The sequence below is a fragment of the Liolophura sinensis genome, chromosome 4 (genome assembly GCF_032854445.1).
Source record: "Liolophura sinensis isolate JHLJ2023 chromosome 4, CUHK_Ljap_v2, whole genome shotgun sequence".
Classification (NCBI taxonomy): domain Eukaryota; kingdom Metazoa; phylum Mollusca; class Polyplacophora; order Chitonida; family Chitonidae; genus Liolophura; species Liolophura sinensis.
The window spans coordinates 13,310,143-13,454,321 of NC_088298.1; the positions used below are offsets into that span (position 1 = coordinate 13,310,143).

Below are 144,179 nucleotides of genomic sequence, written 5' to 3' on the forward strand. Positions count from 1 at the left end.
AACATGGGCATGTAGCCTGCAACAACAATATGTGTATTCTATATATGTTTAATTAAACTTGGTAAAATGCACAGTGATGTATAGCAACTACGGAAAGAAGTTGATCTGAACTTTACTTTAGTATATACACATACTTACTTTACAAAATCTATCCAGGGTAGATTGCTGCTTCTTCAAGCGCTGGCGGATTATCATCTCTTCGATGATGGAGGTCATGATCTGGATGTGATCCAACAATCGCTGGTCTTTTGCTGCAGAAATAATTTGCTTATACTTCAGAGTATTGTTTCATTGTTGGTATCCTCCTCAAAATCTCCCTGTGCCGTACCATCCATCGCATCGGGCTTTGGTGAAACACTTGGTGACCGCTTGTTACCGCTATGGTGTCATTCCAAGCTAAGCCTATCCATTTCACGGCATCCAGGACGTCAACCTCCTTACACAAGCTGCTGGCGGAGTCACAACTGTCAATCTTGGCTAGAAGACATCCATGCCTTCTTATTGGCACCCCAGGTCACAGGCAAGTTCGATAAGTCAATGTTCTTACAATACTGTGGCTTTAGAAATTTTCCAATCACGAGTGGCTTGCTTTTCCCCGGTTACACTGCAGGCGAACATAATGGTTAATCGTTGCTTGCAGACTTTGGGCCCTTTTGCAACGTCACCCGTTCCGGGCAAGGGTTTTATCAGGCAGGTCACGGTAGAACAGCCCAGTCTCGTCACAGTTAAATATGTCGGCTGGTGAGAAATGGGCAACAAGTCCAGGGATGCGCCTACGGTTGTCGTCTACGTCTGTTTCATTTAGTTCCGATTCGAAGGCGGTAGATCCAGGGGTGGCTCAACTTAAAAGAGGAAATTGTAACCTCGCTTGGAGTTCAACACTGAGTGCTGGTTGACCTGTGCCAGAATAATGGCTCTGACGGTGCAGCTTACCTACCGTCGGTAAGTCGTCTCAGAGAAGCAGCATAAAAGAGCGGTGGAAATCCGTCCTGCAACAAGGAGGCACATTACCTGAACTTTAAACATTCCTCCGTCGTCACATGACTGAAAAATTGTTAACTACGACATTAAACCCCACTCACTCACTCACTCACTCAAATTGCTTAGGTGTGAAACGTATACACATTATACTGCCTTGAGTCTAGATCGATTAGACGTAACACTGATTATTTAAACGGAGAAAAATATTTAAATAAAATAGGGTGAAAATGAAGTTTTCAAACTGTTTCTACATATTTTAGCTTAAATAAAATGCAAAAACATAGAGGTTCTATGGTGAATTTTTTGAACAGGCTGCTGCTAAACAAATTATTATATTTCCAAATATAAAACAGAGATGTGGTACTGTACGCACAGTCTTGTTGAACGTTAAAATGTTGCAATCATGGGATGTAAAAAAATGTAAACAAATCATGAGCAATTTTTTCAAACGATGTGTAATTTATTCATATAGGTGCTCTTTTCGTTTAAATAAATAAATTCTGCGCCTAATCAGCCTGTAACACGCCTAAATAAATCTGTGTCATACCGCAATGTGGCATGGAAGTGACACGCCTAAATAAATCTGTGTCATACCTCAATATGGCATGGAAGTGATACAGATACATGTATGAGTGATACAGATGTGATGAGATGATGTTATCCAGGTGTGATATGGATTGTGGAATGAGATACAGATACATATATAAGGGATACAGACGTAATGAGATGATGTTATCCAGGTGTGATATGGATTGTGGAATGAGATACAGATACATGTATAAGGGATACAGACGTAATGAGATGATGTTATCCAGGTGTGATATGGATTGTGGAATGAGATACAGATACATATATAAGGGATGCAGACGTAGTGAGATGATGTTATCCAGGTGTGATATGGATTGTGGAATGAGATACAGATACATATATAAGGGATACAGACGTAATGAGATGATGTTATCCAAGTGTGATATGGATTGTGGAATGAGATACAGATACATATATAAGGGATACAGACGTAATGAGATGATGTTATCCAAGTGTGATATGGATTGTGGAATGAGATACAGATACATATATAAGGGATACAGACGTAATGAGATGATGTTATCCAAGTGTGATATGGATTGTGGAATGAGATACAGATACATATATAAGGGATACAGACGTAATGAGATGATGTTATCCAGGTGTGATATGGATTGTGGAATGAGATACAGATACATATATAAGGGATGTAGACGTAATGAGATGATGTCGTACAGATGACTTGAGGTGTGATGTGGATTGTGAACGTGAGCACCAGGTGTATGGATGAGTTAAGCAGGTGTTATAGAGATGAATGTAGAGGTGCGATATAAATACATGGATGTGTAGAGATGTGCTACTGATGTATAGATGAGCCGAGGTGTGATATGGATGAGATGAGATGCGATATGGATGAATTGAGGTGTGATATGGATGAGATGAGGTGTGATATAGATGTGTCGAGGTGTGATATGGATGAGATGAGGTGTGATATAGATGAATTGAGGTGTAATATGGATGAGATGAGGTGTGATATAGATGAGTCGAGGTGTGATATGGATGAGATGAAGTACGATATGGATGAATTGAGGTGTAATATGGATGAGATTAGGTGTGATATAGATGAGCCGAGGTGTGATATGGATGCATTAAGGTGTGACTCAGATGTATTTACATGTATGTACTTTGGAGGATCTACACAATCGCTAGTGGGCGGAGAAATGTACCTCGTTTTATCTCCTATGTATACAATCTTAATAGCATAGCGAGAACATTGTTCTTAGCAATTTATAGTGTGCCAAAAATATTTTTAATAAAAAACAAAATACTGTTGGAGTGCAGAAATTTAATATTCCTGTCTCACAATATATCTGTAGGTACGAATACGAGATAAAAAGGTCTAAATGATAGAAAACGGCGGAAAAAATCCCTCTCTTCCGCAAAAGCAATCAAGTAAGTGTTAATCCATATAAGGATATGTGAGCTTTACACGCATCTAGCCATTGTAATACTGCAGCTGGCAGGCTAAATCCAGCTTGTATATTCACGGCTTTCATGCTTCATAAATCCCTGAGCAACAGTTGGCAGCCGGTAGGAGCATCCTAGAGAATAGTAATTGTGGAGAAGCTGATGAGATACCGTTCGGTGAGACAGAGTTTACTATAGCTGGCGTAAAGGTGTATAGGATGCTGCAGGCCTGAGCCTGCCGGGACGTACTGGCGTTATGGCTGGAACTTCTGGAAAGTGGATGAATCTCGAAAAACTACAAACAACTGGAGTCGTGATAGTGAGAGCAGGTAAGTTGTGGTTAAGTAAACGCATCCACTGGCAACACTTTTCCCTTTTGGATGCATTCAGCTTGGAGCAGTTGATGTGACCATATCGTTTCTCTACCTGGCAGAATTTAAGTGATAGCCCAGAGCATGTTTATGTTCGACACACTCCACACACACACACACACACACACACACACACATACACACACACACACAATATAAGATGTTGTCATCCGTACAGTGTACTGAATTAGACACTTTTTGTTTCATTTGCTTTATTTTCCAACGTTTCACCTATGACTTCTTGTATCATATTTTTGGTGAAAATTCACCGCATTGTTTTCCGATTGGTGTCATAAAATAGCGCATGATAACAAAAGCACTCCAGTCATTGCCTAAACTTTCATTCCCAAGATGTGATTTGTCGTAACCAAGTAAGATCACATTGAAATGACAACCTGTTAGTACAATCATGAGATCGAAGTGTAAAGATAAAAATGGAACAGATTATAGCACGTCTTATTTTTCAGTCTTTGTCAAATTGTGCAGCGTTCATTAGTATTTAACAATAACAGGCATGAATTAGAAAGAAAAGAACAAATAAATTTTTTTTTTTAAAATCGTTTAACAAATAAACGATCCGAATTTAACATACAAACAAATCCAATGGAATGTGAAAGAATGTCAAAAATTTAGAAAAAGTGTATATTTTCCCATTTACTGCTATATACGGTTATACTCGTCAAGATGATTGTTTCTTTTGCAGAAGAGTAATTTTACAGTACAAATATCTGTTCAGTTTCTTTAATTGTCCAGCACAATGCATAACATACGTATCCAGGAAACTCCATATACCCGATCCCTTATTCACTTCTTCATTTTTTATAGATTTTATTAACAATAGTCAAGAACATGTTATGCATATGACGACAGTCAAGTTCCGCGGCATCGGAAGGAAATAAAAATTTGCAGGTGGGGGTGGAGGAGGGATTGGCAGGGCGCGGCAACTATCACAGCACATTTGGCCAGGGTCCAGGAGCTGCCTTGGCTCCAGAAACGACGCGGCTGTAGATTGCCGTAGATGAGATCTCGGCCATTTGGGGGCATCGAAAGATTGGGGTCTGAGGGTTAGAGAGACGCAAAAGTGACACTCTGAAATAAAAGGTTACACCAGCATGTTAGGCGATGGTTACAATCTCCGCGACGGGATCGGATTGTCATAGAGGTATAACAGACACTCAAAGTTGGGGCAGAGAGGTTAAAGAGTACAGAGGCTTATAAATGACATGGTCAAAAAAGTTTTAAAAGATTAAAAGTTGGGGGGCCGGGTGGTGGATGCTAGTTGAAAATCTATCCGAGGTCATTAGGCGGGGGACCAAGGGAAGCCTAGGCCCGGAAGCACCGCGAGTCTGAATGGTCGTAGACGATTATTCAGCCATTCAAAATTGGTGCCCCGAAAACTAAGGAGCCGAAAATTGACAAAGAATTAAAAAGATCAGAAGTCAGGTTAGGAGTCATGGTTCCAAGGGTAACACTGGGACCCCGGCTTTAGATGGCAGCCACAGATGAGCGTCCTTGGCGAAATCATTTCACTGTGTGAAAGACTTCGTCAAAGAGCTTTATTTCATCGACATCTGACATTTTAGAATTAGGCGCTATACTATGTATTTTGCATTTCATGCCGTATCATATTCTCTCTGGCACGTAAAAAGTCGGTGGGGGGTGGGGAGCATATTTGAGATAAATTAGTAATATGCGAATCGTGCCTTATGCAAACTAAACTCACGTGAAGAATTATGTTCATATTTCTTTAACTACTTAAGAATGTATCTCACACATCCTTACGCATGTCATGTAGTTAATAGGAGTTGTGTGCTTTAAAAACGAGACTGCACGTGAGGGTTGCGATCTACATAGGAACATTTGGTTCATATAGCCTAGTCCCATCACCGATAACATAAAACGCCAGCTATGTTTTGACGTGACAATTGCTTTTCATGAGAATGCATTTCTTTGGGCACGCGCTTCACAATGGTGCTTTATCAAATTCGAATAGGATTCAAATTTCACCAATATTACATAATAAAAACATGAAGTTTTTTCCTTGAGATCTTTACTAACAGTTATCTATTTGACCGCAATACTGCTGATGTGGCGAAAAGCCATAATTGATCATATTTTTATTGGCATTTAAATCACTTTTGGCCATGCTTATGTGACGAACCAATGGGCCAACGATTGATTCTGGCGCATTAAATAATTATATGTTCATGAAAATAGAACATATTTTTGTGAAGTGAAACAAGGAGGTACTCTCCGACAAGATGCCCATGGTTTATCATTGAAAACCCCAATACATATACGGGATGTAAAATGCACAAAGATTATAATCCAGTTTCTGGGCTGTATTGGTCTTTTTCTAACCAATCCGTAAGTTTCTCAACACAAAGATTTATCAGAACTGCCCACGCAGAGCATTACCACTGACAGCGGTTTACTTTGCATCTGCTTAACAGCCTTGTACTTTTTGCTGTTGAGCAAAAAATTTAACATATGCTCGCTTTATTGAAAACTTTCCCGTTTCTTTTCCCCATACGACAAATTGAATTTGCTTCTCTTCTGTCTGTGTGTAAATTTAAAATCTCCATCTGGCTTTATAGTCGGTTCTGCAATTGAAATGCAAAAGTATTATCTTCTGTTTGACTTAACAAAGATGTCATGTTTTTTTCCCCCGCCTGCGGTTTGCACTCAGCCGTAAACCTCCGGTGACAAGCATCGGCCTAACACAGACACGCAGTTAATTAAGTGACAAAGGTGGGCCCAACGTTTATTTCATTCATTCATGGGTAACGTCGCAATAAGTCATACATGCAGTATTTTACGTGTCAGTTTTTTTCTCAAATTCAATTTCCATCCGAGCTATTAACATCGACCTAGAGTGTAAATAAGGTTAAAACGTTATGTGTTGGTGTAAATATAATGTGTGTGATGATTATATGAAACGCTATGGAAAAACATAAATGTTTATAATATTGCTGACCTATTTAAATATTCACGACAAATACTTCCTTTCAAGATGTGTTTATTTTTTTTTTTTACAAATGCCTAGTTTCCACCAGCCCATTCCATATCAGTCACAGCACCTGGAAATGCAGTGAAACAAAAACAAATCTACTAAATGACGTTCAAAATAAGCGAAAGGATTGCTCCTACGGTATAAGTATTTCCACAGTAAACGTGTTCGATCAAAGAAACCACAGCATCTTCAAACTAGTGAAACCTGAGGGCTTGAAACAACAAACAACGAAAGACACATGACTTACCTGGTTTTAGCACCCACCGGTCTTTCACAGGTAACTGATATCTTTTCCTGGAAAGATTTTCGCCCTCGCAGCTGGAACGCAAGTTATCTATCACATACTTCATGTACGACCAACTTAACAGCCTTACTTGCGGTGTCAAACATTTACTGCCAGCAAGCCTGCTGATAACAGCAGAGCTGGGATATCCCGATGATTTGCTCACAGCCGCGGGGAACAGCACGGCTGGTATATCCCGATGATTTGCTCACAGCTGATGAGAACAGTGGGGCTGAGATATCCCGATGATTTGCTCACTGAGGCTGAGAACAACGGCGCTAGGCTATCCCGATGATTTGCTCAGTGCTGCTGAGAACAGTGGGGGCTGGGATATCCCGATGATTTGCTCGTTGAGGCCGAGAACAGCAGCGCTAGGCTATCACAGCTGCTGTGGACAGTGGGGCTGGGATATCCCGATGGTTTGCTCATTGGGACTGAGAACAGCGGCGCTGGGCTATCCCGATGATTTACTTACAGCTGCTGTGGACAGTGGGGCTGAGATATCCCGATGATTTGCTTATCGAGGCTGAGGACAGTGTGGCTGGGATATCCCGATGACTTGCTCATCGAGGCTGGGACAGTGGGGCTGGAATATCCCAATGATTTGCTCATCGAGGCTGGGCTATCCAGATGGTTTGCTCATTGAGGCTGAGAACAGCGGGGTTGGACTATCCCAATGATTTGCTCACAGCTGCTGGGGACAGTGGGACTGGGATATTCCCATGGTTTGCTCATTGAGGCTGAGAACAGCGGGGCTGGACTATCCCAATGATTTGCTCACAGCTGCTGGGGACAGTGGGGCTAGGATATTCCCATGGTTTGCTCATTGAGACTGAGAACAGCGGCGCTGGGCTATTCCGATTATTTGCTCACAACTGCTGAGGACAGTGGGGCTGGGATACCCCGAGGATTTTCTCACAGCTGCTGAGGACTGTGGGGCTGGGATATCCCGATGATTTGCTCGTTGAGGCCGAGAACAGCAGCGCTAGGCTATCACAGCTGCTGTGGACAGTGGGGCTGGGATATCCCGATGGTTTGCTCATTGGGGCTGAGAACAGCGGCGCTGGGCTATTCCGATGATTTACTTACAGCTGCTGTGGACAGTGGGGCTGAGATATCCCGATGATTTGCTTATCGAGGCTGAGGACAGTGTGGCTGGGATATCCCGATGACTTGCTCATCGAGGCTGGGACAGTGGGGCTGGAATATCCCAATGATTTGCTCATCGAGGCTGGGATATCCAGATGGTTTGTTCATTGAGGCTGAGAACAGCGGGGTTGGACTATCCCAATGATTTGCTCACAGCTGCTGGGGACAGTGGGGCTGGGATATTCCCATGGTTTGCTCATTGAAGCTGAGAACAGCGGGGCTGGACTATCCCAATGATTTGCTCACAGCTGCTGGGGACAGTGGGGCTGGGATATTCCCATGGTTTGCTCATTGAGGCTGAGAACAGCGGCGCTGGGCTATTCCGATTATTTGCTCACAACTGCTGAGGACAGTGGGGCTGGGATACCCCGAGGATTTTCTCACAGCTGCTGAGGACAGTGGGGCTGGGATATCCCGATGATTTGCTCATTGAGGCCGAGAATGGCGGCGCTGGACTATCCCGATGAATTGCTCACAGCTGCTGTGGACAGTAGGGCAGGGGTATCCCGATGATTTGCTCACAGCTGCTGAGGACAGTGGGGCTGGGATATCCTGATGATTTGCTCACAGCCGCTGAGACAGTGGGGCTGAGATATCCCGATTATTTGCTGACTAAGGCCGAAGACAGTGAGGCTGGCCTTTTCTGATGACTTGCTCACATCTGTTGAGGACAGTGGGGCTGGGATATCCCGATGATTTGCTCCACTGAAGCTGAGACTGAACAAAAACTTCGTCTTTCCTAACTATTACAAGACAATGATTTTATCCACTGAATTACTAGCCATTCTGTGAAGAACATAATTCTTATGTTGTGACAGTACAAGCTACAATTTAATTTTTAGTATGTACATTAAAGTAATACCATTAAATGTGTAGTGTGTTTTGATGTAGCGCAGTATATTGCTTATGTAGGGCATCACAACTTATACACAGGTCACAATCTGTGATAGGCCTACATTACTATGTATTTGGTATTTCTCTCTTAATACTCTCGGTATTTCATGCCTCGGTATATGAGGCAGGACCTCATATGTTATGAAAATTATTTCTAGTAGCGCATTAGGCCTACGCCCTAGAAATAGTCAAAGAACCCGATAAAATTGAAAAACGAAATTTTGGTTTCATCGAAAATCTGGAGACAGAATTCCTAAGCCCTAAAGCTACAAATGTGTCGTCTGTTTCATTCATTTATTCACGCGTTAAAGCAGACAGCAGCTCGTAGAAGAGGATGAGTAGCGTCATCTGGCAGTTTCCAGGTTACAAACGTTGTCGTTGTAACCACAGCCGGAAGCAAAACCTGCAGTTGTTACACATCGGATTACACGCTGGTGAATTACAAGTTAATAACATCGCCACACCGTGAATGAAAGTCATAAACAAGATTTCGATCGGTCTAAATTTAGGATCGATGTAATTCCCGGAGTACGGATTAAAATGTGTCACGAACCATGAAGGTTCACTTATTAAACATTGGAAACCTGCTGTCAATTTTAGCATGCACTAGCTGCACGCTGAGCGCGTGATAGTCATTAACCAATTATTCCTAAATTTACTTTTGAGCGTTTTTATTGCATTTCATTAACCAATAGGAAGAAACATCTTGATGCTGTATCATTTATTTTTATATATAGAGCATATCCACCAATACATACTCTCTTCCACCCCAAGGAAGCCATTTTAACATAGCTCATATAAAGTTCGTTCTATTTCCATTTTGTTATAGTCACGTACTTGAGCAAATCTTTGAGACTTGTGTACAAGGTATTTTGCTATTCATTCGGCCTGGAGAGGTCTAACACAACATTAGTTCCCCTGGCCGAGAATGGCCTAACACAGCATTACTTCCCCTGACCGAGAGAGGCCTAACACAGCATTATTTTCCTTTGTCCTGGAGAGGCCTAACACACCATTATTTTCCCTTGTCCTGGAGAGGCCTAGCACACCATTATTTTCCTTTGTCCTGGAGAGGACTAAAACACCATTATTTTCCCTTGTCCTGGAGAGGCTTAACACACCATTATTTTCCCTAGCCTTAGAGAGGTCTACACACCATTATTTTCCCTTGTCCTGGAAAGGTCTAACACACCATTACTCCCGCTTATAGCGGATCGTTTTAACTCGTTTTACTGTTGTAATAATGCTGTTAAGAACATTCACTGCTTGAACTTAATGAATTTTTTTTACTTCACATTTCATGCATGGTTTTCAACAAATTGTATGTCAGAAAATAACAAAGTGGAAGACATGGTGCATTATGTGGTTTTCCCCTAGCACCCGGCGGCCAAGAATTGTCTTTGTAACTGATACTTTCTCAAAGCGAGTTTAAACATTTACACCCACGTATAGCAGTGGGGTTTTAATAGGTTTTTTGTCATTTCAAGACTCGTTGCCTGTGTTCTGGAGACAGTCTGTGGGAAACCTTCGACCACTTTATAACGGGATATCTGTAAGCTTAAGAACATTGCAAATAGCTTACCACATTTTTCACGCAAAAATCATATATCTGCTTTAAATCGATTTGTTTGTGCCATTACAGGTCCACATAAATTGATTACAAACAAATATATGTTCGTGACGTGAAACTAAGTCGTAAGAGCTTCAAACAAAATATTCTCTACGAAATTTGTACTCATTATCAAGAGTAGAAACTGGTGTTCCAACAAGTCATCACTGTAAATGCATAGGTATTAACAGGGTGAACATAGTGGTTACACGGAAATAAAGCCACATTAACCATCTCTCCGACTTCTTCAACAAGCAAAGAAGTTAGTCAGTCAGTCAGTAAGCTATTCATTCAGCCATGCTGTCAGCAGTTATCAGCAAGTCGATGAATTTACTGACTGGTTGAACGATTATTCAACCAGTCAGTAAATTCATTCCTTTTACATATGTTTTCGCTCTATTATTTCCCCTGGGCCTGGAGAGGCCTAACTCATCATTATTCCCCTGGGCCTGGAGAGGTCTAACTCATCATTATTTCCCCTGGCCTGGGGAGGTCTAACACAACATTAGTTCCCCTGGCCGAGAGAGGCCTAACACAACATTACTTCCCCTGACCGAGAGAGACCTAACACAGCATTATTTTCCCTTGACCTTGAGAGGCCTAACACACCATTATTTTCCCTTGTCCTGGAGAGGACTAAAACACCATTATTTTCCCTTGTCCTGGAGAGGCTTAACACACCATTATTTTCCCTAGCCTTAGAGAGGTCTACACACCATTATTTTCCCGTGTCCTGGAAAGGTCTAACACACCATTACTCCCCCTTATAGCGGATCGTTTTAACTCTTTCTACTATTGTAATAATGCTGTTAAGAACATTCACTGCTTGAACTTAATGATTTTTTTTTACTTCACATTTCATGCATGGTTTTCAACAAATTGTATGTCAGAAAATAACAAAGGGGAAGACATGGTGCATTATGCGGTTTTCCCCTAGCACCCGGCGGCCAAGAATTGTCTTTGTAACTGATACTTTCTCAAAGCGAGTTTAAACATTTACACCCACGTATAGCAGTGGGGTTTTAATAGGTTTTTTGTCAGTTCAAGACTCGTCGCCTGTGTTCTGGAGACAGTCTGTGGGAAACATTCGACCACTTTATAACGGGATATTTTCTCTAATTAAACGCTATTCACTCTGTTGTAAATGGCGGCAAACATGCGCACCAGTGTTGAGTAATGTATGACAGATGACAAAAGCTGGTTCTATGTTAGATGCTATTAGTGAAAACTAGCAATTTTACAATGTTTGTGTGCCCTAGCCAGAAGAGGGATGAGAAACTTACTTCAGCTAGAAGTGATGCAAATACATGTATCACATGTAACTGATAGACATGCAGTCAAAAAAAGGTCGGGAATTAACTAGAGATTTAATATTAAATTGCAATGTCTGTGTGATTGGAAGACAGATAAGAAATGTGGCAATAGGTTACAAGTCAGTTCATATACTCTTATACACTGCATATCTGAGACGAATAAAAATTGCGTCGCTAAGTTAGATGTTACAATTCAAGCTATGAAATTGGGTTAGAAGTTACGAAGTTACGAATGCATACTTACAACGTATATCTGGTATGCAGATAAGAAATATAACATTAAGTTATAAGTTACGAATGCATACTTACAACGTATATCTGGTATGCAGATAAGAAATATGATTTTAAGTTATGAGTTACGAATGCATACTTGCAATGCATATTTGGTATGCAGATAAGAAATATGGAAATAAGTTAAAAGTTACGAATGCATACTTGCAACGTATATCTGGTATGCAGATAAGAAATATGGAAATAAGTTAGAAGTTACGAATGCATACTTGCAACGTATATCTGGTATGCAGATAAGAAATATGGAAATAAGTTAGAAATTACGAAAACATAGTTCGTCCTTGTTTGTGGGTGTTGATTTTACTTTTGTATTTGCGTCTTTTACTTCAGGGTTTTTTTTTTTCACATCATTCCATGTACATCACGGTGTCTCCTCGCATGTACCCAGCATCAACCCGGGCACGAGTGATCCTCGTGAACACTACTATAGTGCCTCATCAAGCCACAATGTACTGACCTACTCAGCAAGTCATATCAAGATGTCACCGTGTCGACTGTTATCACATTGCCGAATCCCTATGCGGATTGCCAAAGTAACAATTTGCTAAGTTTAATATTTTTCCTTGACTTGACTAGGAATTGAACTCGTGTCTACCTTTTACAATATGGACTTATGACGTGGGGATTTCCTCAGAGGCTTTCTTGAGTTTCATCCACTCATAAAGTTAACTTGCATTATTTACCATTGTATAAATTCACACTCCCTTACAGTGTGGAAATCAATACCAAATAAATGAGCAAACAAGTAACAAAGAGCACACCATCGCGGCGCAATAACACAGGAGCCTCTGACCTATTCGGCCGTTGTGAGTTCAGCCCATGCTGGCTTGCTCTCCGGTCGTATGTAGAAAGATCTTCCAGAAACCTGCGGATGGTCCTGGGTTTCCCCCGATTTCTCCCACCATAATGCTGGCCGTCGTCGTATAAGTGAAATATACTTGAGTCGACGTAACACATCAATCAAATAAATAAATAAAGTAACAAAGAAACAATAAATGATAAATCCAAACTGTAAGCAACGTTTGGGCCAGATACATGCATATTTCACAATTGGTGGCGTGAATGAAAATACCTCTTTAGGGGTGTGTTAATTATGACTATTTCGTTTAGATTAGAACTACACGCGATTTTTGCTGTCGAAAATATCGTAAATAAAAGCATCGAGCTTAAAGATAGTGAACATATCGAGCTTATGGCGAGTTCGTATATACACCATATATATATAGAATATATCTGTCCAAGAAAATATCTGAGCAAATCAGAACATCACAATTTCAGGTCTTGTCAATCCTACAATAAAGTCTGGATGAGAAATGCATAAAAAACGAACTGAATTGTTAAAATAAATTACATGAGCAAATAGACATAATTATGCAATTCAGTGTTATACTTTTGCTTATGCAAACTGTTATATTATGCCTAAGTTTAAAGTATTTCCGAGAGACCACTGATTATATATTACAGAATAAAAATATTGCGCTATTGGGACTTGAACTCACAACCAAGCAACAGTCCAGTCCATCGAACCTATACACTGTATTGTCCAAAGCATTAGCATCCATTAGAAAGAGATCGCTGTGTTATCTCTCCCGGGTAGGTGTCAGAGTATCATATACTGAAGAGTTGTTAAGAGGCCGAGGGATACAATGACTGTGGGGTTTACCCTGCGGGGCTGTTCTCTCTCACCTGTGCTCTGAAAGAAAGGGCGCGTCATTGAGCCACAAGTACCTGGTAGAAATATGGCTGTTCAGACGTGTGTAGCGCGGTGAGCTTGATAGAGTGCATTGGGGAGATAGGCCGAAATCTTCACTGGGGCTCAATGAAATATGCAAGGACTAGTTCAAACACATTTGCTTTCAGGTGTGATTAGCAGTTCTGTTGGTCGCACTGACTGTCTGTCTGCTCTGTTTGCTGGTCGATCGGTTTGATTTTGGGCAAGATACCTTTTAATATCGACTTTTAGCGGGATGTCGCAGCTAGTTTGCAGGTGTACATTTATTATACCCTTAACATGTATGTAGTTGCCGTAGGTACACATCACACATACAGATTAATCATCAATGGTATACCCAAATTACCTGAAACTCGATTCTCATTGACTACAATAATTCCGGAATGAAGTCTTATGTTATGACATAATTATGAAGAATATGAGAATGGGAAGAAAAGGTAAAAAAGTAACTTAAAACAAGAACGTTTACAAAAATGCACGTAGCCTTGCACGTAGTCGTTGGACAAGCATTAATGATAGATATTTGACACAATTATTTGATTGAGCATGGCAACAAATATTGCAGAATATTTGCATGCAAGTTTGGATCGGGCACATAAATGCGCAAATGACACAAACACTATCTGGTTCAGCAAAGCGAGACTACACCAAATATCTGCCCTGTATGGTTCGATCTATTTGGCCCATCATATCTATATATCATTTCAAATAAGAGCCATGATCTTTTTGTCTTAAGAACATGATGACCTGATTTTTTCCTTGCAAGGGGAGCATACATCTTTATCCAGTTTAGAAACTAGATTTTACATTAATACCGATGTTGTTTCTGGACACCTGGGTACCTAACTGAACATACCATGGCTCTGCAATTCACATCCCTACATTGATTTCCAACACGAACGAAAACATTTATTTTTTGATCGCTGTTTGTGTGTCACAAAAAAGGTTTTTAAAAACTTCTTACTGCGGTAAAAGTGGTAAGTGAGCGTATTTCATTGTTGACATGACAGCAATTATGACTCTGCTTGAGTCACTCTCTCTTTACATTTATCTGTACCTCACAGGTGTGAAAGCGGAAAAAGGGACGGGCACCTTGTCGTTTGGAGAACTATCATCCATCATTCTACAAAATAGGACTGAGAATAACTTAGTTACACATTAGAAACAAAATAGGACTGAGAATAACTTAGTTACACATTAGAAACAAAATTGTGACGAAAAAGCTTGAGGAAACTAAAGAAGACAACTTTTAAAATTCAATAGCTGCTATGAATTGGGCTCAAGGTTTGTCAGCTCCCTCAGTGCCAGAACAGGTAAGTTTCTTTTCGGGTTCAGGGACCCGGAAAAGGTTCGCACCCAGTATCGCCGGTATCTGCCAAGACACCACGCCCGGTGTCGATGACTGAGCTAAGTTAGGAGAGTTCATCACACAGAAGCCAGGTGAAAAGACGAAAGACCATCAGAGGCAGTTTTCCTTTGTGCCCGTTCATAGACCCCTGGGTGTGATGATTTTCCCTCGTCTTTGTACAGGGTTGTCTAAGTGTGAATGGGTCACGCGATAGTATCAGGCACTCAATAGAGATCGCCCACCAAGAACATGTTAGTTTTGATAGCATCACCTCCTCTTTACAGACCACAAAATGAACAGTACTATATCCCCGTACAACAGCCCACCTGGCCTCCTAGGTGCGTAGTATATACCCCAGTGAGAGGCAATGTAACATGTGACTTTAGTACACAGAGTTGAGGAGTGTGGGCCGATGCTGTAAGTTACATACGTTTGATTCGCCGTGCTGGTCCATGAAAGACTAAAGCTTACTTAAAAATGCAACTTAATTCACATTTTTTGTATAATAGGATAATACATTAGGACATGAGTATATGTATGGATTACACACCCTTTTAGTTGGAAAACGCGACGTTTCGCTGATGATTCAAAGGCTGTTATTAAGCTGTTGTTAACGTCGCGTTTTTCGATTAAAGGAGTGTGTAAATCACATATGTCATCGTTCTTATGTTTCACGGAAAGAAATTAAAAAGATTTTACTTCTTAAAATATTCGGACGCAAACATTCACCAAATATGGATTACATTTCTACGTTTACTAAAAGTCACTTTTGGCGTAACAAATGAAGTCATCGGAACACGTGGTAGCTATCATCGCAGTCTTTGATTAACATGAGAGTGGTTACTGGAGAATAAAGAAGAAGAAATTTATTTATGTATTTGATTGGTGTTTGACGCCAGACTAGAGAAAAAATGTGACAACGGCCAGTTATATTTGTGCAAGAAACAGGGGTGGCCCGATGGAACCACTGGATTCTGGCATGACATGTTAAATAGGAAACTGACATGAATTTGAAAACTGACATGAACTACATACTGTGTTAAAAGGAAAGTATCTGTAGAATGTTCTCTAAGGAGGGAAAACGGTATGTTAACGTCGTTGGAGTTTCGCAGAGCGACACCAATAACGAAGGTATCTGAGACGAAAATATACGAATTTAAGACGAATGTACAAAGTATTCGGCAAGTATTATCCTTTAATGGCTACCAAATAAATACATTGATACATAAATGAAATCCATTTCATGAATAATAACCGACTTGGTAAGTGCAAAGGTACCACCTTCGCGTGTAAATTTGGTTTTTATTTTATATAGTATAGCTGACCTGACACGAACACGCAGGAGGTCAGCTTCTGCTCTAGTTTCTGCGCATGCACAGGCGCAATTTTTCCGACTAAGTGAGCGATCACTCTGAAAACCAAACCAGGTCATGTCTAACCAAAATACTATGGGATCCGGGGAGGGGAGGGGGGGAGGTTTGCAAGGTGTAGGTGTGTGTGTGGGTGGGGGGGGGGGATATAGAAGTTTCCCTAGGACAACCAGCTACCCACAGGAATTTGTGGGCGTGGTCACAGTTTCTTAATCTTGATCCAAGTCGCTTTTGATGCGCCATCTCGCGACATTGATAGCGCCCTCTGGCTTTGGTCAGGCGAACTACGTAGGAATGTCATGCGGATAGAGCAAATTGCACACCGCAGAATGTGTTGTCCGTACACTTTTGATCACTTCATAAGAAAGTAATAAATTAACTCTTACCCTTCGTGTAATAAAAAAGCCATGGTCTCAGCTTTTCTGGGAGACGGGAGAGATTGATCATCGCACAACGTCCCCCCACCATAACCACCCCCCACCCCCCTCCGCACGAGCCAGTACTGATCTTGTACGAATGTAACAGTCTCTGCCGCCCAGAGCTTGTCACAGCGTACAAGGCAAGATACTTTCCCAGAAGATCATGCTGGCACTGGGCGGCATGTGCTTTTTGAAAACTTGACTAAATTTACAAAGATTTCCATTTTTTTTACTCCATATTCAGTTAATGAACAAGAGTAATTGGTGACGAAAGTAGTTACTCATCCTAAGTGTACTCATTTCACATTTACTCATATAATACACTTTGGATCAAATAGACTGACAGATTGTTGTTGAGTAAATAGTCAACAAATTTCTATAGCATAGCATAGCATAGAATAAACACATCACAAGCGTAGCACAATTTGAAGCATATAGGATGTATTGTCTTGTGATAAGGCTTGATTTGAATTAATTGTGATTCAGCATCTTCATACTTACTTTTTAATTCTTTTCGATTGATAGATTTTTTGCGGCACGTTTGAGGATTAGAGCAAAAGAAGGAGATTAGTTTATGATCGATAGATCTGTTGATCAATATGATGAACCATCGATTGAACAATACATTTAGTGTAGCCCGTTTCCGCTAAACCGTCTCTCGGACTGTCCGTCAAAACGTTTCCCTATAGAAACTCATTTAATTAAAAACTTAATTAGCTTACCTGTCCTCGGTTTACTTTCCGTATGTCACTGGAATTAATGAGACGTTAACCCGTTGATTAGCTAAAAGCCAGTGCTTTTAACATTCATTAAGTGATAGACACACAGGTGTCAATAAGCTATAAATGACCTGGTGTTAAAGGTTTTTAGTATAGTACACACAAAACAAAAATTAGTGCAAACAAAATGATTCAATGAATACAAAAAGTTGCTTATTTTTCTTTTAAACCATAGGGTGTATCTAATTTCAGTGCTGGCCTTGTGGCTTGTGACATTTTAAACACTAATACAGTTGTAGTCAACCGCAGCTCTCTCTCTCGATCAGTTGGAGCAGGGTTTGAAAGGCTCCTGCCAATACATCGCTATCCTGGGTGAAGCTCCGTTTCGCCTATAGGATGTCTTGACCTTCCTTATGCAAGTAATAATTGTTTAATACCACGTGAAATCACCAGCCAAATAAATAAACATCCATTTTATAACCTGTCATTTTTTATTCCTTAGAAAACGCCTCTATTTCACGACAAAAATCTAATTAAATTTCAAACTCGACGTTTATAATTACACTTAATGGGCCATTTCCACAAAGCATTGTGTGAATCAAGTCCAGGCCTGAAGTACGATTTTAAAGGTTATTTTAATTTCTCAGTAGGGTAAATGTCGCATTTTAGTTATTTGATTTATTTATTTATTTACTTATTTGATTGGTGTTTTACGCCGTGCTTAAGAATATTTCACTTATACGACGGTGGCCAGCATTATGGTGGGAGGAAACCCGTCAGAGTTCGGGGAAATCCCACGACCATCCGCACGTTGCTGACAGTTCTTCCCACCTTCCCAGCATAAGCTGGACTTGAATTCACAGCGACCGCATTGGTGAGAGGCTTCTGGGTCATTACGCTGCGCTAGCGCGCTAACCAACATAGGTATTTTAGGCCGTGATGATATTGCTCCAGTTTTCAGTATTCTGTGCGACTGGAACGCCGTTGGATTTTAAACAGTATGTACTGGAGAGTTCGTGGTTCATCGGAGATAACTCATGTACGCAATTGTTGCATTCTTACATAATTTCCAGAGCATTGATTACACTTATCTGGCTTGTGAGAAACATTTCTTTGTTATTATAAAACCCATTCTGGTTTTATTTCTATACAAGCATATAGTTGCAAAAAGATGATGTGTTTTCGGTTAAGCCTGCAAGCATGGTAATGTAAAATGAAAGCGAAACTAAATGTCCCCAATGTACTTGTAATTAGTAACTTAACCAATAGTTCGTCATTTAGTTGACAACTTACATGTTTGCTCTGTTCTTTATAGGGTGTCAGTGGAAAGTTATAGTCCATGTTGAACACCATATTACCAGAGGCAACAACATATCTCTCGATTTTTTCTAATTACAGTTTTTGTTTCCAAGTTTGCGAATAATGTTTTGGCGTTCCTAATTCCCTGTAGGCACGTCGGTTACGATGAATGAGTTCCCATGTCAAATATGTTAACTAATTATGTCTAACCTACGCGTGGCTGTATCCACAGGTGATCAAAGTCTCGTGCTATCCTCAGATGGGAAAAACACCGAAGACAAAAAAGACTTCGGAAGGTAGAAAAAAACAATGTTAATAACGTAAATATGTGAAAACGGAAACTTGTCAAAAAATATGAACAAAAAATATGTCATATCTTGAATGCTGTGCGATTCGAGCTGGCGCCAGACCACTTAGCGCGGCTGATAGCCGAACAATTAGATGACATCAGAAGAAAGCATCACTATCTCAGAAACAACAACAACAACATCTACATGGTGGCTGCATAGCTCTTTACCGTGATGAACTAAGACATAGCGGCTAACTGTAGGCGATGACCTTCCAAAGAGATGGTTTTGAATCTCTTCTCCGGTTCAACATTTGTGGCAGCCTTATTGTGATTAGATTGTAGACAACAAACCGAATGCCTGTAGCAGTGATCTAACCTACAAGACGTAGGCTTTACATTCCCCTCCTCTCGCTGCTTGTGGGGCCTTGGTGACATTAAGTGGTTGGCCACGCGCCATTTGCGCAATCTAACTTTGGCCAAAGACCACGCACTTGTCTTCCACCAATATGGTTAGCATATCTGTACGTTACATATGGGAAAGTTGAACAAGGTATACATGGGCCCTGGCTAACAAAAAACTATGATAGATTTTCTCGAAAGTTCAGTGGCCCTCACTATTAAGGTCGAAGGTTCAAACCCAGCCCTCGCTAGTTCGGTCGAAGCTGTAAGTCAGAATGTTTGCCTTACATGTAACTGGTTAGGGGCGGTGATTTTCCCTTGGTTGTTCCCAACTTTGTAATGCACTGTATTGACATTATTGTGTTGTGTCATTATGTGGAAGTCCCATGTGGAACCCTGTGTACCTTTTTTGTATATACACAATTCTTAGTGTAATATCTGGTTAAAACTTATCCATATCTTTACCTTTCAATTGCGTCTCAAAATAGGCGTCTTTGTGTTAACAAGATCAAACGAGCCGACTCACGTCACACCTCTACAATCACCAGTGATAGCTCCGTCTAAACGCGACCCTGTGGCATTTTCTATCCCCACCCTTTCCTCTTTAAATCACATTGTTTCTCAATCAGTCTACTGGTGGGAAAGTAGCTTCAAAAGGTCTCGTTAATAAATAAACAGATAAACGTTTAGTTGCTTTATGACGATTTAGCACCTAGTGTACACTATAGTCGGCTTTTCGCATTAAGTGACATATGTTAGTTTTGATATTAATCCGATCTCAAGGTGACTGAACAATGAAAATTGACCTTTTCAACAGGTGTGAAAAACAAAAATCTACAACTGGCTGATTAATCTGGAATCCATAGAGTCACGATCACTTAATTAATATTTAATTCTCTGGTTATCCAAACAACAGAAACAAGTTGAATTCCGGAAATTGACGGAAATTCCAAAGTTACTCAAGGTAATTTGCACGAAGGACTAGACAGACCACCGTAGGCGAACAGGGGTAATGTGTAAGATAGAGATAAATGATGTTGACGACTTCAAAGTCACACGATTTTCACATCACTAATTTAGATATATCACCTCATGCAAGAACTCCACCTGCTGCCAAATTGCCACACCCTCTCTCAGCCGCCCACCCAGATCTGAATGGTTGTGTCATGCAGGCGGTGCCCGTCTGTTATGCACAGGGCTTTACCAAACATTATGTAACACTATAAGTGGAAGGCTTTGGATATGACCTATTTTCTCGTATCGTAAGGTGTTTCGTTGAAGTAAATTCAAAATGATATACAAGGGCAACTTTTGATATACATCCAGCATTTTATTTACTCAGCCACCCTGCGCAGCCACCCTGCAATTGCTCGATCAACAAATCAAACAATCAATGAATTAATCACGTTTATTTGTCTTATTGTATTTTTGCTTAACGCTTTAGGCCCTACGTAAGGATTTTTCACCTTTATAATGGCGGTCTGTTTCACGGGTTGAGAAAAGCTGAGTGCACTGAACAAGCCTTCGGCTGTTGGGAATGTTATGTACGAGTTGACGATTGCTGCTGATGTATCTTACAAATATGTGATCATCTTAATCTTGATCACCTTTCTACTGTACACAGTTCACTGGTTAGATTTATGGGTTGATGACAGACGATTATTGAATCCGGAGGAAACTATAACACTTCGTATATGGCAAACGTCCTGACACAAAGCTGGATCTGAACGCCAGAATTAACTGCTCAGATGTCCGTTCACAGCCACTAGACATTTTAGAGTGCGCTTACTGTCCATTCTATCCCATTAAGTCTTGCATGTTGTCATGGAAGTTACACCAAGCAGACATAGCTTCGTTTTCGTATATTAGACATGTAGTTCGGGCATTCTGCTGCTTACTCGTGGCTAATTTATCCCAGCTATTCTGCGGATGCATCTTCATGCACGGTGCTTTTAATCAACATGTGCAACTAGAGCGCAACTAAACGTATCCCTTTAGATGCATTTGAATGGGATGTTAATTAAAGTCTACTTGACAGTTTGAAATATGATTTTACACTATTTGTAGGTTGGCACTGCAATGTGGCTCATGTTACACGGGTAGGCTATTACAGCTTCCTGTGGTCATTTAAGCATGTACACGAACAGTTGAATAAAACCCTAAGTGATGTAAATTGACAAGGCGCTATATTTCACCAATTACGTGTGACCTTTTGTCAATTTTCACTTTGTCGTCGTTGCTCTCTATGCTGTATGTCTTTTATTATATATTAACAGGTTTCTTCAAGTGTTGTTCTATGTGTCCTCTTATCATTGCCAGGTATCACCTTATCATGCCGGTGTATAGTTTGGTTTTCTCTGCCAATTAGTAGGCTTCCGGTAGGCTTAGCTCGACAAGTTCCCCTCGTCAACTATACAGGTTTTTTCACAGGACCTTGTGCACAAGGTCCCGTATTTATTAAGCAACTTAAGACTTAAATCATAATTTGCAAGTCCATAAAAAGCCAAACTCATAACAGAGAAGAACTCAATTTGCAGTCCCCGGTTTCCTACCACCATAATGCTGGCCGCCATCGTATAAGTGAAATATTCTTGAGTACGGCCTAAAACACCATTCAAATAAATAAATAAATCAATTTGCATTTTTCTGCAGTAAAGAACAAGTGCATAAACAATAAACTTTCTTAAGTAAAGCATTTTGTTTATAGCTGGGTTTGAATTTTTGACTCAAGTCTTAAGACATTTGATAAATACGGGCCCAGGTTCCTGGAGGGGTATTGTTTTATCTGGACAGAATGTAATTACACATCCATATGGTCTTCCTTAAACTGGTCTGCAGTATTTTCCCCGATATCTTAATAAATGAAATACAGCTGATTTGAAAATCATCGATGCATTCATCTTCTGTATTTTCCACATGTGTGTAACCTGGGATTAAGATAGACGTCTACTTTAATCGCAGATGTAACAGAGACCATGTATGAAAGACTGTAGCAGGCTTATTTTACTTTGAAATCAAGACACATGAAAGGGATAACGATACAGTCTTTTAACTAATTGTACCAAACGGGATCATAACGCAATCTAAAAAAACGATTAGAGAAATATATTCGATCAAAAACTACCTATGAGTGGTTTGAAAAGTGACCAAGACATTTAAAACATAAGAGCGATATATTAGGTGAGATCTCCATAGCGGGCTGTAGGCACTACACAGGAGTTTACCTTGTGCTCGAATAGATCTGTAAGTGATAGTTCATTCAACTGTCAATCATTCATCAAGGTACGCTAATTACCCTCCCTCGCCGTTTAATCTCTCCACAGGTGTTCACAACGCCACATGGTGAAAGGGGCGTGGCGTGGGCGGTGCTGTAGCTGTCAATCATGTACCGGACATATGCCTATGTCGTTCGACAGAAAGAGAAGATCGCTGATCAAAGAAGCTGTGGCTAATAAAGACCTCAGTGTCTCTCAAGTTTTCACTTCATACCCCCCAGCTATTCCCGGCGGAAAAATCACATACGGAAAGCTGGCCACTGTTTAAGGACAAAACTACAGAAATGTAAATCCAAAAAGGCACACAAAATATGTTTTAAAAAATAAAAGGCAAAGGAACTGTCTCAGAACTATTTTTCCAACGGAAATCTTCCTGATTTCTTTGCCTTCGTCGAAAGGTCGGTTTTATCATTTCTATTTGACACCCGTATTTAAATCAGCCGGTTGCTCGGGAAGCTAATGAGTACTACGGCAAAATAGATAAACTGATAGTAAAGTCCTTGAAGAAGGCATATTAAATGGGACGTTAAAAGGAAGGCGGTATCTAGCCATAGCGTGCATAGAGCTGCGCGGCTGAGTTCACTTAACAACAACAAGGCTCGCTTCGTACACTTGCTTGTCAGAGCAATAAGGTACGGGAAGACAAGCGCAGGTGACAAAGTGACTACCTGGTCCTACTAGTGAGCCCAGGACACACCTGACGATGAGCTGTATTACCAGACCGGCCTCGGTGGATCAAAGGAAGTTACCTGTGTATGCTCCGATCAGTGATTTGATTACGTACACTATTCGCTAAATTCGTCTTTTCCCACCCGACGGAGGTGTACATGTCCATTTAGGTCTGACAACGTCGATTCCCATTCAAACGTTCTATTTTACTTTTTATTTTGTTTATCATCGGTTATCTCAAGGACGTGCTACGTGGGATCATAACACTCCCCACCCCCTGCTGCTTCTCTCGGTGTGTGGTAGGGGATCCTTATACCCATACAGCAGGGTTGTTCAGCCTGCCAAGTTTTTACACCCCATCAACATATTACAATCAAAGAGGACGACAACCATCGATATATATTTGTACCCGTGTGTAATAGAGGTGTGGAAAACAGCGCGTAGGATCGTCCGTAATAGCCATGTCGATCCTTCCACAGGTAGGCGAGAAGTTCCAACTTTTGTCCTGCTGCCTCAAAGCCCTAAAGTGTCGGGAGATGAATTGGGTAGCTATGCCACGAGCCCACAAAACGGAATTGTTGGCGTCCAATATCCCGCGTCTCACCACCCACGGGGATTTGCTCCAGTGATGTGTGGCATCAGACGAGCTAAACGACCGTAGCCCCAAAAAATCAACTATTATTTTTATGGGGGTATTCAGCGAAGAGTCCGAGATTTCGCACAGGAATGAAAAGTTGTGTGTTTTTATCTTAACCCCCGCCAACACGTCTGGCTGCCCGGGGGAGGATGAATAGCCCAGGGGTTGTCCGTGGGTGATCAGGGTTAGAGATCCGTTGAGGGGCCAGACACGCCGGACACGGCTTGTGTTTTGACTTCTATTGGATTGCGAGCGATTACCACCGCTGACTCTTCATGGACAATTACTAAACCAATAAAACACGACAAATGGGCTTTTTACCGGCACTGAAAGTGTGAACGTAAACAAAGGGAAATTGAAAGGAATTCCAAAGAGAAAAGAAAATTCACCTATTCACAAATCTAATTAGCGATCGCCGCCATTATCTTTGGTCGTTCCCCTCCCCCACCTCCTCTTTTCCTCCTTCTAACATATGGCGTTGGTCTGTCCCTTCCCTAGAACCACCGCTTCGTTTTACTGGTATATATATTTGTGTCAATATTTTTTCGCCATACCTGTGTTGGATTTGGTTGGGAATTCCAGGCAAGACTTCTTAATCCGCGACACAACAGAGTTCCAGATATTTGGGAAGAGGAAAAGTGTCGTCTGCGTGCTTTGAAAATAGTTCGAGACCACGTCATACGGGAAACTAATTCAAAGAAAACCCAGGAAAACAGCGGTTTCTCGAAAAAAAGTGACAGTTCTTTGATGTGCTTTGTGCCAAAGCTCGCCTTCTTGGAATTAACATCTCTGTGCTGCTGAGTGTTTGATTGATTTTGATCAAATCACACCCCAAAAAAATTTGCCAGAGGAAAGATTTCTTGGGCGTTTTTCTAGAATTCATCATGAGACTAGTATTAATGGCTTTAATTATGATAGTATCACTTGGATATTTTGTCTGCGATGGAAAGAAAACAAGACTTCGCGGGGTTCAATGGTGGTAAGTATTTGTCTTTGTTACATAATAGCTTTATTTATAACATTTTGTTGTAGATGTACAATCATTTATATACATTGACTTTGACATCGCCCATTGTCTTGCACAATCATTGACCTTCTGAATACATGTAAGCCTGTCCTTCTGTATGTTTAATTGATCAGATGTATGTATTGTTTTTTATTTATTTTTTTGTTTGGTCCTTAAGATAAAAAGATTCTGCTTCTTTTAACCCACCCACACCAAAGTAATCTTGTGGTTTCATTAACAAGAATAGTCGCCGGTCGCGCGCTCAGGAGCACTCGAATTGCAAGGCAATTCAAACAGTGGTGGTTTGGAACACCCCTAGCAATATACTGATTTGTTGTCTTTTTGTAATAGTTTGTGTGCACAGTTGTTTAATAGTCTAGTATCGCCAAAAGCCGTTAATCAAATAATTAAGCCGCAATATAAGTACTTAAACGTTCTTTATCTTGTACCGCAAACTGTAGGATCAATCAGATCAAACATGGCTCAATTGTCAGCTTAGTATAAAAAAAGAGGTTCGGGTTTTGACAACGACATTTCACCCTTCTTTTCTTGTATTTTGAGGAAAGATTCTGCAAGGTACCTAAATCTTAACTCTGCAATCGGCACAAAAATGGGATGTCTTACCCTGCTTTTGAAATATATTTTTTTAGAATTACACGCATATACAAAAAATTCAGCCACAGCAACTTTTTATTTCGTTTTTTCACATTCTCGGCGTGGCTCTGAAAACATTTTCTTTTAAGTCACACAATATAAATGACATCCATTTTGACAGAGACTTAAATTAAGCGTGTGTCAGTTAGCTAGAAAGACTCCATCCATCGGCACCGTGAAAGTTGTCATCTTATAACACAATGTCACCCTAAGCCTTTTATGTGGCCGAACATGTCGCATGGAGGAGAATTACACGTCGTGTCGAACATGCCGGAAACAATCCCATGGTGCTCCCCGCCACTTTGATCATATTCCTTCGCTTACTCATGCCCTGGCATGTTCATTCATTGACTTACTCACTCCATCCACTGAACTCATTCTTTCGCCAAACCTTTATCTGTCCTGTAGTGCAACGACTAAAGGAAGCAAGTGATATGCAGGATTTCCATGACAAACATTGTTTCGGTCTGGAAAGAAATTGAGGGAAATATCAACCTGACTGTGTGAAATATTATTTGTTGTATAGCTAAATATAGGTGGATAAACGAGGAATGCAGTAAACTATTCATTTCAGTTGTTAAATAAAGAGACTCTGTTAATCCATGGAAATTCGGAAAGTCTTTCCTATGCCCTTTTGCGTTCTTTTCTCGTGGCGAAATATGGATTCACGGATAGTGCATTCATTCACCTGAATATTTCATTTCATCTTTTTATTTTCATCTTTTTATCGGTAACTTCTGCAGATCATTCTGGTCCGCAGTCAACGATATACAGTAGTTAAACAAACGAACACCTTGACTGTGCGATTGATCTCTTTCACATTGATATTTGACGGTCTTTGTCTGTCCCAAGAAAAAACCAATTTCGGAGCTTGTAACAGATAAGTCTCTTGATATGGAGGGAATAAAGTTAGTTTCGTGAAACAGTTTAACTCTTAATGTTAATGCGCGATGTTGTCAAGTAAATAGACATATTGGGGAAACATTTGTAACTAAATCTTAACTTGACCGTTATGTTTGACGTGGCTATGTAATAAAAATGGAAGAGAAGTTTGAAATTTGATAAGGGTATATCATGAATGTACCTGCTTAATTCATGAGTATCTCTCTTTTACATGTTACTTTATAGCTCTGTTTGCCAGGACAAATTTGCGTTAATTTTGGCAGGAAATTGTGTGAAAGTGACTTATCGATTAAAAATAATGATTAGATTGTAAAGATATAGATGTAATTTAATAATTGTTTATGAACCAAATTGTCGTTGATAAAGAATAAAGGTTTCGTTATACGCTACATGGAGACCATTTTCAAATGTGTGCCTCTGAGTGTGACAGTTTTCAATGAAAAGTAGGTAAACTAAAAAAAATAATGGCACGTGTGACTTACATGCGACTGGACTTTAGGGAATTTGTTGTGCGCTGTGTTTCAATATATAAGAATTCTATTGAATTAAGGGAATTTGTTCATTAACGATCACCACCGAGTCTATACTTGCAAGGAAAACATTGTCTACCATTGAAAACGCTGAAATAGTTCTTGACCGAATAGCTAACAGAAATTGATTTTTTTGTGAGGCTTGGAAGCTCCCAGGTCCTTGAGTCATTTCTTTGGAATGTCTGAATTATTACGCGTTACGAATTTTAAATAATACGTCAAAAAGAACCGAGAAGGTTCTAGAAATGCTAAGGGTATTTCTGGAACATGAAGTTTGCCACGTAAATAGATTTGAAAGAATAGGCGCTAAAAGTATACACTTTTAGCGGACAATTTTTTCTTCTTCTCACAATACATCAAAGCCCTCTCGAATAACAGCTTCTTTATTTAGTAAAACGACTTTTATACCGCATTGGTATTTGGTATCATGTTACGATAACCATCATAAACAAACGCTGATACGCCCCAGACTACGTTGTGGTTTCCGTGATTGCTACGCCCAACCACAACTACACTGTATTTAGGTGTGTGTATGGTATTATTCTGTATTGTATTGTCACTACAAATGTCCATCGGACATATTTGATGGTAACAATCATACAAACGCGTTTAAGACATTAAAACCCTTGTTACATCTCTGCTTTATCTAATTCATACAAATCATACAAATGCGTTTTAGACATCAAAACCCTTGTTACATTTTGGATTTCAGGCACATATCACTGTGGTCAATTCATACCACAATTAACTCTTATTTGAGTTCACTTTGTTCTTTTTGGTGTCCCCAATTTTTTGCTGAGAGGCACTAATATTTGGTATAGAGGCTGCTATAAGTACTATGACATCTAACAAAATTTAGCCGTGTTTTTCTTCAGATGAATAATTTTTCTTTACGATATGGAATTATTAGTAAACTGACAAAGTGAGCCGTTCAAAACTCCCAAAAATATTTTGATTGAGCCGAGATTTGCATGAAAATATTCGGAATAAATTCAACCCAGTGAAGATAAAAGATCAGCTTTTTCGAAATATCGCTGCAGCTATATAGCCACACCATGCACAAAGCATAGCTGATGAGAAGACGGTATACATATCACTATAGATAGATATCAGACTACAAGCCGCTTGGGCGGTCATCGAATTTGTCGTTGGAGTACCACCGAATTAATTTGACCTGCGTTTCTCAGACACGATTTCAACTGGTGCACTATATTTACCGATTGTTCTGAAGACATCTATCAATGTAGCTGTCAATGCTGAATCTATTACCTTCTCTTTCTGCCCTTTGTAGAGCTGGGTGGTTTGACGCGCAACTATGGTCACGTGTTGTCCAGTTGTACGAATATGATTTTTTTTACTGGGGAATAAAGTAAGCGTCGTGACTAGAATTTGATTGAAATGTCCCAGAAACAAACCGCTTAATAGAGCCCGTTATACCTGGCCGAAGAGGATCATCGTCTATTCTCACCAAACCGTGTACTTACAGCTGTCTTGAAAATGACGTCATGAGTGTCCAAAGGTTTTGTAGATATACAGATTTTAACATGTTCATGTTGTCTCTGCACGAATTTCATTCAGCTTCTTCGGCCTGCAAAATTCAATAGCCAGTTTGTTTGTTTTTTTGTAACTGATTGATTTGTTTCTATAATCATGCAGAGAAACCGAGCAGTGGTGCAAGCGGTTTGTTTGTTTTAGAAATTGTGCATGTATCCCCACGCTTTTGAATAGTAACCTTTTCTTTAGGCTGCAGATGAAGGCGTTCTTGTCCACCATATTGCCGTGAGATATGATCTTATTTTCACTTCCCACGAAACTATTTCGCGCATTGCATATGAGGCTTATTTCTAGCTGTATTATAAGTCGGCAAAACAATTGCTGTGGTTTTTATACACAGTGATTATTTTACGTGACACGCGATTTAGCACATGTAGCTATACTTATTTCATATTTCACCTCTGTCATTTTTGCACCTGAGTGACATTGTTCAAAAAAGACTACAGCTGGAGAATAATCGTTGACAAATGGTCACACGTAACCTCAGTTAGGGTCTTATTCTAAATGTTAAGCTAAATGCTAAGATTGTAACAACTTATAAATCTCCCACCTCAGTACCACTGATTAAGCAGAATGAGATAAAAAAGAAAGTGGCAGTTGTTTTAAATGTGTATTAGACATCAATGATCTGCTCAATATCAAAACGAATCAACTTTGTAAGTATTCCACGAAGCTGACTTCTGCTTCTAAATCTTCATAAAACCAGAAAAACTGAGATACAATATTCGTAGGTTATTCTAACATATACACACAATTCTTAGAGTGCCGGACCCTGTACATGTATGTACTTTCTAAGTAATCATTGCGCGGTGTATAGTGTCAGCTCACTATAATACATGCGTGCTCAGGTAGAGAAGCGTGTATTCATTTTCTTACGAAAATATTTTTCTACTCAGAAAACTGATTCATTTCCAGATAGACCTTAGAAGGGTAGACAAATCAATTTACTTCTCTTTGGTGACTGCAGGAGGCGTGAAAAGGCCCCCAGTTGTGGTGGGAGTTGAAATTACCCACCGCCAAAAACACGAAACGTATACATAAATACCACACCTGTTAGATTTATTCACTTCTAAATATATATACCGTGTCTTACTTTAGCCATGGTCGCAGCAATAACTGTTTGTCATTAAATCGCCCAATGGCGGATTGATTGATTTTTTTTTAGATCAAAACCTAGTTAACTGGGCAGTATTGGAGCCAGGCACGCGAAGACACTGTTTTCAGATATTAATTGTTATGGGTAACAATGTATTGCCAGATGTTATGGCCTTACGTCATAAAGTCGACATTTTTGACCGCTGACTTCAGCCGGATGTCCCCAGCCACAAAAGCACGATACTGAAAGACAAAATGTAGTACATCACCACTTGCTCTTGCCTAACAAAGTGTCGATCATTAAATTCACCAATGTGAATCAATGTAAATAATCACTTTTTGTGTCTGTATCTGGTGAGCGCGCAGGGCAGATCTTCTTGTAGCATACAATAATTTGTGGCTTTTGTATACATACCCCCATCATCAGCACATCTAGCATCAGTGTCCTTTTTATTACTACTATACTTTTTATTATTGGCACTTGTTTGAATGGTCCCATATCCTCGAAATACACTCAACGTCGAACAACTTCAGCATTATCTCTCTACCTCACAACACACCATCGAATGTATCGGTCAGTCAGCTCACTGCTATCTAATACATTCAATCTTCCACAATTATAATAACAAAATCTCCTCAGGTCAAGTCTTACCCATACCATGAATAATTAATGCTTATTCGATGCGCAGGAATTTTTTATTCGGGAAACTATAGGGGCGGGATGTGTCTATTAAGGGAATAATTTACGTTCGTGTTGCACAACCCCTCGGGCTATATGTATATTTCTGTTGATGTTGCCGCCCACCCGATGAGCACGCCAATTAGGTAGTCTGGAAAATAAAAAAGTATGCAGTCTTTGTAATTATGTCACTGCTGACCCGCCATACACCACATAGGTGTGTTTATGTCACTGGTGGCCCGCCATACACCATATAGCTATAATTATGTCACTGCTAACCTCCCATACACCATATGGGTGTGACCGGCTTGTCTCTCTGCCAGACATCAAAACGAATCACAACAGCACAGTTGCCTTGATTTCTCGTCAGTTTGTTTGTTACCTACTTCACACAACACCTGTGAAAAAAACATGGTCTTAATTTTGCCAGAGCTTTTCCAATTACAGCGCCTTTCCGATACATTATGTATGCAATTCTACAAAAACATTTTCTTCCTTATTTGTCAATTTCATCTATGCAGTATTTAATCACAGAATGACTTTTGACGTTATTCAGTTAAGCACTTCTCGGACAAATTTACATTGTCCACTGTTAAGTAAAAGTTAACACTTGGGGTGATGTTTCCCATACTTGCATATCACTCTGTATTTTTGACAAAGCTACCATTTCTATTACAAAAAAGTAACCTTTCTTGTAGTTACCATGCCATTTTTCTATTTCTGAACCACCATTCCTTCTAAAAGTGTTTCCTTAGCTTTATTGATGATAAGCATCCTTTAGACCAAAACCTTTTCTTTTACGAGTGTGACATCAGTCCGTTAACTGTTCCAATGAATGAAAGATATTGCAACAGATTTTTACCATTTCCCCAATGAACTATCGTTGGTAAGACACAAGAACAACAAACGCCAAGCACCCACGCTTACGATATTTTACCTTCACGCAAAGGAGAACGACATCCTGTAGAAGTTTGCAAGTAATATTTTACCTCCTCACAAAGGAGAGTTACTTTGAAGGAAAACTCTCGCGTAAACACCATGGTCAGTATGTGGTTTTATACGTCGACCAAGTACCGTGTATATTAGTCTTTCCGTTTATTCGATTAGTTTCATGGCTGACAGATTGGTAAATACCAGAATGTTCACGCGTACAAACACCCTATCAATTCGCTGACATGCTTGTGTTGAGTTACATGCCTCAGTATTTTGATGATACGGTGTGAGGAAGGCCAGAGTAAACCCACCTTTAACAGTGGTTTAGGATAGACTAGCTGCAATGAACAAACCAACCCATTCTTCGTCTCTTCTTAAACAAAGCAAAAACAAAATTTCCCTTGAACATTAAAGGGCCAAAATCAGTCACGTTTTATGTGAATATACCACGCAAATGATGTTGCCTGTAATGGCATTCATACGCAAACCTTTTTGACGGCTTGTCCCGGTATACGTCTTTACTATATGATATCCAAGTTACGTGTATATTGGAAATTTTGAACGGTTTATTTCGCCAAGACGAAAATATCCACCCCTCTCTTCTTGTGGATACAGCAGCATGCCTCGTACCCATTCACCCTTCTGTCACTTGCCATGTACTGTGATAGGATGAGTCGTCGGAGTTTCGAGTGCACAGCTGTTTGCAATGAACGAGTCAATGGCTACCCCTACAGGCTTGGTGCCACATCGCCGACATCTCAGCCATAGCTCGCAACTCATCCATTTTCTGCCAACATGGTTACGTTTATGTGCCGAGTTAGAAAGCCAAAACGAGGAGGAAAACTTGTCAGCCTTCCAAGTTTGCGTTTGGTGTACGTAGTATGTGTTCAAAGGCGATCTGACAATCCGAATGGGGACAAATGGACTCGAGTTTCCTGCTTGCTTCTTATTGTTTTTGATCACAACTGCTTTTGGCAGCAACCTGAACATGTTAGCGTTGGAGTAACCACCATGTATTGTTTAGACGGCATTAAGACAACTCAGACAAATGGCATTTACCTTGCATTGTGTCAGCAAATAAAACCCATCAGATCCACTAATCAAGTTGGCATAGTATAAGATGCAAAGTTACTCAGAAAAATCTTTTCTTCAATTTTCAGAGGAATCTTAGCCCTATATTAAGACAAGACGTGAGATTAATTTTGAATATATTTAGAATTACCTAAGTTTTAAAATACAAAATGAAACATGTGTGGCGTGCCACTCAACAAATTTCCTTCAATTTTTATACAACCTTTTGTCTTGAACAAAATAATCTTGAAATATTTAAACCCTTTCTACGAATGACTGGTCGAAGAAGAGTTTTTGTATATAATGAACTCTGCCTGGCCGAATGCGGTGTAGACTAGTTCTCGCGAGACTCGTTATAATTCGTGTTTTGTCAGAAATTCATATGGCACCAGATAACTGTATTTAAAACAACCCACAGAGAATGATTTGAAAGGTGCCGAGTAGACATTGGGTCGCTGTTTTTTGTCCCATACCTTCAATTTTTTCCCCCTGTACCTAGATCTCCTTATCACACTGTCGTGGAGATATTATTATTCTTTGCCCATAACCATTCTTGTTTTTTTTTGTCAAAAGCATGCCACAGAGCCTAGTAGACAAATACCCAAACAATCGCCGCCGACAACTCCCTAAGACATTCCCATGGGTGGGTCTCTCTTTTCGTGCGGGAGTAGGAGACAAATGGATGGTATTGTTTGGTCTTTTAAAGTCTCTTGCCTCTCTGTTCAGTTGTCCGCTGTCCCCACAGGCCTGTAACGATCGTTGATGTCTCATAAATACATTAGGGACTTTCTTCCTATGATTTCATCACGTTATTATAGTGCGCACAATCATGGACTGTTTACACACCACCAGCGCCGCGGCGGTTCACGGCGCGAGAAGAATAAGTCCCATCTTAGTTAAACACACGCCTACTGTGCTTGGGCACACGCGCCATGTTTTTTCAACATTGACTTCTCCAGTTTCCCTTCTCAAGTTTTTCTTTCTTATCTTCTTAACTTCTTTTCGAACACAGGGCTCTGGCAAAGATGGGTCAGGCGAGCAATGACGTTCTACGTCCTACAGAACCCGTTTTTGTGAATCCCAGCTTACAGCAGTTAACGAGAAGGCAGCGCCGCCTGGTGACAAAAAATCCCGGTACCGTATTGGCGGTTGCCAAGGGAGCCAAGATGGCGATTGAGGAATGTCAGTACCAGTTTCATGACCGGAAGTGGAATTGCCCAACGTCCGATAACACCCATGGAGGATCCATTTTCGGAAAGATTTTACAAAAAGGTAAGGAATTATTTGTAAATAACTTTAGTAAATTGTCAAGACTCGTTGGATTTTAACATGTGTGCCATTGTGTTCAACATGTATCGTAGGACTGACCAACCAGGTGATCAGTTTGCCCATTTGTCTGTCGATAGAGTTAGGGTCAATCAGTCGGGATGTTTTCGAAGGCCAGCCAGTTGGTATGTCAGTGTGTCAATCAACCCAAAACTAGCAACACAGTTAAGAGGGACAAGTCATAAGATAAATCGACTAGTCAAATATAATCTACCTATAAAAGTTATTCGATTCTGCGCTCCCATTAAGACAAAACACACACACACACACACACACAAATGAAACTGTTCCGTAGCATACGTGTGAAAATGTTGTTGTTAGTTACTATCAGGCCGTAAAAGACTTGTAACCCACATACCTAGCTGTAGCCGTGAAACAAAAGAGGACATGTGAATTAAAAGGAGCGTATGAAATGAAAGGAGCGTAATCCCTATGACTGTTATTCATTCAAATAAACATTAGTAAGATACCTAATTAATCGTATAATGCAACAATAAGAGAGTTCGCGAAGTTAGGATAACAAAATAGGAACACTGAAAATTATATTATAATATGGTATAAGAAGGAAATATAATAATTGAAATATAAGAGTAAAGCAAGGTAGAAATGGACATAAAATCCCAGGAAATGCATAGATCTGTACATTAAATCTAGAAGAACCGAAATGATAGGATTTTATGGTACATACTAGTGAAGAGCTTTAAACTTTTACTCAAATGGTTTTGTCGAAAGGTACCAATGGCTTTATCGTACGTAGATGCAGACTTTGTAAACGCGTCCTTGTACACATATCAACCTGTATAATGATAGCGGAAAGGCAAGCTTAAGGTCAGTCCAGTCAAATCTCCCCTGAGGCTACCAGGCCGCCACGGTGTGGTCGGCGTTTGACAGTTCGAGTAACTCTCCAATGCCCGGAGGTGGGTTTGTCTGTCGGCCGTGTCTGACATGCGCTTTACAAAGTGACAATCGCTCCTCCACATCAAAGAGGTCTTGTGGTTACGGTTAGGCTTTGTATAGAGACAGTTGATCGTGTTGACTTCAGACCACCATGCTATGGTTTGCTGGTTTCGTTCGAGGACACCGTGGTTATAGGATTGGACTGTGGGAAAAGATACCTCTGCAATTCTGACTAATTGAGAACCCTGTCTTTACATGAGAATACAGACATAGAAATTATGAGAATGGTGAACAAACAAAAAACAGCTTTGACTACGAAAAATGTTAAGCTGTTTTAGCGAGTGGCGTATTGTTTTATCTCATTTGAATAATTATTTAGCCATTAAAAGGCAGTTTTTAATTATCTTTTACTATTTAAGTTACAAATATAAGAATACATTTACTGAATGAAAATGTCAGTAGGTAGGCTTAAGTTATGATATCCAAATATCTTGTGTTTGATTATCATGATTTGTCATATACACATTTTACATTTCAAGTTTGTTTCTCAGAAAGCATGCGTTTTTATTTTTAATCATTTTGAATCTGTCTAAATGGGAATAGATGTAGTTGTTATGACCAATGGATCAAAACGTTTCTTTGCTGCTAAACTGAGTCGACGAGTAACCTGTATGTCATGTGCGGGGAATTTGCCGACTAAAGATTCAAACTTCTCGTTTTTCGTGGACTTTTTGTTCTGAGCGATGGTGCGAAGTGTTCTACATCATGGAGCCATATATAAGGTCATCGCACAACTCACGTAAAAGTACGTAACCCAGCTCTTTCAGTGTAACAGGCTTTAAAAAAAAGACTCGATGCTCCATAAACTCTAAAAACTTTTAAGGGCCAATGACAAGCCGAGAAAGACTAATGTATTCTAACACATAATCTCACGCCATATTACAGAGGAGGCCATTCACGGCCCGTCGGCGCCTCTCAATGGTGCTGGATATTTAGCCATGGAGCGCTAAGCTAAAGTGTGTAATATTATTGAAGAAAATAACCGATATCAGATAGCACGTATGAACACAGCGCGTAGATAGATCACTGTTAATGACTGCGTACACCCGCATATCGACGGCGTTCAGGTGTAGCTTGGGAGCCGTTTTACTCGGATGCCGCGTGACTGACCGACTCGCCTGTCACACCTGGGATAACCTCTCATAAGTATTTTCCGCTTCACGTGCTGTGATTAGAGAGTACAATGCAACCTCCATGGGTTCAGTGTTATCGAATGTCTAAGACTCCATAAATTAATTCGTCTAGTTTTGTTCCTGAAGGGGATGCGTCAGCGAAGGCTGGAACAGGAGTTGACTTTCTTTGTCCCAGAATTCCTCGCGCCCGTTCTCTTGTTCCGCTTCCATTCTATCGTCTGCTACATCTCAGTGGGGTTTCCATATGGATAGCTTCTGTTGAACAATCATCATTTCGGATAGGTTAAGCAGAATGCGTCTTGAATGACACAGTTTGGGTTATCTTTTAAACGAGACAAGGCGAGGCAAGCATATGAGGTTTGTTCTGTAGTAATCCGTCTTAATCCCTACAAAAAACTCGAACGTATTTTACTTTATCGGGTTCTTTATTTCCGAGACTTGTACTCCTGCATGAATGCGGACCTATAGCAAATCTCAAACATTCTTGGAAATTATACTAATCTCGTTTTCCTTTATATGTGTTGACATAGAATCCAATAATTGTTTTAGCTCAAAGGCACGTTTTCAAATGTACATAAACCATTCTTCATTCTTAAGAAGTCGAAAAAACAAATGACTAAGAATCACATTTTCTCAAAGATTAAACGTTATGGGTTCAAAAAGGTTCTACGGGAATTAGAAATCGAACCTCTGATCCAATCCTTTTTTTAATATCTCGGAGGCATGAGCTCCGATTTCCTAGACCGCGATGGGACCTGATATGCTATTTCATGTTTCTCGTTACTTGAAAAGCGTTTCGATCAGTCATCAACGTTTAAACTGCGCATGCGCTGATGTGAAAGATACACCGGTGAAACATGTTACTTGACCGTGCCCAGGTCAAATTTGATCAGTTGCGTCGCTGTTTTGAATGGAGCAATTTGGCTTCCGGTTTTATTTGAAGCGTTGCCCAACCTAGTATATCATTTTTCAATACCCACACCCATGGCTTAGCAGTACTCTAGCACTTACTTCTCTCTGTCGGACATACCTTTTACATATGCAAGTTTTAAATTGCTGGGAAACTCGGGAGTGTCTCTTTCAAGTTTTACTTTAGTACTTGAAGTACAAAGTTTCTGATACGTGTGAAGGATCAATATACAAAATGGGGTTCAATTCAGTTTGTTGGTATTCATTTCAACAAACAACTTTTATGCGTTTGCGGTTTTGATTGTGTGCAAATGTCACACAAAATGCTTTCAGATCAAATATTTTCATGACAGATAGGATGTTTACAGAGGCAGCTGAACCCATCTTAACACTATTTACATTCCTATCTACATTTGGTATTGATCAAAAGTGTAATGAGTCTTGCGTACGTTTCGTTTGTTGTTATGGATGGAAATTTTTTTATACTCATTTTGCATTATTTGAAATGTAAACTATAATTTCAAAACACGCACAATCTCAGGATGAAAAAAAAATCTCGGGCTATATGTAATATTTGTGTGCAATAATTCGTAAAAGCAAATGTTGTAATCTTACTTTCTTTGGAACTATAATTCATCTTATTAATATCAAAATTTTCTCTGTACTCCCGTTTAAGACATAGTTTCAAAATGTAAGCACAGAAGTTCCCTATCAAGAGCATAAAAACAACACCATTTTACGAATAGGTGTATAAGCGCGACACACATGTATACGCTTCACTCTGAGCACTACACGATTTGCTTTCTCTCTGGTAGGCACAGCTGTAAAACGTACGATATTACACTGTGTATTTCAGATGGCCGTAACCAATGCACTCTTTTGCAACCAAATTTCACCTCAATGAACAATGCTACTTTCATTCTGACTACATCCCTATAATTTTGTACGTTTTAATTTATTTTCATGTGTAGAAACTAATTCCAGGAACAGACAAAATATAAAGATATTTGCGTAATAATTGTCAGTGTGACTCTACTGTAGCATAAATAGATAGCTTCTCCATTCGGCTTACACGTGTTTGTCCCCAAACCATTGTACAACAACAACACGGTATAAGCAGCTTGGATTATGGACCAAGGTAAAGAAGGCGATCTCTAAAGCTGTGGAAAGCTCGGTGTAATCTACTCTCTGCCAAAGGCCAGAGGTCAAGCGACGAGACACTATCATTCTCAGCCCTTCAGAGACCTCTGGACTCAAACGTCACCATACGAGTCAAGAAGGTAAATTGTGCTTGTGAGTAAATTCTATTCGCTTGGCTCAGTCACCCGAGACGGCAAGCATAAGCCACGTGTTGTTACAATTCACTCCGAGAACACACACACAAAACTACCAGCATAGTCCGCTATATGTGTTATACGCACTGTGAGATTTTTATTAACTGTTCACCCTTGGAATGCACATTGAATGCACATGATGGACGTGTGAAAGAAAAGAGTAGGGTGGAGAAAGTATAAGTGATTCAGTTTTTGTTTAGAGTTTTTGAGAAAAATGATATTCATCCTGTGAGTTTTTCACGACATGTTATGGGAGCCTAAACGGAACATCAGCATTCCGCTTCCTTTCTTTTATACTGACGACAGTCAATTAGCATGCCAGTGTGTTGTGACGTGCTGCCGTTGGTCGGTTACGGTCGTAGTTAAATACACCAGGGGTGGGATATGTTATCAACAGTATCAAGATGGCAGGCCAGCCGAACACAATATCAGAACTCAATCGCTCAAAGTAATAAAGAACCAACTGCTTCATTCTAGGTATCATATGCAGAGTGTTACAAAAGCGCCAGCCCTCCATCTCACTGTTCCATGAGAGGTTGGTGGCGCTTAGCGGACCACGGAGCTCTTGGGAACGTTTGCACAGTTTAAGGTTCTTTCATTAATTTTGGGTGCAAGTCTGAACGTCACAGAAGGTGGTTTATCACCGGTAAACGTGACCACGATCATGTCACAGGAAAATGCTTGAGTGGGGCGTAAATCATCCACCAGTCAATCAGTCAGTCTGTCAAGACACCAACATTCGTACATCATTGTTTGCTCACCTCTCTGCAATTGTTCTATACCCAAAACATTCTTCGCTGGGTTTTAACGTAAATTATGCGAGCAATTTTATTTCCGCCTTAAGCAAACTTCAATGTTTTTCAGTTCACAAAGCCCAGAACACTTGTTGTCCTCCTGAGTATTAACTTAGATCTCTTTTATAACCCTTTATCATGAATATTCAAAATTAGCCTGTGTTGTGGTTTACATCCGGGCGCCTATCTGTTAATCAACCATTGTTTGCAGGACCATAGTCAGATTTTTCTGCCAGTGACCATCTCAGTTAAAACAGTGACATGTTTTGCCTTCGCGTGTCTATAAGTGATAATGCTTAACCCCTGGTAGCCTTTACGGATTGTCACAAGTTTTACATGTACATTCGCCGAGTAGAATGAAACCTACTCCCCTTAGTTGCTGTTGACTTCCTACTGCTCTTATAGATGTGCTTATAGAGACTGTACTTTACAGTACTCGTGTTTCGTGTCTAGAAAAAATGATCTATGCTTTAGTTATGAAACTTTCTTCAGCTTAAATTATCCACTCATCCATATGCCCATATTTATGTGTATATCAGTTTGATTCGGTCTATATAAAAGTGCATTTATTTCCATTATTAATTGCTGGAAATTTAGCACACTTCACCTTAGCCGCACAAATACGTATGTACAAAAACATGTATAACGAGAAATGATTAGAAATATTATCCAAATGAGTTATGATAATTATTTCATAGTTTTACGAGGTAAAAGAAGTGCACCTTGACACACTGACTCGATTGGAAGTTGCTGGCCGCGTGTTATCCTGTAACATTTTCTTAAAATCCCTTACACACGATCTCACGTACCAACAGGGTGATTCATCAATGTTTTACAGAAATATACAAAAAGCCATTCACCGATTGGTCAGATTTCCGCACCACGCGGTTGTATGTCTTGATGTGTCTGCATTATTAAATTGTTTTTTTTGTGCGCGTATTGTCCTGTATGTATCAGAGGCGTAAACTACGTATTTCCTGGTCAAGTTAGGTGTGAAGTGAATTTATCTTCCGGCAAAATACTCGACTGTACAACGGTCACGCACTGAGAACATTCACCATTACCTTCTTCAATGCGATTGAGGGTTCGAAACCAGATTGCGCATCCTTCATTTTTAGTAAAAATATTTCTCGGTGAGGTTTATGGTTAAGAATTAGCAATATACATATAGAGAGAGACTCTAACACTAGCTTGGTGATTTAAGTAGCCCACCTAACCTCGCGAGGTAATGAATTACTGCCAAAAGCGTAGACACACATGCAGAAAAACTCGCACGATATAAAAACAGCGACACAAACACTGTCATGCATGTGCAATACTGAGATTTTAGCATACACGTAAGTGCACATGGGAGGCTCTTAGCGCAAGCAATAGGGCATAGTGTGTAATACTGTTTCCTTTACAAGACTGATATTTTCTTTTTATTAAAATGGTATAATCGTCAACGCCAAGACAAAGTGCTTTCTTTGACTGTAGATAATTCTTCCCATAGCCAAGATAAAGACTTATAGAGTGGGACAAGATCGGGAAGAAATTCAATATTTACTTCACTAGTTCGTTCATTCTAATCTCTCGTAAAGCGTGTCCAAGACGCCCAATTCTGGACAGAGAATCGTCCAGACAATGATGGCTTAACTTTGGGGTTATAAGCACTTGATGTCAAAACGATATTTCTGATTTGGAGGGCTGTGTGGACTGATATCTTTCTTCACTTGTTCATTTCTATGAAGACGATCGTGTGCTCTGAGTGTATTGTTGAGCCATCATCGCCGATGTTTAGCTGTCATCGCGATATTGTCAATCGGTGATTTGTGTGGAGATATGGACACACCGATACCTTTCATCAGTGTAATTTATACCTGCCATTCTTCTTCTTCAAAGAAAAAATAAACCGTCGGCTGGCTAGCTTCGATCTGACGAGACTTCTATATACGGAAGGCGAAACGTACCACGTAGGCCACAATCAAGCTGTGGACTTTCAATAAATATGATAACCAAAAGAAAACCGAAGGTGTGCGAAAATCTACTTCTGCTAGATCATGGCAACTTTCCTATTTAGGGGATGGAGGACATTCTTCAAATCAAAGAACTTTCTGGGTATATGACTATTGAAAGGACCTATATCTAAAAAGTGAAAAAAATAAATAAACAAAATAAAAAAGCTAGAACATGTTAATTGCGAACATCGAACTGCGTTTCAAAATGACAGCATTCTTGCGATCATGTTTTCAATCGTTACTAATGTTTAACTGAGCAACCTTGAATACTGGATTATTCCGTTCACTCCTATATACAAAATTATTCTTACTTCGAAAAAGTTTTCTATTTTCTTTCTCTAAATGTTTTTTTCCGCCACACGTTGGCTTTAAAATACCATTACCCACAGCGATATTTCAGGTCGTGACAGGCTAAGTCAGTGTTTCGTTTCGATTGAACAGAATGTCTTCAGTAAGTAGGCCCTACGTAATTTTAAACAATCTGCGGTTATTGTAAAACAGCGCAGAATATTCATCTGATCATTGGTTTAATCCTATATTGATTCCCAGATACTGTATACGTTATGCACCAGTAATAACATGTATCATTCACCTTTTTCGTCGTATTTCGTAATGTACTAATTTTCACATCAACGGTATGCGGATTGCGCTTGGCTGGTTCGTTTAAAGTCGCGTCGAATTACACTGTATGTATACGTGGAGGTTTAATTTGCCGCTCTGTACACTCCCCCCAACACACACTTATTACAGACGTATATTGCGGTTAGGAACGACAGGACGTCACGGGGGTCTAAAGCTAGCTTTAAAGTCTACTTGGATCTGTAAAAGCGTCTGTCAAGCAGCGGAGTGCTCAAGAAACTAGCGATATATTTCAAAGGGCTCTTCGCCATTCACGCACCTGTCAGCCGGACAGGTGTGGTAGACACTTCCAGCTTACCTGTGTGGTCTTAGTCAGACAACGGGCCTCGCTTTAACTGCCCACATTTACCTGTCACAGTTTTCCACTTGTGCAATGTTCGCCCAAACACTTAAACACATCAAATGCTCACAACAACAGCAACTTGTGCCAGTATAGACATTCTCTATAATTTGCATATTAATCCAGATGTTTTGCTCCACACTAAATACTTCAGTTTCATGGAATATGGTACACATTTGTCTTTGATTCATTTATTTAGGAATTGATTTATTAATCTGACTACTTATTTGTTTATTTCCTCGCATATATAAATGCAGTAGTGTTGTTAGTTACAAGAAATATTTTCATCACATCGCAACATTGATGCAGGTAATAAGACAAGATATCGTCAGAATTTGGACGTGATAGAAACAAACATACAGTTTTCGTTTAGCATTTGTCTACATTATCTGTGAAATGATGAAGCGGACTAGCTGTTTTGCCTTGACATACCCATAAGGTCACTTCACGCACAAAAGCAATGTGATGTGCGAATTTTGCTAAACACATTCGGGCATTTTGTTCCAAGTGTCGGCCAAAACGTGGCCATGGTAGATGCGTAGAGTTTCTACTGATTTCTTAACAATGAAATAGTGTAAATTCTTGTCGCGAATTGTAGGCATGTTTTCTTGACATAAATTTTTTTTTTAATTTCCAGGTTGTCGTGAGACGGCGTTTATCTACGCCATAACCAGCGCAGCAGTTGCGCACTCTGTGGCACGTGGATGTGCGGAAGGAAGTATTCTGACGTGTGCATGCGGAGTGACCAGTAAACAACCGAGTGGTCGCGACTGGGAGTGGGGAGGATGCAGTGATAATGCCAAATTTGGCAACAAATTTGCGAGAAAATTCGTCGACGTTGTCGAGAAAGGACGAGACTTTCGGTACATGATGAATTTACATAACAACGAGGCTGGGAGAATGGTAAGTTCCGTTATAACCGGAACAAGTTAGAGCATCATCGAAATTTTATATCATGATGTAACTTGCTAATTGGTTTCGTGAATGCCTTGCGACTACTTATTTATTCGGGAGAAAGAACAAATGTAGAAAGAAATAACAGATCATCGACTTTTGAATCAATTAATCAATCTGTCAGACCGTTCCTCGGAAGGTCTTCCAGCAACCTGAGGATGGTCGTGGGTTCCCCCCGGGCTATGCCCGGTTTCCTCCCACCATATTGCTGGCCGCCGTCGTGTAAGTCAAATATTCTTGAGTACGGCGTAAAACACCAATCAAATAAATAAATAAATAAATCAATTAGTCAGAAAAGTAGTAACTGGTATCTACGAATATACTAGAATATTCCTTCTGCACTTAGCCATGGATTACCAGTTGTCAGAGATTCAAGATGAAAGTAGTAAAGTCTGATTATGAAGGCTATTATAATATAATTACCAGATAATGTAACATCAGCAATACTCCAATAATCTTCTCAGACTGGCGTGCTAAAGCAGTTTTTATGACTGTATTGTAAAGGCTTTGCTCCAGAACTTTCTTTAACTCCTGACCACCACGCCCCCCCCCCCCACCACCACCTCCCTTCCCCAAATCCCCACGCACACACACACGTATATCTTTATCAGTTACAACAATCTTGATAGTACACACATCAGACACCCTTTTCCGATTTTCCTGTAACACTCGACCTGACACGCTGCACTTTTAGCATTACCCGTTTGAAACCGGACAGACTGCGGTCGAAAGCACAACGTCTGTTATTTTTTCCCTCGGGAAGGAAACCCCTCCCTGGAAGTCGGTAAAAGGCAAAGCAATTACCTGGTGTCAGTTGTTTAAAGAATGTCGTTTATCTGTATCAATATATTGTATCTATAATACGATACTTGGTGAAAAAATAACGTTTTCGCCGCAGGCTCAGATCCGCGATTTTAACCTTACCCGCCAGGCGGCGTGACAAAAGCCAGAAGGCCACGACTCACGTCGGAAACATTCCAATATCTTTCATTTCAGTATCAAAACTAAGAGGTGTGATAGCTTTTAGAATCGAGGTATATACCAACAATACCAGCCGGGAAATGTTTTTCCAGAATTAACGATACTTCGTCTTGCTATGGTGCTGTTGGTACATGCCGTTAGCGCCTCCAACACAAAAGAACCACGTTTCCGCCGCTGGCTTTGCCTGCTTATCAAAAATGGCATCTTGCTATTTGCAGATCGAGTCAATACTTAACATTCTCAGCTGGCAGTTAGATAAGTCTGGATTTGTGTATTTTCATGTGTCCAGCTTTGCTTTAGTTTTTATCTCATCAACCGCCTATAAATATACCGGTAGCAATAATATTGTTACTTGAAGCAATGATACAATTACCTGTAACATTAAAGAGTACAGTATACAGCGTAAATATAAAGCAGCGTCGACAGTGTGATAGTTGGCAAATGGTCAACCGGTCAAGTATGGCCTCTTATCAATTTACCTCAGTTTGGTTTTTATTCTAGCTATTCATAAAAGTCTTTAAAAAGTTGCAACTTACACGCACCATGGCCTATAAGCAGAATATGAAATCTTTTCTTTTTTTTGGCTTAATCTTGCATACCCATTGTCGCCAGAACTCCTTTAGTCTTTGCCTTGCCAATGCTAGAAGTATACATTCTTCCCTAATAAAAATAGAGTATAACATTCCTTCCTTTGCTTGATCGGAAAACATTTCCCGCCTAGACTTTGTCCTCTAAGCTTTACGAGCACACCTATACAGAAACAATGATGTATTGCAAAAAAAGAACAAAGGTATACGTCAGTACTTCAGAGAGCAATGCTCACCATTTCATAACAATATTTAAAGTTTCGAATTAACACATTCTAGAAAATTTTTCTAATTAATCCCATGTGGAAAATCAGATAAAAATTTATCACAAATCCTAATTGGGTAGTACCAGACTTGTAAAAATTAAATTAACTAACATTTATGGTTACCTTTATTACATTTGTCACGCAGCCGGAAGTTGTGCATTATCGTAAGCACATCTTTATTAATTTCTGGTGCAATGCTAGATACCCTGGCTTTATAGTACACCTGTTTAATAAATGTAATGCAATGTTTTAAGACTTTATATAGACTGATACTATCACACCGGAGGGAAAATCTTGTAATATCTGAGTAAATATGCCTTATCAACCAAGTGATAGTTATTTTAACCACCCGATATCAAAGCAGTAATTGCATCGATATCAAAGTATTGCAAAGGCGTTGTTATGAGCTGTTTAAAATCTTTACGTATCTGTAACATGCGAGTTCAGCTTGTTTCTTTCGATTTAAATGTGGATAACATGACAGTGAAGATATTTTATAGTAAAGGTGTTAATCATCTGTCTAAAGCTATTCGAACATTTTGAAAAAAATGGCGTTTTACATCAGAACTTCGTGTGAATAGCTACAATGGAGAAAAATGTATAGCAGAGAAAATGACCCAAACAAGTGCATGTTGTATATGACAATGGTCCCCGCGATTCATTTGCACCTACTTACCATTGTCTGTATGTTTGTGTGAAGAATTTATTAAAGCTGTACATTGCATTGCGTAAACAGTAGATATCCATTGAACTGTGTTCAGTGAAAAGGGTATAAGGAATGTCGGGGGAATATACTTAGTCAAACATGAGGCAGTCTTCATGAAAGATTTCTCTTGTAAAACGTTGGTTATATATTATGTTGGCCCGTATGTCTTACTTCACCACGATGAAATGGATCGTTGTGTATTAATGTGGTCCCTGGGGAATGTTTCTACAGCGGATATGTTAACGTCTCCTTTCATCTCTCTTCTGTCACTCTTAAGTAATGCTCCTATCTTCATGCGACACAAGGCGTAATGCTTTGAGCATCGCGTGTGGCTTATCTTGCTGTGTCCATATACGAAGCTGTTGTATAGACGGACTCATTCAAAGCATGTGTGGGCTGTCCTTAAGCTATCCTTTACAAGAGCAATTGTTCAGTGGAAAATTTCGGCATTAGGCGAATGAATAAGACGTTTCTTCAAAAAAATATATAGTAATAAACAGGCATAAGATTATGTAAAAATAAAAACACGGCTTTCATATGAGCCAATAATAACATTTCATAAATTTTATCGTCTAAAGATTCAGGTCTATATACTGCAATGAAAGATGTTTATCTCGAGTAAGTGCTTCGTTACACATATATACTTATATTTAGATAAAAATGAAACGAATTTTTATAAATGTCAGTAGTGTAGATGTAAAGTTCGTTCCCATGCATCGACATAAAGAAAAGATTCGAACGGGAGACATCGCCAAAGACGTAGCATCGCCCAATAGGGCTGTTCAGAAACGTGTGAAAACGTTATTAAAATGAAGAAATAATGAAATATAGGCGGTAGGTTGCAAGCTATTCACTTGGGTCATTTCACGATGAACTATTTACTGCCGCGGATAATTGTTAGCATTCAGGATGTCATGCGGTTAAAATACCGCGACAGACGCGAAATAAAAATAGGAGAAAAAGTGATCCCTTGCCAAAGCCTTGCTGGATTTGTTAAACAGCTTTTATGAACTTAGCAGTCAATAAAATGGAGAAATAATACATTGAAAAGCTTAGCGACGACTTCTTAGTTTATTTGAAGTCAATAGCATAAAGTAACCACAATTCTAATATGGGATATAGACGGGCCTTTGGCGCTGTTGTGCGGACTATTGTTCATACCAGCATGGAAGGAATCGGTAATCGGAGAGCTGTGTTTAGAAAACGCTTCAGTCATAAAGAAACGTCCCTCGGGCATGTTTCAACACGTTCCTACTATTCTTTGATCCCTAATATTGACGCTTTTCGCGAAAATCAGCAAATCTGTCCTCGGTACGACTGGCCTCAAATTCACAGGTGCTGAACAACTATATTTAGATCACCCCTCCCACTCAAAGCCTCCCGTTGAGAAAAAGTGGCTTACTCCAGAACAAAATCTCCATATAACCGGTTAGCTGACGGTTCGATCCCAGAGCTTGCCATTATTGATATAGTATGCTATATACAAGCATTTATATCAACGAGCAACAGATCTCATTTCTGTGAATCTATCTTGTCTTAATTCTCATGCATATCAGTGTTTATTATTCCCACCGATGCAGAAATTGACTTTCAAATCTTTCACACAAATTTTATCCCCCTCCCCGCCAGCACTATTGCATTTTCCACCTTGTCATCGGGTACAACTAAAAATGTTCATTTTTACTACCATTACAATGACGAGAAACGCTTGATTTACTTTATTGCGTTGACTTTTTCAAAATCAAAAGTTTAAACATTAAATTTGTCATTAAGATTAGAGAAACAAATTTCTCGTTTCAGCACGTGCGGGCCAATATGGCGCAGGACTGCAAGTGTCACGGGATGTCAGGCAGCTGCACGATAAAAACCTGCTGGATGCGCCTGCCAACCTTCCGGAAAATCGGAACGTATTTGAAGGATAGGTTTGACGGAGCCTCAAGGGTGATTCCAGGTATGTATGACATTCCGTCTATGTTAATCCACCGCGGATTAGCGCTAATTCACTGAAGATCCCACTAATTGACAGGCGCGGAAAAACTGTCCCCATCCTCTCAGTTGGCGTCTAATCCTTTGTTTGTATGCGCGCGCAACAATGAGCGTTTCCGTGTAGCGGCGAGTATTTAGCATAGCTGAGGAATCTTCCCCCGTGTAGGATGAGCAAGTTAACCGGGGCAGGCGCCTTCCTTGATGTAAAGGCCCGGGCGGATGCAAACCTCATCTATATCAAATATTACGGCAAAGTCAAACTAAGCCCCGTTAGAAGGTCATCGGATCCCGTCAATAACACGGCCAGAAGCAGTTGTGCAACCCGGCCTCAGGAACGTGGGACGCGAGGCCAAAAATGACTACGAATTCCTGTTAGCTCATAACCAATGTAACCAAAGATTAACTTTTACAGGGTAGATTGGTCGTACCGTAACGGTACCGTAAGCAAGGTATTAGTAAACGATTAGCACGCTGTTGAATTAAGAGTTACAGCCTAGCTGTTCATTGAAAAATTCAGGGACAGTGGATCAGAGCATCACTGATTACAAGTAACATACGATGTCTTTATGTACACCGTAGACATAGACATATATACGGCGACACGTGGAAGAATTTATTAACCACTCAAGTTCACTAATAACGTTTGAACGAAACCATATCTGCCCGTAAGTTCTAACGACGTCAGCTTAGATTTGTGAGTTTCGTAACTAAATGCATCCCCCTCAACTCATGCACCTCGTCTGCTTTATTTTTTTGTGCACAGATGTACCTAACATAAATATTCTATTGTTCATGCAACCATTATTTCATTTGTTGCGATTTTAGGCTTCATCAGTCTGCGAATGACCACATCATGGTGATCATAAAATGCGCATAGTTTGGCTTTGCTGTCGCGTCATGCATTCTGTTGTTGTCATTCCCCTACCTCCGCCTTTACCAAGCCCACCATATGTAATTGCGCTCATGCCCATATAAGGCTGCTAATGTCACGTGTCTTGTTATGTTTCTTTCCATATTAGGTAACGCCGGAAGAGCCACTACCCAATCAGGTCAGTAGATTTGAAAACCAACCCCAGCCGTTTTTCTCTTCGACCAATCAGAATTATGTGTTAATATCCCGTCCCATCTTAGAAGAGACTTGCCGTTCATGACACTTCGGTCAAACTTCCACAAATACCAGTCAGGCTGATTTCCTCAGGGAGTATGGATTCGATGTGGTTGGCTGGGGGGAGGGTGGGGGTGGGGGGTGGGGGTGGGGGGTGGGGGGGGGCTTATCTTCTGTAATAGTTTCACATAGAGGTAATACAAAAGTCTAAAAGGAAGAAAAGCAGAATTATCACTTAATCACTCATTACACAGGCTTGGCCAGCCTGACCAAATCAGCATAATGTGGTTCTTTCTCCCGGCTACAAGCCAGATTGAGCATCATTCTCTTCTTAAACATAAGTACTACAATACCAGGTAGTTTGCCCATGTCATCCCAAGGGATGAGTGGAAAATAAACTACATAGCTTGGACCAGAATTGCGTGGGAAAGGTTCACCATTTGGATATCCTGTACGAATACATTTAAAACTCTCTAAGATTCAGCATAACAACCGTGTCATGCATTTTGAGCTACGCGACAGCCGATGTTAGAAATACGGTTTACTTGAAATTCTTATACTCACAAAACTTCATATCCACAGTAAGTTATAAGTACAGATTTGGCATATATTCACGTTTTGTGTTGCTAGTTTCATGTATCGCATTTAGAGGAACGGCTCAGTATGTATTTGTGGAATTTAAACCGAGAGTCTCAGGACGTGGGTTTCTATAACAGCCCTCTTTTCTCCCCTTGACTGTCTTCTTATAATTTGACGCTGGCTGCAGACTCTTTCATATGCTTGATTCATTTATCAGTTTGTTGCTTACATTAATTATTTTGTCGAAATAATAAAATAACCCTAAAAGCTTCTAAAGTATAACATTTCAAATAACAAGCATGTTGTGCTTCCAAATAATTCTAGACATTTATTCATCCATAAATATCGGGCTCTCACATAATAGATGTTTCTAACTTAAGTACTAAAGTTCTTGGCCCATTTTCATTTTATCTGCCCTCACACATATAGACTATAATTAGTGACGATACTAAATTTTAGTATTTCATTGAATGGATTTTCATATTAAAACTATGTTGTATTCATTGTAAACATTTTAAAAATTATCTCGGTGAATTTAGTCCAGCCATTTCTGATTCTTCTGGGATTAAGTTTATGGCATACTACACAAACCAATACTAATTAATTAAACTTAACTATTTCGCTTTGTCTCTCTAGATCCGTTATTTTAGGGTTTTTTTCCTTTTTATTAACAATCTCCTGTTCTTTCAAAGTGCTGTTAGAACAACACCATGAACGCAATGTTCATGAATGCAAATGCGAGTATGAGGTGAATTAAACTGTAAATCACCTGTTGGTTTTAAAAATCCACATGACGGACATTCGTAATTAAAACAATCGTGTTATACATTACGATTCAACCTACCTGTTGTATTTTGGTGTATTATGTTTAACCATGGCACATGCATGTTGGAATATTGCTTTCTTTGATGAAAGGATTTCATAATTCGCAAACGTCGTGGCTAACAACTCATGGATATTGTATTCAGATGATTTCATTTATGCAAATCGTCATTTCTCATTGTTATTGAGAAACTGTATTATGGGCTCCAATTGCATAGCATATTTAAGTTCAGCCTTGCTCTAAAGTGAATTTGAATTGACACATTATAGCATCTTGCTTATTTGTGCTAATAGCTAGTAGGCAAGTATATGAAAGAGTCTTTACCTTCTTCAGAAATCTGCAATCTTCCCCAACTTCAGACTTTCTTTCCAACCTGGCTTTTACGCATGTGCATATCAACAGGGCTTTTCCGGCGTTGCCAAGCGATTTCAACGGATGCTTACCACTCAACGCTCTTGGCTATGATCGACGTGGCTTAACCATTTTATGTTGTTGTCCATTGATGTTGTTTTCTTTTACTTTTGCTTAATACTTCTGTTGCTACGATTGCTACGATTATGACAGACTTTATGCAGATTGGCTAAAAGTATTCATTGTGTTGTGCTTGGTGTCCTACTGATGTATTTTGCAAATTGAAATAGGTAAAAAAAACAGATTTTTTTGTGATTTGAATCATGACGTAAACATCGCAGTGTGGCTGTAAGCTTCTAAGCATCATATTGCATTAACCTTTCTTGTTTCTAAATAAATCATTTTGCTATCAAATAGCGATCCATCATTAGTATAAGTAAGATCATATTTTCAACGCATGTCCATGCAAATTCGATCTTGCATGGCTCATGGTGTCACATTTGTGTATTTTTCAGGCAATGAAGGTAGTAATCGGACACCAAACCAGAAGCGGTTCAAGTTCATCCCCGTTAACCCTTTACACAAACCACCAACGCGGAAAGACTTGGTGTACTTTGAGAATTCTCCAGACTTTTGCGTCGAAGACAACACCATTGGCTTTAAAGGAACGAAAGGGAGGGAATGCAACGCGACGTCGATCGGCGTGGACGGATGTGACTTAATGTGCTGTGGGCGGGGCTACAAGACTGAGACGTATATCCACAAGGAAAGATGCAGTTGTACGTTTCATTGGTGCTGCCACGTGAAATGTGACACGTGCACAAGGACTAGAATGAGGCACACTTGTCTCTGAGTTTCCGTTTCAACTGTGACGTCATATACTGTTTCCCGCTTGACTACCAGATTTACAGACTCACTATGTTGTTGTTGCTGTTGCTGTGGTTGTTGTTGTCGCTTGGTGCAATGTTGGCTGAAGTTCAAGGAAGTGCAATTGACCGCGGAATCTGAATAAAACAGTTACGGCTGTCGCCAACATAAAATTGGCAAACGGACGACCTCACGAGGAAAGTGCAAGGTGCCGTCTGGACAACTTTTCATGAACTATTCACATCCGTGTTATTACTGAGTAAATCCAGTTCTTGTCCGCTGTTGCCCCCGTCCACATGAGCCGGAATGTGGACTTTGTGGACGTGACGGTCACATTGTTGTGTAGCAAATCACAAGAACCGAGGCTGATATGGACACATGCTGAAGTGTAGAGGATTTTGTCTGCGATGCCAACATATCAGTTCAGCTAGCTTAAAGCGGTGCAATAGCTGAGAGGGAGTCGAAAGGTGACGGTTATCAACTGTGACAAGAAAAAAATGTATTTATAACTTAGTGGTGAAATTATTTTTTAATCCGCTGCTTCGATATGCGAAGATTTGTTTATAACATAAAATGCTGTACATATGTATTTTTACCATGTCGACACGGCTATGCAAATTAGGTGTATAGAATTCGCCAGGAGTATCACATTGTATATATTTATATATTCCATAGACAGATCACCATTTTATGGAGGAGTATAACACAGGATGTTATCGGCGAAAATTCTGTCAAACTTTTTGAAATCATTTCCGCGATAATTTACAACGATTTCTGTCATACATACTTTCAACATCGTTATTATTGTCGTGGTCTTTAAATTATAATTAACATTAGACCTGTGTAGTTTAGTATGATATCATCGGCGAAGTATGCAGACCGTCGACAGAGCTTTGAGGTTGTGCTCATAAAACTCTTTTGCAAGTCTGGTAATATCACACCACATCGTGGTAATTTAATACAACGAAGCGTTTGTTATCGATGTCAACAACATTTTATTTCTGTTGTTTTCACCTGTATTTGAAATTTTGATGGGTGCTAGTGGACAGGCCGTTACATACCTCATAAAACACGATATTTTCTGCATACTTCGTGAGGAAAATTTACCCTCTGCCCATACAGTGAATGAAGTGCCTATTTAATAAACATAGCTGTCTGTTCATCACGCGTGAGGTATTTTCTGTTTCTAATATAATACTTATGTACTTATTATCAGATAAGGCTTACATAGGTTTTGATGAAATATTTACACACTATAGTTTAAAAATATCCTTAATTAGACAAAAACCTTCATAGAGGCTTTATTATAAGATATGTATAGCGCACACGTAATACGCGGCACGCTATTCCAATATATTTGATTTGTTACCATAAAAGTAGTGCGCTTCAGTGACTACTTCCGCTGTGTAGTTCGGTTTACTCACACACTAGGGTATTGCTATATTTCTAAGCAAACCGAGACGTCCCCACCACCTTTATCACAATTTATCAAAACCAATATGAAGTCGATATGCAAAAAATTCAGCCAATTTGAAAAAATATACGAAATGTTGAGAAAATAAAGCTCTGTGACCGTATTCTTTTGTTTGTTTGTAGTCCAAATATTCCGCAAGCTTTTGTGTTCATTTATCAAAGTGTTTCACTCTTCTCCCACTTCATGCGGATTGTCCGAGTTGGCACGTGGGAAAAAAGTAATTGTATTTATTATGCGAATGTAAAACCAAAACACGAGAGATTTCTTTCAAAGTCACGTGGACTATAACGTACGTTGCTTCCATTCTTTGTTGTTGTTGTTGTTATATGTGTACGAACAAGATCCATATTTTCCTGATGGTTTGTGTTGTTTTGTTAGTGCGTTGAATTTTGTACATAGCGTTCCCTGTCCTATTTATTAATCTATGTCTGATGTGTTGAAATGTTCATGCCTGATGATTATGTTAATAAAGCATACAAACCCTGTATAACAAGCTGTCTTGACGTCAGCTCTGATCTGATTAGTAAACTATTTTGTTTGTCGTCTTTTTTACTTTACTAGAACTGCAGAGGTATAAGGATTTCTTGATTGGCTCGTTCAGCACGCCATATTAATTGACGATTGGCCATTGAGGTCGCCAGTTCAATCCAAAACTCGCTGTTTAACTGGGCCTTTAAGTCAGGAGGTTTGCAAGGTATCTGAAGAAGTGGTTAAATTTTTAATTAAATTAATTTTCCGCTCTAAACTACATGATTTTCCATGCACTTATATATTTGTTAGGGACTTTTCCCTGGCAGAGGCGAATGAAAACCATTGCTTTTCGCCAATGACCTTGTAAACCGCATTGTTAAACTTTATGTATTTATTTATTTGATTGTCTGTTAACGCGGAGTAAAAATTATATTTTTAGTTATGTGATCGCGGGATATAGAAGCATGTTTTATTGGTGGATAGCAAGTGATAGCCTAAAGAAAGGTTAACCTGGCTAAAAAACGCACGGACCCGGTCGGCCGCAAAGTGCGACGAAGGCCTCGAATTCCTTGTTCGAAGCTCGGATTGAGCCCTCAGCTCATGTGTTCATCTTAATTATACTCTCTAAGAACTAATGTGTACAAGAAGTACACAAGGTGTGTACCACAAACACACAAGAATTGTGATAAATTTGCGCAGGGGCATTAATGTGTACCTTGCATACGTCATTATTATGTACTTTTAGTGTGTACCAGATAGTGTACATGTGGTACACAACTTGGTTACATCGTGAACTACACATATTTGTGTGTATGAAACGGTACACAATTGGTTTTGAGAGTACACATCCAAGACCCGCGTCTAGATACAGTTTTATAGGTATATCTATAGCATAACTGCACATTTATAATTACACGTTCCTTAATTAAACAAATAATTTATATCAGACAGGAGTATCGGATACTAAACTGGAACATATACAATGACAGTATACGACAGGAAAAATTCATGGCCCAGCTTATCCTATCCATAATTAATTACATCACTTCAAAGTAAACAACAAAAATTTAGTTGGTGAACATGTACGTGAGAGATGTCTCGATGTTACATTTTACTTTACAGTTTTGTTTTTGATATGTTGACTCGTGGGTCAGGTGAGATCTTCTCCCCTAGGGCACTAAAAGGAAACGGCATCTGCTGACGGCTTGAAAGAAGACAGACACCTTATTTAACAATAGCAAAAATGTCAAAAATGTAATTTTGTAACAGTCCAGTGACATGTTTTGTATAAAGCTCTCATCAAGACCTAAGTAAAATATGTCTATCTCCCCCTCCGCAGGGTTTTCTTAGTTTTCTTATGGTCCCCCTCCTTTTTTTTTCTCAAACTCTTTCCATCTGTTCCTCCCCAATCTATGACTAATCGAGAAGTTTCTTTACTATAACTCCTTCTCCCAGCTACTTAAAACTATGCGACTGCCACGTTCGTGATTGTGACGGTGTGCTGCTATTGTTACGCACAAAACCTACGAATGAATGATTGTGGCTTAACTCAATGGCAATATTTCAGCCATATCGTGGCGATGCACCAAAACGAAAAGGTACCAATATTAATGTATTTAACCAAAACTTTCTGAATATTTGAATTTGGATTACCTTCACGGCGTTTATTACCTTGTTTATTTCATTATTTTACTTTAAAGTCTATAAACCGTCATCTTCTCTTGCAAAAACGCTATAAAAAAGTATTTGATTATTACAAATACAAATAAAGTCTGTGGATATATTTATCTGATCATCCAATGAAAGTCTTGGATTAGTTTATCTGTGCATCAGAACAACTAATCTGTTTGGATACTCGTACATTAGAGGAGTTGTCTTGGTTAATTAAAATCGAACGTGCTACAAGTCAATTACTGTACAACGGTATGAAAGAGTATTGCAGCCTATCAGTGTTATCGGCATGTTTGTCTAAATTCCTTCCGCTACGCTGCAAATTGAGCTTGATAGCGATCTGCGCATGCACACGTTATGGGTGACTGCGCGTGCGCCTGCACATGTCCGGAGGCGATTCTGATAACGGCTTGTGTTCACCCTTTACACTTCACAGCGATATGCTAATTGCGTGGAAAATATTTGGCTTAACCTGTATGCAATAAATAGGACATGTACCTTGTTCGACGAAAGAGCCCTCGGGAAAGAACAAGACTTGCTTTTTGGAGGATAAACCATTTAATTTTTCCGGCCGTTTTAACAAAATGTCACTCTAAGCAAGACTTGTCAGTTCAGATATAAATATCAAAGAGTCATCTTCACATTCCTCCGCTTTATCATATTTGAATATTTAACCATGATTAAGTCTAATGTATTTTCTGACTCACAGGAAAGCATCAGTATGTTTCGCCGAAGATAAAAAGAAAAAGAGTGTAGACCAGATTTTCGTCAGTTTTTGCATATTCATTCAGTCGAAGACAATAAAACCCTTGTATACAGTGACATTAAATATTTATCGATTTTAAACTTTTGCAAACGAACAAAAGGCGACTTTTTGCTTTCCGAATATAAACAAAGACGAGCTGAAATTTACAATTCACATCCACCAATTAGGAAAGCTAATCGTGTAATCTGAAAGCGTTTTAATTGGGTATTATAACAACGCACTTTTCTCTCAACATAAATGCCTAGGCAGTGTAAATTGGAACGCGAAGCGACAAACACATTACTTATGTATGATGGAATCCAGATAGGTAAATCAACAAATAATCCATGTTTAATCACCTCGGAGTAGCGCAGAAATGTTTGAATATACAAACAGATTAGACGATTACAAAATGTTGAGATTTATTTATTTATTTATTTATTTAATTGGTGTTTTACGCCGCACTCAAAGAGTATTTCACTTATACGACGGCGGCCAGCATTATGGTGGGAGGAAACAGGGTAGAGCCCGAGGGAAACCCACGACCATCCGTAGGTTGCTGACAGGCCTTCCTATGTACGGCCGCAAAATGTGGAGAGTTGCAAATGACATGTGGCTGCGGTTCAGTTATATAAACTACCAGGCAAAAGAAAGGTTTCACCGTATTTTTTGTCATAAAAAAAGTAAAAGTGCGATTCCGGGTTTGATTCTAAGCAGGACTTAGTGTATGACTGCATCGTTTCCTCTACCAGAACGCATCGTCACGAACGCAGCAATTGGAATTGTGAAATTGCGATAACATGCAAAACGTCCTTTTGAGGCATGGCTCGTGATTCACGTGCGGTAATGTTGCATAAATACTCTTGCTCGAAAGAGCAGACATTCAGTGTCCGAAAAAACACCAACAATATGCCAAGACTTAGGCAAGCACAACGAGACCAGGCCATCGGTATGTCCACCATAGGAGTCTCGCAACGTCACATTGCAAGAACGTTCAACTGCAGCCAAACCACCATCAGGAGGTTGTTGATACGCTATCAGCAGACAGGCCAGACCCAAGACAGACCAAGATCGGGAAGACCGAGGGTAACAACTGCGGCTGAAGGTCACTACATCCGGCAGATCCACCTCCGAAACCGATTCGTCACGGCGACGTCAACAGCGGCGACGACACTAGGCCATGTCATCAGCCCCAGAACAACACTGCGTCGTCTTCGTTCAGCTGGTTTACGACCTTACCGCCCCTTCTGTGGGATGGCCTTGACCCTTTTACACCGTCAACGCAGATTGCGATGGGCACGTATTGTACGTCGGTGGCAGCGACGTGACTGGGCGAGAGTGCTGTTTACAGACGAGAGCAGGTTCTGTCTATTCAGGAACGATGACAGAGTTCGAGTTTCCCGACGAAGAGGCGAGCGTCTCGCGCCAAACTGCGCAAGAGAGGTTTATCCGTTTGGAGGCGGAGGCGTCATGGTTTGGGGAGAGATTTGTGACCAAATGAAGACCCAGTTGGTTATTGTGCGAGGTAATCTGACTGGCCAGCGATACGTTGATGAGGTACTGAGACCTGTCATCTTTCCTTTCCTCCAACGACAGCCAAGAGGATCGATCTTGCAACACGGCAACGCAAGGCCTCACACTGCCCGCATTGTTACAGACTACCTCAAGACCGCAAACGTCATCGTGTTGCCCTGGCCAGCCAACTCACCAGACATGAACCCCATTGAGCATCTCTGGGATCACCTTGACCGCCGTTTGAGACAGCTGGTGCCTCCTCCAACTAACCAACAGGAACTTGAGCAAGCTCTAACCTATGGAACGTTATCCCTGTTGACGTCATCCGGCGACTGACGACGTCAATGCGGAGGCGTGTGCTTGCTTGCATTGATGCCCAGGGTGGCCACACTCGCTACTGATGACTGTAGTCCTTCATTTCTGTGAATACTGTGACTTTACATGCTCTTGCCAGTTAACTTTACATTTGTGTAATTTTTTCTTCTGACCCCTTGTCTCTTTCATTGTGTTTTGTGGCCAATTGAATGCCAATATTTTAAAGCCTTTTTGAGATAATATTTCACAATGATTCCTGTTTATAAACCAATCTTCTTAATTCTTATATCTGCCTTTGTTTTTGTTTTATGGGCTCAAAAAGTGGGTGAAACCATTCTTTTGCCTGGTAGTTTATATAAAACCAGTGTATCTGGCTGTATCCAGTAAGCCTTCTTAAAAACTTTCTGTAAACTATAGGGAACAAACTAAACCCAGGTTATTGTTTTATTGTTTCTTTTGAAACGTATTTGTTTCACCGAAGGAAATGCAAATGATTGATTGATGGATGAATGAATGGAAAGATGGATGGAAAGATGGGTGGATGGGTGCGTGGAAGGATAGATTAATTACCTAATTACATATCCACACTTCATAAATACATGATGACACTTAATTGTGTAACCACGCTGTGCACACTTGGTGACTAGTGCAAAATCGGCAAAAATTTACATACGTTAAAATGTGTTCAAATTTGGTGTGAGTACGACCGATTACATATCCGTTTCTTAAAAGCATGTACCTTTCTGCTGTCATATAAATCAAACATTCTTAAGCATATCGTTAAACACTAATTTAAAGAAAATGAATTACGTAACCTCATAAAATTATGTTTATTACGTAAACTCGCAGAATTACGCTTACAAGAATCTGTACCTTCCAACAAGAGAACGGTAGGCCCAACTGACTGTAACTACCATATCAGCACGTGTTGTCAGTAGTAGTTACAATCAATTTTGCCTACGATTTTTTCGTGGAACAGCGTCCAGATGAAACACGTAAATTGAATTGATCGTAGGTGGTATGTTATTCAAGGGTCATGCCCCCTGTAACATGTCCCCCCCTCCCCACCCATCCCATCCCTATTACAACAGATCGCAGACAAAGTCCATTGGAATTTCACGTGTGTGTTGACACAAACCAGGTGTTGGTTACCTGTACACGACCCAGGGGACACGGGGTTAACGGACAGTAGGAGCCCCAGGGTATGCTGGCAATGTGTGTATACATGTATATTAAAATGGGAACGACTGACACAGACAACCTAAAGATATGTAGATGAGGATATCATACAACATCGACATATACTCTACATGTACACTGCATAAATATGAAAGGAAAGATTGTCTGTTGGTTTACGAAGAGAAGGGGGTGGGGACTGTGACACAACATGCCTACCAAGTATATCGCGGGGGGGGGGGGAGTGGGGTAGTCGGATGTATATCTAAAGCCTCGTTCAGAAGATGTGATTTCTACCATCGTCTGGTCGAACTTAACAAGCACTATGAAAATAATACAAGGGCTATTTCGTAAGCCGCGTTTCAAATGCAAATTGTCGAATTCTATAATCGAATGAAAAATCGCATGTCATATTTTTATTGGCCTGCTGGAATTCGATGGGTGAAAACGGCTTGGTTGTCGCAATGTAAAATACAGGAAGTTGTCACCTTGTCTTTAGAGACACATATATTCTCATGTTCGAATTATCAATAAACTGATTCAGTAGGGCGTATAGAGAGTCTCCAGTCAGGGCATCTAACCCAGTCACAGAATAAACCTACTAACGCTGTTTTGAGATGTAACATTTTTGGCTGAATCAGAGGAGAAAAAGAGTAATAAGGGAGTCTCACATATGACCGGACTCAGGATTGAACTCGTGTCTTTTGCTTTCAAGGCGAACGATATACCGCTCTGTCACCGCACAGCACTTATCATGACAGGCGGAAGAACCCTCTTACAAAGAGGCATAAAATCCTCTCACTGGAGCGTTCCAGAAAACTGTAAGCTAGTCAGTAGAGACAAGCTAGATAAATTAGCCTCAACTGATCTGAAACAGATTTGAGTCATGATCAAACTGTATACACATTGTTTTTGTTACTTTAACTGCTTGCTGCTTGCTGGCTGTCTTGAGTTCTGTTTGGGTAATAGTAGGTTTAACTTTAAGGAATGAATTACTAAATGATACGAAGTTTAGTCTCCGATGCAAGATTTGCGCAAGAGTGACTTAATCAGATTGTGTGGTTATAGCAACAAAACAAGAGGCGATAACTCTATCTGCTAGACAACTGACTCATATCTATAGACCTTTGTACTAACACAGCTAGAGGCGGTAAATCCGTAACCTTCAAAAAGAATAACACACGTTGGAGGAAACTAAAGTTGTTTACAGCTGATGGAGGTTTTTCTGTTGTTTGTTTTGCATGAAGCGCGATTTATTGCATTTTGAATATAATTATCAGTTGTTACTGTTCATTTTACTTTTACATAAATCTAGCGCTTTAATATTATATGTATATATATATATATATGTATGTATGTTTGCTTGGGGGTTACGTCGTAGAGATCAATTTGTCAATCATATGACGAAGAGACATTAGGTGTGTGTAATATATTGCGTCTTCTTCCGCCAAAGTGCTGCTGTCACTGGAGTATCATGCCGAGGACACCATACATGACACCCCACTACGTCACATTATACCGACACCTTGCCAACTAGTCCTGTTTCCTTGCTCTAACTTCTCGGTGCTGAATGCACGAGGCAGCAAGAACTACCATTTTTGAAAGTCTTTGAAACCCGACCAGGATTCTTTACTGTTATAAATTTCTTTTGTAACGCTGTGGCTGTTGATATCATAGAGATTCGTCAAGCCCTTCCATTTATTTATTGTTATTATTGGTCATGCTCCCAATGTTAAAATAAGAAAGTAAGAGATATCAAATTTCTTTCGCTATCAAACGCAACCGAACACAGGCTAAATAAGAATTAACAACGGTAAATAGTCAGCTTAGATTAGCGTACCAGTACCGCATCTCAACTAGCTTCTGAAAGATTTAGTTAACCTACGTGGTTTCGATCGCGACTCCTGTCAATTTTGCTTATCGGAGACAACGACAAACGTTGAATGGGGACAGGTATAATGGGTGGATGGGTAGGAATGAGCGGGTATATGGGTTTGAACGGGGATTGTGGATATGAATGAATACATGTTTGAATGAGTGGGGATACATGGGTAAGGTTGGGTGGGCTGGTTGGGGATGAGTTGGAATGAATGGGGATGACAGTGATTGGTGGGAATAAATGGGATAGCTGGGTATAGCTAGGGACAGCTGGGGATAGCTGGAATAAGTGTAGTGGACGTCACTAACACCAGATTCATTTCTTTTCGCCAAGATTTAAGTTTAATTCATAGATGAGCCGCACTTATTCTTCCATGAATAGTGGAGTCAACTGGTGAGCGTTGCCAAATACCATAATTCGAACAGCGTCGCCAGCATGGTGTTTCAAGACTTCCCACTAAATGTTTGCTATTTCTCTATACAAGCTAAAATATGTCATCGACTAAACAGGTAATCGTCTGAATCGCCATTCAAACATTCAATAGTCATGTAATCAATTAACCTAACAACCAACCAAGGGGGAAATCAACCAGCCAAGTAGCCGACAAATCAATCAGTCAAGTAGCCGGCAAGTCAATCCGTCACGTGGCCGACACGTCAATCCGTCAAGCAGCCGGCAAGTCAATAAGCAAGTCAATAAGCTAAGTAGTCGACAAGTCAACCAATCAAGTAGCCGACAAATCAATCAAGTAGCCGACAAGCCAATCAGTCCAGTAACCGTCTAGTCAACCAATCAAGTAGCCGACAAGTCAACCAATCAAGTAGTCGACAAGTCAACCAATCAAGTAGCAAACAAGTCAATCAATCAAGTAGCCGACAAATCAATCAATCAAGTAACCAACAAGCCAATCAGTCCAGTAACCGGCAAGTCAACCAATCAAGTAGCCGACAAGTCAACCAATTAAGTAACCGAAGGTCAACCAATCAAGTAGCCGACAATTCAATCAATCAAGTAGCCGACAATTCAATCAATCAAGTAGCCGACAAGTCAATCAGTCAAGTAGCCGGCAATTCAATCAATCAAGTAGCCGACAAGTCAATCAATCAAGTAGCCGACAAGTCAGTCAATCCAGTAACCGACAAGTCAATCAGTCAAATAGCCGGCAAGTCAATCAGTCCAGTAGCCGATAAGTCAATCAATTAAGCAGCCGACAAGTGAATCAGTCCAGTAGCCGACAATCAATCAATCAAGTAGCCGACAAGTCAAACAGACACCTGAAGAACTCTTAGCTGATATATATGATCAGCTAAATTTAAAAAAAATTCACCTGACTGAATATAAAGAACACAACACAGCTTAAATACTGTAAATCGTTAGTTTATATTTTCTAAAATGACAATAAACAAACAATAATCTCGTTTTGAACGAGAATTAAGCGTCCTGGTAAAAGGTTGGGCAGACTTCCTATAAAACATAACTCTGAAAAAAATCCTTGTTAGAAAAAGAAAATGCGAGAACTGTCGGGCCCCTTCTTTACACATACAACGGCAACACGTTCACGAACCATGACATCTATTCTGCTTAATGTTGTTGTGTGCATGAGGTCATGTGTCATAGCTTTTTAAAGATATCTTTGGATTTGTATGCTTAAAACAGCAGTGTAACGTTTTGCAACCTCGGACATTTGTTACAGTTGCGGTACATGAGCAACGATGCCGTACTGATAGCGGTTTCAGCGATCCATATCAGCTAACACTGCAAGCCAAAATCTTATTTCTATTTGCAAAAACAATTTATATCAAAGAAGATTTGGATTGCCATTTTCCCTTTGAGCCAGATTAGTAGTACAGTTCAGTGTAATATTGTGACGTGAACTATTAAAACGCAATGAGTGACAGAACATCAGATGGACATGAAATCACCTTAAAACATCATTTTGATAACGACTTTTCATGTATAAACGACAGAGTTTCAAAAAGAACAGAATAATCAAATGCACAACAGTGAAGTAAACTTTTATTTCATTATCTACGCCGTTCACATCTGCGTAGGATATTGCTAAACTTCAGGTATTCTTATCGGTGACACGAGTCTTTGGGCCACTGTATTAAAGAAATTGATGTCCACAAATATATGAAATACACACAATGCGCAAAGGGGATTGGAAATAAAATATATTTGGTTTCGAGACAATTTCTACTTGAAACAAAGCCCAGCAGTCAATGTAAGAGTGCACTGGTATTTGAATCCTCTCTAGAGCTCTGTTAAATAAACCAAGATTTCTTTTCATGAAAATTAATTAAGTTTACAGATGCTATAAACCTATATGCATTTCTCACTATTGAAAGTTTGGCAATCTTTGTTTCATAATGTACAGAGGCCACTTTCACAAAGCGGCGTAGGCCTACGACATTTTTTATCGTACACTTGTCGGATGTTAACGTACCATGTCATATATGTGCGATATGTTACAAGTACAACATCTTCGTGAAAGTGGCCCCAGACCGCCGTTAAAAGCCCACAGTCTGAGTTTTGATTCATTATGACTGACACCTCTGTGACTGCATGATTGCTACAAACAAAGTTTTAAATATCAATAAAGAAATCTGCATTCAACGCCATTATGCAGATCATTTTATATGTAAAACAGAATCAGCATTATCTGTTCACCTTAGTTTGTTACTTACTGTGTTATTGTATAAGCATTGCGACGTTTCCTCCCTCTGCTGTATTCTGACATGTTTTCCAGAAAATGGCGAAATAGAAATTCTTACAATTAGCAGAAGATTGTGTGTTTGTTGTTGTTGTAATTTTCACCTCAAACTACTTACAATTTTAAGATCCTGCTTACTAGGAGGTTTTATGGAATCTTACAACTCATTTCAGAAATTTGTGTATGAATTCATAATTTTTAAGACTTAAACAACACAATGTATGTATTATTGATTGTTACCGATGCAGTAACGGGTATTGATGCATTACAAGACAACACTGTTTTTCAGGTTTGATAAATCGGCGTCTTCTCAGAATTCTACTTTGCAGCCAACGTGTATGTGTGAGTTTGTTCCAAATTTCGGGCGGATTATTTTTACCTAAATTGGTGTTCTTGTGAGCCAGAAATCCGGGATGTCGGTGTACGTAAATCATGCAATACTTCAGTAATCAAACGCTTTGGTTTTCAGCGATACAAAAATGAGGTTTCTCAATTACGTTTCACAGTCAGCATAGTAAGAGAGTAATTGATTGATCAAGATTGCTTTTCACACGCATAAACCAATGATAGAGTTCTCAATTACTGCAGTCTAGTAAGGGGGCAATGCATTTTATCAGATTGTGAGAAGTCGGGGGGTTTTAAGTATTATGGCGTTAAACGAAAAAGAAAAGTTTTTCTCAGTTACTTTGCACTCAGACCAGAGAGTCAATTCACTTGTATTCCAGCCTGTAGTCAACAATGTATTAGTTAGTCCGTTCTCAAGTAGGCATATTGAAGACACAAAGATGATAGCAAGGTATTTTCTGTATAAAAAATCAGGAGCTCTCAATTAGCGGGTCAAGTTCATTTGTACTTCAGCGTCTAGTAAAGGAGTCACGTACTTTCTAAGCTAACTTTGCTGAAATCATCTCAACTCGGAGTATATCTGTTGTAGATGCCAACACAGCGCCGTAATCATGACTTGGATTCCACGACCTCGTTCAGTGATTTGCTGAGTAGTAGAGTGAATGATTGAGGTTTAATGTCACTTGGCTGTGCAAGGCTATAAATACATACCTGTACGGTAGTTCTTTCCAAGAAACTTGTACATCATTTATACATGAATCTTTAGATTGAGACACTTTGTGTCTTACTGGCCGAAGTAAACTCAGTAAATGTCTACTTTTAATGGAAATTGAAATAATTGCACAACAAGCAGGAAGGTGGGCAGTTACATTACATCTGCCAGGAAGGGTTCAAGAGGTGATTATTATCAGTTGTGCATCGAAAGAACAGCTGTTAGATCTTCTGCCTAAGGAATTCTATCTTCTTCATTTCAAAGAAAAATATATTGAATTTAAAAAAAACTGGGTCGATTTCATACCTACATCAGCAGTAAAAATTAATTTATTTGCATTGTAAGGATTTTATTGCTTGATAGCACAAGTAGAAAGAAGCGTATTGAAACCAGTATGTTAGTCTTTGGCGTGGTTTTACTCCACATATACAACAATTACATTCCACGAATACACCAAACACATATTGCCTTGGAAGACAGGGTTCGCAATGCTATTCATGTATATTCAATATTCACAACCCTTTTGCCTCACGAAATTCCGACTATTCGTGATTTGACATGTACAACACCAGCACAAAAGTCTGTATAGGGCAGTCTTGGCAGTATACAAGCATGAACTCCAAAAGACCATCGAGAATGGAGATGACTCGCATTGATTATCGCCAAATGACAGCTTTCTTTAATACTAACAGTAAGTAATTCCTTCCTCAATTCTGAAGTCTTGTTCCTATTTCTTTGCATTTTTGCAATTTTTTCTTTTGCCACACTTTTCAAACTCGTTGTGTCTCTTCTATACGCCAGCTTGACAGTACAACACTAATAAGTTAAGCATTCAAGTTTTCTTTTTCAAAGCATTATGTAAAAACACGGATTGAACATGAGGTGGGCAGAATGCGTTGACCAATCACACTGAAGCAAACCTCTTACACTTAAGCGTTTAATTGGCTTCAGGCGGCCACCAGGCGGCGCATCAGAAAAGCGTCTAGCCATCGGCTTCATGACGTGACGCCATGCAACCATCTTTTGATTTCGCTGAGGATTCCGTCGGCCGATTTCACGCCATTTTTTGCAATTATGTAAGTTTTCTGCGGGTTCCCAGGCTGGTGCTCAAAATCTCATTTCACGACGAGACACCTTGAAAAACAAAAGGCGGCCCAGTTGCCATTTCTCAATTTTCTATATTTCTCACAGTGTTCTCGAAAAACCGCTTGATAGCATCTGTGTTACAACAACGACAACAGCAGCAGCAGCAGCAGCCAAACATCACTTATCACGTGATCACGGTATCGCGTTTCGGTCTGATCACAAGCACCGGTAAATGGTTTTTGTGGACACACAAGTATTACAGATGACTTCACAGCACCAGAGAAAACGACACTGACAATTCTCCTTGACGGTCACCTGTGTCTTAGCAAAGCCTCTGTTACAGCAGAGTATATCACAACCCCCGACCCCCATAGACTTGGGGTCACACTCTCTCCGTGGGTCCCCAAGCTTCCGTTCCGACGGCTCGCTCGGCAAAAGTCAGGCGACTGTTCGGAATAAATAAGATCCTGCTTACTGGGAGGTTTTATGGTTTCGCCGACTGGAATTAGTTCTTTGCCGTCGTTAGAGCCCCATGACTTTGGACGCTCCGTCAAATTTATCCTTCAACCGTAATCCTACGTCTCTGAAGACGGGCATTTTTACGCCAGCATGTCTTCAGCGTGCATGAGCCCGACAAGCCGTGACACTTGCACTCAGTGCGCATGTACTCTTTGACAGCCTGCAAAATAAGAACAAACATCAATGCAATATGGAAAATGATTTATGTAATGTACTTGTTATTTGTTAGCCAGTTAAAAGTTAAAACTTCCTTCACTCAAAAGTTTTATTTCAGGACGTCAGATATCAAACTGCTTAATGCTAGTGCATGTTCTTTATTGCATGCGCGTGACACAGACAGTATTTCAGGTTATTCGCGCAAAAATCGTCAATGTTTACAATAAATATATATACGATTACAAAGCTATAGACCTACACAAATACTGGGGGGGAAAAAGCATCTTCGTTCGAATAAACCCGAAAGCGCAATAGGATATTTTGGAATTCAGTTTTTTAGTTCTACTTGGTGATTTATATTTTTGGCTCAAGTTCATTTTGTAGATGCATACAACATAGGAGCCAAAGACTGGAGGGGAACGATTAGCCCTATCATTGAATATCAAAGTCATATTAAGGTTTAGGTAAACCACCAGCCTTTTGTCAGGAAGGTGACAGACAGTCATGTCAAACGACATTAGACCAACTGCAAACAGAGACTTAAATGATTTAACCGTTGGCGAAGTATTTATAATACGTGTTTTCATGCATAACAATTCTCCAGTTTTATATGAAGTTTATGCCATCTACATTGTTCACAGACTGGTAAACTAATAGGTTTACCCAACATAGCCAACAATAGCATTCTTTTTTTGTGGATAAAGAATGAATGCTGTACTAAAAAACAAACACAGATGACTTTCATTTAGTGCCATGCTTGGCAGATTTGTTTGTGCGCGGTATAGACCTGCAAAATAGGTCTTCTTTCAACTGTTTTGAATTGGTACACAAGATTCATTCTAAGACATTGTATTAGATCACGTTAATGGATGTTGAATGAAAACTTGGAATGTAACAGATTAGCGTCAAATGTACCAAGTCAGACACGCTGCTCCTTGTCCCTTTTAACACCGTGCCATGCAAAGTCTGGTACCAACTTATTTATCGCATATATTATTCAATATGCCTTAGGCGTTGTCAAAGTATTTTTATTTACCGGAAAAAATCTACTCGTCAAAAAGACATTCTTGCGTCGGTACATTAGAGCCTGGATGCGAAATTCCTGTACACGGGAGGTCTTTACGTTATGACCATTCATTATCCTGTTATTATAAAAGCTAGGAATTCTTTCTCTTATTTGTTACGCATCGTGCGACACGTACGTAACAGACGTTCCCATTGGTCTTCTATTCACCAGCAGAGCAAAAGAATGACAGCGTTAATAATGGACCCTGACAATGTACTGCACGGCCCGCACTGGACTGCAAATGTAAGGGGGCCCTGTGTAGGGGCAGCGCGGATTCTAAGAAAAAAACTTTCATAACATGTAACTTAAGAAAAAAACGAAAACAATATTGTAACAATATTGGAAACTAAACGTCAAGGACGTTTTTGCTGTATACATGTAGCCTTCAAAATATTACAATATCAAAATGAGTCCATACAGGGACTAACTGCCACGACTTCGTTGAAATTAAGAACATAGGACCAATTCCGAAAATGGGCAAAATCGGCCAAAGTTTTGTGGAAAATGGACAAAAAGCCTGATCTTGTCATGATGAAACCATGAACCAAGTGTCAATACAACAGGATGATTTGTTATGAAAATAGTCCAGAAAACAGTTTCATGACGGGTGGAGAGACGAGGAGTAAGCCTACAAAACCCTCCGGTACTGCTAAGGGGTTAGTAACATCTTGTTTTATAAAAATGCGAGTGAATTTCACTGGCAAATGGTTCAGAAAACAAGCATGGAATCAGACATGCAACCACAGGTAGTGGAAACTTCTCTCTCTGCAACTCGCGTTTGTGCATATAATAATCACCAGGACAATTGCAGGGAATACTGTTCTCCATTTGTATCAATATTGTGTTACGCACTTTGGTGAAGATGACACTTTATGGAGCGAACACAAGTTAATTTACTAAAACAGTGCATCCCAGGACAGTTGGTGCTTTTATCTGTATTATATGTCTGAAAGTTTATCGAGGTACAAAGCGCGGACCTCCAAGAAAGCCCAGTCACATTAACATCAGGTTTGAATGCAACACTAAATCGCCAAGAATACCACGACTACGATATATACAATACAGGAGTCCTGCGCAATTCATCCACGTTTTACACGGTATTTTCTATTTCATTTCATATCTTAAAAGGCATACATTTTACACATTTCTTGCACCTATCTATGGGTGGCACAAGATATAAACAACCAGAATACGATAATATTATGATTTTTATGTGTGATACTCTGCCTAGACCATACTTGTCTAGTGTCAAATAAAAAGTGTATTAATGAATATCGCTTGCTCCACCGGGTCCTATTCCCCTATTCAACTATGAAATTCCTTCATGGTACATTTGGTTTATAAGGACGTATGATAGGGACAATACACAAACTCAAATTATTCCATATACATAAAAATGGTAGGCTACATTTTTCTGGACTGGGTGATTAATATGAAGTTTGTCTTACCTGTGTTTGTACACGCTAGGACGTGGCCTTATATAAAATTCCAGACTGACATTTAATTTGAGGCTGATATAATTGAGAACTATTTATTTTATAACTATACGTTTATTTCAAAACGAGGTTTGTGATCAAAGGGGCTGATTTGAAAATAGGGTTTGTCATCACAGTGGTTGATTTAAAAATGGGGTTTCTGATTAGCTGCTGAATTAAAAATGAGTTTTGTGCTTGGTGGCAGATTTGAAACTGAGGTTTGTGATTTGTGGGTGATTTAAAAATGATGATTGTACTTTGTGGGTGATTTAAAAATGAGGATTGTACTTTGTGGCTGATTTAAAAATGAGGCTGAGATTATCAATCTGGCGTCATCTCTCGCTATGTTTTAGAATTTCAATTTAGCTCAGCACTGGCATCTAATTTTGGAAGCGGAGACGATCGCCTAAATACTAGTATGAGCTTGTGGTAGTTTATGTGCACTGATATTCTAAGGTTAAAAGATTCACAAACGCGAAACATGAGCATCCGGCGTAAAATGACCGAGAGAAATTCAACCATTAAACGGCCATCTGCTAAGTTAGAGATCAGACATAGTTTCGTAATAGCCATGTCGCCATACTTTCGTAATTTTGGACGTTTTCAAGTACTTTATTTGTAGTTACTAATGGCTATCCGTCTTGCTCAGTTCATATCTGAATTATAATTTGCCAGCAGCTGTTAGAAATCTTGGCAACGGGGGAACTCCTTATGTCACGGGTTCAACTCCTGGAGTCGATTTGTCGCCTAATTTATTACGATAAAGCGAATCGGATCTTTTGGTGAGGAACCAATCGATTTGCAACGGTACAACCAGAAGGTGTACATGTCGAACACATTTTAAGTGCAATAAGTGCAAAGGAGAATAATCGGACCACATCCCAACCGTATACACACGAACTGTATAAATACACAAATGGATTCCAAAATTATGTTGCAATACAGTCCTGTCACAGTCTTCGTAGCACACGCCACATTCCATCCATGCCACTACAAACATCAGCAAAACACAGGTTTTTCCATGTGTGATTTTCAAAATTTGGAATATAATATAAAAGACTGCTGTATATAGAATAAGCCAGAGCAGTCCCTACAGTGTGACAACTGGCAAAAACTCGGCGCCTTTGTCAGTTTACCCTGGTTAGGGGGTTTTATTTCCAATGTCCATGCAAATACTAAAATAGAAGCAACATAAGCGCACGCTAGCACCATGGCTTACACTGAAAAAAGATGTATAATATTTAGACGCGTGATAAACATCTCTTTGCGATCGATAATAGACGTGGTTAATATTTAATTGTAACATACTTAAACATTTTTATCCAATTACTGAAAATAAGACCGCTGTATAATGTTTCTCACTCCGTTCAAACAATAAACCGATCCAATTTACTACACACCTAACTGCATACACACTATGTATGAAATACTGCATTTATTTATGAAACAAAGGCGTGTATTTAAAAAACTAAAAACACCTTGAGCATAATAAAACTTCGCAGTTTTTACAGTGTAACTATAATATGGTAAACAAAGATTCAGTGATGTTAACTGCAATTTATTACTGGTCTGTCTAGAGAATGCCATGTTATGAACACATTTTGAAAAAAACGAATTCCAAAATTTCCTTCCTTATAAGACAGAGGCCAATGCAAAAACGAGTCATAAGCACAACGCTACTGCAAGAGCAGGTCGTTGTGACTCCGGTATATGTCTACCATGTCTGGCGTCGTCAGACCCAGATGTTCCATTACATCATTATTCTTCGGCTCTTGGCTTCAAACTTGACGGCTCACCCAAGTGGTAAGTTTCTGAGGGAATCTCCCACCTGTTCTCCGGGGTGGTACCTATGGTAGGCGCTGGTGAGAGGCAGTGGCCTAGCAGAAACTATCAAGTTTTTTTTAGTCTACTCCAGACCAGATCTTCCGACGACTTTGGGCTACTGTCTAGGCATTCACATAAACAGTTAGAATAAATTCTTAACGGAGGTAAATTGAAATAGGCTGGATTTCATAGGTCACGTGTGACCATTTGCCAAATGCCATACAGTCGTCGCTCCTCTGGTTATACTCTGTATGATGTTGTTTTTTTTTATATTTGGCAAACTGCTTGAAGAAAAGTGTATGTGGATAACTTAAAAAAAATGTAACAGAAAGTATTTGGCTTACATTCTCAGACTTCACCAAACATTAAATAAATCTTCCTTGTGTGTGAAATAAAGTACGTGTAATCAAACGTACATATCTTTTTTTTATTTGTTTTACTTTCTATTTATCTGTTGTTCTCTTTATCATTTGTTGAACTACTCTTGGATGCTCTTGATGCTGGAGATTAAGATATCCTTCTCCTAACTATAGTGATTTTCCATTTATATCCACTGACAGTCTGTGGAGTTTATGGACAAGGAAGTCGCCCAACATCACACCGTCACTTTATTTTTACTGTAAATTTAGGGAATCGCCCGACAACGGGGAGTCAGAGATGTTTTCCCTATTTGAGTATTGTTTAAAGTCATACACTCAAGCCTTTCAAGCGTGAAGAGTGCCCGGCCCAAACCAACGGCAAGTTAGTGATGAGCTTTCCCACTGGTCCTTTACTGTGACCAGTAAAGTCCCCACAACAAGAGAGTGGAGGAATCTATAAATGTCCTACCCATGGTCAAAATCTGCTCCTTCGAGTCAGTGTTTTCTTCGTCGTTAAAGGGCTGGCAAGGAGCCATGGTTTCCTTAGGGTTCTGTGCCGGTTTCTCCGCACATAATTCAGCCACCTCAGTATAAGTGAAATCTTCTTGAACTAGGCATAAAACATCAAATAAATTCAAACATTAAATTTAATCCGGTACTTACTAATCTGCCAGCTTCATTATTATGTAGCCTAATCTGTGTGGTTATATCGCCTTTCCGCCTCTTCGGACGAGCGTCCATAAAGTCTTTTGATTTTACATATCCATATCTGACGTCATCGCCACAGCCACCCCATTCCCAGTGACCGTCGGTGGACGTATCCCGTAGAGGGTTGTCGCATGTACACTGTAATAGATTGCCCATACTGCACGCCTGCGTCACTGTGTACACAACTCCAGCAGCAGTAATGGCGTACACAAAAGCGGTTTCCCTCGTGTCTGTGGGAAAAACAAAAATAACAGATACATCTGAGACGCTTAGACTAAGTACCCCTTCACATTTCTTTTACTTATTTATTATCTTGTAATTATACATTTTTATGTATTTATCTATTTATATATTTCTTTATTTATTTGCTTATTGTTTTTAGTGGTGTCTAAGGTCGAACGCGGGACTATTTCACTGACAATGGCGACCAGGTTTATGAGTGAAAGGGGAAAACTGCACTTCTATAATGTACCGCACAAATCACCTGATGTAAAGCTAAACTAGACAGAGGTAGAACTGAGCTCACAAACTCACTGATCGAGCGACAGAGACCAATAGTCCGCACGGCCAGTGCGAACTAGGAGCTTTCCGAAAAAAAAAAACAATAGTCTCCTTGACCAGTGAGGGTCCGGGATTTTCATACAGAAATCCCCTTGGTCTGTGAGTGCTGGGGAGATTCCCACAGAATCCTTGGCCAGTGCTGCTTTGGGACCTTCTTACAGAAATCTATCATCCTGTTGGCCAGTGAGTGCTCGGGACCTTCTGACAAAATCCATTAGTTCCTTTGGTTAGTGCGGCCTCGGGACTGCACTAGCCAAAATTGCCAAAATTAACTGCCCCTTGGCCAGTGAGTGCTCGGGACCTTCGGACAGAAACAGACAGTCCCCTTTTCCAATGCGGCATCGGAAGCTTCATATAGAAATTAACAGTCCCCTTGGCCAGTGAGCGCTCGGAACCTTCTGACAGAAATCATTAGTCTGCTTGGCTAATGCGGAATCGGGACCTTCCGACAGAAAACAATATTCCCCTTTGCCAGTGAGGACTCGGGACCTTCCCACAGAAACCAAAAGTCCCCTTGGTTAGTGAGGATTCGGAACCTTTCCACAGAAACCAATAGTCCCCTTGGCCAATGCGGGTTCTGGACGGTTCACGGAAACCATTAGCCAGTGAGGACTAGGAAACCAACAGTCCCCTTGGTCGGCGAGGGCTTGAAACCTTCATACAGAGATCAATTGTCCCCTTGCCCAGTGAGCACTCGGGACCTTCCGAAAGAGACCAATAGTCCACACGGCCAGTGCAAATCCTGGACTTTTCGACAGAAATCAATCGTTCCCTTGGCTAGTGAGGACTAGGGACCTTCCGACAGAAACCAATAGTCCACTTGGCAACCGAAGGGCGACTTTTACTCAGAGTTTTGGATAGCGAGTGTAAAGGAACAATGATTTAAGAGCAAAAGAATTTAAAAATGAAATATCGTAAGCAGAATGGCCTCATTACCATTTAAAATAAGAATATCAATGGTAAAAGAGATTTATTTGGCAAACTGAAAGTACAGGTGACTATTTCCTTTAGATTACAATTTTTGCAAAGACCTGACCTTAACATGCCTCCCCACAGCGCTTCTTATGAGCCTTTATACCCAGGAAACCTCACGATAACAATATCCATGATATTCACACTTTAGTTTACCAAACTTTTATTCATTTATTTTATAATCTTAGTTAGTGTTGAGGGCAAAAATTCATTTCTTCCAGGCATGTAATAATAAACATGTAATGACGAATATCATCACTAGTTGTGAAATAAGTTTTAAATATGATCCACACATGACAATTACAAGAAATTGTGATTCATATCTATTTACTAAACTAAAATCCCCTTATATTTGGTTGATATGCAACAATAACGTAAAGCGGTTAAAACATCTGTAAGTGAATAAAATCTGCGCGATATACTTGATCAGATATTCAAAATAACTCGAGAAACTAACCGGTAAAATTAGCAAACCGGAAAGATTTTATTATCTTCTCTGTGTAAGTGTTTGTGGTTTAACCGCGTACTTAATAACCTTGGAGTTCATGTACTCCTTTGCTATATTTGTTTTTTTTTTCTCTCTCTCTCTCTCTCATATGGCGCCTCCGATTATTTTGTTTAAAGGGCACGTACTGATAGATCACAAGCCCTTATAGTACCCTCATCCCTCAGTGAGCCCCTCTGCTGGGAAATTTCACACAGACTGATTAGAGAAAGTGATAGCAATTGGATACACAGACTTCCGGACTGAGTCGACTGTCTGCCCGGAAGAACCCCTCAACCAATGCCGTGGAGAGATAAATGTCTTCAACCTCCTAAAATGTGCATCTGCAAATCAAGTGGTAATACCATGCGCTTCGAACAACTGTTTGTCGGTAAAATTGCAATCAAACATAGAACTGCTATTTCCGACGGCTTCTTCACGTCACTAGGGACTGTTCCACAGTAATCAGTATCCTTTGATGTCCAGAAATCAAAACAGGTGTAAGAGGGAGCAGCTGGGTAAAAGCGCATGTGCGTAGAGCTTTAAAAGACTCCTGACTTCCGGTATCTTTGGATCAAGAGCGATCAATGCAATAGTATCTCTTTCGTGTTACACTGCTACCTTGTCAGGGGACATCACTTTCAATCTCACAGGAAAGGAAACTGGATATTGACAGCTGATGCGCCCTTCCTGTTTTCTTACACTTAGTGGCATCGATGTAAATAAATTTGGTGAGCACTCAACTTATGAACACCCATTTACACCTTAAATCCTGAGCTACATTTTTCTCCATATCATTCCGATTTATCCTTTATTACTCAGTCGGATATATTTCTCTATTTCTGCATCAGGGTTTTTATTTCTTATTCTCTTTAAAGTAGTCTTTCACTTTTACAGAGGGAGGAAACCGTGTCGAGCCTTAGGAAACTATATTGAATCCAGAGGAAAAAGTACTGAGATCAGAGGAAACCATACTGAGCTAAGAGGAAACCATACTGAGCTTAGGGGAACCCACAGCCCCTCGCCAACCAACAGATAAACACCTGGATTCAATCAACACCAGTTCCCGTGCAATGGCAACTCGGGTCCAAGCTGGTCCGACAACTGTTCCCTTGTTAAATATGGGTGCAACGTTACTAGTTTGGCTAAAATCCGTTATTTAGGAAGGAAAAGTTCCAAATTACCTCCTGTTGTAATAGTACAAAAGCTGCTCTATAGAATACAAAGAAAACATCTACAAGCTTTATAACCATGTTTAGACTTGGAAGAAAAAAACAACACTATTAAAAAATGACAGCTGTCGTTTTCCTGAAATAAGGCTTATCCTAGTTCCTGTAAGCTTCTTACAAATGACAATTATCCTAAACATGTATCATAAAACTCATTCGCAGAGCCATAAGTATTCAGTATTTCGAGGACTGGCTCAAACATTTGGGGCCTCGCGTGAGAGATCCAAGGGTTCCTTTGAAGTTTATCTCGCAATGAATCCTTCCTTTGATTTTCCTCACCATTCGGAAGCAGACAGACGTTAAACATTAATGGGGGTTTATGGTCATCAGTTGAATTGAGCAAAACACAAAATTCTGTGCTCTTTGAGTGGCTATTAATCTTTCCCATGATGCATCGAAAACGACTGGTACATGTACTTTATGACACCAAGACAGCTGCAGTTTGAGCTCCCCACCGTGAAATCCTATCTCATCTGCAATCGTTACCAATCCCCGTCACTTAATCTATATATTGATGTGAGCTAGTTGTAAAACAGGCGTAAAACATGCTGGGTACATAAGCATCGCTAGGAACTCCTGTCGCGCGCTTTCTCTACTGCAAATTAATAAAAGCTCACCGCAATGGTACAACAGATCAAATCTAGTTCATTCCACTCCACTCCATTTTTATTTTGTGTATATTAAAGTCATACATAATTTAATCACATGCCATGGAGTTCAGAGGGGCTTCCGTGGCTCAGTTGGTGGCGTAGTGTAATGACCCAGGGGCCTCTCACCAATACGGTCGCCGTGAGTTCAAGTCCAGCTTATGCTGGCTTCCTCTCCGGCCGTATGTGGGAAGGTCTTGAAGCAACCTGCGGATGGTCGCGGGGTTTCCCCCGGGCTCTGCCCGATTTCTTCCCACCACAATGCTGGCCGCCGTCGTATAAGTGAAATATTCTTGTGCACGCGTAAAACACCAATCAAATAAATAAATAAAATGAAGTTCATTGGAAAATTGTTGCTTGTTTATACAACACATTATTATAAAATATCACTTCTAATTTTAGAAATGACCTGTTCGTCTAAGATTGTTCCATAAGAGTTGACAAATTTAAAACTTTTCTACCAGTGTTTGTTACTTTTGTTTTGCTAGCACTCGCTGTTTAGAGCAGATAAATGTTGGAAATGTGCGAGTCTGTATTAATATTAGACCTATATTTATATTAGTCTGAATATTTCCCCCATATATACAAGAGCAGCGGATGAAAACAGTGGAGAGGTCAGGAGAGAAGTAATACATACTCAACCCACCTCGGCGGAGAATTTTCCGGAACGATCTCCTCGCTGTTGTGCAATTCCACTTCCGGTATTTGAACTGATTCTGACACTCCGTCAACGCTAGTTTCGCGCCTTTGGCTGCTTCCGCCACAATCTCCGGCTCTTTTCGGCAAATCTCGCGTTGTTTTCCGGCCAATCGCTTGCTCTTTCTACAAATACTGTTTGGATCCATAACCAGTGGACTGCCAACAGCCCTGGAAGTAAAACAAACGCACGTGATTCGCCAAACATCAGATTGCAAAAGGTGATTTAAATTTCTGAAAATCCATACAAATTCCTCTTTCACACACGACCTTGTGCGATAACTTATAGTAGTCAACCACAAGCCTAGAAATAAAATACGCCATTAAGACAGTCAGATCCATATTGTGGGAACATGGGCTAGATGCCGCATCACATAAAATCTAGCAGGTATAACATTCGGTGCCACTTTGCTTACAAATCTTGATTCCTCACATACTGTGCACTTGCAGTAAACAAATTGCACGTGCCATGAAATTTAATTGACCTCTGTTAAATCACACTTAATACGTATTTCACACAGGCAAAAATATAAAAATGACTTCATTCCCGTTACGAAAACCCGACTTGTTGATAAATGACATATCACAATCTACATATGATACAAAGAGACCATAATTTATCTTAGATACACCAGGCAAAATATAGTATGCCATAAAAATCTGTTTTTTTGTAGATAGTAAAAAGGGAGCATGTATTTTCCTGCGCTAACCATATGCTATATGCTATACTATGTGCGCTGAATAACATGACAATGTATCCCTAAACACTCAGTCCTTCTATTTATCTGCTAATTAAAATTTAAAATGATGATTTCTCTCTGTTTGAACATATCAGATATAGTTCCTTTTGGTCGTCTGTGTATGTACGCTATCACTAGATCCTCCACTGTAAATGACCGCCTGTTCACAATGTACAAAGTAGGTCACACCCTGACTAGGTCAGCAAGATTTGATTAAGGCGAGCATCATACATAGGTGTTTTGAGAGATCAAAGGGACCGACGTCAGGCCTTTGCCCAAATATTTGGACCTTAATATCTCAGGATGACCTGGTGCAAAATCGCATGATCACGGCTTATGTGTCTTGGCCTTTCGCTGTTAACATCCAGCAGTATGTGTGGCGAGGTTTAGTAGATAATATTAAGTGAACACCAAAAGCAGATAAAGTCCAGTAGAACTCTGGATTAGGAGTTATTCTGGCTCAAGATATTACATACTCGTCCGTGAACAAACCTAAATGTCAACTGGCATGGTTTGGTTAATTCTATGTATATTAGTGGCTCAAGTAATTCGTTTTCCGCATTAGCTCTTTGTCTATTTATACGTATATCCGATTTCAAACATTTTCAGTTTAATAACAATCTGAATCAATATTACTTCATTTATTTATTTGATTGGTGTGAACGCGATACTACGACTATTTCCATTATACCACAACGGCCAGCATTATAATGGGGCGAAAACAGGCAGAGCCCAGGGGAACCCATAACCATCGGCAGGTTGAGTCGATATTAATACTTACAAATGTCTTCCTATTTACTTTTTAACTTCGAACGATCAAAGAAAAGTAATATCACAGAAAAAATGCCGGTATGACAACTTTCAAAAAGCAGAAAGTGCAACAAATGTTGTTACTGGCATCTGTACATCTGCAAGTTTGTAGACACCAATCAAATAAATAAATAAAATAAAAAATGCAAAACAATGTTAGATGTATAAAACAACCTTGGCGAATGCCAACTCAAACAGTAAAGCTGTAGTGTAATCTGGGTTGACACGATCATTGACTGGCCTAAAGTTTACATTTACGGAGTCGTGAATACCGGCTTGAAGTGTTTTATGTTGCTATATATTCAATATCAGGGTAGGGTCTCCTTCCCTAGTGTTTTGTTAAGCTAGTCAAATACTCGCAGTGGATCATAAATCAAATGAGGCCCGCACTCTGGCTCAGGTGTCCCTCTATGACATAGAGACCGTCTTATATCGCTGAGAGGCATTGAAGAGCCACTTACATGTCGCCTCAACAACTTTTGAAACCGGTGCTTGAAAACGTCAGTGATCTCATGAAGAATCCGTTGAAATCCCTGATTTCATTCACTCGGATCATTCAATATACTCCAGTCCCTACGCTTTGCTCAGGCTTATACATCCACTTGATTGGCCCTCAGGTTGGCAGACCACGTTTTTTATGCGACGTGTAAACAGGGGTTCCCTTTTCAATTGAGATAAAGAAACCTTTTATATCCCCAGAGCTCGTTGAATTGATTTTTAAACATCATATACTATCATTACAGCTCTCACCTTTATACCACTGAGCATTCAAATCCAAACAGATGTAGACCAAAAAGCAAAGTAATTTCCGCAATTTTACATTGTACAGGGAACTTTTTTGTACTAATGAGTATCATAGATTTCATACAGCGGAACAATATGGCTTGATAGCCGGTATTCGTCTAGATACATTAAGACAAGATTTCCGATGTTATTCCAGTCTCTATTTTGGATGGTTTCATTTTAATTAAGTTTCGTAAATCCTGTCTTATCGGTACATCCCCTTCTAATAAACCACAGCATTGACAAGATTTTTCTTCTTGGTTTCTGGTTCGCTTAATTGGTTAAAAACGACACCGCAATGATACCGTACAATCAGTGTTATTCTCGCCAGGCGTTGGTCTCGCTGTAAACATGTAGTCGGCGGCCACTGGCCAATCAGGCTGCTGACTGGAAATCAGCTCTTGGCACTTTGGCAGCGGCTTTTTAAGCTTGGTAAAATTAACCAGTGCCGCAAATCAACGTAAAAATTGACCTGAATCATTGTCATTGGACTATGTTTCACATTTTATCTTTCAGGCGGTGTGGAGATATTAAATACCATATTAGACCGTACAGATGGTGCAACTCCGTGCCTCGCAGCAGACGTATTTGTTTGTCCGAGTGAATATGCGGCTGTGTATTCAAGCGGACCTCACGAGGATGTGGCTTGACTATATTAAAGCCTTAGCTCATGTAAATTGTCCACTTGAAATGTACATGGTCGTTTGAAGCCTGCTTTCAACAGCCAAACATTACACAAATATTTATAAGGTACAGGCCGCTCTATTTCGCTAGGTATGTAATACACCGGTAGGTTTGTATGCGAACATCTGACAAGATATCTCAGAGCCAAAGCCTTTGATCTTCTGATAACATTTTAAGCACTCTAGTCTGCCGGGTCGGCTATAGCTAGAAACCTCATTCCCAGGCCCTCCCACGACACACTGTGTCGTGCTTTCACCCTGGTCCCAGTGACCCTACAGCTCCTGTACTTGATGTCACTGCACTTTCCAAAGAAGCGATAACAACCCTTCTCATTCGCGGGTTCAAGTATCTGTTGGCTTAAATTTCCTCTCCTAGATCAGAACGTTCAGCTTACTAACCGCTTCATGACAAAATCCCGTGCGTGCCTGCTTCAGGAGTTCAAAGGAAATAACTGTGCTAGGCGTGGTTACACGCTTAAAACGGCGCAGGGGCAAGGCTATATGTAAGACGTCCTAGAAAGAAAGGAATGAGGCTCGCAAGAAAAAAACACAACACATAAGTAGGTTTTCAGGACGGAAACAGACAATTGGACATGTCTCTTTCAGTCAGTCAGTCCATCAGTCAGGCAAGAAGTTAGTCAGACAAGCAGACAGTCGGACAATCAGTTATAGGACCAATGAATCAAACAGGCAATTAATGAGACAAGCATTAAGTCAGGCAAGCATTCAGTTATATGGGCAATCAGTCAAACATGCAGTCAATCCGACAAGCAGCAAGTCAGACGAGCAGTCAGTCAGACAAAAGGTAATCAGACAGGCAGTAAATTATAAGACCAGTTAGTTGGACAAGCAGTCAGACACAGACACACACTTAACGAATCATTCAGCCAGACAAGTAGTCACTCAGACAAGGAGTCAGTTAGACAATTAATCAGTCAGACAAGCAATTAGCCGTACCAGCCATCAGTCAGTCATACGAGCAAACATTCAGAGAAGCAGTCAAGGAGACGACCCGTTGGTCAGGCAGGTAGTCAGCTTGTGTGACAGTTAGTTAGTCGGTTAGGCTGATAAACAACCAGTCAATCAGATCGATGAGACATTAAAACCATACACAGATATACAGTCCACACCGAGTTTACCTCAGTTATAAGACTTTACAACTATACAGAGATATACTGTCCACACCGAGTTTACCTCAGTTATAAGGCTTTACAACCATACACAGATATGCTGTCCACACCCAGTTTACCTCAGTTATACGACTTCACAACCATGCACAGATATACTGTCTACGCCGAGTTTACCTCAGTTATAAGACTTTACAACCATAAAGAGATATACACCGAGTTTACCTCAGTTCTAAGACTTTACAACCATACACAGATATGCTGTCCACACCGAGTTTACCTCAGTTATACGACTTCACAACCATGCACAGATATACTGTCTACGCCGGGTTTACCTCAGTTATAAGACTTTACAACCATACACAGATATACTGTCCACACCGAGTTTACCTCAGTTATAAGGCTTTACAACCATACACAGATATACTGTCCACACCGAGTTTATCTCAGTTCTAAGACTTTACAACCATGCATAGATATACTGTCTACACCGTGTTTATCTCAGTTATAAGATTTTACAGCCATACACAGATATACTGTTTACACTGATTTTACACCGACAAGCATTCAGTTATATGGGCAATTATATGTTGTTCTCCATATGTAAATGCCTCTGTCAATCTACACCGAATTTAACTCAGTTATAAGATTTTATAACCATACACAGATATGCTGTCCACACCGAGTATACCTCAGTTATAAGACTTTACAACCATAAACAAAGATACACCGAGTTTACCTCAGTTATAAGACTTTACAATCATACACAGATATACTGTCCACACCGAGTTTACCTCAGTTATAAGACTTTACAACCATACACAGATATACTGTCAACACCGATTTTACCTCACTTATAAGACTCAAAATATTGAATCGAGAAAGTAGTAATGAAAGGAAGAGAAACGTTTTCCAGAAGTACAGTAAATGAATGGCATAGATACACTGAAAATTAATCAGAAAGTATTGTTTATTACAAGTGTTATGTTATTACATTGATTTCACGGGTTCTGATCTTTTTTCAGTGTGGGTGTGAACAATATCGATCATCGATTTGATGGTAGTTTTTATCTCATCTTTACAACCACTACTAACATTGTTCATTTGTGAGTTTAACAGGACAGTTTTTTCTTATGTACAAAAAAATTATCCATTGAGACATACACTGGAGCGACGCAAACGGCGACAGTTCGTAAACCGTCTGTGGAATAGGTCGGGTTTTGTCATTCAATGTCACTTTTACAAGTCAATCAGCTTAAAAGATTTTCTCTGAATGGTCGCCTCAGTCGCACGTTTTAATATCACCTATATCTTTGGGCTCATTGTATACGGCGGAAGGCCGTCGTGGGAGACATGTCACTGAAGTGCGAGATATACCCATAGAGGGGCTAGAGGAAAAATCCGGACTCGCAGTAAACACGGGAAGCCTTTCTACTTTTGTAACCCTTAAAAAGAAGTCTGCCTTCTCACAGATCTGTGAGGGGTCGGATTTCTCCGCGGGATGGTGGTAAAGAACATCACGCGGGATACCAATTGTCCTGGCAGCGCGGGTAGTCAAGTATTAGAGATTCAAAGGCATAAATATCACTAAGGTGTTAATGCTCAGTCCGGCCCCGCAGGGCAGAACCGGGTTCAGAATTTGTTTTGACCGCCATTCTGTACCAATCGCTGAGTCTGGCTGTGCAAACAAGTTGTTTTGACTAAGTTCAATTATGACTTTTGTTCGCTAAGCCAATTATAGGATACTTAATCTCATGGAGGGGAGAGTTTTTGTAATTCCCATGGCTGACTTGAAATTCGCCATGACAGTCAAGAAGCACTTGGCGTCACAGGACAGAGACCAGAAGCTATAGTCGACCAAATATCGTATTCATATCGCTACGCTAGAATCCTTTACAGACTGCTGCATTTCTTTTAGAAATGAGAATTCTAAACACTGCCGATGTTTATCATATACTTGGATCAATATAGTGCATAAGTATTTCTTTGCAACGTATTGTCAATTTAGCAAGTATCTTAGAAAGGCATTAGATTCAATGGATTTCTGGACAAGAACTTTCTTTGAATCTCTCTAAACATACGCTCTATTATGTATTCTATATTGGTATTCTGTTTTGGTACATTGTGTTTGCTGTGTTATACCGTAGCGCATTCTAAGTTCAGATATAAGCATTGTATGTCTAGAATGTTAAACCCGAGGACTTCTTTATTCGGCCGTCAGTTAGACTGTCACATAGTTGAACAGGTGCGGTGGCTTGCCCCGACCTCTGGCCGATTTACGACTGGCCATTGTCGTAAAAATACGAGAATGGACCAATACAAGATTCCAGTAAATAGTAAACACATACTCGGAGGACCTTGCGTATTGATCAAGTCAAAGGCTTTATGGGCGGTAATTGCTTGTACGATTCACACCTCAAAAACTTTAAAATATACACGCTTAATTCGTTGAGTTAGAAATTTTGACGACCGTTTGTGGCAGAAACGAGCCTTTATGAGAGTTAACTCATAATGAGATTATTGACAAGTGTCATATTTCCAGGCCTAAAAGAATAAAGATCGTCGAGTAAAACAAGGAGAGGCATGCAAAACTATGCTGAAGGCGGACCCAGACGTTGTGAAGGACCAGTATTTATTATGTTTGCCGAATGAATTACTCGACGCAAGGCAAGCACTCAGAGGTATAGATAGAAAGGTCAGGAAGGGGTTGACCCTTGAACCGGCACTAATTATAATTCCATATTTGGAGATTATGCGGAGGAATTTTACTCTGTCCAACTAAGTAATCCCTTAGGATATGCCGGAGACCTTGGTGTCGTTTGCACATGGTTTCAGTCACGATAGGACACGCTGCGTTCAACCAGGTCCGCTCTGAGCAAACGTAAAAGAGGTTTGAAAGGATCAGCCATCTTTATTTGCTTCAAAATGAACTCAGACTTTCTGACGGCTGGGTGGATAAAAAATGCAATGACGTATACACAGTTTAGAATTGCTGCAATTTTAGCTTTGGTTCTTCGTCTCAGTTCTGTTAGCCTGTAGTTCTGTAGATACAAAGCAAACGGTAAGTCCACGACACATAGTTATCCGCATTATTTACCAAAACACCAGAGTTAACGCCCTATGTGATAATTAAACAGTTAAGACCAAATTAAAGAAACAAATAATAACAAAATATTTTCTGTCTCAAAAGAGTCAAATATGTAATATTCGATGGCGTAGCTGACCATATGGCTACAACAGTAAGCCGTCAAACTACAACTCTCTACCAGTCTCAAGAACGAACAGATCGAGTTCTTCACGAAATTGCTTTACCATGCTGTTGCTTTGCTGAATGTGAGACGGCTTCTGTTTGTTTATTTATTTCATTGGTGTTTTTCGCCGTACTGTGACAGCTTTTGCATTAGTGTGTTAGGATTAGGGTTGTCTGGAACAGTTTTGTAGCGAGATGTTGTAGAATTTAAGCCACTCGTATAGGCATTATCACTAGGATGATAAGATTTTGTAGCGACCTCTTGTAGAATTTAAGCCACTCGTATAGGCATAATCACTTGGATGATACAGATTTTGTAACAGCATTTTGTAGAATGTAAGACTGACACCGCTGCTTTACAAAATCTGCCTTACATTCGACAGTACGTCACTACGGAAACTGTCTTACATTCAATAAAATATCGCTGGTACCGTCTTCTTGTTTGTAGCGACGTGTTGTATCAGTTTGTCGCGAAATATTTTTTTCCAGAATGCGTTTAAACATTGAAAGCAAGCTTAAATATTTCTACCATAATACACCATCGTATACTGAAAAATTCCTCAAACCGTTTAAGCATTTTTCCTTATTAAATAAGGTGTTTAATGCTGCTTCTGCACGTGATACTTCACGCATGCCCATTACATGAAGGAAGATATCATTGGTTGGCCAGAGGTGGGGATCTCTAGTCTTGGGATTTGCGTCTCTTGATATATGATTATATTTTATAAGTTAGTTGGATGTGTTAATCTAACGTTGACACGAAGCATGCATGACATTGCAAGGAAGCCACAAATGGAGGTCACGAATAGCTGTATCGTCATGTCAATCCCTCAGATGGAGTGAGTACATACCAGTGAGGAAGTCACGAATAGCTGTAGCCTCATGTCAATCCCTCAGATACAGTGAGTACATACCCGTGAGGGAGTCACGAATAGCTGTAGCATTATGTCATTCCCTCAGATGCAGTGAGCAAATACCAGTGAGGAAGTCACGAATACCTGTGGCGTCATGTCAATCCCTCAGATGCAGTGAGTACATACCCGTGAGGGAGTCACGAATAGCTGTAGCGCCATGTCATTTTCTCAGAGACAGTGAGTACATATCCGTGAGGGAGTCACGAATAGCTGTAGCGTCATTTCAATCCCTCAAATACAATAAGCACATACCAGTGAGGAAGTCACGAATAGCTCTAGCGTCGTGTCAATCCCTCAGATGGAGTGAGTACATACCAGTGAGAAAGTCACGAATAACTGTAGCGTCATGTCAATCCCTCAGATACAGTGAGTACACACCCGTGAGGGAGTCACGAATAGCTGTAGCATTATGTCATTCCCTCAGATGCAGTGAGCAAATACCAATGAGGAAGTCACGAATACCTGTAGCGTCATGTCAATCCCTCAGATGCAGTGAGTACATACCCGTGAGGGAGTCACGAATAGCTGTAGCGTCATGTCATTTTCTCAGAGACAGTGAGCATATATCAGTAAGGAAGTTATGAATAGCTGTAGCGTCATGTCAGTCCCTCAGATACAGTGAGTATATACCCTTGAGGGAGTCACGAATTGCTGTAGTCTCATGTGAACCCCCAAGATACACTGAGTGTGTATATGTGTATAAACATTATCTGGCACATACATTTATGCATTTTATATTTCGATCTGTGGGACCTTATTTATTTATTTGATTGGTGTTTTACGCCGTACACGAGAATATTTCTCTTATACGACGGCGGCCAGGATTATGGTTGGAGTAAACCGGGCCAACCCCGGAGGAAACCCAAGGCCACCCTGTGGCACCTTAAACTGGGGGTTTAAAATTATAAGAATTAGTTGGGCTGCTTACACTTATTCCCCACATTGTTCGTAAAAACAGAAGTGGGCTATGTTTACGTCAATGTCATTAACAAGGATAGGACGAAGACTGCTACATATTGTGAGCTTAAAATCTACAGAGATGACGGAGCTCCTCTCATTGCATCGCATTATCTTCTAATAGCCTCTGCAATCCAGTACAAATTGAAAAAAATCTGGTAACGTTATTTAATTACGATCAGAAAATAAACGACTGCGTTGTGAGACTCGGAATGTGTTCTTTCTCTAAAGTGTCCTGAGCCCAGTTTTTGCACGTGACACCATGGCACCGGTTAAAGGAGAATGGCAAGGTGTAGCTGACAACTATTTTGGGTGTTTATAGGTTATTATCATTTTTACAAAGATCAGGGCTTTGTGCTGAGATAAAACTTACTGAAATTAACAATATGAACCAAATATATTCGATGTCACAATTGAGGAAGACATAATAATTTGGAATGATACAATAAATTAGTTCGATATCGTTAATCACGAATTAGTAACGAATGAATATGGTTTAACAGGCCATGTGATAAGCACAAATGAACTGCCAAAAAAACAACAACAACAACAACAAAATACGTCAGATAAAACCGAACTATGGAGCTGTTTAGACAAGGAAAATATTGATTATAAAACTGTTTAGAAAACGAATAACACGCGTTTTGCAGCAAAGCAAGGTTAGATTACTTCCATAAAAAAAATAATTTCACCAACAATATTATCGTTATATGGTGTTAAGCTTTCTTGGTATAATCAGTCTCTGAATTGTAGTCATCAAAATGAAGAATGTGTAAATCCCCCCCAAAAATAATATGGAGCTCGATGCACTTTCTGGAATCAATTTAAACAGCGTCATCCACGAAAACTGCTGCAGAAAATATGTGGCATGGAGTTTTATGAAAATGGTCCTTGGTATACGCTGTTTAACGCTTTAACAAGATGATTATTAACATAAAGCCTCAAATACATGTATAATCTGTTCTGCATATGTTTCATTGATCTTTTCTTCCCATCTGACATCTTTTGTTAGATGCACCCATTTAAGGTGGTATAATTTCAGGCTGACTTCTTCGTCATTGGGCATGCGCAGATGAACTCGCCTTTCATATCACGTCACAAACGCCGTGAAAGTCAGGCATGATCAAAGAGAAAAAAATGGCGTAGAAAAAAAAATACCTGTGCCTTTGATTCATTGTTAACAGTTCATATCACTGGTATTCAGTGTGAAAAGGCTTTTCAGCACATCACAGATAGTGAGGAGGTATAAGCTTTGACCTTGACCTCTAACCTCAGGTTCACTATCATCACCCTTGACCTACTGTAATGGGAGACTTTATAAGGTGTTAAGCAACCCCATATCTCTGCCTAAAAAGCAGATCTAGATTTGAATCAATATTTTTAATTTTACTAACACATCTTTTAAAATTTCTGCATGATTTTGACAAATGTTCAAAATAATATTGTGAAAACAAATTATAACAACGAGACACGAAGAGATCGTTAGCATATACATAGAAAAGGCTAAGTTTTCTCAACAATATTAAGAATACGGCAATAAAAAAACAGACTTAATAAAATAAATCCCTGAGATAATACCACATGGCTAGCTAAATAAATATTAACTATGTTTAATCCCCTTACTGTGAATTCGTATAGAGTTAGTATTACAGAACCTATATTTCTATATGGCACAGTATTTCTGGTATACTGTTAGCCCCCGAAAACTTGGAGAACGTTTCACTGATGTGATTAGCATAAAATGAAATTGAAACGAAGTAATTCATACTCGTATTGCGCATCTAATATTTGGTTGAATTCTTTTGATATTTTCTTTAACTCGGACCCATAACTTAAGCTATACCACAAACAATTACAAACACAAATTTAAGAAATGTATTTTCCACCGTTTTATGAGACCAAAGTCTAATTATCGGCTTAGCTCATATCACTTTCCCTTCCTGCCGTATCAGTATGTTTTGACATGGAATGTATGATACAGGAGTCACACAAAATTACATGCACGTATGGCAGGAATATTTCAGGCTATAAGTTAATAAGTTTTATGTGTTTTCTAAGCCCTATGCTCACTTACAGAGTACACGTATAATGTTTTATGCACATTTTATGATTTTACACTGTTTAACAAATACCTTATATATATATAACAATATTCATTTCGCAAAAAGAAAAACACAAATATGGTATAGAGCAAAGTAATACAGCATTAATGCAGATAACGGCGAATCGTGTTAAACACCGGACATATAAATAAACATACTAAACATTTTATTAAATAATTAATTTGGTTTTGAAAAAGTCGCGTAATATGATAACAAACTCCTTGTCCGCACGACAACAATAATGTTAACACCTTTTGAGACAGTCGCTAAATTTTTTACTTCCAGGAATTTATCCAAAAAAATCTTGGCACATGTGGTAATTACATACACATTAAGACGTCGATGTACAATCTAGAGCGACAAGAATGCCATCCGGTACAATACATAACAATGTTACCGGTTTTATCGCAGCGCGGACCACGCAGAAAACCATAATATCCAGGGATATAATGGGCAGAACTCTTTTTAAGCCGTAAAAAACCGGCACAGTCTTTTATATGTAATACAGTTTTGTCACTCGTGAAATATTTAACGATCCAACTCGTTCTGACTACGAACCTAGCGGAGATGTTTTTATTATTTTCTCAAGCCGAATTAGATGTAGCGTGCGATTAAAAAATCTGCGTTTTCTTAACTCCTTTGACAGATTCATGCAACAATTAAACATTAGTTATGTACGGCATTGGATAATTGGTTTCCTGCACAACACCTGCTTTTGTCTTGATTATTTTAAATTTGTGAATAAACTATAAATAGGTGATAAACCGAGAAATACGTCCTCTTCATTACTACTTTATTAACTCAGCAACAAACACTTAATGAGCTTGTTTTGACAAGGTTGAAAACAAAGCAAAAAAGATTGTAAAATAATTCTGAAAGTGTGAATGGCTAACTACTGGAGAAAAAAGTTACGTGTTAATAAATAAGCATTCACACTTGAACTGCGAGTGATAAAATCTAACATATGAAATGAATGTGTTGGATCAAGTTTTACATTCAATAATATTGCTGCACACTCCATCAATTGTATATAGTCCTACCTGGTCGACCGTGCTACATATTGTGCTGATATCGCCGTGTAGTTGTGTACAGTTACACAAAAGTGTAAGATTTTACAAAAACACATAAAACTGCTATAGATTTGCAAGATTATTACACAAATATACAAGCTAGTTAACAACATGAACGTTTAGGACATCCACATAAATTTTGTGAAAAGGTAAAACATCTGTACGATAATATCACATAAATGTGTATGACTGATACAAAACGTTATACACCCCACATATACACGACTGTGTTTTCGACAGTTAACTAAAATTATATATAAAACAGTGGTTTATCCGACAAGTATGTAACTGTCTAACACATCTACAAAACCATAATGAATTATGATAAAACTGATTTCTCCTCCCTTGGCACAAATAGGATTACAGGACAAATGTAAATTTACACAACAATAAGGGTATCAGCATGAAAATATGTGTTTCACAAGATCACAATTCCTTCAATATAGACCAAAAAGCACAGAATAGTGAATGTTTCTGTGATATATCATCTGTATACATTACAATTTGCGCAGGTTTTGTGCACAACTGGTTTGGTGAGAACATTATTTGTCCTTAACAAATACAATAATTCATGAAAATAATACTTTTATAATACTTTCAGTAATGTTTCATGCGAATCTTGCAATTAATCGTGTAATGCTTACAAATGCCGAAAGACAAAGTGCAAGTAACTGTTGAACAGTTCTCAGGGCCCAAAAGGTGTCTGTGTGTGAATGTGATTACTGTCGACATTGGGACTACATCAGAGTGTTAATAAATATTGTACATTGCTTTTTTATTTATTTTGTTTTTTTTTTATCGTGGTAGATGGCAATGATTTTTTTGTAATTCGTTACTAGCAAGTTAACAGACAAATGTCTACAACGTGGATTGAAATGTAATTGTGCCATCGGCAATTAAATGCACTTCAAGGTTGGATTCCAACTCGCAAATGGAACCATAAATCTGTGAGAAAGGTAAGGTTTAGGGGCAGATGAACTCTAGGTAAATTATACGTGTGAAATAGCAAAGGTGCAACGCAAAATAGACTGGAGTCATCAGTGGTTAGTAACAGATTATGGTAGGTGTAGCCCATCTGGGCTTGGGCGAAAACACGACCGCTTTATTGAAAAGGGAATCACGTGACGTCGGGACCGGTCACATGACTCAGATAACATCGTCTGGTCCTTGCAAAATCCATCTTGGCGGCCACAAACTGCGCGGAACAACGTCGGGGAGTGAAAAGGCTTCGCTAGCACAAGGCAGCTCGAGAAAAACTAGTCACGAAAACCATTTTCATATTTCGCAAATTCGCCATTACCACTCCTGGTTAGCTTTAAATATGAGTCACATTTTAGCGGCAGACGAGAATAAATCCGGAACGTCAAACAGAACAATTACTGATCCACGTTGAGTACTCTACGACATTTTTTCGTGTAGTTTATAACGATCCATCAAGGATGTCACTAATTAGACAAGAATTATATTTTTCTGCTGTTTCTTGACACAAGCGCATTGTTGAATATACTGAGCGCAAACAATGCATAAGTAAAAATATAGGATTTGTCTTAACGAGCCCAGCATGTCATCGCCTATTTTAATTTAGCTCATGCGGCATCTTGTTGAAAACAGGCAAATTTAATGACCAAACAAATGCGTTTCAAATTTAGGTTTTCTTGAGTTCGCAGAGTGTAGACGTTGTCAGAAGAATGTAACAGAAACAACGTAAGCACACACCTGTTTGAGACTGAGACACTCGCACCTGATCTACTGGGCTTACTACACGGCGTGAGTTATATAATCGGCATACCACAGACGGTATTGATCAAACCTGACATCTCAACAAGCAAGCAAGGAAATATACCGTTTATAAGGAAACTTACAGAAGAAATTGTTTTTCATTTGTATGTACAACTGATAACGTAATGACTGACTGATAGACAGATTAATTGACTGGATGATTGACAGATTTATGCATGTCTTTAAATATATAATTACTATAGTCAATTTAATCGAATAATACGAATCGAACAATGAATCACATGACTTTATTCCTGGAGGCGTTTTATCATAGCTTCAGAATGTGATTTTCACTTGTGGTTCGTCGAATTTACCTGTGCACAAATGTCAGAATCCCGCAAAGTTCAACTTTGTGTAAGTATAACTGTTCTAAACATCTGACGTCCGCGCATTTCATGTCAAAATGCATCCAACTTTAAACTAATTTAGTTATTTCATGCGCACTTTATCTGACTCAGTGTTGACACCTTACAAATCCCCCGAGGAAATATATGATCGCATAACTCTCGTCAGTTATTATAAAATAGGTAAAGGGCGTTAAAGCTTCGTCACTGACACATATACCTACAAGTACTTATATAAAACTCTACATTTCTCACCAGTTCAGATTTGTCAGTTGTTAAAACTTCAGAGTTTATCCACATTTATTAATTAACATTTTTAGTCGGGGCTGGAAAACCACTAAACGACCGAATACGAAGCAATTTCATGTTGTCTTCTTCATGTGAGAGAAATTGAGCTGAAGTCATTTCAGGGTGTGAACGAGCCTGCTTTAGGCGCGAGGTAGTGCGCTGTTAATTATTCAGACGAAGAAGGTAAGTTTTCAACAGACAGTCGCTAGCTAATGGCTTGAGATACAAAACTGCTTGTAACGCTATGAAGTCACCACGTTTAATGGAGGGAGAGGCTGCGCGAACATGTTCAGACCACGCAAATTTCAAGGAAGACAATTTAATGATAAGAAAGTCTACAACACCATCTGTTTCCTGAAAAACTTGGCGCATGGCTTTCGATGACAGGTCACATGCATGTGAATTGTATATTTAGCCATAATCGTATTCATTCAACAAAGTACATGAGCAAGTAACGTGGCTAATCTAGTCGTGTGCATATTTATACTAGGTGTGTAGTCAAAAGTCATGTTTGTAAGTAGCTTTTGAAGTCATGAATCAATAAGTACTACTTGACTACTACGCCTATCAAAACTAATAAAATATTCAATGAAAAGACCTATATTGTTTATATTTCAACACAGAAACACTAAAATATGTCTGCCATATAGAAGATACCAAGTCATTGTATAAATATGTACGTCATGTACGAGTACAACGACGCTGTCTCATAAGTGCACACAAATGCGTAAATATATTCGCGCTGAAATATGTGTATCTATGAATACAAGGCCTTCAGCAACACGTGGGTATAAATGTAAGCACATGTGGCATCATGAAATATCACGAAAGTTCAGTATGAAATAACGTAAACATTGTTACCTTCGTAAAAACCTAACTCACGTTGTAATGTAAGGTGCAAGAACGTTGTCATCATTTCTGTACAGCGATATATATATATATATATATAATATATATATATATATATACCTGACAGCTTGTAAACAGCCAAGATGACATGCAATACAAATTAACATACTGATCACTGATGAGGATATTTTCATAATGACATATTTACCATTTATCTTGTTCAAATTAAAGAATTTTCTAACGCTTTCATAAAGCAGTGTGGCTTGCCAATTTCGATACTAGAAGAACTACACAGGAAGTTTGGTAACCTTTAATGTCATGCACAGATCATACCTTGGAAGTAAACACAAGCGAATCAGATTTGAGCTGCGTGATAGAGGTATAGATTTTGCACGTGAGTGCAGGTATTTGAGAGACTCTCGTTCACAGAGAAACCAATTCACTCATAACATGAAGTAGGAAACGCTTATGTTTGGTACGTGGAATACATGAAAAAAATATATAGAAAACTGATAATTCTAGCCAATAATTTAAACGATAATAAAGGAGAGAATATACCCTTTCTGAGAAGGAGTAATTTGTACCATTTTCTGTGAGACAATTGTGGTAATCAGCGTTTATGTAATTGTTACCGAGAAATTTTCTGTATCATAGTTGATACGCCATTGTCACATTACACCATTATTACTGGATACATTACACCATTATCACTGGATACATTCCAACATTATTACTGATACATTACACCATTATCACTGGATACATTACATCATTATCACTGGACACATCCCAACATTATCACTGGATACATTACACCATTATCACTGGATACATTACAACATTATCAATGGATATATTACACCATTATCACTGGACACATTACACCATTATCACTGGATACATTGCACCACTATTACTGGATACATTCCAACATTATCACTGGATACAGTACACCATATTACCGGATACATTCTAACATTATCGCGTTGAAGCATCCCAACTGTATATACATATGTACTATCAATGAGTAGAAGGAAAGCACACATTTCTAAATTGTTCTCAGTTACAAGAGTAATTTAGAGGATACAAAATTTGTACTTTAACCTACTTTAACGATATGTTTGGAAGCACAACTGTTTATCATTATTATTGTCATTTATTTATCATTATTAAGACATTATACTTGTGTGTTATATAGCAGTAGTTACCTGTCCTTTCTCATCTTTAGTTTATAAATATATTTGCACTTATTTTCAACACCGCATTCCGGCAATACAGATTCTCGTAAATCGGGTTAGTATGCACACAGACTCAAGTAGGTCTTTAGCCTTACCGGTATGAAAACTGGAATCAGACGAAATTTAAGTCATATTCGCGTATTTCTTACGTACATGCAAATTACATTAAAATACATAAAAATGAAACTAAACTGAACAACAGTAAGTGAGGTGCGGGGATTTAGACGACTGGGTGTGTGAAGCAGTTAAGTTCTGTTGAGGGTGGGAGGGGGCATGTGTTCATTTATGTTAGCATGTATAAAAAATTGCAGTTGAAATGTTCTCTTGATGCAATACCTGACAAGGGTCTCACATACGGGAATGCTATACTGCCCTGTATATATATCGACACGTGTTTATGATTAACAAAACTGCTGTTCTCGCTACATACCATTATACACACTAATGTATATATATATATATATATATATATATATATATATATATATATATATATATATTACGTATTTGTGACATATAAACAGTAATTCGCGATGCATGACATGAAGAATTTGAAATTGCAACAGGTGAGAATACTGCATGCTACAGTTGCATTGGAATAGCATATATAATTACCACATAAATAGCAGCTCACTGTTTGATTGACAGGTGAAGAATACGCCACAAGACACAAGCCTTCTACGAGGACACCATTTATGCTGTTCAGCTTTTATTCTACGTCTGTGTCCATGCAAGATGTGAAATGACAATATTATCACCAAATGACATTCTCATAATTTACCTTTACACATAAATGTAAATGATAACTGTATTAGTTCGTATTCAGATATGATAATTAAAGGTATATGTCTTATTCACCTGTCCTACATATTCTGTCTGATTCATTCCACACATTTTAACAGGTGTATAAATTCTAATTCTTGAAGTAGGCAATAAATACATACATTTATATAAGTAACACTAAGCATACACATTTAACACTGTATCTTGAGTTAAGCGTTTAAAAAAGCAATAATTTTATCAATCAAACAATGCACCACGCACACCACCTTTACCATACTAATTAAAAAAAACCAAAGCAGCCATTAATTACAGCAATGACATTTAATAATGCTGAGTTTTTTTTTTTTCGCAATTTAAACGCGCATCGCACTCTAATTTAGACCTATTTTTGCGTATGTAATTTTAGCAGAAATTGTACGAGTTTACTCACCACCAAAGTCCAATTATATTCGCAGGGCACATCAAGTAGAAGTAAAGGCAGACAAGAATTCCCTGGATTTTCATGATCAATGAGTCAGCGTGCATAAAACATTGAGCACCGGAATCACGAAATGCTCCGCTTGTTGTTGTTGTTTCTTTTCTCTCTTCACAGCTTTTTTCACATTCACAACGATATAAATATTTCAAAATTTTCGACTCCCCGTCATTTGGGAACTCACACCGGATCTCCAATCATCCGGAAAGTTTTCGCAATTTTCCAGAGCTGTTCTCTTGTGGTTTGCTCTGAGAGGTTTTTCCGTAGTTGTAGATTGGGGAGGTGTGGCACATAGCCTGGGCACTTCTACCGAGTTCCGGGTAGTGCATACAGTGTTATTCGGCAGTGGAATCAGTTCCTCAATGAAACTCTCTCTCTCCTAAAACCCTTTTTCCAGATTTTTCTACGAAATACACTTTACACACGGAGCCGAAATATAAGTCCAGATTATCCAGACCGTAAGAATTTTCGAGGCTCCTGTATATTTTTAATACGGGATTTCTTCGCTGTTATATCAGTAGAATTACAGAGCCAGAGTAAGCTATAGCAGAATTTGGCAGGCCTTAGATTCAGGCGGTCACTCCAATGTCAATCAGCAAATTCTCTCGCGACATTCAGGCAATTCCCGGCATGCTCTGCGCCTGTTCTCTCAGTGCAGGACCCCGGCCTTGCGTTTTGGCTTCCAACTTTCCGTCATTTCATTAACTCATTTAACTCTCCCGATTTTTGATTGAATAGGTATTTCTCGGTTTCCATAGGGACCAGTCATGGGCTTTCTGCCACATTTTTTTATGAGGCATTCAGCACCGATGTTTTACATCCTAACAACCAGGTATTACCCATCGAAACAAGTTTTCCTTTCACAGCCGGCAGCGCCACTGTTTCGCATCACTTAGTGGATGGTTTTCGCCCAGGTCCGTGTTATTGTCACACACCTGTGTCAACCCGGGTGGAGAATGGCTGGAGTCATTTTATGACACGTCAAATGGAGCACCTAAAAACAGAAAATAAAAAAATCTTTTAGAAGTACCAAGGGATTAGTTCGTGGGGAGGCATATCGGGGGGGGGGGGGACAACCAAACAGAGGCACATGGCGATGTAAAATTGACTAAAGAGCTCCAGTCATCTTTTTTAAAAACTATGTTAAGTGGCCGCTGTCAAACCAGGATCAGGCAAAAGCTAAAACTAACTGTCATTGTTTTACGGCAGACGACGACTGTTGGGCGTTCAGACTTTCTGTTCCTACCCGGTTAAAGTTGTTTCCCCCTCCTAAAGTGAAGTCTTCACGCTACTGGCGGACAACCTGAATCTTGTTCATTGAACCGGCTTCTCTCGGTAGTCGCGGTGGACTGTTAGGCTACACAGCCTACATATTCAATAACAAAGTTATTCCGTTTTCACGACTTTTCTTCAAAGTTTAAGAAGCGGACTCTGAGTTCACTGTGCGCGTTTGAAGTCTGTGGTCCTCAAAAGAGGCAATATCCGCGGTACGTTTGTGGTCAGGGCCACTGCCTGAGCCAAGGGATGAACACCAAAGGCCCGCCGACCCAGGACTGACATGTAACCCGCTGAAATTCTCGTGGAGGGGAGGGCGGTTGTAGATACAACTTCTCACTCAGGCTTTGAAAAATTATCTTCATATACATATACAGCAAATGTCAAGCGAGTTAGGATATATATATATATATATATATATATATATATATAATATATATATATACGTAAATGGTTGTATATGTTTGTTTTGTTTGTTGAGTTATTGTCTGCGTGTGACAGTAGAAATACTTATATACATTAAAGTACACACACACACACACATATACACATATATATACGTACATGCCCCCTGTTAAAAAGCATGTACTCGTATTTTCTCAACGCTGGTGAATTAGCCCTGGTCGCGCACTCGCCCGCGGCAATGGTGACTTGAGATAGGCATCTATCTCCCCTGTGTAAGATTGTGTCAGTCCGTTCTTTGACAGCAACCGTCACAGACGTTAGCCAAGGCAGTGTGATAGGTACACGGAATCAACTGCAGCCGTCTATCTGGTGGGTACGACATCAACAACTACACCCCGTGTGGTTTTGTCGCCATTCTTGAGGTCCATGACAGCAGATGTTATCAGACGAGAAATCTGAAGCCATATTCGGTGTCTAGTTAACTGGATAAACGTCTTTATGTGCATGTGACACTCTATTTTTGATTCTCGCTTAAAGCAGCATGGGTTCGAATCTCTCATCCATCGTATGGATTACAAATATATAATTAACAGCCCAATGTACCATTTCTAACTCATTTTTAAAGAATTGTTTTTTTTTTACTAATCCAGAAATGAGAACTTTAAATTAGCACGCGATTACTTGTACCCTACTTATGTCTAACACATACAGGCCCGTATAAAAGAAAGAGTAGCACAACATACTACAGTTTCGTTTATTTAAGGTCAAAGTACTAACTTTCTCTGACTACGTAATTTTTAAGTCGCATCAAAAAGGGTATATGTTCACGTGGTGCATTATTTTTCCAAATGAAAGTGGTCTTTTGAATTCATTTATTTATTCGATTGGTATTTTACGCCTTACTCAAGAATATTTAATTTATACCACGGCGGCCAGCATTATGGTGGGAGGAAACCGGACAGAACCCGAGGGAAACCCACGACCATCCGCAAGTTGCTGGCATGTGATCTTTTTAAAACAAGAGAGTTAGTAGCTACAAGTACGAAGCAATAGGGCTGTGACGTAAAACGGCAAATGTTAGTTATATTATATCAAGGTAATTAATAACAAAACTAGTAAGTCAAAATTTGGTAACACCTACCTAATGGTTTAGTATCAGTACTGCTACTGGCAACGTATGTATTTTAAAATAGAGTAAAAATGCTAACAATTCCCACTCTCTATATTAGATGCATATCTGTAAAAGTGCATAACATAAATGTAGACGTTTCAAGAATGTGGCAGTAGCAAGACACTGCCTTTGATGGGACGGATGAAAATGTGAAAATGACCCAGTTTAATTAAGTGTTATCCGAAAGGAAAAACAAATATATTAACCACATTAACCAACAAATTGAAAGAAAAACTACAAAGACGGTAAAGAGTTCAACACAATGTAAATGAAACACACTATATACCAAAAACAGGAAATGTCAGTCTGGAAATGTGTGTTCGTTATTGAATGGGTTGTTCATATATTTTCTTATATAATCCATTTTAATAAGCAGCCTATTTCAGTTGGTTCACATAACAGAAGGAAGATAAATTATTATGAACTATTGTGCAGAATAAAAACTTCTCACAGTTTATAAAGCACACTACTACGTCACTTCGAGAGAAGTTTGCATAAAATTCCATTCATTTATGCAGTATTGCTTGTATTTTTCGTTATACGACAGACAGGCGTGGAACATGTGGGCGGCGAGCGTGGCTTTTAGCATCAACACGTGAAAAGGGCGGTCTGAGAATCCCAGCGGGAGGCCGTAAAATCACCCAAGTGTAAAAAAAATCTAGTGTAAACCAGGCGTGAAAATAGCAGTGGCTAACTGAAAGTGATTAGGACAGCATGCGATTAAGTAACGCTCTGGTTTAGTAACAAGCTGTGATCTTACCTGTGTGGCTTTGTGAACATTTCTCAACAGGTCATGAACACTTCAATTCTTTCTGTAAATATTTCTTTGATTAGTCTGTAATTAGTCCCTTTCCATTTCTTTCGTATTGTTATTTAATAAATGTGACGACACAACATTTTAAATTCCAGATCAGTAACGCATGATAATTGCAATTAACTTCACTGCATTCCTTCTGTATGTTGTTACTTTCTGGGCATTTACTTGAACAGTTAGAATTAAACCGTAACTGAGGTAAATTGACAAGAGGCCGTATTTCATCGGTCACACGTGAACCATTTGTCGCAAACAGTCGTCGCTGCCCAGGTTTTATTCTCTTTGCTGTAGTCTTTTGTATGTAACGCGTTCATTATTAAGTACAAATTATTTTTTTTATTGGTGTGCTATACCAGATTTTTATTTACATATTTACGTATAGAATTCAATTGTAAAATAAAGAATTACGTCTCTAGTTCATCACTTAATACGTATATCACATGTAGGAGATTTCCCATGTCGTACGTCTGGTTGCACTGCTCACTCGCCCATGATTGGATGTATTCAGACAATAATTCAAACCATTCACCTCCCATCTCTCACTTAAAGAATTCTACAGCAATCAAGCGTATTTTCTATATTTTCTGAAAAGCGAAAGAGATTGACCACAGAATTTAAGTATGAGTTTAACAAATCCAAACATACAAGAAACAGTCAATCAAGCGTACAAAAGGAGCAGTCAATCAAACACAGAAGAAAGAGTCAACCAAACCCACAAGAGGAAGCCGATCAAACAAACCAGGAGCAATCAATCACACAAGGGTCGGTCAACCAAACACACAAGGAGCAATCAATCAGACACACAAGGAGCAGTCAATCACACAAGGGTCGTTCAACCAAACACACAAGGAGCAATCAATCAGACACACAAGGAGCAGCCAATCACACAAGGGTCGATCAGCCAAACACATAAGGGTCGGTCAGCCAAACACACAAGGAGCAATCAATCAAACACACAAGGAGCAGCCAATTACACAACTCGGTCAGCCAAACACACAAGGAGCAATCAATCAAACAGACAAGTCAACCAAACACACAACGAGGTTTCAACCAAGGGCACCATGAGTAGTCGACCAAACACACCAGAGGCAGCCAACCAAACACACCAGAGGCTCTCAACCAAACACACAACGAGCACTCAACCAAACACAAAAGGGGCACTCAACCAAGCGCCCAAGGGACACTCCGCCAAACACAATGGACACTCAACCAAGCAGTCAACAAAACAGACAAGGGCATTCAGCAAACACAACAAAGTCAATCGAAGACACAAGTTACAGTCAAAAAACCACATGAGAGGCACTCAACCAAACACACTAGGCACAGTCAACCAAGCAGACAAGGGCAGTCAACCAAAGAGACGAGTGATATACGTTCAGCAATATACCAATATACATACTGACGTCACAATGATAAACATTCACGATTACCATTAGCAAATATTAAAATTAATATTTTAAAAATCTTAAAATTAGGACATTCAGTTAGTAACTAGAAATCCATTACCCTTGAGTTATCAGTCTGGGACTGGCAGTCTTACTTCAAATCATTCTTCATCATGCATATTCTTAAACAACCGAACAAAATTGTTCAAGAGTGGTTGTTTATCATTTAACAGCTGACATCGACCGTGTGATTCGTAGTAACGGTGAGTGAGTGAGTGCGTGCGTGCGTGCGTGCTTGGGGTTTAACGTCGTACTTAACAATTCATAGTCAGATGACGATGAACAAATCCTTAGGGTGTATATAATGTGCCTCCTTTTTTATTTTTTATTTTTATTTTTTTATTTTCTTTATTATCTAGTGCTGCTTCACTGAGACGACTTACCGAAGGTCACTCATGGTGACCGAGCCATTACATTGATACGCACTAACCCCTTCATGCTGAACGCCAAACGAGCAAGTTACAAATTCCTTTTTTAAAGTGTTAGGTGTGACTCGACCAAGGATCTACGGCTCCCGAAGCGAACGCTCTACCAACTGTGCTATCCGGACCTGTCATGGTAACGTTATTGAAACGTCGCTGTACACTATTCCATATATGAAGTGAAAATGATCAACGATTTTGAAACTTGTAAACTCCAGCAGCACAAATCCCAAAAAGACAGGATGAATCAAAATGGTAGCAAATCAACCCAAAGATGTTCCATATTTCACGAGGATAAAGATTCTGTTACTCCATCATGACAAAGCATTGTCTATTTAGAGTCTATAAAAGATAAAATGGGAATAAACTTTGGGACTTTTTTAATGAAATGTTAACTTACCACTCATCCAATATAGAGCATAAACTCCAGTGTTATATACTTATAACATGCCATGTAACATATTTGCTTGTTTCGTGTGTTGTTTTTTTTAACCTGCAGGTCAGCTGTTGTGGTCAGGTAAACGTGACCTTGTTTACAGGTAAGATAAACTGGACAGGTAACAATGACCACAGCTTTAACCATAATACAAGGTCATTAGAATATCTCTAAAAATATCCACACCGCAGATGCTGAACTATTTCACGGGGTATGGGATGAACTGTGCTAATCCTGTAGAACACATGCTCGCGGGGAATTAAACCTAATGCATGTCAGCAAACATGACGTTTTTGACTAAATAGACATATAGGCGCAGTGTTTCACTCTTGTCCTGTATGCAAAGCAATCCTAAAATTGCTACATGGGCATTCTTATGTACGCAAAAAATTACTTAGCGACATAGTTTACATGATAGGCTCACATTTGTAGGAAACCTACTCCATACTATTATGTTTTTTTTTGTTTTTGTTTCAAATTTATAACAGCAAACAGCAGACATTAATAATGGATTGGAGTAGACAAAATTTGCTTAGTAATTATTCAGTAATTCAACTGTCTGAAAGTCTAGTTTAAAATAAACATCTGTTACTTTGTCCAAATGAAGATCTTATTATTATCATTTTAGTTATTCTTTCGCATCATTCTAAACTGATGGCTTTTAGCAGGAATTATTTCAACAAAGTTCTGCGAGATTCGGACAAAATAAACAACACATTCAAAGTGGAAATTTAGACGGTCAGTTCAACGGTTACAATAGTTCCCACTTTCACACTAACATATGAGGGGCTTCGGCATTTTAACAACCATTTGGGAGACAGATTTAATTGCGAGATAAAATGTCTATGTGAGTTTAATGCCACAGCTAATTGTAGTTCTATCGATCTAGAGGAATTCAAAGAGGTGTTGTCAGAACGGAAACAATAGAATTGCCTACAGGTATGGTGACAATGGAGAACAGTTGCAAACAGTTTTCTACCTCTGAACAAACGCAAAAGCGACGGCGGGATAGACTAGGAAGCGGGGGTTTTATGGGCAGAATATCGATCGTTGTCTCCAGACTACATCAAGTCGCACCTCTCAACGTCCTTTGTAGTTTAACAATATCTAAAGTACAACAGAAGTGTTTCATTTAACAGTTATTTGACTTTCACTACAAAGACCACATGGTGGCCCGCTAGAAGACGGGCTGGGGTAAAGCGTATGAAAAGTTTCTCACCTTTTCCCAGGGCGACTTCTACAAACACACACGCAGTCAACTTCAGCAAAACGTTTTCTCAGAGTACACGTGTTGGGCGAAATGTTACGATTTCTCACAATGTTCGTATTTTGTCGCTTTTTGTTACAGTCATATCGGGGTAGTTTCTTCAGGTGTCCATTTGATAACTCAGCAGACGACGCTTAAAATGACAGCGCCGCGAGCCGTGAGGCTGGGAGCCCGAGCAGAGGTTAGCGGTGAACTAGTTTTTCATAGTCTCGTTGCTGACCCACCGCTACAATGCGGGAGAGTACGTTAGTGTCCTTACGCTCAGGACATGTCCGACGGTAGAAGTATCCAAGCTCTGACTTTTATTAAAAACTAGACTTTTCCACACAAATATTGTAAAGAAAGCCCTCTAGATTTATTAAAGCGAGTAATCGGCTTGAGTTATCATCATATATACTGTAGTGTAGTGGAATCTTTCTAAGCGAGTTATGGTTCGTGTGTCATTTCTTGTCTTCATATAAACATGATTGCTTATCTCTTGGGGCGCTGTAGAAATATATACAATAAAACATGGGTATATCTGACGTGTACAGCTGGCTCTGATATATATAGAGAGACCCAGTCTGATCCTGTCTCAGTCGGGTCAATTGTTTATGAAGGGTAGATGATAAACTTAAAGAGCCCCGGTTGCCATATTCCAGTATATACTGTGGCTCACGTGCATTAAATATCAACCCTGACATTTAAATGCAACATCAACGTACAATAGAGAAACAACAACAACATTGTTCTAAAGTTATACTATGGCGAATAATGTCGAAAACAGAGATAACGGACACATATTTTCGATACTTTCTGTAAGCCATGATTAAACCTTCCTGAAAACTTAAACTTAACAATTTTGTTTATGGGTAAAGAATAATGGCATGCCACAAAACTTCAGCACGTATCTACAGGTAAAACTCTAACACACTAACTCTAAAGCTGAATTCGAGCCTGCGATTTCACTAATTAGATACTACTGTGAGCACAAGGCTTCGGTGTAAAGAGCCCGGGACGGTTCAGGTTCGTACAATGTCTAACGGCTTATCTGCAAATATCAAGGCTTAAGTCAACTCTGACAAGCTGAGCTCAGTCAAAAGAAACAGTAGGTTTATTTCAAAACATATACTAAATGAAACTTAAAGGTGGAGAAAACATAAAAATGACATAAAGTTCAGATGAAGGAGTACGAAAAGGTATTCCTAAATGTGGTTTTCAATATTTTTTCCGATTTTTCCTTAAGGATAAAAAGACACTTGAAAATAAATGTTTGTATAGTGGGTATCTGGGACCATCTTTTGGTATTTATAGTCTTTATTTAATAATGTCAAAAATGAGGATGTAACATAGGTTTAATAAAATTTTTGCACTAGAGTTTGTTCTTTCAGCTAACAAATGTATTAAACCTCAATTTGGATCATATTTATATTTTTAATATGTTCATAAATATTATCATAATTATGTTAAATGCATACGTTTCGATATTAACAACAAATTTACATTCAAATAAATTTATTAGACAAGCGTCACATCCTTATCTAGAACATTATTATGCAACAACGATAAATACCAAAAGCTGGCCCCAAATATCCACCATACAAAAATATTTTCAAACACTCTTTTCTCTTGAAAAAAAAAATGTAAAAAAATATTAAAGATCATAGTTGCATATAAGTTTTGACACTCTTTCATCTGATTTTGGCGTCATTTTTATGTTTTCTTCTCCTTTAACAATCCTATAACAACTGGCGCAGCATCAACGTATTCTGTAACGACCTATACTCTGGGGAAACCATTTAAAAACATCAGTCCTTTCTCGAGTATTTCCGTACCTTACGATCAGACTGATATACCACAACGTTGCTGGATTTCCAAAAATGCATAAATCTTCAAACAAAGCACGAATTATTGCCGGGACAAGACGCTGTACCACCAAACTTGTATCTACTCCTTTACCGAAGGCACGACAAAAAGTCATTTTGAAAAACCCACTATTATGCCATTGCCAAAATTCAAGGCGTGAACAGTATATGGATCCTTAGAAGTAAAAGAAGCTAAAATATGAAGAAAGGTTCATCGTATAGACAACTGAAACTATGCGCAAAAATACTTTTATTTATTTATTCACATTTTTTAAAGAGTGTTGAAAGGCATTCAAATATTTGAATACTATGGTGGGCTTTATGAGCCATATTGACGGTATCCATGAACTCTAACGTCTCATCACCTTCTTTTCCTCATGTTCACCAGAAGCAAGGAGTTTTGGGAGCATTATTTCAGTAAACCTTTACTTATAGGTAAAAAGAGTTATTTCAACATTCAGTTTCGTGAGTTGGAAAAACTTCCTGTGACGTGTGAGTTCCTAAACTCTGATAGTATGGTCCACAAAGCCCACCTTAGAATTGAAATGTTTGAACGCCTTGAACTCTCTTCACAAAACTCAAAAAAAAAACCTGAAAGTATATTTATGCATAGTTTTAAGTGGTTTAAGTAGCCATGCATACTTCGATTTTAGAGGTCTTTACCTTTAACTCCAAACGTATCACTGAAAAACTAGACGCTCACGTACCGCATAAGGACATTTTTGGGGATTTCTCCTCTGTCTACACTTCTATTCCCCACAGTTATCTCTAATTGTATCGGTGTTTAATAAAACTGGTCATCGTTACATTAATGGCTTTGTTACATCAACAAACCCTTCTTCAGTTCCACTGCACACAATGATTACCATTCAAGGGATATTTCGTTGTTCATCGAGTTTCTCATGGTCAAATTGGTCGCTGCCACTATTTACGAGAACAGCTTTACAACCATTAAATCAAAACCGTAAGAGAAGATTAAAAGTTTGCCATGTTTATTATAATTAAACTCTATCAAGTATGACGGTTCCCGTGGGTATAACATAGACCGAGTCCCCTTGGTGCATTCTCGTGTGAACTCCTTTTTGTGAAAAACGGAAAGAACGATTCTCACCTTGTTCAGCCTCACCTGGGTAGACACAGGTAGACACCGAACAAGTGATAAGGAAACCACATGTGTCCCCGGGTATGACACAAGCAGACGCGCCCAACTCCCAGTATTAACCCAACGATCTTCATCCCTGATCGGCGTCTCTTGGGTACACACAAGTAGACACCGAACAAGTGATAACGAAACCATGTAAAACCGGCAATTTAGTGCCGTTTTACGTCTCGAATACCCATGGGAACTTTGCCAGTACAAAGTAGCTTCAAATTCAATACAGAAATAAAGGGATCGGGTGGCTGAGTGAATTCCAGTCTCCGTCGCTGATAATAAAAGTAGAAGACTTTAAAAGTGGTTAATCTCTGATGGCCTATTCTCGCTGAGTGGTGACACCTCGAGCGTGCGACTGCTATACATATGCCCCAGCCAATGAATGGGCGAAATTCTCCATGCTAGGATATCAACTAAACACAACCTTCCAAATATGGCTTGTATCTTCCGCCGCAAAAACTTAGGTTTGAGGGGGCGGGGTGCGTGTGTGTGTGGGGGGGGGGATAACTCTAGTGATCACTTAATTAACTATATGTGAATTTCGAGGAAAGCATATATCAATAATGTATTCGCATGGGTATAAAGTGTGCCCCTCACCCCCTTCCTATTCGACTACGTGCAGAAACTACTAGGCAGAAATCTTCACAAGGCTCAATCTTTCGCATTTCCTAAACGGTTTAATGATGATCTGCTATCTTAAAACAATACATATAGCGCTGCAAAGCCTGAGAAAGATATTCCCCAAGTTTTGCTGGATTTAAAGGAAAACATATACACTACCCAGAAGGTACATCTTACGTCCACCGATAATTGCACACTGACCACAACAGTTTCCTCTGTCGCAGACTTCACGAGAAACAGGATAGTTTCAATTTGGACCTTGCAAATTACCCGTACTTTGACAGCAATATTCCGAAGGGCCCTGCAAATGGCATGTACAAATCTCGCCTGGTAGCATTTGTTAGATTCTGTGTGTCATGTGACGATTTCAATCTACGTCAGAAATTATTACCGCAAAAACTATATCAAGCTTATTTTAACAAATGCCTTCGCTCCAAGTTTCTTAAGTTTTACAATGAGTATAATTCTCTGGTTAATAAATATGGACAGAGCATCCAGAATATGGCACCCTGCTACACGATTGTGTCTATCTGCGCTGAACGCCTGGCTAAGGGAGTATAATCGGTTTTATCAATTTATTTAATTATTTGTTGGTTTGTTAATAGAAGGAACTGTATTTAAATATTTTAATTAAATAGTAGGTTATAAGAGCCCTATTTATATGGACAAGTTCGTGTTTGGCAAAACAAACTTTAAATTTGACTACTGACAACATTCTTGTCAAGTACACTATATATTGTGCACTTAACACATCTGAAGCGATTTTAAAACAGCAAATAGATGTGTAGTCAATTTGGATTTTTTGTTTTTAATCATAAATCAACCAGCTAAGATCTATACCTGTGAAACAGTGTCAAAATTTTGATATTTCAATAACTTTGTTGATTTATTTTTGTCTTGTTTGTTGGCAATGATTGCACTTATTGTTATATTGTTAACTCCTCTAATACATAATAATCCGCATGGAGAGTAAAACTATATCAGCAACAACAGAGTGTTAGTTGGTAAATAATGATATAATATGCCTATAAACATCGTTCAAATTCCAGTTTTTGAGGTCATCATTTGTGCGCGACTGAAAATATAGTGTCGTTTTGTTATTTTAGCAATTGCGTTTTGAAATGGTTTATGTTTTAAAATTCAAATCAAAGACTTAATTAGGTTAATAAATCTCGCTATTATCTCCTAATTGACGTGGAATTCGGTGATACAAAAATATCCTACTGTACATTTTCACTTTCATATCTAGTTACATCTGAGTCGCTTTGCCGCCGAGCAATTCCAATATGGAGAGAACAGTCTCAAAGCTCAAAGCAATAAAGTAAACCATAATCTATCCAGGTCTAGATGATTGTGGTCTGCGTTGAGATAAAATGACACGGCATCGAGCCCAACCTCTTACATATTGTGCTGATGTTGTACATTATGATGTTTGCCAGTCTTAAAGACTCTTAGGGGTCAAAGGTCAGGTTTTATTCGTAGGTTGATGTCAATGCACTCCACAAAACGGGAGCAGACAGGAAGCAGATCTCCCTCAGACTAACCTGCAGTATCGAAAGTGTCATCAGACGATTGGCTCGTTTAACTGACAAATCTTTCATCGCTTGTACAAATGTTATACTTTTCTCGTAAACCACCGCGTTAACTGGGGAATTTGCGGGGATGTGGTGAGATAACAGCAGAACAGGCCATTGATTGACCTACCAGGAATGGATGCGGCTGAAACACAGCAGCCCAGCAGTAATCATGTGACCGACAAACCGCTGTATAATACAATGATTGTATTTACTTAGGATCTTTAATGTTACTTGTAGTCGCCGGTTATAAATAATCGTCATTTGAAATAAGGTCTTTATTAAGAGTTACCTTTCTAGCACCCTCCACTATAACTCTCACTACAAAACACAAACACGCTAACTTTAAGGATACTGTGCTGAAGTCAGTGTAGGATACATGGACAAATGTAAAATAGTTAATTTTCGCCGTCAAGCTTCATCTGATCGCCGCCATTTTGTCACATCTTAGTCTCGCGATACAGGTCTTGGTCAACATGGGCGGTTAGTGCAATTTCACTAGTAATCACTTGTTCAAGGGCATGAATAAGATCGAAGGGCATGAATAAGATCTAAAGACATGCTTGTTGTTATAGTAGCCCGTGGTTACAAAGATTTCCTGCTTCTAGAGTCCACCTGTCGGCAATTTTCCCACGGAAAGAAGAAGAAAAAGAAGTCCTGTTCTCATTTGACAGAGGTACATATTTTGTAGCACTCTTACAGATACTGATGTTGTCCTCAAAACCTTAGATTTTTAACTAGATTTAAATGATTTTATTACGTTTTATCGTCGGACAAGTTTCTTACAGATATAGCTACATTTAGCGGGACTGGAGTCCTGTTGTAACACATTCCGACACAAGAGTATACGCCCCAATCGTCTATCCGTGAAACAAACAAAACGAAAAATAAAATCGCAGAAAATACATGTAACGTAGCGTATCTCAGGATTTATAAAGAATAGAAAGCTGTTTATATCGGAATAAAACTTAATTGTTTTACGAATAACTCGCCAAAAATGAATACGTATTGATTTGGCGACATCTCAGATAGTTTTGTTTTTTTTATCGCCAACGCACATTTAAATATACAGTTCTCAGAGCCGTGGTGGACTCCTACTGATGCCAAATTATCTTGGCCACGTTAGCCTTTCTATATCGTCAAAACTTAGCTACATCTCGATTGCTGCTAACGTTACATGGAGACCTGCTTTAGAAATCACGAGACACTGTAGGCGGTTCTATAACTCACTCTGGTGTAATCATACACACAGGTGTACGACCTAGTGAGCTTCGGTAGAAGGTTTCCGGTTCTGTTGACTTATCTATTATTACATTTTTCGCAACATCATTCAAATTCTAAAAATGACTTTTCATTCATTTTAAGTTGGCTGAAGGCTTCCTTCCGGAAGTCACTTTTCTGCTGAAATACACTTTTGTTCAGAAAACACAAAAGTAATGAAAATAAAAATGAAGATGAACGTCTATTCTAAATCTAGAATCTGTTGATCTAAATAAGGCGGTGGGTAATTTAGTACGCTCCTTTGGCAGGGGTTTGGGTCTTGTCATTTAAAATCTTTGGTCCATATGGTACAAGAGTGTTAGCTAAAATTGAATCAAGAGGCGTAATTATGCTTTTCTTTGGGTAACAATCGCATCGCTTGTACCCGGTGCGGTACGGTGTGGTAAGAATTCTCCCTGCCGCTTTGGATGGTCCAACAGCACACGCTTTCAAAGAGGCCAACAATACGTTTTTTAATTATAGCTACAAGTGGCTGCATCTGTTGGTTTCAGTAGCCCACTGAGAAATTCAACGCAATTGGAAACCGGTGCCAAAAGTAGACATTTCTGGATGCTGGGACCTTACAGGAACTGGCACTATGCCCGTCTGGTCTCCAGCAAACCACCAGCGAAGTGTTACGGTGGATTCGACATAGAAGTTCAGTATGGCGTGGCCCCATGTAACACGCTCATAATGACGATATGGGACGCACTGTCAGACTGCGTTATTTTGCGAGTAAATCAAGTAAGCCAGGATTTGTTACGAGTTCACCTTAACCGGCTTGTTGTGTCTGAGGGACGGATAAAACCCTGCAGATGCATCCCGCGGCAAATTAGGCCTTCTAACAACTGCTATTGGTTGTCTTCCAGACAATGTCGAATCGACTCGTGCGAGAAACACAAACACGTGTATACCCTCTTCACAGCCTCGCCATTTTCCAGACGATGATATAAGATGCACTCCGTGGCACTCTTGGCATCAAACCTGTCCCAGGACTATGTCTAGGCGCGGAATAACTAAATTTATTAATCCATTTAGTTTTCCTCGAAAAGGCGGCCAAGGTATCAGACATATATTAGACCTGCAATTTCTCGTTTGGAAACAGCCTTGGTACTTGTACATTTTGGGGGTTCCACAACGGCTGAGTGTTAACATGCTCAGGACACAGGTCTATCACAAGAGAAAAATAAATAAATAAAAAAAACAAATTTGTTTTTTAGAAATCCAATACAAAACTTTCTTGAATGGCTCTCGCTGTTGAGTCAGCCGATTAACACCTGACCCATGAGGAAGTACACTCGAATCCACCGTTTGTTTCCTCCAACCATAATGCTGACCGCCGATTTATAAATGAAATATTCCTGAGTACGGTGTAAAACACCAATCAAAATAAATAAATAAATCGAATCCACCCATTGCTTCTACGGCTGTGGCTTTACGTCACGTAGGATGCTTAATTTGGCATTCTAGATCTAATAAACAAACAAATGTGATATTTAGACCGTTAATGTCTTTCCCATGACTTCATCCGATGTTTCTGAAACGATAGATATATTTTCACTCGTGTACCTTTTCAACACTCCCACTGTCTCATATGACGTCCCATTGACGTTTTTCAGTGCTTTCTCATAGTTTCTTCTGGTTTCCTCCTTCTATAACCCATTCTACTGGTAAACAATTAAGTGAAATGATTTTGTGTACAAGAGCAGAACCCTTATAAAATAGGTATATAAAAAGGTAAATAACTTGTAAAAAGTATATAGCTAAACAAATAAATAAATAAGTAAGTGACACCATCAACTGTGGTAAGATTGTGCTATTGTTGTTTACAAAGACATGTATATAAGAAATTATAGCCATCTATCAATCCGTGTTCTGCTCATCTTCTGTTTTAATGCGACTGTATATTAAATGTGATGGCATCACAGCAATTTGAGTGATTCTGGGCCAGTGACGTGTAGTGTTGCCGCTGACATCCCTGCATTTTTACCCAATTCAGCTTAAGCCATGGTGCTTAGGGGTGTATATGTATCTACCTTTTTTTTCTTTTTTTTTGGATTGGTGTTTTATGCCGTACTCAAGAATACTTCAATTATATGGCGGCGGCCAGCATTATGGTGGGAGGAAACCGGGGGAAACCCACGACCATCCGCAGGTTGCAGGAAGACCTTCCCACATATATACTTTTTAAGCATATAGATAAAAAGCCAAAAACTAAAACCAGATTTCACCGGTGATACTGCAAACTATCACACTATCGTCATCGCTCTGCACAATATTATAAATTTAACAGCATACAAGACACAGTTAATAGAAAACAACTATGGAACTTGCAGGAACTTGGGCTCCCTTTCATGTACTGTCAACCCGTACAAGCTGTTGTGTAACACTTCATATTTCGCTAGTTTGGAAATTTGGACCCGCTTTTACGTTAATAACAGGTACACATTGTATACCTATCAGTTCTTTTATATTTAAACTTCACATTTTGTTTGTTTGTTTTCTGTGCATGCGGAACTTGGCAATCATTTAGCCTTACGTTCCTCAGATGTGTACATTTTTGCATTCTTATCTGTTACACTTCACGTCTTGTCTTCACGGAATTGCACGCCTTTACCCTATACGTCGATCTCCATTTGTGTACATTTTTGCATTCGTATACGTCACGCGTCAGGTTATGTCTTCACGGAATTGCACGTGCTTACCTAACAATCGTGTATTTTTTAATGCACATGGCACCGGCCTGCCTTTGCCGCACCGGTACCAGTTTGTACCTATGGCGGTCCCAAACTGTATATTTTTGATCTAATATATAATCCTTATATATCCGATACAGGTGAAACTTTGCCAGTCATGACTCTGTACTGATCAGAAACCGTTTACATTTTTGGCCTGACATTGTGCACTTCACGCCCACTGGATTAATCAACCAGCAACACGTTAATAACTAGCCTATTCCCCCATGTTGTAATAAATGCTATGATCGATCCGTCTGAACGAGTTAATAACTGCTTCAGGTTTCCCCTGCTCTCTGCCATGTCATGGCTATCGTTACTACACAGCCAGCTGTATGCGTGTTTCAGATGATCCGCTAAGGCAATACAAAATCTGACTCGGCCACACGAACGGGCGAGCCACTCACATCAAATACCCGGTACTCTTCAAAATCTCCCCAACTACCCCGGTCAAGACTTCGCTTTTTCGTCTCAATAGATATCCCCTTTAAATATTTCAATCATTTCTCCGTGTTGACAGCGCTACATAGATTTAAAATTATCGCCAGTTCTCGCGTCAACGCACGTGATTAATGTCGTCTGCTTCCAGAAAAATCGACCACCCCCGTTGTCCCGGTGGCACGTGAGGGCTTTGTATCGAAATTAAGTTTTAGTTTGCTCTTGCGACCACGCTATCTGAGAGCTCAAAGGAGAGCTATTTACAGTGTTGGACTTACGTTCCAGATAACCCCCTTGTTTGCACCACTCGTTAAGGCGGGAATTTCTTTGGCCTGTCCGCATTCTCGCCCATTAATACACGCGGGGCTTTTTTAATCTTGTCACTCAGTAGACCTTCAAAGACAGGCCATATGCATTGCTGCCTTAAGCCAAGTGTTTTACTTTCCTGTTTGCTGGATCCCGGATTGTCATCGGTGGATGTTAAGCTGAGTTTCAAAGCAAGGTAGTAACAACTCCCGCACAAACATTTAATCTTAATCCAGTGGTTGACGGGAATGGTATATATGTAAGAGCGCATAACAGTGTTAAATAACCCTTAAACGATTTGTTTTAGTAACAAACGAGCGGGTTTACATTTGTAGTTTTGAAAACTTCGTCAAACCAAATTACCACTAACTGTAGTCTTAGTAGACACTCTTTGATATACTTAGTTCAAACAACACGGCACCCCATCAACACTAGGAAAAACCCTTATAAAATGAGAAAAGTGGACTGTGTAAACTACTTGAGGTGCAAACAGTCCAGAGAGGTCGGGATCAAATATTGCCCAACCTTTTATCTAAAGACTATAAAGCTATAGGAAAAACTTTAAAGCTTGGTACCCCTAACGCTTGTATAGTGTTCAACATTTACGAGAAATTACGAAATGGGGCGGGGTGTCGGCCGCACTGATTGCGGCGTTGCATCTGGTGTCGGCAATCTTGTACAACCTAATCTACCCGTGAATTATTCTCTTAAAACTAAAGATCACGAGGGGTGACTGCGCTTATAAGAATTACATGTATCTGACCAGTTTTTATTGGGTGCTAATGTTTCAGCACTCTTCATAAGTGTTCATATAACATTGTTTTTTAACTCTGTTTCAAGTGTTGGCTTAGAATTTTCAATAATCAACTGATATGATGTACAGTAATGAGGGTTTAAAAGTGTGAAACCCGAACAGGTCCTGGGGAAAACTAGCGTAACATGTCAGACACCTGGAAATTCTCCTGACTTACGGCCACGGCTTACCTTAATTACAGTTCAAGGGCTTTAGAGGTGTAAACGTATACGCCGCATAGAACCATGGGTTATCAGGAAAAGAGAGTGATGTAATTTATTAGACGTCACCAGTCTAGATCGGGGTAGAATAACTCAAAATAGTCCAAACTAAGGATGCTTAATCCACCAGTAGGTATCTGCAGGACATATACCTACCTTCTTATATATACATATAAGACATATAAGACTAAAAATCGCTCTAGAAAGGCGTTAATAACACAACGTTAAGGGTGTGCTTCTAGTGAAATGTTGTAATTTTGGTCAGGATTTTAAAGATGGGTTAATGAGGAAAGCGCAGTTTGGACTATATGGCTATATATACACCTCATCGCTCAGTGGAGGAAAACTGACCAATCACGTAACAGACATAAATTCAGCGTTTACTGCTTCCGGTGCGACTTTTATGGTGAAGACTTTTGCCAGCCATATATAACACGGCGAGCGATTGTGGTTTACTCCGGGCAATCTCGATTTCTTCTACACACATCAGATGTACCGCAGCCGTAGAAGTGAGAAAAATCATGACCGAAAAGTTGAATTTCATGCAGTTAAAGAAATTATTTAACAAAAAAAAAAAATTCACGTTTGGAATTATAGCCCTATAGATTGGTCATATCACCGAATAATTATCGTCAAAAGACCTTTTTAAGGAAGTACGAGACAGGCGTTTGGTTGCCTGGTTGTCATCACAAAAAATATTTGAAAAGATTGTTTTACTCCTGCATTATTTTTCACGATTTTAATTCCGTATTTTTTGAGAATTCGTCATATTGTGTTACCGACATCAGACAGTAAAATGCATGTTATCCATTCACTGAAATATCAGTTAATAATAATTTATTTATTGATAATTAATCAATAAGTTATTAATCTATTTGACTTGTGTTTTTACTCAAATACGCATGGTCTCTATATACGTGTTCCAGTGACATTAAATGACGTTAGTCACGGATAAAAATTTTCCTAAGAAGGTTTGGAGAAGTGGTACTCAGTGATAAACATGACACAAAACCACATGTAAGAAGGCGATTACAGGATTTGAACTCATTCCCTTTCTGTAGTTATACCCATGTACAAAACAAGCAAAATTAGTGTGTATACTTTTGGATAAACTACCTTTAAAATCTGTTCCACTGAAAAGAGACATGAGGTTTTTAATTAATATGCACACAGAGCGTTAGCGATGGAGCTTCCCTCTCGCGTTTTTGTGCTTTCCAAGCATGCAAAGCCTGAATTCAATATATGTGGTAATATTTGAGGTACCACTCTTAACATTTAGGCAGGATATTCCTTAACATTGATTTCAGTACACAAGAGGCTATGTCGTGAATTTTGCAATTTAATGTGCATATAGGACATCAGCGATGGAGCATTCCCTTCGTGAACTTACTTTGCTTTACACTTATGCAAAGTACTGTGATGAAAACATGCAGTGCTTTTTTAAGATACTGGTACCATCCTCAACATTTGCGTTAACATAGATTTAACTCATAAGGAACGCCGAGCTAAAATGTAGACAATTCATTTATTCCATTGTAATTGTTTTACGTTGTACGTAATAATTTTTCACTTAGCTAAAAAAATCTTAAGTGTGGAAGAATTGATTCCTATCACACGCAAACTGCTCTAAAGAAATGTCTTACACTAGTCAAGTAACGCTGACAGCCAATGCGTAAACAGTGCGTGTTTTTAGGCTGTGGTGCATATTTGAAATGAGCAGACATAGAATCAGAATCTGGATAAACAAAAACAACCACCGACGAGTGAAAACTGTCACTGGCAAGCCATGAAAACAGATTGATGTGAAGTTAGTGTTAAAAATGACGAGACTCAGTCGGCAACCTGTCCACGTCAATCATATGCGACGATGATGGAATGTTTGCCTGTCATATCTGTAGCCCCACCCCTTAGTAACGGGTACAAGAAATGAGTGTGGCTAGGTGAGATGAGTGATAAGGAATAAATTCATGTAAGAGTGTTTATTATTCCATGTGCACTGTTGATGAGATTCTTGAGAGATAAGCAAAGAAGTTTTGGTGGAAAATTGTGAATAACATTCATCCTTCTGAGCCAAGTTTTCCCCAAAAACCTTGAATTCTAAAAGTATAATGTAACTGACAACGCTATACGGTTACAATAGTGTGACTTGGTCATACAAAGTTCGATACAAAGTTGAATCTCAGTAATTAACCTATTTTATTTTTCATTTTTATGAATCAGACATATGTATTTATTACCATAGTGGTTAATATCTTGAATAAAATTAATGCGTTACATTGTTAAAATGTACATCTACCCAAAGGCCAATACTGATAAAGTGCACGTCATCTGTATGTTCCACAAATTTCAGCTACAATGTTGCCTTGAACCTCGCATGTATGAAGTCCCATCATTATCTTTGCATGAGAAGGTTTACGCTTTGATTTTATCGTAGGATGTACCGAAAAGACTGGCCGATACATTTTTAAATGTGCTAGTTTTTGTTAAGCTGTTTGCTGAGGTATAAAAATCCTGCGACCCAAGATTCGTTTCGTGGGATAATCAAGGCCTGATAACCTCATGTGGCAATTAGCAGAGCCAACAATACGCCGGGACGAGTTACCGCCCTTGTTTTAGCTCGTTTCTATCCTAGCTATGTCGTGAGTTAGTAACGAAGACGCCGCCTTCTTCAGCAAAATTTACCAGTCAACAACACATCAAAGCCAAAACTTTAAAAGGACAGCCCAGATGGAAATTAATGTATTCCTACATCATATTCGTTAATAGTATGTATTAATTAAGTTGAAGCCAAATAGAAATCTCTATATCCTGTAATCACCGTCATATGTATAGTATTTACAAAATGACAAAAAAGACCAGTGTAAGGCAACAGAATTGGAAAGATTCTACGAGGACACCTGGACACATTAGTAGTTGCTGAACTAAAATGACCGAGTGACAGATTTATATAAAGAGACGAATCAGAATTTAAACAGTCATCACCAGAAACTCTATAAAAACAAGGCACAATCATCACGAGTAGTCATAATCAGGGTTAAAATAATCAATGCAAAAATGAAGCAGTCATCACCAGAAGCGAAACAATCAATTCGAGAACGAAACAGTCATCACCAGAAGTGAAACAATCATCCCCAGAAGTGAAACAATCAATGTCAGAAATGAAGCAGTCATCACCAGAAGTGAAACAATCAATTCGACAACGAAACAGTCATCGCCAGAAGTGAAACAATCAATGTCAGAATTGAAGCAATCATCACCAGATGTGAAACAATCAATATCAGAAATGAAGCAGTCATCATCAGAAGTGAAGCAATCGTCAGAATTGAAGCAGTCATCACCAGAAGTGAAAGAATTAATACGAGACTATTAATTTGATAGTACCATATGATGTACCATATGATGTAAAAGGGGTAACTCAGTACGTTTGCAGGAACAGAAGAACATTTGCGAAATATGAATTAAAATGCCATTTGATATTAACAGGTTGGTTCATTTATAACAAGAATTAAAAGGAACACAGAAAATTTAAAAAATTGAATAAAAGATACCAGTGATATGATGTTATCATCGATAGCTCAAACATCTTGGGGGGAAAGCAATGAGTAAGGTTGTAGAGAAGTTGCACCAGTGTGTTAACAGTGGACTGGCATTTCGCACCATGCGTATTTAATTTCACAAACCTTACTGTGAGTATCGTATCGTTGTAGTAGCGTGAGTATTGACCGCACTAGAGAACGTATACAGAGCCATGTCTATTTGGGGCCACCCTGTTGCATGAAGAAAATAGCATATCTTTGTAAATGGCTCTATCTCACTTTGGACACAAAATAAAATTCCCGTGCGAGGTGTCTAAAGTCGAGATAATGTTGAAGTGCAGACCTAAACACTAATGAATATATTGGGCCGTGCGACTTTAATTCAGCTGTCAAAACTGAGTTTATTATTAAGGTTATTGGGAATCACGTCCATGCTATCTACACCAGTCCCGACAATGCTCCGCCACGCTGCACAAAAGGCACTGAATTCCATGCCATTAGCTTCAGTGACAAAGATACGCGTTACATTCCTGTTTACCCATTGACTGTCCGGACGGCATTAGAGTGTTATTTGGTGCGCATGACACGCCCCCTCAGCGGTGGGTCCAACGTGCTAGGGAAGAGCGAGGTTATTAAAAAAAAAACAGATCTGACTCACGGTAACCTAGGACTGGAATCCAAGCGTGAATGTGGTGATAAAATAAATTCGAAGTTTCTGGATAACACAACCTAATTCTTTGACGATACTGCATAAAAAGTGCGCCTTTAAGGTAATTTACGTGCCCTTGTGGTTTCAATTAACGCCTAAACTACTCGTGTACATGTTGCCTAAAATATGTACTAAGCAATTCTATTATACTCGTGTATATTCAGCTGTGATGAAGGCACCAGTCATAAAGAGCACACTGTGGAAAAAGACTGGAAATAGTAGATCCACTATCCACTATAATAGTAGATCCACTATCCACTATGCCACCGTCGATACATCAGCCTTGTGGTGACTAGCAATTCTAGACCAACGCCATCATATGAATTATAACTGACATTACTGCTTTTTTTTCACCTAAGTCTGTCTAAGCCATCGTACTAAGGGTAATCCAAGTAGGTATATTTAAGCATTTGAATGAAGATCTAGAATAAACACTAACTGAGGTAAACTGACAAGAATCCGCGTTTCACCGCTGACAAGTAGCGAATTGCAAACTATGACACTTGTCTTCGCTGCTCTGCTTTTACTCGCTATGGTGTAGATTTCTATATTGCAACGGCGATATATCATTAGTAGAAATATCCCGGTAGGAATTCGTTTAGGTGTATGGTATATCGGCCTATTGCATGGTTGTATATGCGAGATTCTGGACAAGGAACTGACAATTCGAATCTACGTTAAAAACTGCTACAGAAAATCGTAAAAGCTTTGGAGCATTCTGACAGGGCCTGATTGATCAATTTTGAGAAATTACTCCAAGAAGTCATTGATTGCCCTGTAAGATCACAAGGTGAAAGGCTATTGGTACACGTATTGGCTTATTCCTGTAAGTACTTTTAAGAAATTCTCGTGCGATTTTTATTAACAAAACATGTCACCGATAATTTGTCCTTTTTGGTCATTTTGTAAACTTCGACGCTTCGTTTTGTAATGGTAATGTCAATGGTTGAAAAAGCAATAACTACCAGTTGTTGTTTTTTTTTTTGTTTTTGTCCTCTCCGGTGATCAAGCCAAGAGTTTTTCTCGCCGTTGACTCCAATATTGCTAGTGTACATGCCGAAATTCTCAATGTATACGCTGTCTGAATAATACTGTAGCGTTTATTGAGCTCGTTAAAACATGTTATGTTTCATGTCGAGGTCAAATGTGAAAAAAAACCAAGCGTATACATTCTGAAGGGCTGAATCAACAAGTGAATGAAGAATGTAGTTAAGAAATAATGTGGACAAATTCATGTACGGAAAGAAAATGAAGAGGAAAAACAGTATGTTAGAACTGAATAATTGAATAACTGACTGTTTTCTTTGTCCTATTTACTGAATGATCCATTGGTTTCTTCCACGCGAATTTGAAAAACGTTGACATGAGTTTGTTTGGCTTTTTCCTCATCTCCTTAACTGACTGACATATGCGTTAACCAACAGAACACTGTGGTGTCACTGTGGATTTGACTGACCAATTTATTGATTATTTTATTAAGGTTTTCGCGTCCTTCAACTTGATTTCGTCAATATTATGATCACGACGTCTTCTCATGCATTGCACATCAGTAAACCATGCCTCGCAGACTTATTTACTCTAATTATATTATACTGTATGATGTATCAGTTTTCTTTTCTATAGCACCGTTTAATTATTTTTTTTTTCCTGATCAGCGACAAGATTAGCGTACGGATGGATCCGGGTCTCAACATCGAGAAACCGCAAATTAATGATAAAACATTTAAAATGAAATCAGTCATAGTACATGTCAGTTGAAATTAACTGATAAGGCTTCAGCAGAAACCGCGAGAAACAATACATCATACCACTGTCGCATGTCCACCCGGCGCATACGTCGCCAATATATTTCTCACATTTGAAAGATGTCCCATTTTTTCAAAATGACCGTGCCAATAAAAAAGTAAGTTGATCAATTTTCCTCGTGTTAACTGTCACCTGTTGATTGATTGATTTGCACCTGAGAAATCTGAAAGTTCTGTTCAAGTTTTCCCTGTATAATGTTCATGCGTCAGTTTGTTTGTCTGTTCATTGATGTTTTACGAAGTAGAAACTAAAGAAGATTTTATTTACGTGAATACTAACAGGCTTAAAAGTACACCACCAACAAAAAACGGAGAGAAGGGAGTCAACGCCCAGGCACAATGCCTAAAGGCGGTCTTGTTGACAATACAAAAGAGCAATATACCCCATGAGGAAAGTCGATTTTACGTACTGCTCATTTTATCAATATTGTATCACATGCTTCATCTGTTAGCTTAATAAGAACGAGAAGTCCTAACCAAGAGCCGTCAGTAACTCTGGTCGTGACGAGATGGACTGTCAACCAGTCGTGCAGATGTCACCATTAAATCTGTCATTGATTCTCATGATAAAATGGTAACAGCGTATAGGTATGTAAAATTGTACCTAAATACCCACTCAAGCTAAAAAAAACATCTCTTCGTTTTTTATATATTTTTTTTTTATCTTGCTTGACAACAGTGTTTAAAAAAAGACTCACGATATGTATTATACACAAAAGAGTAAGTAGACCCAATGTCGTGGTCAAGGACTTGATACAATGAGTGGGAACGTCCATTCGTGTCAACCTGAATTCACCTCCGGGATCCGTAGATCAATTTGTCAGCGTTTATCGCTATCAAATAACCCCTAACTACCTGTGGACTACCTGTATACGCCTCAGAGCGTTTACGATTTCAGGCAAATTATCTCTTAATGATTTACACGTCTTTGTAGAGTCATAGACCAGAAGGAACACTTCCGGGCATGTAAGCCGTCATAAAAATGGGATGGGTTTTCGCTTTCATTTATCAGGGTTTGGATTGGTTTTTATAGACGTACTATATGTGTTTTCATGCAATACACGACGCACGTCCACGTTGTATCAGTTTGTGTTTTTCTCCTTCTATTTTTCTATTTTTTTTTTATTCCTTTTTGGTAATAGTACCATGCTTCTCACAGTGCATGTTTCAACAATAGTCCAGGCTTGAACAACTGTAATTTTTGGCCAGTATAGGTCTCCGCCCCTGCAATTTTTTTATATCGTCCAAATTAATGGGGAAATTGTACATACGGCCGTTGAGTGGGAGACTACAGAAGCTGAATTTAAACTCACTGCGACTGCACTAGTGAGAGGTTCCAAGGTCACTGTGTTGGGCCAGTACGCTAACCGCTAAGCCACTTATTTTTTTCATTACTAACATCCATAGACAAGTATCCGTTAGTATATAACAACGGTACCTTTTTCTGCCTTGGATAGTATCCAGTCTGGCTCATCCACAGTTGACCTTCAGTTGTGTGTGGCTTACTGGGTAGTTTTGGGGGCCTCCGTGGCTCAGCCCGCTAGCGCAGCATAACAACCCAGAAGTCTCTCACCAATGCGGTCGCTGTGAGTTCAAGTCCAGCTCATGCTGGCTTCCTCTCCGGCCGTAAGTGGGGAGGTCTTTCCGCAACCTGCGGATGATCGTGGATTTCCCCCGGTCTCTGCCGGGTTTCCTCCCACCATAATGCTGGCCGTCGTTGTATAAGTGAAATATTCTTGAGTACGGCGTAAAACACCAATCAAATAAATAAATAAATAAATAAGTTTTTTGTTTTCTGAAAAGGCCACTTTTCGGTGAAAGCCTATATCTTGGTGTAAGGCTACAGGTGCAACTACTTTTCCTTGTGTAGAAGCCTACACTACAAAATCTAATAACACGGTTCCGTTCTGAACAGGTTCTAACCTGAAGAGGATCTGAAAAGGATCTAATCTGGAAAGGATCCGAAAACGATTTAACCTGAAAAGGTTTCGTCGCACCTATATAGTACGAACTATACAGAACCATGCGTGATGCATATGCCGCCTCAGCTTCAAAAACATTGATTTCCTCCACTAAATAGCTTTAAGTTATTACATTCCATGTATTATTTTTTTCAAATTATTCCAAAATGTTGGGCGCACTAATGAACAGCAAAATTTCTAAAACAAAAGATTTTGTTTTGTGTTTCGTCACATTTGCTCGATTTTCTGACCATGCTGTGCATGTCCTCCTCTCACGTGTACTGCGGCATGCTTTACTATATAGCGTGACGGCCCTGTACCGTCCTGTGAGGTGAGATCTACCGAACACTCAACATGTACCGCCCTGTGGGGTGAGATCCATCGAACTCTCAACATGTAATTTAGGAAAAGATTTGCGGGATAATTTATGAGATAATCAGATTTCACCCCGGAGACCTGTCTTTTAGGACGGAAAGTGCCAATTACCAGTCCATACCTTTATCTAAAAGGTATGCTTACAAAATAACGACGAGTGTCATATTACAAATTCCATGTTCACTTGGCTAATACACCGTAAAACCTGTCATTGTAGCCCAATTACGTGCTTATCATTACGCGGTGAAAAAATAGACCCGGGTATAACTAAGTACGATATGTTACACCACGGTTCATTGATGTTGACTCGTACCGCGAGTAATTTTGTCTCTGTAAATTAAATAGTAAGTCTTATAATTTTAGGTGGAGAGCCTATAATTTCTTTCACAATTCACAAATAACTTCTGGATAATTTTGATTTAATATGTTAATTGTTGTTTAGTGTTATAAAATACGTAGGTGAATCGAGCTGGTAAGAACACACTAAAGAAATAATGTGTTGACATTGATGAATGGAAAGAAAACGAAGAAACAAGAAAGGATAGCTATAATAGAACTATTAGAACTGACTGACTGAATGTTTGTGTGATTGCACAATTGATTGTATTATTTTTTTTTACTGATCCATTGGTTTCCTTCACGCGGATTAGAAAGACGTTGACTTTTGGGTGTAGATCTGAATTGCTAATTCCTCGTCTGCTTGGCTGGCTGACAGATGCACTAACTAATAAAACACTCTTGTACCACCTGCAATTTAACTTGTTAATGAATTGCTCGTTCGTTTGAGGTTTACGTCTTTTTCAACATGATTATGTCAAGTTGATGTCGTGTTGGTTTTTTTTATTGTTACGAATTTGCAACCGAATAAATTATCTGATTCATAAAAAGGGTCAAATCGCACCGAATAAGTTTCTGGAGGAAACGCAGAAATGAGGGTTTGTAAAAGTATCTTATAAGGGAAAAATGTACATGAGTCGTAAAACAGTAGTCACTGTCTGTTTAATCTCTGGAACTCTGCTAAGCTTATGAGGCCATTTGGAATCGAAGACGAGATAGTTCTTGTAGCCCTTTTATTATAACCTATAAACTCGTTCAAATAATGAACCCCTTGCAGTATGATATATAATCATGTATTTTATCTACATATTTCAATGGCAAGTGATTTTTATGATCCGTTTGAACCACCATACATTGCACCAGTTTCACTTTACTGTCAGTCTCCGTCCTGAATTAAAACGCGGCTTAAAGTTCTGATACCGTCATCATAAAGTTGAAGATGAGCGTTTTTATTTACAAAAAAATAACACAGATAGGCGCCGATGAGTATCAAGATTTAATTTACAATGTTGTTTGTGACCCTTTTTTCTGTCAAATTAAGTGTTTAGTGCTAAAGCATGCGGAAAAGACGGGTACGAAACTGTAAATCATAGCTTGACACAGAGCATTAGTTTTCACCTGTTACTTGTATTAGGGTGGATTTTTTCATCCTAAGAAGCCGCCATGCATATTTTAAGCACTTAAGATAGGACACAGCTGAATCCCTAATTGAATATTTCAAACAATTAAAGCTTGTTCGGTGAGGTTATGCAGGACATTTAAAGCATCTGCTAACGATCTCATTAAAAAGCTTCACACTCCCAAAGAGGTGACGTAACAATGCCCTTGTATTTTTCGGGAGCGTTGAATTCTTTTTCTAACGGCATTATTATTTAATTAAAAGGCGATAAACGATCGTTGTTCCTTTTTAAGTACGACAAAAATGCGAGATGAACGACACAGGATAGTTGAGTTGTTATATGAAATAGACAAGTCCTTCGTCTGCTCAGAAATTTGCATGCCCGAGCTAGACATAAATACAACAGTAATACCCTATGTTCTGTCTTCTTAAACCGTGCAGTGTAATGACCCAGGAGTCTCTCACCAATGCGGTCGCTGTGAGTTCAAGTCCAGCTCATGCTGGCTTCCTCTCCGGCCGTAAGTGGGAAGGTCTACCAGCAACCTGCGGATGGTCGTGGGTTTCCCCCGGGCTCTGCCCGGTTTCCTCCCACCGTAATCCTGGCCGCCGTCGTATAAGTGAAATATTCTTGAGTACGGCGTAAAACACCAATCAAATAAATAAATAAATAATGTCTTCTTAAACCGCCAATCGGATCTAATCTAGAACCAGCATTTCAGATATTTCATAATGGTCTTTTGCCCGATATAAATGTCTTCTTTCTTATACAGTATACGTATCTAGTGCTGTGAAAAATCAGTGTCTGTGATCTAAACACGGCTAGACAACATTTTAGCTGAAGCGAGCACAGGATAGCGTTGCAGTATATCACATATCAATGCACCTTCAAATGTGGATCTAATTACATGTACGTCTCACGTTGTTTTGAATGGAAATAGTACTTTCCCTAATAACAATTTTTCATGTAGATTAAACATGTACCTTTTTCTAAAACGTTCTATTTTTTCATCGATGCATTGATTCCGTTCCAAACCGCTAGTTCTGTGATATTTTACATTTCTGTCAAGGAATCTACCATAGCGGCACCAGGTCGGGTACGTGGTGAGATGCGGCGGCTTCTTTACATTTGCACGACGAAGCAAACATTCGTATGTCAGCCGCCAACCAAGACAGACGTCCCATGTCAAAAATCGCAAGGTCATTTCCCAGAACCACATTTAACATAAACCACCAAAGAACTAAGAAGGCACATCAAGTACGAAATTAGGAGAAGGAGAGAAGGAGTCCTCAGTTTTCAGTGATGTTGGGAAGACGCAAGGAATGTTCTAGACGAATGAAAATGGATTATAATCGTGTGTTATGTTGATCTACGATAATGAAATACGTATCTAAGTTGGGTTTTGCTTTGCAACTGTTCATATATCCAACGTGGTGATCTAATTCAACGCTATGAATATACAGCCAGTAGCTGGAGCCACACATTCAGGACGTTCTGTCCATATTCACATACAACAGAATTGTACTCACTGTAAAACTTATGAAACTTAGATTGAAAGCGTTCTATGAAATAACCCTGACGCCCTAGTTTCTGCAGCAATAATCTGTGACGTTCATTGAAATCGTCACACAACACTCAGGATCTATGAAATGCTACATGGCGAGATACAATATATGCAGGGTCCTTGGATATATTGCTGTGCAAGCAAAGGATAATTTACAATGTCAAAATTAAAACTAACCTTCTTGTCGTGAAGAAGGTTTTGTTGCCTTAGACACCAATGTAGCGGTGAACAGTTTCATTAAACATTGATGCAAAAACGTGATGAAATGCCATCAATTAAATCTTTGCCAGAAATAGTAGTATAGAGAGTGGAACAATCCCGAGTAGATGTGTCCTTTTTGGGTACGTGTGAGACGGAGTTTTTAAGTATGCACATACTTTCGATGCCTGAATTAAATCAACCCAGTTTCCTCTATCCACAAACACTGCGCCTCTAAGATAAACAATGTTTCCATAAATGCAGCGTACAAAGTCAAACATAGAAAATATGCCATGAACTCAATTATTTCAACAAAGTACCACAGAACACAGCATCTTTATACCTATTTATTTCATTGATGTTTTACGCCGTGCTCAAGAATATTTTCCTTTTCACGAAGACGGCCAGCAATGTGGTGGGAGAAAATCCGGGGGAAACCCATTACCATTCGCAGGATGCTTGCCACGTCCGACGTTGAGAAAACCAACATGAGCTGCATGGACTGCATTGGTTAGAGGCTCCTGTTTCATTGTACTCCACTAGCACGCTTTAACCACTCGGCCACCCGGTTTCTTTATAAGGAAATAGTCTCAAAAATTAACAGCTTTGTACCGGTTTTTATAAAACCTTCTATAGCCGTGTCTGGGGTTTCCTTGGCTTATTGTTCGCTTCAAACGATCAGTTGAATAACCTGACCTGCATTAGCTAAACTTAATTGAAACTGACGCATTTGGTTACCAGACGAGTCTTCAAAGTCTAAATTTCCTTACAACCTGGACTAGCCAGAGGGCACAATTTTAAGAAACATAAAACTTTACGAATTTATAAGAAATATTTGCTGGAATTAATTTTGTAATTAGTGTGCTGATTAATGTGGTTTTTCTGGGATTTTCTGGCGTGACCTAACTTTAACAACAAAAGGAGGCTGGTGGCGAATCAACGGTTTAATGACACGTGACAAATGAATAAGACAACAATATCGGCCACAGACATTAACGTGTTTGGCGTCATACGTGGTAAAGTGCTGAGTAAGGCATACCTGTGGCGCGCATGAGTCAATCAGAGTTTTGTCTGTAATCTGAAAACATAAATTCCTAACTAGCTGTCGAGTTATGTTGTTAAGTTGACTGACAGTATCACTCAATCGCTCACTCACTCGTTAAATGGTTAAGTATTATGTAAGCATTTACATGAATATCTAGAAAAAAAAACTCTGAGGTAAATTGAAAAAATGACTGACTTCACCGGTCACGTGTATCTCAGTTTCCTAATATCAAACAGTCGTCGGTGTACTTGTTATAGTCATCATGCACAGCATTGTGAGCAATCCTAGATCACTGACGTCTAATTAACATCACTACAGTTTCATAAAACTAATTCTGTTTGAGCTATTGTATCACAGGAAGCCATATGAGTTGCTATTATTTAACCATTTACAGAAAGACTTGAGAAAAGTTAGGTAAACTTACAAGAGGCCGTGTATCACCGGTTACGTGTGACCCGGGATACAATATGACGTATATATATTATATTGTAACACAGGTATGGCCGCTAGCCAGATATCGCACGTCTCCATGTCCCAGTTTTACTCCCCATGCTATTAGAATGACTGATTTGCCCGACGAATGACTGAATTAGCAGTTCTAACAGTAAATCACAGAATAACTGAGAGTTTAAATGGGAAACTGGCTGATAAACTCACTGAGTGAATGAATGAATGAATGAATGAGTGAGTGAATGAATGAACGAACGAATGAATGAATGAATGAATGAATGAATCCTCTAACTTATGTCGGGCTTTAAGCTTATATCCACTGACTAATTACCTTATGAATTAATTGATGTACTGATTGACTAAATACCATATGAAATGAACAGCCAGGTTACGAGGCAGTCGAGCCCTGGAAACAGATCACAGAGTATAGAGAGACTTCAGACACATGTATGACATTTCTGTATACTCTGTACTACTAGGGGGAAATATCCTGCTTTTGAACAGTGTACCGGGTCATCCTGGTGCAAAATTGAGGGAGATATTCTTATCGTCTAGAAATTCTAGATTTATTGAAGTACAATGTATGCCTTACGCTATACTATATATGCACGCCTCGTTATTTTTTTTACACGAGGTTAACAAAACATCTGAATTCCACATAAAGAGCCACACTTTACCACATTAAAATACCTTAAGCTTTAAGAAAGGGGAGCCTTAAGTGTTTTAGGCGCAATAGTGAATGACGTTAAATAACTATTTGAAAGAGACGTCTTTTAAGATGTCATATTTGAGGTGGAGATTTCTGATGGTGTTCGGCAATAAAATTCAACTCCGGCTTTGGGTCACTGAGTGAGCCATTAAGAGTGAAAATCAATTATTACATGCTTGTGTTAAAATGCGATATATAGTGTAGAGAGCATATCACAAACAAACGCTAGACACAAAAACTTACATACATATATACACAGAAAACAAGACCAACAAAAACTTCTTGCAAGAGGCGCTATCAGCGAGAGTAACAGGTGTGGATATGCTATCGCGGACCTGATCGAAAGCCTCGCATGGCTGCGCCTGTTGTACCCCGTCTCGTATACGATCGTCGCCCTCCGGCCACGCGGCATATCTCACTGACTGACATGTCAAGACGTCGGAAAGAGAGAGAGAGCTTGAAAAAGACGGTGCTCTTATAACCAGTCCAGAAGCTCAGCTCGGCAAAAATCTATCAGAGGAGGTCGGAAAACTTCACCTTGACTTCAGTTACACCAGCGATTCACAGCGAAATGGCCACGGACGAGTCAACGACAAGGAAACAATAGGCAGCAAGCTTTTTTCTCCGTTGTGAACATTCTTAGAGAAAAACAGACCTTGAATCATTGAACTCTGGCACACTTTGCCCAGAGAAAACACACCCTAATTTGCTGTCGTACCTGGTCACACCTACGCTAGATCAATCAGAACACAGGTAAGTGTTATTACTGCGTATGCAAGTTATGCTATCACTCTGACATGTCTGACATTTGTAATAAATCATGATCGTATAATCCACTGGTTCAAATTCTTTACGTGACGCTTGCAGGACTATTTAAGAACTATTTCCTGATTAAATAATACCTCAGCTCAAATCATGAAAATCGGACGTAGTCATGGGGAAGTCTCAACTCCGATGTTTTAAGATCGAATCTCGCACTATCCAATTTGTTTTTAGCCCTACATCTATATCTCATCGTAAGTTTCTGCAAAATCCTAGTTTTCACTGACGAACTGTCTGTACTAAGAGTATCTCAACCACACCGAATCAACCTTTATTGCAGAGTGTATTGCTCAAAGCACAACTTTCTAGACGTAATGCATGATTCATTTGTCTGATTCATTTTTTTTTTCTTTCACTTAACCTGAATTAAACATAAATGCATGCTACCAATGTTAGTACACAACGCCGATGTGCTTTCTCGTGGGAAAAAATGACATGGGCTTTCAAATATGTTACATAAATTCACTACACTTATGACTACGGTCAAGTCAGTAATCTTTCTGTTTTGGATGATGTGCTTTAGACCCAAGTAAAAAACAATGGGACTGAATGTAGCAAACTCCTCAAGCAAACTACTAAAGCAATCAACAGGACAAAAGCTTAGCATAATATTTTGACTGATAACTGAGACACATTCCCACAATCTGAGGACAGTTTGGGCTGATATTTTTGTGTCTAAAGTCTGGAGGCTTTGTTACAGATGTGAAACAAAGAGTCATTTGAAATAGTGAAACAGGGAGTATTTACAGCAGTGACATAAGGAGTCATCTGCAGTAGTGAAACAGGGAGTTATTTACAGCAGTGACACTGGGAGTCATTTAGAGTAGTGACACAGGGATTCATTTAGAGTAGTGACACAGGCAGCCATTTACAGCAGTGAAACAGGGAGCCATTTGCAGTAGTGATACAGGGAGTCACTTGCAGTTGTGATACAGGGAGTCATTTACACTAATGACACAGGGAGTCATTTGAGGCAGTTGGTAATTATAATTAAAACGGTACAAACATATTAGATGATGGTGATGGCGTTGGTGATAGTGGCTACGAAAATAAAGTTGATAAGGCTAAGCTAAAAGGGATGATCATATCGATGATGACAAACGTTATCTAATCAACTAGTGACGAAAACGACGACAATGGCCGGAGCGATATGCGACGACAAAGATGACGGCATCGACAAAGATGACGGCAACGACACTGATGAAAATGACAAGAGTAATGACCACGATAGATGACGAAGATGATCATGGGAGAGATTACAATAACAAATGTTACAAATGACAGAGATTCTACCAACGTGATGGCGACGACTACGATGTAATAAGGGCGATTTAGATGATTTAGATGGGGAGATGGTGATAATGGGAGTCTTGTGAAACACAGATATCGCAGGCAGCACCGTTCATGTTGACTAAATTACTCATAAAACACTATCCAGCAGAGAAATATTATGTTAACCAATTTAGTCTTGCTCTAATAAATTCCCACGGGAAAAAAAAACAAGGCAAAAATTAAATTTGTCACATGTTTGAGAATGTAACATGCGACATCATCTAATAGCCCGTACTCGCTTGGCAACGATCCGAAATCTTAAAGTCATAATTCTGTAGACTGATATCCTGAGGATAAAAGCAGTATGAGGTGCAGGTTGTTGATAGTATACATATGGTATTGCCTGTAATTGAACGTGTTGTTGTTGGACGCGTTGCGTGAATTCCACTGGACGAGTTCATGTCAGGTTAGGTGAGATACATAAACAGCCGCTTTGTGTGGAAATGCTTTCTGAGCTGCAGTCACCCGAGGCAATGAGACAATGAACGTCACAAGGTCAAACATTGCACAGCTCAAACACCCTCACATTTCCATTTCACTATATATTACTGTATTGACTTTCTTATTTAACCATGGAACCCAAGTGAACTTCGCGACCCTACATTGTAGTGGTTAAAATATTTGAGAGTTAAGTGAGCATATGTGGAATAATTAGCCAGTAAAACTACTCCTTGAAACTGCCGCTCAGGTTTGTTAAAAATACATTAATTTTAAACCAAAGTTTAAATATTTACTTTTACATATACATGTACTTCGCATCACCTGCGGACATGTTTGCAAAGGTAATCTGCAAATCTAGTAATTATTTTTTCAGGTAAATGCAGGGTTAACGTTTAGAGAGAAGATGGCATATAGCCTCTTTTAACATAGGCCTTGGCTCAAAACGTCAACTGTCGGTACCTTGTTCAGACATAAATCTTACGCTTTTTTACATATCTGCTCGTATCAAGCAGAGCTGTTTCAGAACAAATAAACTCAGATGAAGCACGAATAAATGAACAAAAGTACATGTCTACAGTCAAAATCAGCGATGACAATATAATAAGTGGCTCCTGATCACACATAACCAACCAAGTATACAACCATTTGACACTTCTGCTTCGCCGCAAAGTTGTATTTCAAATGTTCTTAATCTGAAACGAAGAAGGAGCACACAAGGTTGTATTCATTTTGTAGCATATATTTTGACTGACAGTGCTCTCTCTGATTCCATCAAGCACATGATACAAGTTCACCATTTTACAGCATCATTAGAAGTCTTCAGTAGATATAACACCTTGTTCCATTTTACCTCACCATATGCCAAAAAGGACATACTGCGGATACAAAGATATTTCGAGGAGTTACTGAGATAACTTGTCATACTTCTTGCTTAAAATATATTTCAAGCTACCATCTGCTTTTGAAATAGGCGTTTTATGCCCCTATCACTACATCTCCGCCATGCAATCGTGAGCTCTCGTGAAGAGTATGTGGAAGGTATGCACGTGTCGCCATGGTGATAAATTTAAGCGCCTCATTTCCTCTGGCACTGTAACATGAAGTTATCTTTGAAGGCATTTGTAAGATGTTTGTAGACTAATAATTCCACAAGATGTGCTGACAGAAACTTAATTTCTGTCTCTAGCAGTTTCACTGATATTATCACAAGCCCCAGCCGGTAGGGGGCGCATTTAGTACCGCCATCTTCTGGAGATAAGAGAAAGTCCACCGGTTTGAGTAGTGTATGATTTCCAGCGGTAAAAACAGATAATGATGTCGATACCACGGTGCGAAATTCGTGGTTCCTTTTACGTTTACCTGTCCTCCAGCTGTACAGCGTGCAAATATATCCGTCACCTGTCGGTCATTTGGATTCTTTAGTAACTCAAAGTCATAGGTCGGTGGTTTACCGCAGACCCTCCAGTTGCCTCAACCCATAATATTCACTGCTATCCTACACGTGGAAATAGATTGAGGGTGACGTTAAATAATATTCAAATTAAAAGTTAATAATGATGCTGATAAATATGTGTCGTCAGCACATTGACGTCACCTGATTCGTATGCTCTTTATCGTCGACTGTGTCGTCGGTACCTTGACGTCAGATGACTTGTCACCTGAGTTGGAGGAAGCTTAAAGTCTTAAGAACAATAACGTTGACTGTGTCGTCAATACCGTGACGTCATAAGACTCGTCAGCGCCTTAACGTCACCTAAGTCGTCAGCATCTGAACTTCAGCACGTTAACGTCACCTGAGTCATAAGCCGCTTAACGTCGACTGTTATCAGTACATTAACCTCAGTCAAGTCAGAGATCCTTAACGTCAACTGAGTTGTCAGAACCACAGCGTCGGAAAATTGCGCACCTGAGATTGCCAGGTGATTTTCTCGCAATAAATCCCGTCTAATCAGAAGGAAATGAGCTTTTTTTTCTGTCAAATCTTTTATATTAAACAAAAGGCAAATAAGACAATAGTTTGGGCTTGCATCAAAAATTTCCCTGCATCAAATTAGAATATAGTGTTTACTGTCCCCAACGAATACGTATCACACGCCAGTAAAAGGAATCAAATTACAGCTTGGTGCCTTGCATTGTTTTCATGTGATAACATACATTCTAGACCAGTGTATGTAACATCACTGCATTTTAACCTAGCTCTGCTTACGTAATGGTGCTAGGGGACTTGTAGGTTACTAATGTTAAAGTTTTCACACGAACAGTTACAAAAAACCTAACTGAGGATGTGTTGTGTGTCTGTGCGTCTAAACAGACATTCGTATACCAGCCGTCAACAAAAAACGAACGTTTCGGGTCACAAGGCCAATTCACAAAACGACGTTTAACGCAAATTACCAAAGAACTAACAAAATATATAACGTACGAAAATAGGATGGAAATCATACAAAGAGAAGCGCTCAACAGTTTCATGTTCATGGGGATTGGGGCGTTCAGCGTTCAAATCGTGTACCGTGTTAGAATATCAGTTGTCGATAACACAATATATATCTCTGTTGCGCTTTGACAGTAATTGTTCATGTATCCAACGTGATGATCTAAGCCATGCGTAACCATTTGAAAGACAAGATGTTGTACTCGTTTTACATGTGTGCTGGAAAATTATTGGAGTAAGGGGCCTGAACTCTCTAAAGCTCTAGGTAAATCAAATTAGTTAAGGGCCCGCATATAATTTATTTATTTATTTGATTGGTGTTTTGCGCCGTACTCAAGAATATTTCACATACGACGGCGGCAGAGCCCGGGGGAAACCAACGACCATCCGCAAGTTGCTGCGTACGGCTGGAGAGGAAGCCAGCATGAGCTGGACTTGAACTCACAGTGACCCCATTGATGAGAGGCTTCTAGGTTATTACGCTGCACTAGCGCGCTAACCAACTGAGCCACGGTAACCCTCCCCCCCCCCAACCACACGTATTAAAACCAGGACCCCCCCCCCCCCCCGCCCAGAACTTCCACGTACGACCGAAGAAGAAGCCAGCATGAGCTGGGCTTGAACTCATAGCGATAGTATTTGTGAGAAAATCGTTGGCATTGGATATCTGAACAGTTGCAATCAATTGAACTGTAATTTATTTTATTGATAACTGTTCAAATCCACTTTACATAAGTTTGTCATTATTTCTTACTTTACACCCATCCTCAGATATTAGATGGTTTCTGTTGAATGTTGTTTTGGAAAATGGCCATGGGATTATTGACATGAAAAGTCCATTATGGTTAACGATTGCCATATAAATGATTGATACGATGCCTAAAAGGGCACATATGCTTAACTTGGTTAATATATGTACGGCCTTTACCTACTTTTGAGCACAATAAACACTGTCTCAATATACAAAGTATATGTCAAGACTGAAACGTGAAAACATAAATCCATGTTAAACTACAGCGGCAGATAAGGGCTCATTTAGGAGCTAGTTTATCAGGATCCTTTAGGAAAAATAATTTATATTGTATTACTAATAATTGAAATATCTGGCTAATAGTCACTGGAATGTGACACTAATGAATTAATTACGTGTGTGAGTGAAAATACACCGACAAAATGGCCGCAGGCGACAACAAAAAGCTGCATCTCCAAAAAAAGAAACGCGGACTAATACCCATTTAATAACACGAGAGATTGCTCAGGGAAAATTAAACGGGGATAAAAACTTGATTTGTCTCCAACAAATATGCATTAACTGGATGTCTATTTTCATGTCGATTTCAGCGTGACATTAGGCAATACAATTTGAAGCGCCAGAGATTGAATGGGGCATTGTAAAAGCTAAATCGCTCAGAAAAGCGGACAATGAACGGCTTTATGTATACCTGAACAATGAATAACTGTTGTATTTTTCTCAAATTATTGAAATTACATTTATTAGGATTTATCGCTGATAATTTGTACGGATGGGACAGCTGTTAGCTTTGTACGAGCAAAATATCGTTGACTTTCACACAGAAGTAATTAGCCCATGTCACGTGACTTATGATTGACAAGAAAAAAAAAAACAGAATAATTTATTTCATTGTTTGAAAACAACATTGTTGGCATTTCTTTTCTTTCAAAAATCATGTTATATCCTTAACGACAAAATTTCACAGATCAGCGCAATTATTATCTTAGCTTAAGCATACACATGCGCGGATGTTGGCGTTATATGCATTGCCTTATTTCGCGAACAGCTGATATCTGTTCTCAGTTCCTAGTTTCATATCAAATGTTGCTGGCCGAGCGATTATTGCGTCAGTCTCGTAAGCGGAAGAGTTCAAATCCGTTGGGCGGCATACCTTGGACAGTAGTTTTGGTATTTCTCTGACGCTGTACACAAAAAGGGGCCAGCACGGTGTCAGTATAGTGTGACTTGGTGGGGTAGCAGGTCTAGTGTCTTCCGCGTGGCGTTTCGCTAAGGCAGCATGCACTGTATACTGAAATACATCAGCACTGGAACAGAAACTTTAACCCTCGAGGAAACAATCCACCAGAGTCATTCTTAAACTGTAACTTTAGTCACCTTAATTAGTTTTCTGTCAAAATTTTAAAAGTTAATTATCCAAATAATCACCTCTTTTCACAGTTTATTCGTAGCAAGACCGACTCCACTGAAATCTATCAATGTACGGGATAATTAAGTGGTACTATATATACACTATACTTTAAAGTCACTATATATCCTTTTAAAAAAGGTATATAAGAGGACATTCAAGTTCGTGGCGATATCTCTCGAAAATATTATTGCATAAATGTAAATGAAAAACAAGGAATGCAGTTAATGTGTTTACGATGTGTTTTAGATAATCGTCAAAACATGACCTTAGTATGGTTGGGGTGCATTTTGAAAACCTTTATTTCAAACACTAAAACTTGTCCATATACCTTTCCCGTCACTGGATGCCTCGTGCAGTCATGATAAACAATTTATTTAATTAAAATATTGACTAGTAATTGCTGTGGATGATTTATGTATAATATAACCTTATTTCTCTACTAGTACATCTCGCAAAAATGAAGAAGAAATTCTTGAAATAACTATTTTAACTTTAAACATGTGTTGTCTATGGAAGGAAAACGGAATTCACAATATAACAGATCAAGCCGTAGACACGAGACAAGAACAGATAACATCCTAAGTGTCCTCAATAAAAGACGTAGATCGAGAGTAAAACCACAGCAGTGACGACAGTGTGATAGCTGGCAAATGGTCACACGTAACGGATGAAATACGGCGTCTTGTCAATTTGCCTCAGTTATTGTTTTATTCTGACTGTTCATGCAAATGCATAAATAGCAGCAAACTATACACCCCCTAAAACGATGGTTTAAGCAGAATTAGGTGAAAAAAAGAAAATCAATAAATCAATGAAAAAAAATTTAACATACAATAACATTATAGCTCAGATGCCGCTTGTATAAATCGATCGTAGACTAACTTTGCTTGTAACAACCATCGTGACACATGTTTAAAACATATGATGCCATGATGGATAATCCACTTATATAGGCTACGATTGCTTTGTACAACAGGTCCCTGGTCCATACCAAAACTTGCTTGTCTCTTGTCTTTGCACTCTTCAATACGGTTCTATTCCAGTATAACCTGACAACAGGTCAGCGTCATGACAACGCGCGTGCGCTGTCAAAATGACGTCACATATTTATTGAAGTGCTTTTCGATAGGCGGGACCCTTACACAATGCAATCTCCACGCAGAAGAACGCTCTTATCTGGCTCTCGGCCATGTGGTCCGAGATATGTCACAGAGTTCCTGTTGCGGGTTTTTCTCAAATACATATGGTCGCGGGTACAAGCATATACATGTACATATGATGAGAGATTTTTCGTACGTTGGTTACGTTTCTTTTGCCGTATTTCAAGGTTTTGCGTTCAAACGATTTCAAAAGGTAATTTTCATTTCATGAATAAATTTTGATTTTGTCATTTTCCGACATTTGTATATTACAACTTCTCCGCTGATGAGGCCCCTATGACAAAAAGCCATACAGGCTTGATAGATTAATTACTAATTCATGACACGTGAAAATGTTATTTTATGCTGGAGTATGAACCAAACTTTGGAAATGGCACCACATTCTCAAAAATGTCACAAATATATCCTCGAAATAAAAATGTAACCTGGACGAACACAAATATCTGTGCATTTTCCGGTTAAGGAAAAGAGATAAACCAAAATTCTAAGGCTTTAATTCAGCACTGTCAATTAAACCAACATAAAAGAGGGTTGAACAAAATGTGATACCAGTTTAGTCATCGACAGTGTGACATATAGTACGATACAAATCATCCACAATTTCATTATAACTTTATAACTCCAGAATGACTGTTCATAACAATGTTAATGTACACACAGCGCGGTAATCTCCCACCAAGAGTCTTCAAGTCCCAAAGCTACTACTTTTGCATTTCAGATTGCGCGCTACAACAATCACCATAGCAGATCAGCAAGTGTCAGATTAGCACTCAGTGGCCTTTGAACTTCGATTCTGAACCTGCTTTCTATAGCTAATTAAACAACAATATTTCATAGTAACTCTTTTTCAATTGGTATTTTCAGCTTCTGGCATATTTTTTGTCATAAGTTACTGCAAAGCAGAATTTCAGTGAAACAGATATTTAATATACCGGCTGTGAATCTTCTGCCTCTATAGGTTAAGTGATTTACCGTACACGCATGATTAGTCCCTAGACCTGGAGCACATGTTGTGCCACTCTACTGCTCGCCACAAACGACTCGAACGTTAACCTGTGTAGATTCCCGTGCGAAGTCTTACAAGTTCTACCTCACCAGAAGTGCACAAATGGATTTCATTACAGTTTATATTTGAACTTTTTTCTTTATCAAGTCTCAAAGAAAAATCGTAGGACCTACAGTGAAGGGCTTCGGGCCGTTTCCCTGGGTTGCATTAAACCCGGCGCGGATTGATCAAAGGCAAGAATACCTTTCAAATCCCGAAGTAGCATTGGGAAGTTCCTGGCATTTTGGTAAAGCGGCACATGTATGCGTCAGCTTCGCACCAGCCCAGACTTTCAATTGCCATCTCATCCCGTGCCCTTTGTGATCTGATGCAAACTTTATATGGCCGCTCTCAAAAAGAAGGGCTTTTTGATGTCAAGGTAACCATGACGACCACACCAGCGATTAAAAACAGCTTGAAGTGATGGGCAGGGTGAATGATTGTGACTCATTTAAGTGGATTGCTCCGGCAGCTCATCCAAAAAAATGACCTGCTTCTTTAAATGATACAGGGTCACTACTGACTCAGTGATCTAAGTCGCTTCACACTGTAGGCCACACATGTTGTAATGTTTCATCGTAACCAACACGATGTCCCAGTTATGGCAATCCGTTCGGGTCATATAACAGATATTCATATATCAAATGTTAACCTTAATGAATGTTCCAGGCTAGTAATCGCAACGGCCACTGTCTACCAATGTCATATAAGATAAGAAATTACTATAAAGAGTCCTATAAAGATGAGACAGGACAGATGCAAGGAGATTCCTAGGCGCGTAATTGTATCAGTATCAGTGTGTTTCTGGCGTACACATTGCCTGTTTCTGGCGTACACATCGCCTGTTTCTGCTTATATTTTGAAACTGAACATTTTGACTTCAAATTCTTACAAATCAACGCCATTTTTTTCGAACGTATACTTGCCTCTACCACACTGATTGTTAAGTCCAAAAAAAAAACCGTTGATGTTATGAATCTGGTCATGTTCGCTCTACCCTTGATATTTTTAAGAACGTTCTCTGTGATTAACAACAGTAACTATGAGCGTATTCTGTTTTCATTTTATTACAGTTTTAAACTTTCCTCATACTAACAATGATACCTATTTTCAGTAACTACATTCTTCCAGAGACTACTCCAAAATACCATCGCCTGAAAAACAGCGTCTTATTTCTATCCCTGAAGGAAAATACTACACAAAGGCTAGTTTTAGGGCGTACATCTGTTACCGTGAGCCTTATACATATATAAGAACATTACCATTCATGCATTTGGCATTTCAAAACAATGGGCGGGGTGATTTTTATCAAAGGCGACCTCTAAATCAACGAAAGTCACTCATGGGAAGATCCTATGGGAGTCGAAAGACGTATGTGAATCCGAACAGCCTCCCAGTCCGCTCTTCTGGCTCCGGAGGTAGCAAATTGCCTACATCATATTTGGCGAATTATCGTCTATTATCGTCTAGACGTTCTAGCGCGTGGCACAACTTACACCTGCTGTTAATTCTCTTTAATGATACATCGCGAGCCAGCCTACGAGTGCACGTGGGACGTCGGATTCCGTGGCAGCTCCCCGAAGAGTAAAACACACAAAGAGGTACGACCGATAGTCCGACACAAGCGTTATCAGTACTTAGCCTAGTTCGTGTATAAAAAGGACCACCTTTCTCGCCTGCCTGGTCCCGTGTGTTTGTCTGGGTCTTAGACCAAAACAGAAGCGCGGTATCTGTTTCCTGTACTAACACCAGCATGCCCTCCGTGATTGCCCGGATTCTAAGCAAATGTCAGTCAACACATCACAGATACCGGTGGCTTTGGTTAGTTTTTCCTTAATTCTTTTCGAGTAAATGGTCTAACGTTACCGAATCACTGAAGATTAGACGCGTCAAGCGGAATAGCTGTTAAAATTTACCGTTGATTGTAAGTGTAGGACCAGCAATATTTATCGCACCATTTATAGAAAGATGTATAAAGCAATTTTCCAATGAAAGAAAGCTGCACCGGTGTTAAATGCTGCAAATAAATGTGTAAGTATCGGTAAACAAGGTTTTGCGCCAAGTTCATATCGATCTGATTGTCAATGGATTGATCAGTTGGACAGATGTGCCACAAAAGTGAGTAATTTAGGATAGCCCTATCCTACTTTGAGGAAAGTTAAAGGCTGCTGAGAATGAATGAAAATTATAATTAAGAAATTAACATTTCACAAATGTGCTTGTCCTCCGTAATAACAAAACTGACAGACGTGCAAAGCAACAAACATACTGTAAAGTCAACTTGTTGAGTGCAAGATGTCACCTGCAATATATGCAACCAGCAGTCAGAGAACAAGCAGTACTCCCTTTCGTTCTACTTTACCTGAAGAAAAACTTCCAAGGAAGAACATCGTGAACTTATAAGTGAAATGCGAGCTTGCGCCGTAGTCCTCAGGTTCAACATGAAGCTAGCTTTAGCGAAAATAGTGGTTGTGTAATTATAAGGTTGCTTCCAATGTAAAAGCATTTCCTCCAGGCCATGCTTACGCACTTGCAGAATATAAAGTTCTTATCAAACATTCCCATTCTTTACCGAGAAAATGCTTTGAAATGACAGCTAAAGCATCTCATAACAGACGTAAGCGAATAACAGATGGTGTTTGGATGCATGGACACCCCGTTACCAACTTAAGCGAACATACTGCAACAGTCAGCAGAAAAGTAGATAATGGCGCATCACGCTTCATATGTAAATATAACTTCTGAAACTATTTCAAAGACAGCCATGTACTCAATCCCATATAGAATGGAGACCAAAAAAATAACAAGGGAATCTTTCAAAGGTTTCTGTGCAAGTGGATCTCGTGAAGATGCCATACACTTGGGCTAATCAAATTCAAACACCACACGCACATTTCGCACGGACATCTTTGAATATGCACAATAGTGTCAGAAGCAGGTGGAACACTTTTCCTCCTTGTGCAGTCCTAAATGGAAGCAACAGTTGCTGTGTCCTTTACATCTGTTTTTATTTTATGTCCCAGAAAATAGTGTTTCTTTTGGAAAAACTTTTCTGCGCCTATGTAACATGATCATGTAAAGCACATGATGCGTTTTGAAATTTCAGTGTCAACCATTTAACACACTCAATAAAATATTCGTGTCCTAAAATTATTATTTAGTCAAATTGTGAAAGATTAAAACTAACGTTTCTACTTACAGATAATGTAAACATTCCTTTTCCCTTGCTACAGCAGCCATGTTTTCGGTCATTTTTTGAAGATTAATGACACTCCATTTTGAAAGCCATTTCATCTACCCGTAAACCTCACCGTAAAAAATCCACTGCGGTAAACACAAATCAATCAATCAATCAATCAATGAACTTCATCTGAAACCAGCATGGAAATTAACCAACAGAAAATTAAACAACCTACCTGCAATGCCCTCCTCTGTTTGTCACAACTACTTGCTGTCTTGTTCTTGTCCTGGACAAATTTGGCAAGATAAGCTCGGAACTTTTCCGATGTATTTCGATAATGGTAAATGCTCCACAAAGGAATCACCTGAAACGAAAGAAATCGCATGACAATTTTACTTCGTATTCTGTGTTGATCATGCTCAGCTTTTCAAAGCGTAGTTTCTATAACATTGTATAACTGAAAAGCTCTCGCCAATATCACCGACAAGTCAACCAAACAAAAAGGTAACTAATAACTACCACAAAACCAAGTTTAACCTATTACTAGCATAAATGACTTTAAATATTTGCCCACGAACCACAGCTTTCAGACAATCTGAGACAAACATTTGTAAACGTCACTAACAGCAAACCCATGTTTAAAATAATATAAAAATACACCGGTATAAATGCTGAGAAGGTCGATTTTAGCAACAAAATATTAAAAATTGAACGCAGTTAAAACGAAAACAGACGGTAGCCTCAGTATCCGTCTATGAAGACGTCATAGTATTATGTATATTATTCCCAACACGCTGATAAAACTAGGTTACCAGAAGATTCTTTAATCTGAGAGAAGAACATCAGTATTTTAAAACATACTACACGGTATCAACAATAGGAATATGCATTGGTTTTTAGGTGGTATAATATTTCGGGGGGGGGGGGGGACACAAGAGCCATGTCTTAAACAAAGCGGAACATTTATGCCAGCATTGTGCATACAGCTTCTGAAATAGAAAAAACACAATCCACTTTAGCACAACACATATAAAATACATAAATAAAATGAAATTGTTAGGTAAAACATGCATGCCGTGTAAATAAATTGTGAAGAAAAGTTAAGTTTCAAGCAGCTTTGTTGTGCTTGGGAGCGTATCAGTTTATTATTTGTTATGTCACTATTTAGTACTGAAATACAAAAAAAAATCCGTGGAAATGTTTAAAGAAACACGTGAGCCGTGCTCGTGAATACATGTGAACGTGTCAGAAAGTTTTTCTGTTTTCGTACAACATACCGGCTATTGGCTGATTATGTCACTGTTTATCCTTGTCGTGCTGCAGTCGTAAATCCAAGAGAATCACGCTCCCCTCTGACACTGGCGCGTGCCGGAACACGCGCCGCTAACACCTCGCGCAGATTACTCAGCTCTAAATGTGTCGCCCTCTGGCGGAGAAAATTGAATTAACATAGATAAAATGGCGATATCTCTAGCTGTGGAATGGTCTAGTGCGGGACGGTGAGATAGATGGATCCCTGCGTGTGGTGATCTTCACGGTACTTTCTCGAGGGGTTGAGTGGGGGGAGTGGTATGTTCTCTGTAATCTGCCCCTCCTAGCCAAAGCTAACTGTTTCAGCCTGACAGACCACCCCTATCTCGGTATTGTCTTACCATCACCCTGTTTTTGTTCGCAGTCCGCATGCCGGGATATGCCTTTCCCAAGTCCTGTTATACACACATTGTAATAATGGAAATAAACATTCAAGAAAAATACCTCCTTCTCATTAAAGCTGCACGTTTCCAAGCGCCATACATACAGCAAGTAAGCCCACGAAGGAAATTGACGGCAAACAATTGTCCACGAGTCCAAGTTCTTCCAATTACCGAAATGCCTAAAAATGGGCGAAATCTCAGTCACTCAGTCACATTATGACAACTCCTAGACCTGTCCGAGACACCTATAAACACTAGGATTTTCCACCCATCCCTTCTTACATTAAACCATTACTGAGCTTTGTTCAGGTTATAAAGAATGAAGTGTAGGGCCAAAGGTAACCGGCGTGAAGATCTGTAACTGTCAAAATTGTCTCTCACGGTGTCTTTGCAGTCTCTTTTACGAAAATCAAGCAGATTTTCAGCCTGTTTTGAAGTCCTGCCCCTTTGAAATCCATCGTTTCATGTATATAATGAACTCTCAACGTTTGTCTTGAGTGTTCCAGACGTAATTATCTGTATTATGTATAATTATATAAACGCACGTATATTTATTTTTAGCCTACTAGAGCCTACGTTTTTGTGCGCTTTTCATAAATTCGTTATATTGCACACATTTGTATTACACCTTTTTCATAATGCTGTAAGCGTGAGGGTTTTCTAATGCTATAAGAGGCTTTGTTACATCTTGGCCGTTTCAGGGCATTCCTGCAGGGCGTTTCCTTCACATCGGGATGCTTTCTTTATTGCCCACTTATAAATTAGTTACTTTCTAAAACTCAAACGCACGCTTTCTGGCTGAACATGTGTAACATTGGGTAACAAAGGTTTCAACTGTAATGGATGAATGATCATTCCAGTGAGATCAAAATACAGCAATACGTGCAGTGTAAACCTAACGGGGAGCGAAAAATACATGGAGGGGTGAAAAATGTAGGGGGAGTGCCGGGGCAGAAAAGCGGGATCTTCATTATATTTTTATTCACATGGACTTCTAATCAGTCGATGATTTATATGCTCTGTATCTTGGATAAATGATATTTATTTATTTATTTGTTATTTATTTATTTATTTATTTATGGTACTGGGACATCAGATGACCAACACAAACATCGGACATTATCATTACCCGAAACCAAAACTCAACCTTCACTTTCGACACTGCACATTTTGTACACAGGGGCGTCACTCGGCCCCCCACTCCCTAACGGTTCTGGCGTACCCTAACAAAACATTTCATTCACGGTGTCGAGTTGAAACAACAAGTCCCTCAGTCTGACAAGACGAACGCCTACCCAGACAGTCTGCAGATAAAACTGACGGTTAAGACGGTAAGGTTTCTGCCCCAACATTCACACGTCATTTACAAGTTGGTAGGAGAATTCATGCGTCAGATCGGACGCTCATACTTCACTCGTCCGCCAAACATTTAGAGTGGATGATCAAAAAAACCGTTCCAACACATCATCAAAATCATTCTCGAATTTATGCGTCGAAAGAAAGAAAATCTAAACATGAAATAAGGCTGCCTATGTGTGAAAAAAAGAAAAAACCCTTTGGCACTTAATAGCGTATAATGACATTGGTTATGTTAGCTCCTCAAAATCTATATCATATGTCTGCCTTCATGTTGCCAATTATTTCCGTGGTCTCAGATACAAGAAAGGCGCTTTGGTGGCATCCATTCATAAAAGGACCATTCCATAGGAAAGAATGATGCTTATACTAACCCAAACTAAAAATTCACTGTAATTTATTTATTTATTTATTGAATTCCTGTTTTGCATCTTACTCAAGAATAATTAAGGCCATGTAGCATGATGGTCAGAGGTTTCACATATAGTTGAGTTGCTTTGCTTTGAGATTTGTTGCTTTCGAAATCGCATGTATGTCATACGTACACTTCCAGTATAGCGTCGTGTACGATGTACGTGTTTCTTACAATGTCCAGTTTTCCAAGACGCTTAACGCCACCAAAGAAATTTTCAACCATATCCGTGGTGAAATATATATAAATAAATAACTATTGTGATAACATTTTCATGAGCGTAAATGTACATACAGTCCTAGTAAATCTGATTCCTAATTCAACAATGACGTACCACGTGACTCGTTATATGCTATTAATTTAGCATCATGATTATGTGAAAATTTTGGTGTCAACTTTATCTGACAAGGGTTACTAATTAAACATTAATTACAATAACAATTAAGTGACGCTCGAACTTCAACCATGAAGTGTCTCCCAGATACCAATTATAAAGCTGTCAATACTGTTTTAATATAGCATCATTATCATGCAAATACATTTGATGTCGAGTTTATGTGACAATGGAAGAGAAAGGTTACTGATTGAACATAACAAAGTCACAACCACTAATTAGAATACAGCTTAGTGAGGCTCTATTCACATCAGAGCATTTTGATTTTTAAATCTGCTTCGCTGTTACAGGCCATTTACTTGAACAGTTAGAATAAAACCCTAACTGACGTAAAGTGAAAGGTGTGTGTGGGGGGGGGGGGGAGAGAGATCGTATTTCACCGTTACGCGCGACCGTTTGTCAGCTATCACCCTGCCGCTGCTCGGGTTTTACTCTCTACAAGTGATGTACTCTATGATCTTTCCAGCGAGGTAGATCCCCCCATGGACGTAATAATGAATTCTGCTCATAATTTAAGGATATCTAAGATAATTCCCACCGGCTTATTTATTTCGCCAAAGCCTCTGTAAGGCGTGGGAAGTTTTAAAAGAAAAGACATCATTAGATCAAATGTTAATACAAATCGATAAAAAATAAAGATAGGAAGTTCAAAAAGCATCACTTTTAATTCTCATAATGTTCCACAACCGAGAATTTCGCAGTTCAAAGTACGCAAAATCACGCAACCAGTCAAACGCGAGTTATTTCTATAACCCAAGAAACGGAGTCTATTAACCATATGTGCGTGGGGTACGAATGACGCGGCATCATGTTTCCGGTTGCTATAACATGACGCATCCCATGGCCTTGTGAGAATAACTTATTAGAAGTTGATTTATAAAGTAACCAAGCTCATCAAGAAACAATGCTTGAGGCCGTTTAAGTCTGTTTTCTGTCCACCAAATATCTCAGGTTATATTATTTGTTGTCTTTTCTTTTAACATGCTCATTGCATACTCAATACAGTTGAGGTATTATCGAACACTTTTCCTGTTAACACCATACATGGATGAATAATCTACGGGCAGGCTGTATATTATAACTGGATCGGATAAATGATCTACAGGCAGCTTGTACTGTATAACTGAATCGGATGAATGACATAAAGATACACAAGATAAATGACAGGCAGGTTGTATTGTATAACTGGTTCGGATGAATGACATACAGGCAGGCTGCAGTTTATAACTGGATCGGATGATTGATCTACAGGCAGGCTGCATTTTATAACTGGATCGGATAAATGATCTACAGGCAGCTTGTACTGTATAACTGAATCGGATGAATGATCTACAGGCAGGTTGTATTGTATAACTGGATCGGATGAATGAATTACAGGCAGGTTGCAGTTTATAACTGGATCGGATGATTGATCTACAGGCAAGTTGCATTTTATAACTGGGTCGGATGAATAATCTACAGGCAGCTTGTATTGTATAACTGGATCGGATGAATGATCTACAGGCAAGTTGCATTTTATAACTGGATCGGATGAATGATCTACAGGTAACTTGTATTGTATACCTGGATCGGATGAATGATCTACAGGCAGGTTGCATTTTATAACTGGATCGGATGAATGATCTACAGGCAGCTTGTATTGTATAACTGGATCGGATG

General features: G+C 39.3%; 2 protein-coding genes across 3 annotated transcripts; one reads left to right on the plus strand and one right to left on the minus strand.

Moving 5' to 3' along the window:
• The first annotated feature begins 24,880 nt into the window (after positions 1 to 24,880).
• Positions 24,881 to 53,067, plus strand: LOC135464647 (protein Wnt-1-like). Of its 2 annotated transcripts, XM_064742126.1 has the most exons (6): positions 24,881 to 25,034; positions 33,493 to 33,752; positions 42,547 to 42,812; positions 47,204 to 47,354; positions 48,409 to 48,438; positions 50,763 to 53,067. In XM_064742126.1, the coding sequence occupies exons 1-6, from the start codon at positions 24,940 to 24,942 to the stop codon at positions 51,098 to 51,100; spliced, it is 1,140 nt and encodes a 379-aa protein (XP_064598196.1). In that variant the 5' UTR covers positions 24,881 to 24,939; the 3' UTR covers positions 51,101 to 53,067. The 2 variants fall into 2 exon arrangements, with proteins under 2 accessions (XP_064598196.1, XP_064598197.1); XM_064742127.1 differs by lacking the exon at positions 48,409 to 48,438.
• Positions 53,068 to 61,801: 8,734 nt separating this feature from the next.
• Positions 61,802 to 95,036, minus strand: LOC135464642 (protein Wnt-6-like). The gene is given in 7 exon segments (XM_064742111.1): positions 61,802 to 65,605; positions 65,608 to 65,746; positions 65,748 to 65,816; positions 65,818 to 65,895; positions 71,279 to 71,553; positions 75,863 to 76,083; positions 94,060 to 95,036. Coding segments are annotated over 7 exon segments (1,050 nt in total). The 5' UTR covers positions 94,155 to 95,036; the 3' UTR covers positions 61,802 to 65,432.
• Positions 95,037 to 144,179: the final 49,143 nt, after the last annotated feature.

Coding starts and splice junctions, on each gene's coding strand:
- LOC135464647 (XM_064742126.1), top strand. CDS start 24,940: ATGAGACTAGTATTAATGGCTTTAATTATGATAGTATCACTTGGATAT. Junction 25,035..33,492: donor CTTCGCGGGGTTCAATGGTG/GTAAGTATTTGT, acceptor TTTCGAACACAG/GGCTCTGGCAAAGATGGGTC. Junction 48,439..50,762: donor AAGAGCCACTACCCAATCAG/GTCAGTAGATTT, acceptor TGTATTTTTCAG/GCAATGAAGGTAGTAATCGG.